The following is a 120,653-nucleotide window of genomic DNA, read 5'->3' as shown; positions in this document are numbered from 1 at the left end:
GTAGACCAAATTAGTTTCCAGATGTTCTCTTATAACAGAATAACAGAATTGGAAGATACCTTGGAGGTCTTCTAGTCCAACCCCCTGCTTAGTCAGGAAACCCTATACCATTTAAGACAAATGGTTGTCCAATCTCTTCTTCAAAAGTTCCAGTGATGGAACACTTGCAACTTCTGGAGGCAAGTTGTTCCACTGATTAATTGTTCTGTCAAAAATTTCTCCTTAGTTCTAGGTTGCTTCTCTCCTTGATTAATTTCCACCCACTGCTTCTTGCCCTGCCCTCAGGTGCTTTGGAGAATAGCTTGACTTCCTCTTCTTTGGGGCAGCCCCTGAGATATTGGAAGACTGCTATCATGTCACCCCTAGTCCTTCTTTTCATAAAACTAGATATACCCAGTTCCTGCAACCGTTCTTCCTATGTTTTATCCTCCAGTCCCCTAATCCTCTTTGTTGCTTTTCTCTGCACTCTATCTAAAGACCCAACATCTTTTTTACATCGTGGCAACTAAACTGGATGCAATATTCCAAGTGTGGCCTTACCCTCTTACCTTATGAATTTGGACTTGCAACCATGTTTCCCAAATAGATTCTAAAAATTTCCCAGCATTTCCTACGACAACAACCAAGCAACTTGAGTTCCTTTTGAGATCCTGACACTCTGTCCAATGAAATTTTTTCTTCTTTCCCAGATGGATGGAATATGGCCTCTTTATTTGATTCCAAGCAATGGAAAAACCTTCTGCACATGTTCACTCAGGTGTCTATTTCACAAGCTCTATGTGGGTTTCCCCAATATTAAAACTAGATGCCGCCCATATCTCAGGACGTTTGGCATTCCAGAAACTGCTTTTATTTTACAAGATATTACTTCTTCCTTATGAAAAGGGCTGCAATAAACCAGCCTTCCCCTGCACTTTAAAAGGTGATAGGTTTGTCGCGTCTCTCGGAAAGTCACATGTTGCATTTGGATGTTTGAAATCCTCCCCAGGAGCTTTAACAGAAGAAATACCTGTCGAAAGGTCATTTCAGGAGGAGAGGAGAGGAAAAGGTTTTTCAAGACTGACCTTATTCTGTTTGGGATACCATGGACACAGATTGGGTTCTGATTCCAAGAGCTTTCTGCTTCTTTGTATTTCACCAACATTTGCATAACTCAATGGAGTCTCAGTTCATTTGCAGGCTGCTCCTGTTACGCAGGAGTTATTCTTGGGATCGGTGAGAAAGGGCTTGGGAAAGCTACTGAATGCCTAGGCGAAAAAAGTCAGGTTCTAATTTAATGTTTCAAAGTAAACTAAAGGTATACAAAGCATTTTAATCCATCGCTTTAAATCATATTTCTACAGATAAAAACAATTGCTACCAACCTGCCTTCCATTGAGGACCTGTATACTGCAGGAGTCATTATACGGGTCCTCAATGGAATGAAGTCAGTGTTTTATTTGTTTCCTAGTATGATCTGATTGCTTATTAGTAACCTGTGATTACTACTAAGTGTTGTATCTCATGATTCTTGATGAATGTATTCTATTTTAATTTTCTTTATGTACACTGAGAGCATAAGCACCAAAGACAAATTCCTTGTGTGTCCAATCACACTTGGCCAATAAAGAATTCTATTCTATTCTATTCTATTCTATTCTATTCTATACAGCATCTTATCTCTTTTTCAAATTCCTGTACAGGTATCAACAAACATAGCAAAAAACTTGTACAGATATTTTAAAAAGTTAGTCTCTTTCAATATTTTAAACAATACAGTCAAAAAACAAAATGTACAGATAATGTACATTTTGATGTACTGATAAACAGACAAGATCCTAATCTGCTTGTTTTTTGGCGTTTAAAGGATCAATGTTTATCCTGAGGAACCTCCTGGAAAAGTGTCTGCAATTTTCTTGGCAAATTGATGCAAACACTTTGCTGGCAAGATAAGAAATTAACCAAGCCAAATAAATATGCAGCTTCACAGTGAACTAAATCTCCCACTTTCTAACATAGGCCATATGCTTAAAAGAGTAGCAAGCTCATTTTATCTATTCTTTAACCAACCAAATTCCTCCCAGAGGGAGGTGCACCATTCCTGGAGATACTGCAATACCAGGCTGATGCTTGGAGTGGACGGAGCAAGCCCCTATTCCATCTCCCAGTTCCAAAAATCCATTTAATATGTAGTCCTCAAATAGAGGACATATCAGATATTAAACTGATAAGAACAGATACTACACTTGATCTTAGCCAAAAGGCCGAGAAGCGATACCTTCCCTGGCCAACAGCCTCCTACGGCATTCTTTCCTATGAAACGTCAGATAACGATGAGCAAATTCTTTACGTAATGTATTCCTTATCGCATCGGAATCGGCACCGCTTTGCAATCGCATCAGATACATTCTGACAACATGCCTATTTCTACCGTCCAAGTTAACAGCCTTCTATTGTGAAGTTTAAATATAAAAATTATAAATTTTGTGAGCAACACTCATTTCCTGATTGCCCGTGTGCTTCTTTTGACAGCTATTGGTGCGATATTTACATACGCCTTCCCATTTCTCCCGTCCTGCCTTTGGAGCTGTTATTTCAGTACTTACCAGTAGAGACCTCAGTCCTACTCTGAAAGCTTCTTGTTCAATGAGCATTCTGAGAAAAGAAAGGGAAAGGCCCGTGAGAATACGATAAATAAAAAAGAATGGCAATACAAGACATTCCTTGCACGCTTCCTGGTTTTCACATTTGTCCACAAACACGAACGTTTCAAAGCTTTGCTTGCTTCAAGCTTTGAGCATGGATTATAGAAACTTGTTTTGAAAAATAAATGGTTATCGTATTCCTTAAACACGTGCGATCCTGTTATAAATTTACCTGCTGTTTCATACATATCAAAATGAACCAGCAGCAATTATTATGAATAGTAGCGTTGAGTGCCCTATGGAGAAGAACACCAAAGAACACCAAATTCAGAACTGAAGAAGCTTCTTAAGATGAGAAGCAAAACCAGAAATATATAACTACCATCATTATTCTCATCTTCCCTATTACCTATCGCCTTATCTTTTTATGACTATAACTTTGTTGCTTGTATCTTACAATTTCTATTGTTTACTTAGTATCCTAGTATGATTTGTGTTGATTGCTTATTGAGTATCACGAAGTGTTGTATCTAATGTTTTATGATGAATGTATTTTTATTATAATAGCAGCAATAGCACTTAAGACTTATATACTGCTTCACAGTGCTTTAGAGCCCTCTCTAACCGATTTAGTCATTCTGTTGCCCCCAACAATATGGATCCTCATTTTACCGACCTCAGGAGGTTGATTCAACCATGAGCCGGTCAGGATCGAACTGCAGGCAGTGTGCATTTAGCCTGCAATCCTGCATTCTAACCGCTGGGAAGGAAGGAAGCAATAGCACTTAGTCTTACCGTATATACCGCTTCGCAGTGCTTTTACAGCCCTCTCTAAAGCGGTTTAGAGTCAGCCTCTTGCCCTCAACAATCTGGGTCCTCATTTTACTGACCTCAGAAGGACGGAAGGCTGAGTCAAACTGATCTATCGCTATTGTTGTATGTACACTGACAGCTTATGCACCCGAGACAAATTTCTTCTGTGTCTAACCACAGTTGGCCAATAAATAATCCTAATTCTAATAATTCTTAAGACAATAATGTGGATCAAGGAGATTCCAGGACTGTTTTTGAAGATGGAGAAGGCAGAATTAAAAACGGGTCCAGATGAAAAGCATTTGCCCATACAAAAGCACGCCATATGCCCACCTGTAAGAACAATACTGGTAGTCCTAGACTTACGACCACCATGGAGGCCAGAATTTATGTTAATAAGTGAGACAATTTTTAATAGCGAGTTTTGTCCCATTTTATGACCTTTTTTGCCACTTTTGTTAAGTGAATCACCGCAGGTGTTAAATCAGTAACACGGTTGTTAAGGGAATCCGGTTTCCCCATTGACTTGGCTTGTCAGAAGGTCGCAAAAGGGGACCATGTGACCCCAGGATGTTGCAACGGTCATAAATGTGAGACAATTGCCAAGCGTCTGAATGCAAACCATGGCGATGCTGCAAGGGCCATAAGTGTGAATCATGGCCATAAGTCACTTTTTCAGTGCCCTTACAACCTCGGTCAGTAAGCGAGGACCCCCTGAATGTATCGTTTGAGCGCTTGGTGCATTATGGCATCTCCGACACAGCCTGTCAAGGAGACAAACAGGGAAGATTCAAAAGCCGGGCGCCGATTGGCTAGGAGACGCGCCGATCAGATAGAAAGGCGGGCTCAGCGGGGGTGGCCGCCGCCGCCGATTGGCTCAGCGGTTTGAGCGGGAAAGGGGCGGCTAAAGCGAAGCCGGAAGAGAGGCGAGGCGCGTGGGCCGCGCACGCGCCGCCATGGCAGGCAGCGACTGGGACCGGCGGGCGCTGCCCATCTGCGTCGGGGCGGTGTTGGCGACCGCGCTGGTCGCGGAGGTGCTGGTGGTGCTGCTGCGATTCCATCCTCCCGGAGAGTCGTTCCCGTTCTGGCCCATCGGCTCGCTGCTTTTCCTGCTGACGAGCGCGCTGGAGAGCTCGCGCCGCTTCATCATGGCTTCGCCCAGCACGCGCGGCGTCATGCTGGCGGGGGAGGGGCAAGGATGGGAGTGAGTGGGAGTGGCTACCGGCGCCGCGGCGGGGACCAATGGGGAAGCGGTCGAGGGGAGGGGCTTATAAAAATGGCGGGGGGAAAAGGGAGCGGAGGTGGGGAGGCTTCAGTAATGGAGGAATTAGATCTCTTGAGAGGAAAATGGAGATGAAACCTTTCATTCTGGAGGGGAGGCTCTTTGCACGTGCTCAGGAACATGCTGTTTTTCCATTGGGCTTCTTTTTCAAGACTTCAGGGAGAAGGGAAAAAGTTGGGAGAATATCAGCCTTTCCCAATATGGAATGGAATGAGAATAGAATATAATACAGAATAGAATAGGAGAATAGAATAGAAGAGGATTCAGAATATCATAGCATAGAATAGGACAGAATAGAATATAGAATTAGAATAGAATAGAATAGAATAACAGTGTTGGAAGGGACCTTGGAGGTCTTCTAGTCCAACCCCCTGGGAGGAGCTTTAAAGCAAATGATACAACCTTTTGAAGTTTGTTGAACCTAAGGCCTCGGGGTTCCTAGGTTTATGTGGTCAAGGAGGCAGACAGCTGGGGGTTGATTAAGTGTAAAGGAAAGAAAGAGTAATGGAAGAAGGCATCATTTTCTCTCAGCCCAATCTACCTCACAGGGTTGTTGTGGGGAAAATAGCAGGAAGAAGGAGTATTAAGTATGTCTGCTGCTTTAAGTTACTTTCAAAATAATAAAGGGCAGGATAAAAATCAAATAATTCATCACGCGTATAGTAGTATTTGTGGACTGCAAATTTAAGACAGACCACTAGATCACACCAAAGGGACATGGACTACTGTTTGCTGCTCTCTAGTGATTGTGTCATGTATGCATTTTATCTATTAAATTTGTTTGCTGCCTATCTTGTTGCAAGGTGATGCTGGGCGGAGTACAATATATAAAAGCAACAGAATCAAATTAAAAATGCAAATTATAATTAAAAGGTTGGGAAGAAAGGGTAAGGATGTGCAGGTGGGGAGGTGGGATCTTCTATTGGTCTATCAATTGCATCATTTTTTTTTTCAAGAAGGATTTGGAATCTCAAAGGAAGACAAATGTACTCCCTGGGCTGAACCAATAATGCTTTATTGTCTTATTTATTTATATTCTGTCTTTACTTTTTTTATAAACAACTCAAGAAGGTGAATATATTTAATGTTCCTCCTCCTTCCAATTTTCCCCACAACAGCAATTCTCTAAGTTGGTTGGGCTGAGAGACAGAGGCTGGTCTAAAGTCACCTAGCCAAGCTTTAATGCCTTATGTGGAACTAGAACTCATCGTCTCCTGGTGATTGGTCCAAAGTCACTCACCTGGCTTTCATGCCCAAGGTGGGACTAGAGATCACTGTCTCCAGGTGCTGGCCAGGAGACAGTCACTCAGATGGCTTTCATGTCTAAGGTGGGACTAGAACTAGAATTCAGTTTAAGTCTAAGGTGGGACTAGAACTAGAATTCAGTTTAAGTCTAAGGTGGGTCTAGAACTAGAATTCAGTTTAAGTCTAAGGTGGGACTAGAACTAGAATTCAGTTTAAGTCTAAGGTGGGACTAGAACTAGAATTCAGTTTAAGTCTAAGGTGGGACTAGAACTAGAATTCAGTTTAAGTCTAAGGTGGGACTAGAACTCACTGTCTCCTGATGATCGGCCAAAGTCACTTAGATGGCTTTCAAAGCCCAAGGCAATACTAGAGCTCATCATCTCCTGGTGATTGGTCAGCTCTATCTACTCTTCCACCCTCTCCTAACATTCATTCTTTTGCCTCCTTCCAGTTACTGCTATGCCTGCCAGACCCACGTGCCGCCCCGCTGCAGCCACTGCTTTACCTGCAACGTTTGCGTCCTGCGACGAGATCACCATTGCCTGCTGCTCGGCCAGTGTTTGGGCTATCAGAACTACCGTTACTTCCTCTGCCTGCTGCTATACGGGTCGGTCGCCTTGCTGTACGGCAGCTTGCTCAATGCTAATGTGGTTTGGATGCTACTAGAGGAAGGCGGTCTTGCCCACACAATCCTCCTGCTGATGCTGCCTTGGCTGATGTTCTTGATGGGTAAGAACGAGTGAGAGCTTTTATTTATTCATTCATTTATTTAAAAGAAGAAGGAGTGGCGCGGTGGCCTAGAGGTGGCACACTTGCCTGACAATCAAGAGGCTATGAGTTCGATCCTAAGTAGAGGCAGATATTTCTCTCTGGGCGCTATGAGAATATATCTGCTGAACAAAATTCTGCATTGGTGACAGGAAGGGCATCCGGCCATTAAAACACTCTACTAGCTCCCTTCAATTGTCCAGACTCCACCCCACAGGGGATTATGGGGTCTGATGATGATTTATATACATTTTTTGGTATCTGGGATCCCACTTCCAAGGCAATGGCGAGGGGTGAGCAAGAGTGAATGCAGCCTGGATGTGTTGGTGAGAACTCACTGGTGTGTTATGTGACTGCCAACCCGTCTTAAATCTAAGATTTACAAGACCACCATCTGTCCTATTGCACTGTCTGACACTGGGCAGCAACAACAGGGACCGAAAGCTATCTCCATGCCATGGAAATGCAGATTGGATATCGGGCATCTCCCATCTTGACCACATCACAAAGGACACCATTCGACAACATTTTGGTGTAGTGCCAACTATAGAGAAGATGAGAGAAAGCCAGTTCCGCTGGTATGGATATGTCCAGAGAGCAGCACCTTCCACCACTGCCAAGACTGCCTACAAACTGGAAGTCAATGACCGGCGACCACCATCAACAAAGATATGCAAGCCGCAGGTCCTGCACCCTGGAGACTCAGCTGATCGTGCAAAGTGGCGTTCAGTAATCCAAAAAGCGAACCCTGCCCTTGCAGGAATACACTAGGAAGAACAAGATTTATTCGTTTCTAACTTATATGCCACCCATCTAGCCAGGACTTGATTTTGGGTGGCTTTCAAATAAAGAAAAACAATATAGATGATCCTTGACTTAACAACCCTTCATTTAGTGATCGTTCAAAGTTACAAAGGCACTGATAAAACTTACATGACTGTTTTTCACATTTATAACCTTTGCAGCATGCCTGTGGTCACGTGATCAGAATTTGGATTCTTGGCAATTTGCATGGATTAATTACAGTTGCAGTTTCCTGGGGTCATGTGATCCCCTTTTGCGACCTTTTAGAATGGAATAGAATAGAATAACAGAGTAGGAAGGGACCTTTTCTAGTCCAACCCCCTGCTTAGGCAGGAAACCCTATACCGTTTCAGACAAATCGTTATCCAGCATCTTCTTAAAAACTTCCAATGTTGGAGCATTCACAACTCTTGGAGGCAAGTTGTTGACCTTCCAACAAGCTAAGTTAATGGGAAGCTAGATTCCCTGAACTGTGTTACTTAACAACTGTAGTGATTCACTGATCAGCTGTGGGGAGAAAGGTCGTAAATTGTAGCAAAACTCACAATAACTGTCTCACTTAGCAACATAACTTTTGGGCTCAATTGTGCTTCTAAGTCAAGGATTAGCTGTAAAACATTAGAACAACAATAATAATAACAATTCACAATGAAAAGGAAATGGATAGGAAGGGAGCAAGATACACACAAGGGCAAGTCGGTCTTGTCTTAATCATGGCTGGCTGAGAATTCTGGGAGTTGAAGTCCACAAGTCTTAAAAGTTGCCAGAGTTGGACACGTCTGCTCTAGATGAAGCAGCAATAATTACGCCTCACCTTTCTTCTCTTGCAGGGCAAGTCAGTTTCGTGACCTTTGTCTACGCTTTTGTGACCGACATCTGTGTTGTGGGCTTCTTATTCTGCATCAGTTTCCTGCTGTTCCACAGCTTGCTGGCCCTGCGCGGACAGACCACCAAAGAGTGGTTTGAAGGAAATCGCCGATACCACCTCGGCTGGCGAAACAACCTTCGAGAAATCATGGGAAACCGCTGGCTGCTGGCCTTCCTGACACCTTTCATCACTTCCCATTTGCCGGGAGATGGAATCACTTTCCAAACCAGCTCTCCGAAAACAGAAGTGCTCTCCAGATCACGCAGCAGTTAAAGGTGCGTTCTGGGATTTTAAAACAATTGGGAAGTATGTGGGAATCAAAAAAGCCACGTCGATCTGGTTTGTTAAAATGATAACTGCAGAGTCACGCTGTGGCGAGATGCACAGCGAACAAATTTAATAATTACTACAATTTTTAGTACTATATGCAGGTATTCCTCATCTTAAAATCATTTATTTAGGTACCATTCTAAGTTACACTTTTGAAAAACTGACAGGACCGTTTTTCTTATTCAGTTGCAGCATCCCCTTCGTCATGTAATCAAAATTCGGATCCTTGGCAACTGACTCATATTTATGACAGTTGCAATGTCCCAGGTCATGTGACCACCTTTTGTGATATTTCTGACAAGCAAAGTCAATGGGGAAGCCAGTTTCACTTAGTAACTGTGTTACATGGTGGCGCAGTGGTTAAAATGCAGCATTGCAAGCTAATTCTGCTGACTGCCGGCTGTCAGCAGTTCGACAGTTTGAGTCTAATCAGCTCAGGGTTTACTCAGCTTCCATCCTTTCTGAGGAAGGCAAAATGAGGACTCAGATTCTTAGGGGCAATAGGCTGACTCTGTAAACCGCTCAGAGCGGGATGTAAAAGCACTGAAGCGGTATATAAGTCTTAAGTACTATTGCTATTGCTAACTAACTAAATAGCGGCAATTATTCACTTAAGAACTATGATGAGAAAGGCCAAAAAATGGAGTGGGAAATCATTTAACAGCTGCCCTGCTTAGCAACATAAATTTTGGGCTCAGTTGTGGTTGTAATTTGAGAACTATCTATAGTATTATAGTACTTTTCCAGATATTATATATTATAGATCTGCAAAACGTTTTGAAATATTGATTTTGCATCACATTATTAGTAGTTCTTGACTTACAACCACAGTTTTGAACCAGAATTTACATTGCTAAGTGGTTTTTTTCAATGAGTTGAATGTGATTTTATGACACACACACACCGTTGTTAAGCAAATCATTGCAGGTGTTAAGTGAATCATATGGTTATTAAGCAAATTTGTCTTATCTTGTGGGAATCAAAATGATCAGTCAAGTGACCCAAGGACATTGCAACCATTGTAGATCAGGGGTCCCCAACCTCTGGTCCGCGGATTGACACCGGGCCACAGCATGTCAGAAACTGGGCTGTTCAAAAAAGCGAAGCCCCATCCACGGATGCAGGAAACATGCAAAACCACGGCCCCTGCAGTCCGTGGAAAAACCTCTCTTCACGGAACCGTTCCCTGTTGCCCAAAAGGTTGGGGCCCATGTAGCTACTTTTGAATTTTAATCACATGACCCCGGGGATGCTGTAATAGTCATCGTCGTATGTCATGTTTTTCACTGCTGTTGTAACTTCGAACGATCACCAAACAAATGTTTGTCAGTCAATCTGTGTGTTCAAATTTGCTTATGACAGATTCTCTCTCTTCTAGGGTTTCCCCATCTGTAGTTACGAGGAAAGATGAATTCTCTTTCCTTTCAACAATGGCGCTCTTCGTTCAAAAGCAGACAACTCTGGGCGAAAATTCTGACGGTTTTGTCTTACATCATTGAAAGTGGAAGCAGTTTGATCTTGGAACGATGGTGACCGATTGCTTCCCCCATGCTCTCCCCCAGGAAGGGGGCTTGCAGTGCTTTCGTTTCAGTGATCTGGAAAGAAGGAAATTGCTAACGGGGGCAAGGGAGGGGGGACACTCGTGCTTGGCTAAACTGGTCTAAATGCAATGGTTAATAGGCAACCATCTTTCTCCTGGTCCAAAGTATATTATATTATATATGCGTCTGTGTATTTGTTTCTCTCCCCCTTATGTCCACTGCTCTGAAAATTTGCACACCCCTTCTTTTCCCAGCTTGGGAAAAATGGGAAGCTAAAACCAAAAGAAAAATACTGCCTAGAAATGGATCCAGGGACCAAAATCCAAGTTTATAATGCTTTGCATCTCAGTTGTTTTCTCCCCTTGCAGCAATTGTGAGATTGTTTCTTTACCCCCCCCCCCCTGAGCCCTAAGATCATGCACAAGTCAATAAATCTTACGTTGTGAAATATTAAGGCAGTGTTTCTCAACCGTGGCAACTTTTAACACAAGTGGACTTCTTACTCCCAGAATTCCCCAGCCAGCTATGCTTTAAGAGGGGATGGGTTTCAACTTCCAAAATTAAATCATGCTGGGATTCTGGGAGATGAAATTCACTTCCCTCAAAGTACCTTACCTGGGGAATTGTGGGAGTTGAAGTCCACCCATCTTAAAGTCACCAACGTTGGGAGATACTGTGTCAGGGAGATGAGATAGTTAACAATTTTCATTCTCCCTGTTCCTTCCCCACAATTGGACTGTTCCACCCAATATTGTCTACCCAAATGTGTCTCTTCCTCCTTTCATATCCAAAATCCCCAAATCCCCATAGAAATGTTTGCACTGTGAGAGACCCACAAAATGTGTGGGCATGGGGAAACGCAACATTGAGTGTGTTCTTTTTTTCTTTTCTTTTTGTTAGATTTTATCCACTGCGTTCTATGATGGTCGTTTCAATATTATTGTTTAATGCTTTTAATGTTTCTAAGCCACCCAGAGTTGTTGGATACAAGATGGGCAGCAAACAAATTTCCTAAATAAAGAAATAAAGCATTTATACAGTGGCCTTTTATATTTAGCCAAGCGTTGATTGCACTGTAAACTTTTCAACCCGAAAAATAAACTCTTCCCATTTCTTCAAGCTAGGTGTGCAGGCTATTATCAGTGGGGTTAATTTATTTGAATGTCAAGATAATGCGGTGGCCCTTGTGTTGGTGTGAACAACTTTGTGACGCTCAAAAGCAGCACTGTGCTTCCCAGATGTCTGCCTTTCTTAGCAATTTTGAATTACGTTGGCCTTGGATAAAGGATTAAAATTATATTTTTCATGAACTCTACAGGGAAGTGTGGGGCAAATGGCTATTTTTCTGTTTTAACGTTTCATGTAACTTATTGAGAAGAAGTAAAGAAATAAACGAGGGGGGAAAAAATAATGCAGTGATGCCATCCTTTTGTGATCTCTTTGTGTTGTTGTTTTAAGTGGCATTGTAGTTGGTTGTTCAGAGGTCCCCAGCCCCCGTGCCAGTACTGTACCAGTCCATGACCTGTTAGGAACTGGCCTGCACAACTGGAAGCAAGCAAGCAAGCAAAACCAACCCGTCAGGTCCATAAAAAAATTGTCTTCCACGAAACCAGTCGCTGGTGCCAAAAAGGTTAGCGACTGCTGGATTAGAGGTCTCAAATTTGCTGCCTGTAAGCCACACCATCTCTTTGTGTATTTTTTTTCACATTTTAACACCTTCGCTCTGTCCATGCTGATTTTGAAAACAAATTGCCTGCCCATTCCGAACGGAAAACAAATATTAGTATTACCGGTTCATGGAAAACGTTGCCAGCGATGTCCCCAATTTTTAAATCCTCTTTCTCTCTTTCTCAAGATCCAGCTTTCCTAATGATGACCATAGCTAGACTGCAGAAATCAAGAGAGCAACATAGAATTTTCTGTATCTTTGAAACCTAACACTTGGTTTGGATTTTTGCAACCCAGATGTAGCAGACCTAGGTTAGATGGGAATAAGACAGTGTTGCTTTGATCTGACTTAAAAAGTCAGGCTTCTTGTTTTATTTCTTTTTCATGTATTTATTACACTTTAAAAACACTCTGCTCACAGAGGGGTTTTCTTTACTGATTAGAGCAGTGTTTCTCTACTTCAGCTTAAATCTGGGTGGACGTCAACTCCCATGCTGGCTAGGGAATTCTGGGAGTTGAAGTCCGCACAGGTTTAAATGAACACTGGATTAGTGAAAGACCTATCATTTAAAGCACACCAAATGCCCCACTGAGCGTAAAACCTCTATTTGAGTCTCCTCTTAAATCTCATCGTAGATATAATAACCGATATATCTTTCTTTTCAGGGCCTGAGTTCCACCCTGTGACCCAGACTTGAGGTACAAGGCCCAGCTAGAGTTCAAATCTTAGCAGTGGTGTTTCCGTGGCAACGTCCGGCCTGTCCTGTGTCTTCCCTTTATTCCAGAACCCACTGTGTTGGCTGGGCTTGTTCTGAGAGAGGAGGACCAGTTGCTTCGGTAACCAGAGAGTAGCCAGGACTCTTCCGTGTTGTCGTGGGCACCATGTTGAACCCTCATCGCCAGTCTGTGCTGACCAATGCCTGTATCAAGCCCTCGGTGGACCCCATCACCCGGACCCCTGGCACCATCTATGAACCAAAGGGGCAGGTCCGACTTTTGGGTCTGCTTTCAGAAAATACCCCGTCGCAGCAGGTAGCTTGGGTTGGCCTGACACCACTGTTATGAGTTATGGGTTCATCCCCTTAACTAACCAGTTGAACGAGAAGAGCAGGCAGAGCCAGGGTGGTGGTGGAGTAAAGCAAGTCATCAGACTAGAATAGTTACGTTTCCATAAACGGTTTAAACCCAAGTCCTCTTAAATTCCAATGATCCTTATCTAGTGCCACTTTAGTACTGACGTTAGTTTGACTGGATTCTTATGTACGGCTTAAGCCGTACATCTAAACTGAAACTTTACCGATGGTCCTGATTTTTCACGCCTGACACTAGCAACGGAAGGATCTACCCAGTGCATTAAGCTTTGGCAGGGGCAAGGAGTAGCCAGAGCTACTAAGAAACTTCCTAACGGTGAGGACAATTAACCAGTGGAACTACTTGCCACCAGAGGTTGTGGGTGCTTCAACACCGGAATGTTTTTAAGAAAAGACTGGATAAGCCACCTGTCTGGAATGGTATAAGGTCTCCTGCTTGAGCAGGGGGTTGGACTAGAAGACCTCCAAGGCCCCTTCCAACTCTTATTCTATTATATCTTCCTTAGCATCTCTATTGATAGCCATCAAGTCCCCTCTTTTCCTCAATTCAGAGTTTTATTAAAATTGTCACCAAAGTAAGCCGCCCGGAGTCACCTTGTAGAGGGGATGGGCGGCATAGGAATGAAACAAATAAATAGAAAACCCTAAGATGCAAATAACAAATAAACGGGGGAAATGAAAAAAAGGGGAAGAAAGGTGTAGGTGTAGGGAAAGAAAGAAAAAAAAAAAACCCATTAACTCCCAACTTCTTTCTGCGGATTAAAATACAGAATAAAATTGCAGCTCCCGCATTTTCCTTTACCAATTTAAACAAATACTGAAGTTTCTATAGCAACAAGCCATTCATCAGCAAATGTTCATCAATTCCCTTAATGCATTTTACAGAAGCTTTTCATTGAAATATAAGACACTGTAAAGAGACATACTGATCTGAAGCATTATTTCATTTTTGTTGTTAGTTGCGAAGTTGTGTCCGACTCATCACGACCCCATGGACAATGTTCCTCCAGGCCTTCCTGTCCTCTCCCATCCTCTGGAGTCCATTGAAGCTCACGCCGACTGCTTCGGTGACTCCATCCAGCCCCCTCCTTCTCTGCCGTCCCCTTCTTCTTTTGCCCTCCATTGTTCCCAGCATGAGGCTCTTCTCCAGGGAGTCCTTCCTTCTCCTTAGGTGGCCAAAGGATTTCATCTTCAGGATCTGGCCTTCTAAAGAGCAGCCAGGGTCCTCATTGGTAGACCAATTATAAAAGTGCTTTAGATAATTGATCTGGTTCGTGTCCGCCTTCATTCCTTCAATTTCTGTCCTAACTACAGGTAATCCTCGACTTACACCAGTTCGTTTAGTGACCGTTCAAAGTTACAGCGGCACTGAAAAAAAGGGACTCATGGCCATTTTTCACACTGATGACCGTTACAGCATCCTCAAAGTCACGTGGTTCAAATTCTGATGCTTGGCAAGTGGTTCATACTTATGACCGTTGCAGTGTCCCAAGGTCATGTGATCCCCTTTTGCGACCTTCTGACAAGCAAAGTCAACAGGGAAACCAGATTCACTTAACAACCAGGTTACCGGCTTGTCAACTGCAGGGATTCATTTAGCCACTGTGGCAAGAAAAGTCGTAAAATGGGGGCAAAACGCACTTAACAAATGTTTCACTTGGCAGCTCACTTGTATTTACAACCGTTGCAGCGTCCTGCAGTCACTTTGAGACCTTCCTAGCTGGCATATGACAAGTCAATGATGAAACCGGCATGGAAAGTCACAGTTCACAGTCATGTGATGTCTCACTTAACAACCACAGTGATTTGCTTAATGGCCATGGCAAAAAAGGTTCTAAAATTGAATGCAGTCACATGGTGCCTCATTGAATGATGGCACCACTTTAATAACAAATTTTCTGGTTCCTCTTGTGGTCATACGTCAAGGACCACCTATAGAGGTAATCAATCAGAATAGAGCTGGAAGGAACCTTGGAGGTCTTCTAGTCCAACCTCCTCCTCAAGCAGGAGCCCCTATTCCATTCCAGACAGGTGGCTATCCAGTCTTTTCTTAAAAACATTCCAGTGTTGAAGCACCCACAACCTCTGGTGGCAAGCAGTTCCACTGGTTAATTGTCCTCACCGTTAGGAAGTTTCTTCTTAATTCCAGTTTGCTTCTCTCCTTGATTAGTTTCCATCTGTTGCTTCTGGTCCTGCCTTCTGGTGCTTTGGAGAATAGGTTGAGTCCCTCCTTCTTTGTGGCAGCCCCTCAAATATCAGAAGATTGCTATCATGTCCCCCCCCTAGTCCTTCTTTCCTCTAGATTAGCCAAACCGAAATCCTGCAGCCGTTTTTCCTATGTTTTAGTCTCCGAGCCTTTAATCATCTTAGTTGCTCTTCTCTGCACTTTTTCCAAAGTCTCAACATCTTTTTTGGAGTACGGTGACCAAAACTGGATGCAGCATTCCGGGTGTGGCCTTACTAAGGCTTTTTAAAGCGGTACTAATACTAAAATTGCTCTCTACATGGGGCTCCCCTTGAGATGCACCCGAAGACTGCAGTTGGTTCAGAATGCGGCCGCGCGGGCAGTCTCGGGAGTCGCTAGATACTCCCACGTAACACCTCCTGCACGGGCTGCACTGGCTACTTGTAGCTTTTCGGGTGCGTTTCAAGGTGCTGATTATCATCTTCAAAGCGCTCCATGGCACAGGACCTAGTTATTTGCGGGATCGTATCCTGCCCCACACATCCCTTCGGCCGATCCGCTCACCCAGAGAGGGTCTCCTCCGGGTGCCGTCCACCAGGCTGTGCCAGCGGGCGACACCCAGGGGAACGGCCTTCTCTGTGATGGGCCCGACCCTCTGGAATGACCTTCCCCCTGATATTAGAACAACCACGGACCTCCGCTCCTTCCGTAAGAAGCTCAAAACCCATCTGTTTAATCTAGCCGGCCTGGCCTAATTCCAGCTCTCCCATCTCAGTCTGTATTTTTAAATTTCACGGGTTGGTCTTAGGCTAAGTTTTTAATTTTTATAAACTTGTACAGGGGTTTAAAGTTTAATCCGATTTTAATTAATTAATTATATTTATTATTATTTGTATGGTTTCTAATTTGGTACCTGTACACCGCCCCGAGTCCCTTCGGGGAGAGGGGGCGGTCTAGAAATCAAATCAAATAAATAAATAAATAAATAAATAAATAAATAAATAATAAATAAATAAATAAATAATAAATAATAAATAAATAAATAAATAAATAAATAAATAAATTGTCCAAGAGGAACAGCATATTTCTCTTTCCTTAGGAGGAGTACCTGGATGCTGGCGATGGACTGCTCATCTGTATGAAACGCGCTAAGAAAAAAGCCCTTCGCCCCCTCTTCAAGGGCTGCTGGGAACCCGAACAAGAGGTCCCCGATGTCAGCGAAGCCTCAGATGCCGACCCCGATCAAGACGTAAACAGGTGAGTTGTGGTGAACGCTTTCTCTGGTTTTTAATCCTTTTTGAAATTGAAGTGCTGTCCGTGACCATTGAGGATTGGGGGTCCTCCAGGAAATCAAAGCCAGTTCCAAAGGGGTTGTGCAATCTATGAAAATCCAGCAGGTTCTGACAGGTTCTGGAGAACCGGTAGCGGAAATTTTGAGTAGTTCGGAGAAATGGCAAATGCCACCTTTGGCTGGCCCCAGAGTGGGGTGGAAACGGAGATTTTGCAGTATCCTTCCCCTGGAGTCGGGTGGGAATGGAGATTTTGCAGTATCATTCTGCTGGAATGGGGTGGGAATGGAGATTTTGCAGTATCCTTCCCCTGCCATGCCCACTAAGCCACGCCCACCAAGCCACACCCAACAGAAAATTGAAGTAAACAAAATTGAATTTCACCACTGGTGTAATGTGTATGTGGGAAAGACAGCGGGAGACAGGATGAAGGGCTGATGACAAGAGAATAGTCAGATAAGAGACAGCATAGCCTTCAGCTGCATAATGGATGGATAAAGAAGCTCAGAAGGGACCCTCCCTAGTTTCTCAGACTGTAAGGGAGGTGGGTGTCAGAATCTAGATCTATGGAAAAAGCTCCGACTGCAGGTAATCTGTAAAAGATCTTGGGAGGCAGCAAAGAAGCACTGCTTAGTGACGGTCAAATAAGAGGCAGCATACCCTCAACTGCATAATGGATGGAGAAAGAATCTCAGAAGGGACTGTCCCTAGTTTCTCAGGCTGTGAAGGGGTGGGGGTGTTGATAAAGATCTATGGACAGAGTTTAAGCAAGTGTTTTGTAATGGTCTGTGAGAAGAACTTGGGTGATGGAGTGAAGAAACCTGCCCAGTAATGGTCAGATAAGGGAATATAGCTCTCAGACAGGGCAAGAGGCTCAGAAGGAACCCTCCCTAGTTTCTCAGGCTGTAAAGGAGGGGAGGGGAAGAATGTAGATCTGCGGAAAGAGTTCAACTTTCACAAGTTGTGCAAAGATATATGGGGAACACCAAAGAGATATTGCCCAGGAATGGTCAAATAAGAGGCAGCATAATGCTCAGCTGTGTAACAGGCAAGCCGAAAGGCTCAGAACAGACCCTCCCTAGTTTCTCAGTCTGTAAAGACCTTGGCAGGTGGGGCAAATAGATGCTGCGAAAGGGAACAGACAGATAAAATACAACATTGCCCTCAGCTGCATAATAGATGTAAAAAGAGGCTCAGGTGGGACCCTCCCTAGCTTCTCAGGCTGTAAAGAGCGGGGAACAGAATCTAGAGCTACGGAAAGAGTTCAGAGTGTGTCAGGTATGTGGGAAAGACTTAGGGAAACAGAACAAAGGAGCAGTCAGATAAGAGACAGCATAGCCCTCCGCTGCATAACAGACAAGGCAACAGACTCAGAAGGGACCCGCCCTAGTTTCTCAGGCTGTAAAGGAAACGGCGGGAGAGTTGTACTTTCAGACTTGCGCGACCCTGTCAACGTGATTTTACAATACTGTAGAATTAGCCAGGGGTGAACTGCTCTGAAGTCTGCTACCGGTTCGCTTCATTAACGGTGTGCTACGCATGCACATGCTTTGCGCACTGGCGCTACCGCGCGGCAACGAAAAAGGATTAAGAAGCCTTTTCTGAGTCTGCAAAGGTAAGCAGAACAGCGGGGGGACAGCTGTGCCACGCGATTTAGATTCGCTAGAAAGCAGGATTTCCTACTTTCTAGTGATATAAATCAGTCCCACAGCTGATCGTCGGAGCTACTAGTTCGCCCGAACCGGTAGCATATATATTTTTTTAACTACCAGTTCGGGCGAACCGATCCAAACCGTTAGCATTTCACCCCTGGAATTAACTCCCCAGTGTGTTTCTTATCTGGTTTAGCCTGTGAGGCTCACCGCAGGTGTGCAGGATCTGGGTCTGATTTTAGCTCCACTTCCCCCCTAGGCAGCTGGAGCAGAGCCATGAATCTCCGCCTCCCGAAATCCCCAAAATAGCCTCTCGCCAAGGTTCCTTCCCCTTTCACTGGATGTGGGAGAGTTTTTCCATCCGAGGCCAGACCATCTGCCAAGACCAGGTTTTGGATAAGACCAAGAAGCTGACCTTGCCACGCACTGCGACTGCCCCGCCCCGGGAGACCCCTTACAATCCTGACGCCATCTTGGGCTCCCCAGTTCCCAAAGAGAGCCTCTGCATGGGAGTCCGCAAGTCTTCCAGAACTCCCGAAGTCCCTTGCAGCAGACCCCAGAGGTACTTGCCGCATATGGGCTTGGTTCCTAGAAGTTCTCTCCTGCCCCTCTTCTGGAAGATGGAAGCCCGGTCAGAAGCTCGGAAGCGGCAGCTGCGCCAGGAACGTCGCCATTGGTTGCATCTCACCCAGCAGCTCCTGAACCTGGAAGCGGGGCAGCGCCCCTCGCGGGAAAAACACCTCTCGCTCGAGGAGCTGGAAGAAAAACTCCGAGCGGAGATGCTCTGCTTAGCCACGGAGCCTGAAGAGCCCGTCCCTCAAAAGGAGAAAAGGAAATCCAAGACCCACAGCTCAACTCCCAAGGAGGAGCTGACCTTCAAGCCGGTCATCAATCAGAAGGTGCCCAACTTCAAGCATCTGCAAAAGCGCTTCCAAGAACAGCTGGAGCAGAAGAAAGAGCAAGGTGGGTGCAGTAGAGCCTCACGGGCAAGCAAGGAGTTTGCGAGGGCCACACCTGATGAGGGGAAGGGAGCCAGGTGAATGATCATAATAGTAATAGCAATAGTCTTATATACCGCTTAACAGTGCTTTGCAGCTCTCTTAAGCAGCTTACAGCCTCTTGTCCTCCAGCAATCTGGGTCTTCACTTTACCGACCTCGGAAGGACGGACGGCTGAGTCTACCTTCAACCGGTCAGGATTGAACTGCTGGCAGTCGGCAGAATTAGCCTGCAATCCTGCATTCTAACCATTGGGAGGAAGGGAGGCAGGGAAGGAAGGAAGGAAGAGCAATAGCACTTAGACTTATACACTGCTTCACAGTGCTTCCCAGCCCTCTCTAAGCGGTTTTCAGAGTCAGCCTATGGCCCTCAACAATCTGGGTCCTCATTTTACCGACCTCGGAAGGACGGAAGGCTGAGTCTACCTTCAGCCGGTCAGGATTGAACTGCTGGCAGTCGGCAGAATTAGCATGCAAGCCTGCATTCTAACCACTGGGAGGGAGGCAGGGACGGACGGACGGACGGACGGACGGACGGACGGAAGGAAGGAAGGAAGGAAGGAAGGAAGGAAGGAAGGAAGGAAGGAAGGAAGGACAATAGCCCTTAGACTTATATACCGCTTCACAGTGCTTTCCAGCCCTCTCTAAGCGGTTTTCAGAGTCAGCCTATTGCCCCCAACAATCTGAGTCCTCATTTGACCCACCTCATCAACCTTGAGCCAGTGAGATTCGAACTGCCAAACCTCTGGGCAGGTGGCAGTCAGCAGAAGTAGCCTGCAGTACTGCATTCTAACCAGTGTGCCACCTGTTCTCAGCTTACTTAAGCCGTGGTGGCACAGTGGATAGAGGGCAGTACTGCAGGCTACTTCTGCTGATCCCCTACTGCCAGCAGTTTGGCGGATCGAATCTCACTGGCTCCAGGTTGACCACCGTGAAGTGAATCAGTTCAGTTGTTAAGCAACTCGTAGGGTCGTTGATCAAATCCGGCTTCCCTCGTTGGCTTTGTTTGTCAGGAGTCAGCTGGGAAGTTTACAAGTGGTGATCACGTGACCCTGGGACATTGCAACTGTCATAAATACATGCCAATTGTCAAGCGACCAAAGTCTGGTCACATGACCATGGGGATGCTGCATTAGAATAGAATAGAGTAGAAAATAGAATAGAATAATAGAATAGTAGAACAGAAAATAGAACATCGAATAGAATATATAGAATAGAATAGAATGTGGAAAAGAGAATAGAATAGAATAGAAAATATAGAATAGAATAGAATGTGGAAAAGAGAATAGAATAGAAAATATAGAATAGAATAGAATAGAATAGAATAGAATGTGGAAAAGAATAGAATAGAATAGAAATATAGAATAGAATAGAATGGAAAAGAGAATAGAATAAAATAGAAAATATAGAATAGAATAGAATGTGGAAAAGAGAATAGAATAGAATAGAATAAGAATAGAATAGAATAGAAAATATAGAATAGAATAGAATGGAGAATAGAATAGAATAGAAAAAATAGAATAGAATAGAATGTGGAAAATAGAATAGAATAGAAAATATAGAATAGAATAGAATGTGGAAAAGAGAATAGAATAGAAAATATAGAATAGAATAGAATAGAATGTGGAAAATAGAATAGAATAGAATAGAAAATATAGAATAGAATGGAAAAGAGAATAGAATAAAATAGAAAATATAGAATAGAATAGAATGTGGAAAATAGAATAGAATAGAAAATATAGAATAGAATGTGGAAAAGAGAATAGAATAGAGAATAGAATAGAATAGAGAATATGGAATTGAATAGAATAGAAAATAGAATAGAAAATAGAGAATAGAATAGAAAATAGAGAATAGAATAACTAGAATAGAATAGAATAACAGAGCTGGAAGGGACTTTGGAGGTCTTCTAGTCCAACCCCCTACTTAGGCAGGAAACCATACACCACTTCAGACAAATGGCTACCCGACATTATTCTATTCTGTGAAAAACGGTCATAGGTCACTTTCTTCTGCGCGCCGTTGTTATCGTCAAGCAGTCGCTAAGTGAGCTGCTGTACGTCGAGGGCTGCCTGTACGTCTTCTCTACCTTTTCCAGGAAAACCGACTGTCTGCAAGCCGTTCCGCCTTCATTCCAGCAGCTCTCAGCCTCTTTCGGAAGACGAGGAAAAGAAAGACCAGGAAGATTTATTTCAGGACCTCCGGCGGCTTTGGAGCATACACTGGAGGGCCCAGTCTTGTCCAGATTTTGAACCCTCCTTGACTCATCAAGTGATGCCCACCAAGACTTCTGATAAAAGACAGGAAGCTAACAGGTAGGCCTGCGCGCTGCTTTCAGTGTTCCCCCGCAAATAATTCTGGGGCTTTCAATAGCGGCGAATATTTATAGCTCGGGTATAAGATGAGTGTCAGGGGAAGATATTACCCTGAACTAGATGAGGCTTAGACCGCGGCGTTTCCAAACTGCATTATCTTTAAGGTGCGAAGAAAAGAAATAAAAATTCTGGAGAAACATATTCTAATGAAAAACAAACTTTAATACAAAAATAAGAAATGGAAATAAAACAAAAACTAACTAATTGTTACATTTTGGCAAAACAATTCTGTCTCCCAGTTTCCTGGTAGACGGACAAAGATCAAAAGGGAAGAGAAGTCTCTGGAATGTGTGAGGTAATAAACATGTTGAGCATGCACAATAAATCATTGTCAGATAAGAACTTATGGCCTGCGCAGTAACTCTTTCAGTAATTATTCAGTTCAAGCTAGCAAACAATTTAACGCAGTGACAATGAGGCCGAAGGTTTGTTCTCCAAGCTTGTGGGTTGGTTTCCAAACGTTTAGTTACCAGGCTAGGCAACAAGGCACCCGAAGGCCAGAGAAGGAAGAACGGATGGAAACTGACCAAGGAGAGATTCAACCTAGAAATAAGGAGGAATTTTCTGACACAGAGAACAATCAACCCATGGAACAGAAGTTGCCTTTGGAGGTTGTGGGAGCTTCATCCCTGGAGGCTTTCAAGAAGAGATTGGACTGCCCTCTGTCAGAAATGGTGTCCGGTCTCCTGCTTGGGTGGAGGGTTGGACTAGATGGCCTACAAAGTCCCTTCCAACTCTGTTAATCTGAACTGGGCATGGCTAGTCTAGTGAAGGACCAGGGGAGACAGGAAAGCAGCCTTCCAATATTTGAGGGGCTGCCACAGAGAGGAGGAAGGGGGTCAAGCTATTCTGCAAAGCCCCTTTGAAGGCCAGAGAAGGAAGAATGGATGGAAACGGATCAAGGAGAGATTCAACCTGGAAATAAGGAGGAATTTTGTGACAGTGAGAACCATCAACCCATGGAGCAGAAGTTGCCTTCAAAAGTTGTGGGAGCTTCATCCCTGGAGGCTTTCAAGAAGAGACTGGACTGCCCTCTGTCAGAAATGGTGTAGGGTCTCCTGCTTGGGTTGAGGGGGATTGGACTAGATGACCTCCAAGGTCCCTTCCAACTCTGTTAACCTAATCTAGACATCTTCAGCGGAGTTTAGGGGATGTCAGTGTCAGGATCCATCAAAAAACCCACCACAAGACTCACGGATGACATAGTGATGACCCATCACAATACTTGGCACACCCACACCTGAATCGTTTATTAAAACGAAGGACACCAACCCTGACATCCCCCAAACTCCGTGGAAGACGTTACCTAGCCTGGTAACGGAAAGTTCAGAAAGCAACCCACAAGCTCAGAGAATGAACCTTCACCCTCAATCATTTGGGGTATATTAGATGAATAAAAATAACAGCAGTGAAAACTACAAACTTGTCAGCTGAAGAACTTAGGTAGAAATTGTCTCTACCTGGGACCGGGAAGCTAAAATGAAGATTTTGCCTTGCAGTTCAAGTTACTGAACAAACTTCAGCATTTGGGTTAACCCATGAAACTCTGGTTTAGTGAATCACAAGTCAGTTTGTTTGGCAAATCCATGCACCGTCTGGGTAATAGTTAGCTATTACAGGTAATCCTCAACTTACAACCACGATTAAGCCCAAAATTTCTATTTACTAAGCGAGACATTTGTTAAGTGAAGTTTGCCCCATTTTAAGACCTTTCTTGCCACAGTTGCTAAGTGAATCAGCTGAATTTCATGGCTAAGGTGGATTAGAACTCACAATCTCCTGGGGATTGATCCACAGTCTCCCAAGCTGGCTTTCATGGCTAAGGTGGGACTTGAACTCAGGGTCTCCCACTGCCGAGTCTAGTTTTGTACCCATTGCAAGCCTGTCCCTGTGACTTCCCCCATGTCTTGTGTTCTGACTGAGGCTTCCCAAGAGCCTGAAGCAAATTCCTCGTCCTGACAAAAACCCCTTTTATTAATTGACTGTGAATTCTGCTCCTTCACACCCAGCAAAGTCTTTCAAGGGAGGATTTACGGTCACAGACCTTATCTGGCTTGGAGAGCTGCCAGGCTGATGTCTGCAGAACTTGGCCAGGAGTCTCGGAGAGTCACAAACCAATTAAAGCGAACTAATGGTCTCCTGCAAACTCCACTCCCCTTTCGCTCCTCTTTTATTTCCTCTGGGAGGGGCCATTCATCGTCCACCTGTGGCCTTCTTCCCAAGTCGACCCCTGTTCTTTCGCTCTTCCCTTCGTCTGGCAACTCAGACTCCAAGACTGGCCCATGTTCCTCCCCAACCTCCTCACTTTCCGAATCTGCTGCTTTCTTCGCTGGCCGCTGACAGGCCATAACAGTTCCCTTCTTGGAGTATTTCCCCATGGCGTCAACTCCAGTCTCTTTGTCTAGGTTGCTTCTGCTGGAATGGGAGCGTCGAGAACAGCAGGAGAAACACCGGGCTGAGCTGCGCAGATTGAAGGCGCAGCACATGCAGCGGGAAGTGGCCAAATGCTTGGCAACTTACCGGAATAAAGGATGCTCCATATCGGTCCAGAGAAGGCGGGAAGAACTCAAGTGAGTATCTCTACTCCCATCCCACCCGCATCTTCAAGACATCTCACCACTTGCTGGATCAAGATGCTTATTTTGGTACCGGGATGGGAGACCACCAGCAGATCCCGGCAGGGAAGCTAGGAAAATTAACTGAAAAATTAGCTCAGATCCAAAAATGGAGTGGCCAAAAACCTATAGGAATAGATCTTTGAAATTCAAGGAACAAACGAAGTGGCAGAGAAATTATTCTACGTTAATGACAAGGGCTGGAGGCTCACACCATCACCTTGAAAAGAAAAGAAAAAAAACTTTTAAAGAACATTTTAAAAATATTTATTAATTGACTGGATTTATGCGACCATTTATTGCGTGTAAAACTCTGAGCAGCTTTGCAATAAAATTTATAAATACAATTTGTAAGCTTTGTTGAGCAATAGCAATAAGTCTTATATACCGCTTCACAGTGCTTTTACGGCCCTCTCTAAGCAGTTTACAGAGTCAGCCTCTTGCCCCCCAACAATCTGGGTCCTCGTTTTACCGACCTCGGAAGGATGGAAGGCCGAGTCAATCTTGAGCCTGGTGAGATTTGAACTGCCAAATTGTAGGCAGGCAGCCGGCAGGCAGCAGAAGTTGCCTGCAGTACTGCAGTCTAACCACTGTTAAGCCATGGTTTAGTGGCAGTTGTGATGTTATATACCACAGGTAGCCCTTGTCGTAAGCCATTTATTTAACGACCGTTCAAAATTACAACAGCACTCAAAAAAAACAGCCATTCCTCGTACTTATAACCGTCACAGCATCCCCATGACTAGGCGCTTGGCAACGGGCATGTATTTTGGATGGTTGCAACATCATAGGGTCATGTGATTGCTCTTTGGGTCCTTCCCAGCCAGCTTCGACAATTGGGTAAAATGGATTTGCTTAATGACTGCCCGATTCACCTGTATTTGCTTAGTTTATTGGGTTTATATACCCACCCACCTCACAAAATACGACTGTAGAGTCATTTATTAAGTTTATATGCTGCTCATCATGCATTCTTTATTTTTTTTCTTTATTTCCTTGTTTAAAGCATCCAAACCCAGTTAATTCATTAAGTTTTTAGATTACCAAGAGTTGGAAGAGAGCTTGTAGGTCTTCTGGTGCAAACACCCCCCGCCCAAGCAGGAGACCCTATACCATTTCTGACAGATGGCAATCCAGTCTCTTCCAGGGATGAAGCTCCCACAACCTCCGAAGGCAACTTCTGTTCCATGGGTTGATTGTTCTCACTGTCAGGAAATTCCTCCTTATTTCCATGTTGAATCTCTCCTTGGTCAGTTTCCATCCATTATTCCTTCTCTGGCCTTCGGGTGCCTTGGAAAATAGCTTGACCCCTTTCCTCCTCTCTGTGGCAGCCCCCCCAAATATTGCAAGATGCTCTCCTGTCTCCCCTGGTCCTTCCCTTCCCTAGACTAGCCAGGGCCAGTTCCTGCAACCGTTCTTCATATGTTTTAGCCTCCGGTCCCCTCATCATCCTGGTTGCTCTTCTCTGCCCTCTTTTTCTAGAGTCTCAACCTCTTTTTTATAGTGTGGTTGTTCCTGGATGCTTAATAATGAATAATTGGATCTGGTTTATTTTGGCTTGTTGCAAACATCTTTCTGCTCCCGGCCTGATGCTGCATTTTCAGACTGTATAGAGGAATGTCCATTTAGCCCTTCTTTCCATGTCCTATATAGGAAGCAAGAGAAACAGCGCATGGAGGAATACATGATCCAGCTCCAGGAGATGCAGGATCGTGTAGAGAGCCGCCCGTATCTGTTTGAGAGAGTCATGCAGGTGTGTGGCGCAGGACCAGACATCGTGGGTGCCAGCTGTGGTGTTAAATACTCTCTTCAGCCCCGCCTCTCTGGGCAAAACCCTGCCATGGTGACAGTCCAGGGAGAATCCATACCAGTAGAAGAGAATATTTGTAGCTGAGGATTGAACAGGGGGGTCCTGGGTGTTCTCTGAGCTTGTTAGTTTTCCTCCATACGTTTCATTATCTGACTGGGTAACACCATCAGTGCGAAGGGGTGTGGGGTTTACTCCCTGTTTATATGCAATAGCTTGCCTTGCCAGTGCCGATTGGCATATTGTTTACTTCTAGGTAGAAGAAAACAGGATTTCCACCAAAATTGACAGGGCAAGCCACCGTATATAAATAGAGAGCAAATCCCACTCCATTTTAGCAATCGAGCTCAGAGATCTCCAAAGAAAACACGGTCGTCATTCTCCTCCTCCTCTTCTCCCTCCTCCTCCTCTCGACTCCCTTCCCTTCTAACCCTGATGATGTTCCCTAGTTGGGTCATGAAACATCTGCAAGAAAATCATCAAGCTCAGACTCCCTAGTTGGGTTCACACATCACACTCCGTTTTCAACCAAGAAAATCTCTGGCAGCCACTGCAATGTTCCTGCAACCTCTTCCCCTTTGCAAGCCATTTTGCAAGCGTGCCCCGATGTGCTTTCTTTCTTAAAAAACTTTTTTTTTTGTTTATGCAAACATCACATCTTTGCAACACATTACACTTCTTTTACATATCTGTTGTGATTCTTTTATCTGTACATATAAGTCATATATATATATATTTGTGTTGTATTTGTGCTGATAAATAAATAAGGGAGACTAGTATAGATCTATTTCAAGCTATTTAGCTCTCATCAGCTAGCCATACCCTTACTGGGATTTGAAGCATATCAGGGGTTGTGACACTACATACATACATACATACATACATACATATGCATTTATATTATTTCATACATCTTTTTTCTTCATTCTATATATAACATTCTACATATTCTATGTATTACAACCTTTATTACATTTGACTTCTTTTGTATCCATTTCCTATTATTTATTTGCTAGAGTCTATTTTTGTATTTCTATCTTTTAATCATTTTTCCGGTTTTGCGGTTGTTTTTTAATTTGTTGATCTTTCTTCCTATGTGCTTTCAAGCTGGCAAAAGCGGTATCTAAAAGATCATCTAGCCGTGCTGTGAACTTGGAGATCTGCTCGGTTTTTTGGTAACGCTGATGCCTTGGGTACAAACATCCATCCAACCCTCTCTTTTTTCCCCCTCCAGACGAACGCCCGCCAGGCCGTGGAGCGCCGTTTCTCAAAAGTGTTGGCCGCCCTGGGCATCGACGAAGAGTTGCTATGGAAGCATGCAGCTCGGCAGACTTTTGGCAAACTTGGCATCAAAGACATGTAAGGCTGCTGGAATGGAAGGGCTGGGTACAGCCCTGCAAGGTAGTCCAGACAACAAAACCCAGTCAGGAGAACTTGTTCTATCTTTATTGTAAGACTAGTCGGGGGATACCTGTGCTTCGCTATGGAACTATGTGATCGGGCTTAAATTGACAGTTAAAAATTGAACATTGATGAGTAGTTACGATTGGCCTCTCCTCTTCCCTTGTCTCCCTCAGGGAAGCCTCCGGAGGGCGAAAAACGACCGAAAATCAGTTGGCCAGCATGCGCGTACGCGCTGGAGCTGACAGGGCAACACCTCGCATGCCCTCAGAAATGGCTCCATGTGCCACCTATGGCACACGTCCCATAGGTTCGCCATACTGTCCTAGGATATTTCATTTTTCTAGTACAGGGGGTGGGTGCTAACTTCTTTCAGGGAAAAGGGAAGCAGACAGGACATTCAGTCTGTGGCTTTCCTGCCAGTCTCCCAACGTCATTCCCACATAGGTAAAGCTAAACCTTCCCCTTGCACATAGGTGCTAGTCGTTCCTGACTCTAGGGGGTGGTGCTCCTCTCCGTTTCAAAGCCGAAGAGCCAGCGCTGTCCGAAGACGTCTCCATGGTCATGTGGCTGGCATGGCTCAACGCCAAAGGCTGTTCCCTTCCCACCAAAGGGGGGTCCCTATTTTTCTACTTGCATTTTGTACCTGCTTTCTAACTGCTAGGTTGGCAGAAGCTGGGACAAAGAACGGGAGCTCACTCCGTTACGCGGCGCTAGGGGTTCGAACCGCCGAACTGCCGACCTCTCTGATCGACAAGCTCGGCGTCTCAGCCCACTGAGCCACCCCGCCTTCCTACATAGCATTAATCAAACTGAGCTCGCGCTCATGGAGCCAAGGGAAGGTGTGTGTTTTCCCCTAGCGATCATGCCCTTAATGCTTTGACTGCCACACTTAACTTTTCATTCCCGAATCAACCATTGGGCTTAGGTGCTCCTTTCTCCAATACCTGGGAGCTCCAACCTGTGATGTTTGTTGTTTCCAGGTATCAGAGCACCGAGTCCTTAGAAGAGTTCCCAAGCTCGATCTGAGAGGAAGATAGAATGGATAGAGGACGTTATTTGGACCTTTGCCTCCTGGATGTGTAATCTTAGACCATCTAAAAATAAATCTTAACGTTGAGAAGGAGAAGAGCCCATCTTGCCTTTGTTCACTCATGCGTATCCCTTCAACCTGGTGGGGAGCAGCATTGCTAAGCCTGCAGGCAGGCGGCCAGCAGCTGCGCCCCTCATCCCTAGGCCAGTCTCGGCCAGAATGTTGTCTTGTAGCCACACAGCTCTCCTGCACAAGCTGACTTGCGATGCTGTTAAGTGTTGTTGTTTTTTTAAATCAGGGCAGCCTGGTAAATTATATTGGCCATAATATGTCCAATTATGGGACGGAGCATACTGCTAAATAGCACTTAGCAATAGCAATAAAGCTCTCCATAGTACTTTCCAGCCCTCTCTAAGCGGTTGACCGTGTCAGCCTATTGCCCCCACACAAAATATCTGGGCTGCGTTGTCTCTTATTCTGTCAGGTGTGAAAGACTCAAATTTACTCAACTAATGGATAACTATTATTTGGGCTCTAGGTAGCGAGAGCACTTAGATACCACTTCACAGTCCTTTCAAGCCCTCTCTAAGCAGTTTAAAGAGTCAGCCTATCGCCCCCAACCATCTGGGTCCTCATTTTACCAACCTCAGAAGGACCAAAGGCTGAATCAACCTTGAGACAGTCAGGATCGAATGGCTAGCAGTGGGCAGAGTTAGCCTGCAATACGGCATTCTAACCACTGGGAAGGAAAGAAAGAAGGAAAGAAGAAAGGAAGGGCAATAGCCCTTAGACTTATATACTGCTTTTACAATGCTTTACAGACCACTCTAAGTGGTTTACAGAGTCAGTCTCTTGCCCCCAACAATCTGGGCCCTCATTTGACCCACCTCGGAAGGAGGGAAGGATGAGCCCACCTTGAGCATTTTTAGATTCGAACTGCCAAATTGCAGCCAGCTGGCAATCAACAGAAGAAGCATTATATATAAAGGTTAATAAAAAAGAACTACGTTAGATACAATTAAGTCTTGATTATTAGGGGGGAAATGTTATGATGCAGGATATAGTTAAATAAAGGAGGGATAATGATAACAACGTATATACAGGTATGGGTACAACATAAGGAAACTGGGTGTAAATTGTAAACAGTGATTTGGAAAGGAGGATTAGAAAAGTTTGTTATTAAATATTATGGATGTTTAGCTAGAATAGGACATAAGGATTCAGTGTTATTGGAGGATTTTAGAAATAGTAAATGAAATGCCAGTATGTGGTTATGTACTAAATCTTGGTATATTTTATGACGAAGGACGTTTAAACAATTATAGTCAAATGAAAATGGAGCTATGATGATGGTAACATGTATAAATATATCTGAGTTAAAATACTTGAGTTAATATGAATTATGCTTGTTGACTGTGGAAGAGCTGCACGAAAGCCTTTTTGTAACTAACTGATACACTTTCTACAGAAGGATGTGTTGTGTTTGTTTTGAAAATTAAAAATAAATATTATTTTTAAAAAGAAGAAGAAGAAGAAGCATGCAGGCCTGCACTCTAACCACTGCGCCACAGCGACTCCAAATAGCTTGAAATAGATCTATACTAGTCTCCCTTGTTGGTAAAACATAAATTCTACGCAAAAATTGTCTTGCTGTTAGCCAAGTAGTGTTAGCCTTGCGAGGTAAACCAGACAGAAATTACAACCAGATGCTAATTCTACGTTACAGATGGTCCTCGATTTACAACAGATCATTTTGTGACCTCCCAAAGATACAACGGCACGGAAAAACGTGAACTTATGGCCATTCTCCAGGCTCACGACCGTTGACGCATCCCCGTGGCCGTGGGATCCAAAGTCAGACGTCTGGCAATTGAGTCGTATTTATGATGGATGCAGTGTCCCGGTGTCATGTGACTCCCCTTATGCAACCTTCTGACAAGCCAACGGGACTAATGGGGACATCTTCAAGTGTGAAAAAAATGGTCATATAAAATCCCCAATTGCCGTTTGGAAAAACATCTTTGGGTTTAAGGGCTGCAAGTTTCTTCTTGGTCTCCTATTGTGACATCACCAAAGAATGCCCGGTCTTCTGGATGGAACCCCGATGCCTCTTCTCTTCCGAGGGAGCCCTCCCTCCCCGCTTGCAAGCGAGCAAGGAGGAGTCTACCGAAGGGTCTGCGTGTCAAGAAAGGTTAAAAAATAGCAAAGAGCACCATGGATTACCTTATGGTGCCAACTTCAGCTTCCCCAATAGAGAAACAAGATCAGGACATACTTTCAGGTCAAGCAAAGCATGAGCCTGCAACTACTCCAGGCCTTGGCACCTCCGTGGAGATCAAGCCGGAGCCCCCCGTCTTCATACCAGCTGCGCCAATTGGGGATAAAATCCCACCTAAGCCGATAAAGATCCACAAAGGCCGGCGAGGGAGCAAAATTGCACATGGCCCGAAAATAAAACGTGAGTGGCCTTGGGATGCAAAAGGGGGAAAGACAGGGGTGAAATTCACCAGGTTCTGGAGAACCGGTAGCGGAAATCTTGAGTAGTTCGGAGAACCGGCAAATACCACCTCTGGCTGGCCCCAGAGTGGGGTGGGAATGGAGATTTTGCAATATCCTTCCCCTGCCATGCTCACCAAGCCATGCCCACAGAACTGGTAGTAAAAAAAAAATTGAATTTTACCGCTGGAAAAAGAGATGGATGGGGGCAGATGTGGGGGTGGGGGTGGGAGGGAAATGAGAGCTGATGAGGACTTTCTGCTAGTAAGAGGAGAGAGGGAGGATTTAGAATAAAATATAATTTAGGATAGGATAGAATTGGAATGGAATAGAATAGAATTTAGAATGGAATAGAAGCCAGAAGAGAATGGAATAGAATTCAGAATAGAATTCAGAATAGAATAGAATAGAATTCAGAATAGAATAGAATGGAATAGAATTCAGAATAAATAGAATAGAAGAATTCTGAATAGAATAGAATAGAATTCAGAATAGAATAGAATTCAGAATAGAATTCAGAATAGAATAGAATTCAGAATAGAATTCAGAATAGAATAGAATAGAATTCAGAATAGAATAGAATAGAATAGAATTCAGAATAGAATAGAATAGAATTCTTTATTGGCCAAGTGTGATTGGACACACAAGGAATTTGTCGTTAATGCAGATGCTCTCAGTGTACATAAGGAGAATAAAAATACATTCATCAAGAATAAAAAGATACAACACTTTGTGATAGTCATAGGTTACTAATAAGCTATCAAATCATACCAGGAAACAAATAAAAACAATATAAATTGAAAGATACAAGCAACATGGTTATAGTCATAAGTGGGAGGAGATGGGTACTAGGAAGGAAGAGAAGAAGAAGAGGAATACAATCATAGTAAATAGTTTGACAGTGTTGTGGGAATTAGTTGTTAAGCAGAGTGATGCCATTCGGGGGGAAAACTGTCCTTGTGTCTAGTTGTTCTGGTGTGCAGTGCCCTATAGCATCATTTTGAGGGTAGAAGTTGAAACAATTTGTATCCAGGATTTGAGAGGTCTGTAGATAGTGGAGAAGTCTCTGATAATTTGCATACGGCCCTGGCCCCCTCTCTGCCTACGACCCAGAGCCCTCCTCAGAGCCTTCCCCAGACTCCAGGACTGGCCCATGTTCCTCCCCAACCTCCTCACTGTCCGAATCGGCTGCCAGATCTGCTGGCCGCTGGAGGGCCACAACAACGGCGAGAGGTCCTCGCAGCACGTTTGTTGCCTCAAATTGGTTGTGGTGAGTTGTCCCGTTCCATCTGACTTGACTCTCTCTCTTCTCCCCTAGAAGTGGGAAAGACTTCCCACCATCATCACCATCACCATCACCACTACAGGCGCATAACGTTAAAAGAGATCCTGACTCGCTCCTGTCAAAAGATCCACCCCTGCCTTGTTTTTCTGCGGAAGGCCATCTTTAAGCTGACCCAGTCCTTCTTGTTTGACTTCTTCATCTGTAGCGTGGTAGCCATCAACACCATTTTTCTGGTGATACAGACATTCGCTGTGGTCGAGATTCGGGGAGGTAAGGCCGTATGTCTTGTCAAGGTCTATAAGAGCTCCAGAGGTCGTATTCAGCCGATTCAGATCAGTTCGGGCGAAATGGTAGTGGTGAACTGAAGGTGGGCACCCATCTTGGGCCCACCCACCTGCCTGGGCTCAATCCCGTCCTATATCGATCGCTCTGTTGTTTAACGGCACACCAGGGGTGAAATGCTACCGGTTCGGACCAGTTTAACCGAACCGGTAGTAAAAAAAAAATGCTACAATCAGTAGCATTGGGCGACGATCAGCTGTGACGCCCGATTTATATTAGCTAGAATCGTCAGATTTCCTGCTTTCTAGCTAACCTAAATCGTGTGGCACAGCTGGTTCCCCGCCTCCTCGCTGTTCTACTTACCTTTGCAAACTCGGAAGGCTTCAAAATGTTCCTTTTTTAACGACTCACCGAACTGGTAGCAGACTTCAGAAGATTTCACCGCTGCGTCACACGCATGTGTGCGAGCGAGCGAATTGCCGTGTTTTGTGATGGCGCACGCACGCGCAGATGTGCAAACATGTGCACGCATGGGCTCACGTTTTTGGAGCTGGGCAAACCGGTAGTGACCGTATGCGAAGCCCACCTCTGAAGAGCTCCCAAGAAGCTTTGTTGAGGCTTTCACCCAGCTCTAAGTGGAATAAGGATGGGAATCTACTAGGAAATTTCAAGTCTGGAGGTTAGCGAGTAGATCCATGCAAGTCCTCGACATACGATCACAATTAAGCCCAATTTTTTTCTTTCTTTCTGAAACAAGTTGCTAAGTGAATTTTGCCCGGTGAATCACTGCAGTTGTTAAGTGAGTCTTTCCTTGTCAGAAGGACGTGAACGAGGGATCTGTTTCAGATCATTGTGAAACAGATCCCCAAGAAAGTGAGAGAGAAAAGAAAAAATTATTCGCAATTAGCGAAGAAGCTTTACCAGAAAGGGGTGTGGTTTAGATGGTTGATGCCTGAAGGTATGTTAATTTTCTGGGAGGATACCAGAGTTAGAATCAACACAACCATAGAGGCACAGGCCTTTATGGAAAAAAATAAAGCACTCCTAGATGTACCTGATGATCTTACACCCGACATACAAGACACGGGAGGGGCCGGAGCTCTGCTGCCGGGGGGAGAAGGGGCAATACCAAGAAAACTCAGATCACAAAAATGAAAGGAAATCGGCTTTATACAAATTGATTGAAACTATTATATGAATTTCTATGCTGACAAATTACTACTATGTAATATTGAATTATTTGTTTAAATGAATACTATGAGTACCGGGGGCGGGGATACCCTTCACACATTGTAACTGCCAAAATTTGTAACCTACTCCAATACCCTTTTCCTTATTATTATTTTTTAAAAAACCAATAAAACTTTGTTTTTTTTTAAAAAAAAGAAGGACGTGAAAGAGGACCCCGGGATACTACCACCACCAGAAATATGAATCAATGTCCAAGCATCTGAATTTTGATTGTGTGACCAGGGGGATGCTTCAGTGGTCATACGTGTGAAAAGCAGCCCCAAAGTTGTCACTGAACGAACCATCGAGGACTCCCTATATTCCATTAGAGAGGGTGATATTAGGGTTCCAAGTAATACACCCATAGCAAACAAAACTCAGAGGCAGGCAGATTCCTCAAAGAATAATTTTATTGGATATATCATATTGGCACAGTTCTGGTGAAAGCCGACTCTGAAGGCTCCTGCAGTTTTCACCTAATTAAAAGAAAAAGTTTCCCCAAGAAGAAAGCGGTAAGGAGAGGAGGATGGAAGGGGGAGAAAGAGAAGGAGAGAGGGTAGGTAGGAAGGGGAAGAGGAAGAGCAGGAGGAGGAGAAAGGTAAGGGAAGAAGGGAGGGGAAGGAGAGGAGGAAGGAAGGAAGTAGAGAAGGGAAGGAGGGAGAAAGGGGAGCGAGGAGGAGAGAATGAAAGGAAGACGGGGGAAAGAAGAAAGAAGTAAGGAGAGGAGGATGGAAGGGAGAAGAAGAGAAGGGGAGAGGGTAGGAAGGGGAAGAGGAAAAGCAGGAGTAGGAGAAAGGGAAGGGAAGAAGGGAGGAGAAGGAGAGAAAGAAGGAAGAAAGTAGAGAAGGGAGGGAGGGAGAAAAGAAAGGGAAAACGAGGTGTTACAAAAGGAGGAAGGGATGGTAAATAAAGCAACCCAAATTGTACATTATAACTTATTAAATGAAATAGCAAATCTATAAGAATGATAAATGTAAAGAAGAATACCAATTATGTGAATGTATAGTTAAAATGGTATGTAAGAGAATAAAAAATAAAAAATTATTCGGAAAGGAAAAGAAAGAAAAAGTTTCCCCCCTATCCCAAACAATCAGTCACATGGTCTAATCAGGGTGCCGTCCAGTTGCCTGGTAACTTCACTCCTCCTCTCTCCGACCACCTGTGGGAATGTCCTTGGTTCCCAGGAGAAAGTGTTTTGTTTTGGCTGTAGTCTTCAAGGTTGGCAGATGATTTCTCTCGTCGTCTTGCTTCTGATGATCTGTCTTTCATCCTCTCTTTAGAATGGTTCTTCTCGGCCCTGGATCCGATTTTCCTTGGTGTCTACGTGGTGGAGGCCATTCTCAAATTCATTGCATTAGGTTTTACCTATTTCCGTGACCCCTGGAATGTCATTGGTGAGTCTTTTGCCATAGGGACAAGATGATGTGGCCTGCCAGAGACCAGCAGAGCTGATAGCAGATTTGGGCAGGGAGGAGGTTGGGGAGGAACCTGGGCCAGTCCTGGAGTCTGGGGAAGGCTCTGAGGAGGGCTCTGTGTCACAGGCAGAGAGGGGGCCAGGGCCGTCTGACAGTTATCAGCTGCCTTCAGAGTCAGACATCAGTGAGGCAGACGAACAGCTGGAGCCTGTTCCTAGTGTGCGCATGCACAGAGGTGCCAGACGAAGGGAACAGCTAAAGAACAGGGGCCGACTTGGGAGTAAGGCCACAGGTAGACGATGAATGGCCCCTCCCAGAGGAAATAAAAGAGGAGCGACAGGGGAGTGGAGTTTGCAGGAGAGACAATTAGTTCGCTTCATTGGTTCGTGACACTCTGAGACTCCTGGCCAAGTTCTGCAGACATCAGCCTGGCAGCTCTCCAAGCCAGAGAAGGTCTGTGACCGTAAATCCTCCCTTGAAAGACTTTGCTCGATGTGAAGTAGCAGAATTCACATTCAATTAATAAAAGGGGTTTTTGACGGGACGAGGAAATTTGCTTCAGGCTCTTGGGAAGCCTCGGTCAGAACACAAGACATGGGGGAAGTCACAGGGACAGGCTTGCAATGGGTACAAAACTTGGAACAGGCAATGGGAGAAAACACCGATGGAATTCCATGCATTAGACTTCCAAATTGAAACCCGGCGGTGATTTCAGTATGGTTTGTGGCCCTATTGCTCTCTTTAAATTTTTGGGAGAAACCTCCAATCAAATTGCTGACAGTCAGTTTGATGTAATGGTTAAGATGCTGGCCTAGAAATCAGGAGACTGGGAGTTCTAGTCCCACTTTAGGCATGAAAGCCAACTGGTTTATTTTGGGCCAATCACTAGGAGATGGTGAGTTCCAGTCCCGCCTTAGGCATGAAAGCCAACTAGGTGACTTTGAGCCAATCACTAGGAGATGGTGAGTTCCAGTCCCGCCTTAGGCATGAAAGCCAACTAGGTGACTTTGAGCCAATCACTAGGAGATGGTGAGTTCCAGTCCCGCCTTAGGCATGAAAGCCAACTGGGTGACTTTGAGCCAATCACTAGGAGATGGTGAGTTCCAGTCCCGCCTTAGGCATGAAAGCCAACTGGTTTATTTTGGCCCAATCACCAGGAGACTAGGAGTTCTAGTCCTACTTTATGCATGAAAGCCAACTGGGTGACTTCGAGCCAATCACCAGAAGATGGTCAATTCTATTCCACCTTAGGCATGAAACCCAACTAGGTGACTTTGGTCAATCACCAGGAGACTAGGAGTTCTAGTTCCCACCTTAGCTATGAAAGCCAACTGAGTGAATTTGGGCCAATCATCAGGAGACTAGGAGTTCTAGTCCTACCTTAGGCATGAAAGCGAGCTTGGTGGATTTATCCATCTCGCGGCTTTTTCGGAGTTCTAGTTCCCACCTTAGCTATGAAAGCCAGCTGGGTGACTTTGGGCCAATCACCAGGCGACGGTGAGTTCTAGTCCTACCTTAGGCATGAAAGCCAGCTGGGTGGATTTATCCATCTCGCGGCTTTTCTTTTCTTCCCCCCCCCCTCCTTTCTCTTCCCTGATCAGATTTCTTCATCATGTTTATGGCGTTGTTGGAATTCATGCTCGCCCTGCACTTCACCGCCGGTCAGGGAAACCGAGGCAACACGCTCACGCTCTTCCGCGTCCTCAAAATCGTCAAGGGGATTCGCGCCATACGAGCCATCCGTTTCCTCCTCACCCTCCGGTCAGCAACGAAATCCATCCATTGATCAATAGTCGGATTGCTAATCCTATGAGGATGCCTGCCCCCCGTTCTCCCCATTGGGGTGGGGGGAGACAATAGCGCAGTCCCCGCCTAATAAACCAGGACAGGCCAAATCAATGGAGACCCCAAATTCAGGAATTGGAAGGTCGAGTCCCTTTTCCCAGTTTGGTGTAGTGGTGGATGATCCAGGCTAGAAACTGGGAGATTGTGAATTCTAGTCCTGCCTTGGGCGTGAAAGTCGGCTGGGGTTCTTTGGGGCCAATCAGCAAGGGATGGAGAGTTCTAGTCCCACCTTAGGCGCAAAAGCTGGCTGGGCGACTTTGAGCCAATCGTCAAGCGATAGTGAGTTCTAGTCCCTCCTCAGACAGCTGGGTGACTTTGGGGCAATCACCGAGAGACTATGAGTTCTAGTCCCACCTTAGGCATGAAAGCCGGCTGGGTAAGTTTGGGCCAGTCACTAGGAGAGGGGGAATTCTAGTCCTGCCTTAAGCATGTATGGCAGCTAGGTGACTGGGCTGGGTGGCTTTCCGTTGCTGTGGGGGAAATAGAAGGAGGAAGATTAAGTATATTAAATAGTATTAAATAATAAAGGCAGGGAGGGAGGGAGGGAGGGAGGAAGGAAGGAAGGAAGGAAGGAAGGAAGGAAGGAAGGAAGGAAGGAAGGAAGGAAGGAAGGAAAGGACAGGACTCTCCCAGAGAAAAAGACACCTTAATAACTCTTCTCCTTTTTTTTCTTTTTTCTTGTTTTCTTCTAGGATAACAGAGAATCTGCAAGAAATCACAGGGACTTTTATGCTTTCCTTCCAGTCCATTGGAGCTATTATTCTTCTCATGTTCTCTTTCCTATGTATCCTCCCAGCAAGAAAGGGGGAGGGGGGAGCAATAGCATTTATTCGTTTATTCTCCCTGCTTATTTTATTTTATTTTTGTTCAAACTTGGCAACTTTCAGATGTATCTACCTCAACTCTCACAATTCTCCAGTCTCTAGTTGAAGTCTATACATCTTAAAGTTGTCAAGTTTGAAAAACCGTTTCACTCCCCAAAGGGGTTTAAACAACACAAGATTCCCAGCCTCACCCCACACTATTGTATGTATGTGTGTGTACACACACACACACACACACACACACACACACACACACCACACTCCCTTGCCCTGATGGCATTACCTAGCTGGGTCATGAAACATTGGACTCATTTGTCTCCCATCTCCGCCCAGAGGTGAATTTTAGGAATTGAGCCCATTTCTGACTCCGTCCTAGTCAGTTTCACAGAAAATTCCCACTTCCTTTTCCCTGTTTGAATCCAGTCATCACTTCCTGCTAGATGGGTGTCCGACATTTAAAACAGGCTCAAGCCCGGGTTCGTGTTCTGACCCAGGCTCCCTGAAAAAGCCCGAGGCAGAGTCCTGATCCCGACAAAACCCCTTTTATTAAACGAATGTGAATTCCTCCCATTCCCATTCAGCCAAGGCCTGGCAAACAGCCTTTCAAAGGAGTATTTATGACCACAGACCTTATCTAGCTTGGAAAGCGGCCATGTCAATATTTTCCCAAATGCAAGGAAAGTCTCAGGGCACAGAGTCTCTGAGATTCACGGACAGATCTTCACACCCCTGAAAGGAATCAAACGAACGAACGAACGAATTGTTTCCTGCAAAAGCCCCCTCCCCTTTCGCTCCTCTTTTATTTCTTATGGGAGGGGCCATTCATCGTCCACCTGTGGCCTTCCTCCCAAGTCGACCCCTGTTCTTTAGCTGTTCCCTTCTGCGCATGGACACACTGGGAACAGGCTCCAGCTGTTCTTCTGCCTCACTGATGTCTGACTCCAAAGGCAGCTGATAACTGTCAGACGGCCCTGGCCCCCTCTCTGCCTCCGACACAGAGCCCTCATCAGAGCCTTCCCCAGGCTCCAGGTTCTATTCCGCCCCAACTTCCTCACTGTCCGAATCTGCTGCCAGCTCCGCTGACGGGCCACAACAATTCAAAACTCACCCATCTCCTCCTCCCTTCTCAGTCCCCGAGAATTGCTGTTTCCTCTTCCTTGACTCCCATGTCTTCCGACTTCCAGTCATGTCTTCGGTGGTGCTGTGTGACATGTTCCACGACGCGGATCAGAAACATTTCGGGGACCTTTTCAAAACCATCTTCACCCTTTTTCAACTTTTCACGTTGGACGACTGGTCGATCATTTATCTCACGTGCCACGCTGCAGGTAGAGAGAAGTCAGGATCCGTTAAATCCGGGGTGGGGATTCATCCGTTTGCCAATTCAATCCCCTGTCAAGGGGCTGTCTTGCTTCCCCAAGTCTATTGTCTTAGAGCTCCAGCTCCTGACTTTACAGAAGTCCTCGACTTATGGCCACAATGGAGCCCAAACTTTCTGTGGCAAAACGAGACATTCGTTAAGTCAGTTTTGCCCCATTTTGCAACCTTTCTTGCCACCGTCGTTAAGTGAACCATTGCAGTTCTTACTAAACCCGGTTGTTAGGTGAATCCTTGCTTGCCGCAAGATCGCAAAAGGGGACCACATGATCCCGGGACACTCCAACCGTCATAAATATGAGCCAGTTGTTCTCACAGTCAGGAAATCCCTCCTTATTTCCAGGTTGAATATCTCCTTGTTTATTAATTAATAATGAATTAATAATATGTTTACTTTCCCTGCCATTTTATACAGCCATTACAGATCTTCATGAGGTTCATGAGTTTGCATAGGATGTCTTGTTTCATAAAAGCCTAGAGGGAGGTTTATTAAAAAAAATAAACAGCTGCAGAATTCATGTAATGTTCAGGTCATTTGATCTTGGTTGCAGAGAATACAGGCAGTCCTTGACTTACAACCCTTCGTTTAGTGGCCATTTGAAGTTAAAGCAGTGAAAAAAGTGAGTTGAGACAATTTTTCATACTTACGACTATTGCAGCATCCCCAAGGTCACATGATCAAAATTCAGCCACTTGGCCATTGACTCATATTTATGACGGTTGAAGTGTCTCGGTGTCATGTGATCCTTTTGATAGATAGATAGTTGGCTGGCTGGCTGATAGATATATGATAGGTAGGTAGGTAGGTAGGTAGGTAGATAGATAGATACTGGTAAATAGACAGATGATAGAGATATATGATGGATAGATAGTTGGATGGATGGATGGATGGTAGATATATGATAGATAGATGATAGATAGATAGATAGATAGATAGATGGATGGATGGATGGATGGATGGATGGATGGATGGATGGATAGATAGATAGATAGATAGATAGATAGATAGATAGATAGATAGATAGATAGATAGATAGATACCGGTAAATAGACAGATGATAGAGATATATGATAGATAGATAGATAGATAGATAGATAGATAGATAGATAGATGATAGATAGATAGATAGATAGATAGATAGATAGATAGATAGATAGATACACAGATAGACAGATAGATACACAGATAGACAGATAGATACTGGTAAATAGACAGATGATAGAGATATAAGATAGATAGATAATTGAATGGATGAATGGATGATAGATAGAGAGAGATAGATAGATAGATAGATAGATAGATAGATAGATAGATAGATAGATAGATAGATAAATAGATAGATACCAGTAAATAGACAGATGATAGAAATATATGATATATGATGGATGGGTGGATGAGTGGATGATAGATATATGATAGATGATAGACAGGATATGTAGATGAATGGATTGATGGATGGATGGATTGATGGATTGATTGATAGATGATAGAGATAGATAGATAGATAGATAGATGATGGATGGATGGAGGAAAGAGAGAGAGAGATGAGAAATAGAGATAGATATATATAGGATAGATGAGAGAGAGAAAGAGAGATGAGGGGGGCAGTAACTGGGTGTCCTGCAGATGACCTGTTATCTGGAATATCCCTCTACACCATGTTCCCTTTCTTCCTTCTAGGTGCTTGGTACATTATTATTTTTCTCATCGTCTATATCCTTGTGGAGTATTTTTTGCTTCTCAAGTAAGTATGGCCCAGGGAGACCCATTAAGGTGGGCGGTTGAGGAATAATAAAAAAAAAAACCTGTGAACCAGTCTCTGAAACAGCTCCCAAATTCAGATTATTTTCACCCAGCTGTCACCTTGATCCTTTATGGCTGATCTGAGTAGAAAAGCAGAAAAGGAGGATAAAGGCGGGAGAGGCTTACATTTATTTATTTATTTATTTAGCTTGTCAAACACGTACGAGATAACAGGTATAAGTATAAACATGGACATGAACAAAGGAAGTAAATACAGACAAATGAAGACAGTAGGACAGGGCCGTTAGGCACGTTGGTGCGTTTATGCACGCCCCCTTTACGGATCTCTTAGGAATGGGGCGAGGTCCACAGTGGATAGTTTGGGGTTGAAGCTGTGGGGGGGTTTGAGGATGTAACAACGGAGTCGGGTACAGCATTCCAGGCATTGTGGCTGAAGTCAAATTTTCTGCAGTCGAATTTGGAGCGGTTTACCTTGAGTTTGTATCTATTGTTTGCCCATGTGTTATTGTAATTGAACCCGCTTTTGGCATGCGATGGCATGGTGGGACCCATTTTTCGCTCTCCCCAGGCTCCATAGCCTTTTAGGAGCCTGGGGAGGGCAAAAACGGCCTTCCCCACCCCTCCGGAGGCCAAAAACAGCCAGTTTCCCGACTTCTGGTGGGCCCGAAAATCGGCTGGCTTGCATGCCGGAGCTGAGCTTATGTGCGCACCAATAAGACTCTGCGTGTCACCCGTGTAGCATGTGTGCCATTGGTTTGCCATCACAGATCGAGGTTGCCCAAGGCCAACATTTTGATCCTGGTGGCATGAGAGATTCTATGGTGAGCGGAGGAGTGGAGGACCTCTTCTCGTGAAATACCTCTGGACTCGATCGTGTTACTGTCCGTTATACAGTGTGGATTCCAGGCAAACGAGCTGTATTTAAGAATTGGTCTCTAAATAGCAGAAGGGTATCTGGGAGGAGTTAGTGAAAAAGGATTTAAAACTACAGGTAGTCCTTGATTTACAACGTTTAGTGACCATTCAAAGATACAACAGCACTGAAAAAAGTGGCTTAGACCAATTTTCCCCCCTCTAACCATCGCAGCGTCCCATGGGCATGTGAGCAAAATTCAGACGCTTGGCAACTGATTCATAGTTATGACCGTGGCAGTGTCCCGGGGTCTCGTGATCCCTTTTTGCGACCTTCTGACAAGGTCACTTAACAACATCCCCACGGCCAAGCGAACAAAATAGATGCCTGGCAACTGACTCAGACTTATGACCGATGCTGCGTCCTGAGATCACGTGATCTCCTGACAAGCAAAGCCTATGGGGAAGCCGGATTCACTTAACAACCGCGGGGCTTACGTAACAACTGCGGCGATTCACTTAGCAACTGTGGGCTGGCTAGGCCGTAAATTGGGGCAAAACTCATTTAACAAATGTCTCGCTTGGCAGCAGGAATTTTGGGCTCAATTGTGGTCGTACGTTGAGGACTACCTGTATATAGAAATAGCTTTTTAAAAAAGAAAAAAGGAAATGGAAGTTTAATTCTATTTATTTATGTCTTTTAACATGGGGTCAATTAACTAGATGCTTTAGGGGTCAGTATTATGTGGGGGGAAAAAACCCCAAATCTCTCTTGCAGCCTCGTGATTGCTGTTCTGGTGGACAATTTCCAAATGTCCCTCCTCAAACGCCAAGAGAAGAAGAAACTGAAGGTCAATTCTGATTTTTTTTGGGGGGGGGGGGGAGAGAAGGAGTGAATAATTGCGTATTTGGAAGAAGATGTATAAACCTAAAGCAGGGGTGTCCAAACTTGGGAACTTTAAGACTTGTGGACTTCAACTCCCAGAAGTTTGGACACCCCTGACCTAAAACATGGTTCTATGTTTAAAACAGTCAGATGTGTGGATCAATTGGGGATGATGGTATCTGTAGTCTATTGCCCATGCTGCTGAAGAATATTGAGGTAGTATAATCCTAAAGCCAGGCAGCGTATCATGAATTTATTTTTTTTCCAATGCTTTAGTATAGAATAATATATTAATGTAGTAGTAGAAAATTAGAATTCAGCTTTTCCTTTTGCTACCATCTTCTTTCTTTTTTCTTTTCTCTTTTTCATCTTTCTTTCCTTACCTTTCTTTCTTTCTTCTTCTTTCCTGTACCTTTTTCTTTTTCTTTCTCCCTTTCTCTTTCTTTCTTTCCTTTCTTTACCATTCTTTCCTTTACCTTTCTTTCTTTCTTTCTTTCTTTCTTTCTTTCTTTCTTTCTTTTTCTTTTTTCTTTCTTTCTTTCTCTATCTTTCATCTTTTTTAAATCTTTCTTTCATTTACCTTTCTTTTACTTCTTTCTTTCTTCTCTCTCCTTCCTTCCTTCCCTCCCTTTCTCTCTCTCTCTGCCTTTATTCTCCCCCTGGTGACTCAGGCAGTTACAGACAGAAATTCAGCAGGTGCAGCCTACTTTCTTCACCATTTCTTTCTTTTTCTCCTTCCTTTCTTCCTCTCTTTCTTTCTCATTTCTTTTTCTTTCTTACTCTTTCTTTCATCTTTCTTTTCTTTCTTCATCCTAAATATCAGTTCTGGTTAATTTTTATTCTGTACTCAAAAATCCTCATGAAGTTTATTAAAACAGGAAGATTAAGTTAGCCTAACCACCCCCTGCTAGTTGGGAGAATGGTGGAAATTATTCTTGATCAACCAGCTGGACTCATTTGCCTTGAGCTCAGATCTAATCCAAGGTCCCAGGTTGTCTTTTCAGAGTAGACCAGAAGCAAGAATCTTCTTCCTCCTCTCCTGCCATTGCTGACTTACTCTCTTCACTCTTGAATTAGCAAAAAATTGTCCAGCTGAAAGACAGCACCGCGGAAGATAATCCAGTCAAGCAAGCAGGTGATGGTCAGATTGAGGTGGGTGCGGTGGAGGGGGTTCAAACTTGAACAAAGAAAGAGGATTTGACAGGCCTGTCCCATTGCTGGTCCAACGTGGGCAGGTAAAGATCGGTTCCGTGCAAATTCTGACTGGGGAATTCTGGGAGTTGAAGTCCACCCATTTTAACGATACCAGAGGTGAGAAACCCTGCTTTACAACGCAGGGACTCCAGAGACGGTATTCAGCAGTAGACCTCGCTGGGCTAGTCCCTGATACTTTAGTGCAAAGGGTGGGGTGGGGGTGGGGGACAGGATAACTCTGTGTGTGTGGAAATCCTTGCTAATCTGGACCCCTTTTCGTATCTTTCTTTGCTACAGAGAAGACCAAGTTGAAAGAACAGGAAGAAGAAACCCTGTTTAGAAGGACGGTGATGGAAAAATACGGTAGCCTTGAGCTGAATGACAAGTGAGAATTAAAACCAGAGAGCAGGATAATAGATTTGGAAGGAACCTTGGGAGGTCTTCTAGTCCAACCCCCTGCTCAGGCAGGAAGCCTTTCCAGACAAATAGCTATTCAATCTCTTCCTAAAAACCTCTAGTGTTGGGGAATCCACAATATCTGGAGGCAACTCATTTCCACTGGTTAATTGTTCTCACTGTCAGGAAATTTCTCCTTAATTCTAGGTTGCTTCTCTCCTTGATTAGTTTCCATCCATTGCTTCTTGTCCTGCCTTCTGGTGCTTTGGAGGATAAGTTGACCCTCCCCTCTTCTCTGTGACAGCCCCTCAACTGTTGGAAGACTGCTATCATGTCCCCCCCTAGTCCATCTCTGTTAGAATAGACATACAGTTTGAACACCGAAACGTAGAACAATTAGGACGGAAGGGACCTTGGAGGTCTTCTAGTTCAGTCCCCCCACCCACCCCGCTCGTAGCAGGAATTCTAGTTCCCATAAACTAATAAATAAACATAAATAAATAAACAAACAAACATTGTTTTTAAAAAAATTATCATTTTTTGCTTCTTTCAGAGAATGGCAGCTTCTGTACAATTACTTCCAGATAATGACAGCAATTGAGAACAGTCAACAGCAGTTGCAGTCACAAGCTACTACCACTGACAAGATCCTGGACACGTTTTTCGAGGTATGGATTAAAAACGTCAGCTGGATTCTCTCTGTCCCTCAAAAAGCCGCTTCACTTAATTAGTCTTCACTTTTAAAAAGATTTTTATCCTATCCTATCTAAAAGATTTTTATCCTATCCTATCCTATCCTATCCTATCCTATCCTATCTATTCTTCATTTCATTCCATTCCTGTTCCATTCCTATTCTGTTCTATTCCATTCCATGCTATGCTATGCTATTCTTTTCCATTCTATTCTATTCCATTCCTTTCTATTCCTATTCTATTCTATTCCTTTCTATTCCTGTTCTGTTCCATTCCATTCCTTTCCATTCAAAATTCTCCTCTTCTATTCTAGTCTATTCCATTCCATTCCATTCCTTTCTATTCCTATTCTATTCTATTCCATTCCTTTCTATTCCTGTTCTATTCTATTCCATTGCTTTATATTCCTGTTCTGTTCCGTTCTGTTCCGTTCCATTCCATTCAAAATTCTCCTATTATATTCTATTCTATTCCATTCCATTCCATTCCATTCCTTTCTATTCCTATTCTATTCTATTCCATTCCTTTCTATTCCTGTTCTGTTCCGTTCCGTTCCATTCCATTCCTTTCCATTCAAAATTCTATTCTATTCTATTCTATTCCTTTCTATTCCTATTCTATTCTATTCTATTCCATTCCATTCCTTTCTATTCCTATTCTATTCTATTCCATTCCTTTCTATTCCTGTTCTATTCCATTCCTTTCTATTCCTGTTCTGTTCCATTCCATTCCTTTCCATTCAAAATTCTCCTCTTCTATTCTAGTCTATTCCATTCCATTCCATTCCTTTCTATTCCTATTCTATTCTATTTCATTCCTTTCTATTCCTGTTCTATTCCATTCCTTTCTATTCCTGTTCTGTTCCGTTCCGTTCCATTCCATTCCTTTCCATTCAAAATTCTATTCTATTCTATTCTATTCTATTCTATTCCTTTCTATTCCTATTCTATTCTATTCTATTCCATTCCTTTCTATTCCTATTCTGTTCCGTTCCATTCCATTCCTTTCCATTCAAAATTCCCCTATTCTACTCTATTCTATTCTATTCTATTCTATTCCTATATTCCATTCCATTCCGCATTCCTGTTCTCTTCTACTCCACACTATTCTGTTCCATGTTATTCTACAAGTTACAGGAGCTCACTTGAACTCTATGCTTATCCAGAAGGAGTTCCCAGTCTCTGCTTTCACTGTACTATGGCTTATAACGGTTATACTCCCTACCCACCACTAGGGGACACTATGTGAACAGTTTCATCCTTGTTGGGATTTTTTCCCCAACTTTAAGTAGTCCTTGTCTTAGATCTTACAAGTTCAATTCATTATGGGGGTTTGAATTCAGACGTCTTTGAATGCATCCTCGAGGGCCAGTATTGAATACAGTAACCACACTAGGGAGCACAGAGGAGACTAATTTCCCTATCTTCTCCTTACAGACATCTGAAGACGATTTCTTTCCTAAATGAAACAGAGAAATCCATGATTCACTAGTGGGATGATTTTTTTTTTAATGCTACCAGCAACTGCTGCAGTTAAAAAGTTGGCATAGCAGCTTATTTTGAAGACCTGATGTTACCATACAACACTTGTGTTAACAAAATCGGGTTGGGATTCTTAGTATTTAAGCAGTTGTTTTGCCGGGGGTGGATAGCTAGGAGCCCCAAAATTTGTTTCAGAGATTACAGCTGCTTTGGTTCAGAATGTCAGGCCAAGACTTTATTTTTAATATTTTCTATATTGCTGCCAGCGAGCAATTTTTCCACCTTCAGAGAAATATCTTCGCATCCATTTCAAATTTTCAAATTTAAAATTTAAAAAACGATCTTAAAAGCAAAAGGTTTTAAATCAAGGAAGCTTGGACCGAATCTAAATATTTTTGCATATAAATTGTTGATGGGTAACTGATTTATGGAACCCCTTCAAGGGTGAAAATAATAAAGAGATTTCATTACAAAGCATCTTTCCTTTCCATCTGTTCTTTATTGATAAGGGAACCTAGATCGATGATATACAAGACTTGCATTGGCCCATGTCCAAATTTAAACTGGATCTAACTGTTTAAATATAATTGAAATTCAACTCCATGATTCCCAATAAAGTGAATAGATATGATGGCCAAATATGGCTTTTTCAGGCTCGGGCCTCGGTGTGCATATTTTCCAATGAGACAAAACGAGAGGAAGATCATTTTATTACAATTGATCAGAATATTCAGACAAAAGGGATTCCTCATTCAAAGAGGGAACCCCGATCTTTAGCTCACATCCCCTTTTATAGTTAACAAAGAAATCTGAAAGAGGAAAGCTGATTGGACAGGATAATAGCATACATGTTTATTAAAATAAGGTCTGAAGGGAAATAAATTGTAAGGAAAAAGATTGTTTAGGGTTCAGAAGAGTTAAGCCAGACCCCAATTTGTACTTTTCTTATCAGGAACTAGTCTCCAGCTTGTTTATCAGTTTAGGCATGTTAAAAGCTAATAAATCTTGAACATCACTTTAAAAGAAAGAATATACATCAGATTAAAATACAAACTAACTATGTTAGTTAACAAATAAAACCCATGTTATTTGCCCCTCAGATAAAACTTGCCAAGATTTTAATCATTCCCCTTTCTAATCACATCAAAGGTTGTTTAATTTAGTCGTTAAGGCACCCCCAAGCTAGAAAACAGGAGACGGTGAGTTCTAATCCCACTAATCCCAGCATGAAAGCCAGCTGGGTTTCTTTGGGCCAGTCCCTCTCTCTCAGCCCGACCCACATCAGAGGGTTGTTGTTGCTGTGGGAAAATAGGAGGAAGGTGTGTTTGTATATGTTCACCGCCTTGAGTTATTTGTAAAAATAATTCAGACGAGATATGAATAAACTTTGTAAAGGTCTTTTTAGAACTAGATCAGCTGGGGTAAATTAAAGAAGTAAACCATTTTTCAGTCATCTACAGGTAGTCCTTGACTTATGACCAAAGTTGAGCCCAAAATTTCTGTTGCACAGTGAGACAATTTGTTAAGTGAGCTTTGCCCATTTTGTGACCTTTCTTACCCCGGCTGTTAAGTGAATTCCTGTAGTTGTTAACTAAGTAACACGGTCATTAAGTGAATCTGGATTCCCCATTGACTTGGTTTGCCAGCAAAAGGGGATCACATGACCCCGGGACATTGCAACCGTCGTAAATACGAGTCAGTTGCCTAGCATCCTGAATTTTAACCAGGGCTGCAATGGCCATAAGTGTTAAAGACTGTCATAAGTCACTTTTTTCAGGGCAGTGGTAACTGTCACTAAGTGAACTCTTATAAGTTAAGGACTACCTCTATTTCTACAAGCAGAGCAAGGAAACACTGATTTCTACAAGTTAGTTTTCCTTAATAAGCAGGATGCCAACATCTGTAGCAATCGATATAAAAATAAAGATAAATCTTTATTTCTTAAGTATTTTATTATAATTTTATTATAATTTATTATAATTTTAAAGAAAGAAGCCAAACAACCCAATTGGATCACAGCCTCGCTACCTGCGAAACCAAAACCAAGAGCGGGATATTTAAGTAACGTGTCTTTGATTCCCCCAGCTTCCAAAGACCACAAATCCCAGAAGCCTCTGCGCTTTCCATTGTTCCTGATCCCGCCCCCGATTCTAGACAAAGTATCTGGATTGGCCAATGTTCCTCCAATGAGTCTTGAGCGCCCCCTTCCCTCCTAAAAAAAAAAAAAAGTCTAGCTGGCTTCTTCATTGGCTATCGTCTGGGCTCTGCCGCGCTGATTGGACGCGTAAGGCGCTCCGCCGCGCCTACGGTGGCCGCGCGGGGCTTCCCCGCAGCGGATTCGAGCGAGGAGAGAAGATGGCGTCCGAGGGACACTCGGAGGCTCCCAAGGAGCTGCCGTTGCCAGGATACGGGGCCTGGTCGCCCAACGAGCTACAGGCCAAGCTGGCCGAGATCGGGGCCCCGACTCAGGGTGAGGGAGGCCGCGGCGGTCTGGGATACCGAAGTTGGAAGGGCCGGGGCCTGTCCCAGCTGCTGGGGCCGGCTTGGCCTGAGGTTGGGCCGCTCGTAGTTCAATAGGCCGTGTGAGCGAGGCCGACACGGGTCGCCAAAGCCAAACACGTGTTAGGCTGGTTTCCAGGAAGGCGCCTTCCCTCCCGTCCCCCCCCCCAAAAAAAAAACGGTTCAGCGAAGAATTTAGAGGGGGGGGGAATCCCTCGAGGTCATCTAGTCCACTCCATCCCCCTTATTCAGTACAAGAATCACTGGCCGTCCTTTAAGGTTGGTCACAGCATCCGCCAGACAGAGGGTTTAAGACTGGATTTAGACTGGACAGCCTGGTTCTTCGGCCTTGAAACGGAGATGAGCACCGCTCCCCCTAGAGTCAGGAACGATTAGCACTATGTGCCAGGGAGAATCTTTATCCTCCAAAGGATCCAGGGTAAAGAGATGTGGGCAGATGGTTAAGTATTACTATGCAAGCAGATTGATCCAGGCAATAAGGCTGTTCACAAAGCAGCTATGTAGGTAAACAGAAAATGTATAAATAAATAACAAAAAAAGAAATGTTGGGCTCGCTTGTGGTCGTAAGTTGAGGACTACCTGAATTTGGGACCAGAATTTCTGTTTCTAAACAAGGCGACGGCGAAGTGAGCTGTGCTGAATTTTAGTACCTTCCTTTTGCCACGGTTATTACGCAAATCTGCGCAGTTGTTAAATGAATCCTTCCGTCACTAAGCAAGTCCCGATCATGTCACAGTGTGGACGCGGCAGTGGTTGTAACTGCAAAGATCAGTTATAACGTCCTTTTTTTTCGGTACTGTTCTGACTTTGAGCGGTAACTTAAATGGGTGGTTGAAATGGCCAGTTTTAAGACAGGTGGAGGTTCAATTCCCAGAATTCCCCGGCCAGCATGGATTCTGGGAGTCGAAGTCCACAAGTCTTAAAAGTTGCAATGTGCATGTATACATCCAGACTAGACTGTGTTGTTTCTCTGTGTCGTATATGTCAGTATGTGCATAATTTTGTATTTATTTATATTTATGTAGTTAAGTGTATAGTGGAGGTGGTCACCCTTTGAGAGTTGTATGCAAGGAAATTTCATTTTAATGTATGCCAATTAGTGTTAAAGTGACAGTAAAGTGATTTTAAGCCTTGGACCAGTTGCTGAGCACTTAAAATGCAGTCACATGATCCCCAGGGGCTCCCGCGTGCGTGAAGACCAGTTGGCTGGTGTGCCAGAACCTGGCAGAGCAACAAGCAACAGCTCACATGCCCAGAGAGATGGCTCTGCATGCCACTTCTGGCAAGCGCGCCAGAGGTTCGCCATCACGGGTATAGGTAGTCCTCGACTTGCAAGCACAACGGCGCCCAAAATTTCTCTTGCTAAATGAGACAGTTTTGCCCCATCCCAAAAAATATCTTGCCACAGTTGTTTGTTTGTTTCTGTTTCTGTTTATTTGGATTTATATGCCGCCCTTCTCCAAAAGGACTCAGGGCGGCGTACAACATTAAAAAAAAGCACATCCCAAAAGTTAAAAAAAAATTATATACATATCCAAAAAAACAACCGAATTTAAAAGACGATACATTTAAAATAAGTTAAAATTAACAGGCCAGGCCGGCTTGCTGGAAAAGCCAACTTTTTAGGGCGCATCGGAAGGACCGGAGGTCAGGGATTATGCGAAGCTCCGGGGGGAGCTCATTCCAGAGGGAAGGCGCTCCCACAGAGAAGGCTCTCCCCCTGGGGGTCACCAGCCGACACTGTCTGGCCGACGGCACCCTGAGGAGGCCAAATCTGTGGGATCGTACTGGACGGTGGGAGGCTACTGGTGGCAGTAGGTGGTCTCGCAGGTACCCTGGGCCTAAGCCATGGAGCGCTTTAAAGGACATAATACCTTGAATCGCACCCGGAAAACAACGTGAACGTCTAACGTGAATCATCACAATTGTTAAAATGATAACACGGTCATTAAGTGAATCTGCCTTCCCCATTGACTTTGCTTGTCAGAAGGTCGCAGAAGAGGATCACACAACCCCGGGGCGCCGCAACCATCATAAATAGGAGTCAGTTGCCAAGTGTCTTAATTTTGATCACGTGACCTTAGGGGTGCTGCAACGGTCGTTAAGTGTGAAAAACAGTCATGTCCCTTTTTCCAGTGCCGTTGTAACTTTGAACAGTCAGTAAGCGAACTGTTGTAAGTCAGGGGCTACCTATATCTTTTGGGGGGGGGGTAGCCATAAGTCAGGGGCTACTGTAGTGACCCAATTAGCCTATCATGCTAAGAGCTCTGATGTTGTTTCTTTAGTTTTGCTGCAACAGACTCAATTTTTTTTCTTCTGTATGAAGATTAATTAATGATCGGAGAAGGATGGGCGAACATTAATCTCCCTTCTTGTTTTACAGCACCGTCTCTGAATTATTTTATTTTTGTTCCCTTTCCAGGTAGCCGTGAAGAGCTGCTGGAACGGCTGCAAACATATACTCTTCAGGTGAAACCTTTCTTGGATCAGAAAATAGCAACAGCATTTTGGTGTTTTTTCTTTTTACTGTAACCGGCTGGTAGGTCATAGAAAAGAAGGCCAAATCACAGAGGAATATGAGTATACACAACTAGATTCTATAAACCAGAATTATTTTAGTGTAATCCACTCACTTCAGAAAAAAACAGCAATTTCGGGTGCTAAGAAAGTAACATTTTGGTAAAGGAGAATCGAGGAAAGTGTACGTTATGTTAGACAGTTGTTAACAAATTGCTGCAAATTTGTCGTTAGAAAATAAGCGCAAATTCAAGCGGCTTTGTAACTTCCAGATTTTTACATGCTGAAAATTTGAAATGTATCGTCCTTCTCTCAGCAACCCTCTTTCCGAAGGGTATCTTCCAGATGTGCTTTGAGAAACAACTGGGCTGCTTCAGATGGGAAAAGATGTAGCATTTATAGAGTTAAGCCGTAATAATTCCCTGTATGGCATTCTAAACCATCTTACATCCCAGATCAGGGTTTGTCAATCTTGTCTTGAAGACGCGTGGACTTCAACTCTCAGAATTCCAGCTTTGCTGGCTGGGGAATTTGAGAGTTGAAGTCTATGCATGTTCCAAGGGCCAAGGTTGGAAAACACTGTCCTAGACCAGCGGTCACCAACTGGTGGTCCGTGGACTACTGGTGGTCTACGAGAAAATTTTGGTGGTTTGCAGAAAAATTATTTGCATCTTTTTATATTGCACCAAATCAGGGGTCCTAAAACTACGGCCCCTGAGAGGGATACATGCAATGAACGCTTGTGTTGCTGCAGAGAGTCTCCCCTTTCGGGGTCTTTGTGTGCGGGTCGGAGGGGGGCAGAAATTCCCACTTGGGGTCTGCTTCAGCCTCCTGGTGGGGGGCTTTGGGAGAAAGCTGGAGGGAAGCGCTGCTGGTAGTGAAGAGCCGGAGGGACTCGTTCCAGTGGGACCGCATCATGGCCTGGAACTGGCTGACCATCTCAGCCCGCTGAGCCTCCAGGCGCAGGTACCTGGCCTTGTACTCCCGCAGGTCTTCCCTCTGCTTGGAAAGCCTATGCTGGTAGTCCTCAGTGAGGTGCTCCTGTTGAGCCTCCGTCTCGGCCAGATCCAATTTGAACTGAGCTCTTTTGCCAACTCTTTCTCCTGGTGGCTGCCTACCTCCAGCAACTGCTTTCTGTTGGGGCCCTAAGGAGCCTGGGCAGGCAGGCAAGGAGTGGGTGGGAGGGGAGGGGCGAGCAGGGACTGACGAGGCGCCCCTTGATGTGAGTGACATCAAGTTGGCCATGCCCACCCAGTCACATGATCATCTAGCCACGTCCACCCAGCTGGTCATTAGGCAGATCATATTAGTGGTCTGCGGGATTTAAAATTAAGTATTTAGTGGTCCCTGAGGTCCGAAAGATTGGGGACCCCTGGACTAGACCATCAGTTTGCTAGAGATAAATATTTTAGATTTCAAGTTGAAAAGGGCAAATAGTTGATTTATTTCCAACAATTTTTTTTCTTTTCATTTTTCTTAACAGACGGGAATTCTGCTTACCAGGCCTGTTATGAGAGGAGATGATGGAGACAATTCAGCCCCACCTCCCTTACCAGGACCGGTAAGTGCAGATAGTCCTCAACTTACAGCAGTTCATTTACTGACCGAAGTTGCAACGGCACTGAAAAAAAGCGACATGGCCGTTTTTCACAGTTACAACCTTTGCAGCATTCCCACGGTCACGTGATCAACATTTAGACACTTGGCAACGGGTTCATACGTATGACCATAGCTCTGTCCCAAGGTCATGTGATTCCCCCTTTCAGCCAATCAGAATCAATAGGGAAGGCATATTCATTTAACAACCAGATTTCTAACTGACCAACTGCAGTGATTTGCTTAACAACGGTGACAAAATGGTAAAACGAGGCAAATTTCACTTAAATGTTTCACTTAGCAACAGAAATGTTGGATTCTATTACCAGAAATTAACCAATTTCATTGTATACATGATGTACAATGACAATGAAGGCTATACTAAATATATGATAAAGGGAACACCTTATTTTTCGTAACATACCCGTAGCAAACAAAACTCTGAAGCAGGTAGATTCCTCAAAGAATAAGTTTATTGGCTACATCACATTGGCTGGCACAGATCTGGTGTAAACCGACTCCAATTATTCCCACGGTTTTCACCCAATTAAAAGTTTTTCACTTTCTCAATCAGTCACATGGCTCAATCAGGATACTGTCCAGTTGCTAGGTGACGCCAGTCTCCTCCTCCTGAGCATCTGCAGGAACGTCCTTGGTTCCCAAGAGAAAGTATTTTGTTTTGACTAATAACACCCCAACTCTCTCTGTTCCCCCTCCCTGTCCCTCTTCTCTAGTGTGTCAGTGCTGAAGTCTCAAAATGGCCTCAGTCAGGCCAGCTTCAGGGTTGACACAGGACTTCTGAAGCTAGCACATCCGGGAGACGCTTCTTGTGAGTAACGCCTTTTCCTCTCTCATTCAGGTCCAAGGCATTCCTTTGCCCCCACCTCCCATGGGCATGCCCCCGATGCAGCCTCCCCCTCCCCCTGGCATGGGCCTCAACTTCCCCATGGGTGTGGGACCTCCTCCACCGCCCCCCAATCTGGGCGCGCCTCTTCGCATGCAGATGGATCCTTCCTCGTTGCCCGAGGAGGAGCGACTGAAGCTGGCTCAGCAACAGGCCGCCATGTTGATCCAACAGGAGGAGCGAGGCAAGCAGGTAAGGACACATCTTGCTTTGAAAATGCACAGGTATGTGTGTGGGGGTGGGCGTATGTGGGTAACAGCTCACCAGCAACCTTCCCTACTGGGGGGGGGGGGTGAAACGGCCTCCCGTTTGGCTTTCCAGCCCTTCCTAGGCGGCGGGTCAAAAGTTTTGATAGAAATGTTTGCAGGGTTGGACCTGTGTTGACTCTCCTCTCCCACCCACACCCACCCTGTCTCCCCCTCCCCCCACAGGCAGCTGTCCTAATGGAGCAGGCACGCCAGCAAGAGATGTCAAAGCTGGCCCCTTCAGTACCTCGGACAGTTCCAGATCTTCTAGCAAGATCTCAAGGCCACCCCAGAAGTAAGTGCTTTTGGGCCAGGACAGGAAGTTGATGTTCTTTGCATTTAAAAAAAAAGTTTATGGTGTATGTATGTATGTATGTATGTATGTATGTATGTATGTATGTGTGTTACAACCCCTGGTATGCCCAAATATGGGAGGAAGCTCACTACTCCCTCTTTCTGTCCTTCGGCTCATTACAGAAAACCATCCAGGCAGAAAACCATATTTTTATTTTTAATGTTGCCTTTTTATATTTGTGTTGTATTTGTGCTGATAAATAAATAAAGGGAGACTAGTATAGATCCATTTCAAGCTATTTAGCTCTCATCAGCTAGCCATAGGTTCAAATCCCAGTAAGGGTATGGCTAGCTGATGAGAGCTAAATAGCTTGAAATAGATCTATACTAGTCTCCCTTTATTTATTTATCAGCACAAATACTACATACATACATACATACATACATACATACATTTATTTATTTAAACCCTACGTTTATCATTGTTACAAACAACTCTTAGACAGCAAACATGCCCACCCACCCCCGCTCCTTCCTCCTCCTATTTTTTCCCAGAGCCAAAAACCCTATGCAACCAGCCCTCTGGGTGTGTAGGACTACAATTCTCGTTGTCCCCAACTAGCAGGATCATCGCACACTTCCGGAAAGCATGAAAAAGTTTTCTTTCTTCTTTTGTTCATGTTTTATTCGTTTTATTTATCTAACATTCAAATTCCATTGGTATTCTCCCATCCCATAATTCATCACATGGTCCAATCTTCATCTTCCACGCTGGCATGTACACCCCTCTTCTTCCGGCCAGGTGTCGAGGTGCGGAGACAAAAGACGACCTTGAGCTTCTAAGACATTCCACAATACATTCCACAATCCTACTCCTTTCTATTCCCCCCTCCCAACTACTATACCAATGAAACAGCATAATATATATATGTTTTAATTATGTGGCAGGCCAATGATCCTAAAAGGAACAGAATTACAGGCCTGACAGGCGGCCTCTCCTCAAGAGAAAAACGTTTCCTGAAAAGAGAATAACATAAATGTTAACCATCAAAATTTAACCACCTCTTCCTCCCCCAGGGGGACCCTTTGGCTTATCAGGGAACGTTTTTCTCTGCACTAGGAGACTGGTGGGGGAACCGGATTTCCGGTTGGCTCCAGAATTGAATGGGGGAGAGGGGGGGCTTCTGGTTAGGACCTTTGTGGCTCTTTGAATGTTTAAGGTTGCCAACCCCTGGCTTAGCTGCAATGCGATCATCATATAATTGGTTCATAATTAGTCAGCTTGAAGATCTTAGCAGGATCTTAATGACGTGCGCAAGCAGTCCCGCTTTCTTGATTTCAGATATTAACTCCCAAGTTTCACTCTAGGATGATGGATCCACTGGCCCAGATATTTTACTAACTCTTGGGTACATTTTGGGGTGCAGTTGAGGCTCCCTTCGGAAGAGGGTGCGGCTAAGAAATAAATATTATTATTATTATTATTATCCCTCTGTTGATGCAGCCTAAAGAGGTTTTATCAGGATGAGGAGTCGGCTTCGTACTCTTGGGAAGCCTAGGTCAGAACAAGATCAGAGAAGTGGGTTCAGTAAAATCATGGACTTGCAAGGGTATTTCGGAGAAAATGTCCTCCCTTTGTGGCTGAACAGGAATGGCTGTGTCACTTTTGTGGGGGGTTTTAAGCACAACTTCCATCAATGAAAATCAATTGCCTAACTGCTGCTTCTGAAGACAGAGCAGCTGCTTTGAGGGATTTGCCAGCCTTTGGAAGAAGTAATCGTACAGCATTAGTGTTTTACTGTTTTCTTCCTGTCTCCTGGGTTTTGAAACAAAGCACAAGAATTTATAAAGGCTTACAGCACGATTGTCCATCTCCCAAAGCTGTGTGCCAGGAAAAGCCGGGTTTGACCTCCAGAATTAAAATTCCATTCAGCAGCTTGGCTGGTTATGGCCTTGCTTGACTGACTTATATTTTAAGACCTCTTCTAGCACTCACGTAATACGTGTATAAGAGAACACGTGGAAATGCAGGCCCTTGGTGCTATCTGTTCTTGGTTTTCTTGTCAATGTTTCATGACCCAACTAGGTAACGTCATCAATGAGTGGAGGAAGAAGGAAGAATATTGGTTCTCGGTGGTCCTCTAAGCTCAGTTTTCTTGCAGATGTTTCATGACCCAACTAGGGAACATCATCAGTGCTAGAAGAGAGTGAGGTTTGGAAGGGCAGGGGAGGAAGAGGAGTTAGTAGTGGAGGAGGAGGAGGAACATCCGTGTGGTCCTTGGTGCTCTCTGAGCTTGGTGGTTTTCTTGCTGACATTTCATGACCCAACTAGGTAACAGCCACAGTGCTGGAAGGGAGTGTGGTTTTCACTATTCATACACAAGTGACTTGCCCTGTCAATGTTGGTATTCTTGGTGGTTCCTTGATGCTTACAGTTGAAACCAAACTTCGCTCCCTTCCAGCACTCATGGCCGTTCCCTGCTTTGTCTTTTAAGCAAGGAAATGGCAAAAAATGGGATGGCTTCAACTAATTTGAGTCTCGTTTTCCCTATTCCAGTGAACCCCGCTCCCAGCTCCCCCATGGGAATGGCGAGTTCAAGACCCCGTGGCCCCCCACCTCCTCCTGGAGAAGACAGTCGGGAGGTAAGTCCATTAATGGCCAGAGGTGGCCAACGGAAACTAGGCTGTTCTTAAATCCATCCATCCACCAAACCATTCATCTGTCCGTCCATCCATCCATCCTTTCATCCATGCGTTTGTTCGTCCATCCACCCATCCGTTCACCCACCCAACTATGCATTTGTCCGTCCATCCATCCATCCATTTATCCATCCATGCATCCATTCGTCCATCCATGCATTCATCCGTCCACCCATCCATGCATTCATCCGTCTGTCCACCCATCCGTTCACTCACCCATCTATGCATTCATCCATCCATCCATCCATTTATCCATCCATTTATCCATCCATTTATCCATCCATGCATCCATTCGTCCATCCATGCATTCATCCGTCCACCCATCCATGCATTCATCCGTCCGTTCATCCATCCGTCCACTCACCCATCTATGCATTCATCCGTCCACCTACCCATGCATGCATCCATTCATCCGTCCATGCATTCATTCATCCGTCCATCCATTTATCCATCCATTTATCCATCCATTTATCCATCCATGCATCCATTCGTCCATCCATGCATTCATCCGTCCACCCATCCGTTCACTCACCCATCTATGCATTCATCCATCCATCCATCCATTTATCCATCCATTTATCCATCCATTTATCCATTCGTCCATCCATGCATTCATCCGTCCACCCATCCATGCATCCATCCATCCATCCATCCACCCATCCATCCATGCATTCATCCGTCCACCTACCCATGCATGCATCCATTAATCCGTCCATGCATTCATTCATCCGTCCATGCATTCATCCATCTGTTCACCTATCCACCCACCCACCCACCCACCCACCCATCCATTCATCCAATTTGTAGGAGGAGAAATTGAGCTATGTGTAGGTAAGGGAGGAGGGGGGGGGGGGAACCAGCCAGGTGTTGATACAACCGCTCTTAAGTAAGAATGGGATTCAATTATTTGGAAACTGCCTAAGAATTTTGTCTGGGTTCAAGGGCAGAGCTGGTTTGCGCTTGTACAGCGTGCGCCTAGAAGCAGGCACAGGAGTCAGAGGACTTACCTCCGTGGTAAAAAAATAATAATGGTGTCCCCTTTCCAGAGCCTGATTTGTCACTAAGTTTATCCACCCCATCAGCTCAAATGCCTTTTCTCTTTGCCCGCTGTTAAACCTAAAGCGAAAGTAGATCCAAGCCTGAATTGTTTTGCACCGTTCAAATCTGCAGACAGGTTATAACCTTGGGTGTTGGTTTTGATCCTTCCAGATCGATGATTCAGGGGTGGGCCCCAAAATTCCTCAAGCCTTGGAAAAGATCCTTCAGCTTAAGGAGAGCCGTCAGGAAGAGCTCACATCTGTACCCAGCGCCACAGGTAAAGGACCAGAAGTAGGGTTTCTGGGAAGTCTAGTTCAGAGACACTCATCCCTGCTATAGTGGAAACAAATGGGGAATCTGCAACCGATTGGTCGGGTTAATGTCAACGCAAAGAACGATACCTGGAATAGTTTCTCTAGGGTTGTTCGGCCATGGGACAGAATCTTGCCAGACTAAAGCAATTGTCTGCATAATTACAAGTAGACCTCAAATTACGATCAGAACTGAGCCCAAAATTTCTGTGGCTAAAATTTTTGTTTCTTGGGGCTTCCGAGGTGACGTCACATTGGAGCAGTTGCAGGGAAGCGAGCCTCTGTTCTCCCTGTCTGATTTTTCGTGTCTGGAGGCTGTCAGCAGCAAAGCTGAGCCTTGGAGAGAACGGCGGTAGTGAGGGGAATATCCAGGGCTGACGAGGAGAAAAGCGATCTCCCCGTTGCAAAGGGTAGAACCCCTGAAATCCAACACGGAAGAGACCAGCTGTTATGGCTCGGTCATGGCCTGGTCCTGAGATGTGATAGCCTGATTAATGGTGGAGGGAGCAAAAAGTGAGAAGCGGCAGAAGTATCAGCGGACAATGTTAAGTAACCTGAAACTCCGAGACACTTCTCCAAGTTGGTGGAATTTACGATCAGAATTTCTTCTGATTTCTGAGACTGGATCTCCGATGATGTGAATTGAGAGTTTTGTGTGGGTGGTGAATAGACTGAGAAAGAAGGAAGAACAGATTCCCTTTGCAACAGGAGAGACAGAGGAGGCAGAAAACGAAGAGAGAGGGCAGTGACTGTGTAATTTGAAGGCAGCAGTCTTTTTGAGCACAGACAACAGGGAACAGAGAAATTGCAAGGAAGTAGAGAGATGAAGGAATAAGAGCTGTGGTATTCCCAACGGAGGACTTTGGATTGGATTTATTTACAATCAGCTTTGTACACTTCAGATATCTTTCCACTATTTATGGTATTTAAATATTGTTATAGAAATATAGAAATCAAAGGGAAATGAAATCAAGTAAAGGGACAAAAGCGACAAACAAACAACAGGATGGAGGAAGAAGTGAAATTAATATCAGTCAATATAAATGGACTAAATTCACCTATAAAAAGAAGACAAACAATTTCTAAACTCCAAAAACAAAACATGGACATCACATGCCTACAGGAAGTTCATATTTTAAAAAAAGAAATGGTAGTATCCTAGAATCTCCAAAGTTAGGGAAATTACATCTGGCCTTGGCTGAAACAAAGAAAAGGGGAAATGCAGTATATATAAAGAACTGGCTAAAACCTAAACAGGTATACGCAGATGAAGAGGAAAGAACATTACTAATTGAAGTATCAATAAAACAAAAAAGAGCACTAATTGCAGTCATATATGCACCAAACACGAATCAGAAAGAATACTATAGTAAATTACATAAGCGGATTGCAGAACTGGAATTGGACAACATATGTTTATTAGGGGATTTCGGTGGTAGACCCAAAGAAAGAGATAAACAGATAATTAAAAAAAATTATGAAAGGGGAACACTACCAAATGCATTCTTTGAAATGGCCCGAGAATTAAACCTAAAAGATGTCTGGAGAGAAATCAACCCACAGAAGAGTCAATACACATTCTTTTCAAACCCCCATAATTCATGGTCCAGGATTGACATGGTGTGGACGGAACCGGAAATCGAGAAGGAGGTGGGAAGTAGAAATAACCCCGAACATGTGGGCAGACCATAACCCATTAACAATCAAATGGAAAGGAGAGGCAAAAAGGAAAAAGAGATGGACCATGAATCAGAGGGTTGTGAAAGAAAAGAACTATGTTCGATATGTGGAAAAAGAACTTGCCGTTGCCAAGCATCCAAATTTTGTTCATGTGGGTATTAGGATGCTGCAATGGTCATAATTATGAAATACAGTCATAAGCCACTTTTTCCAGTGACGTAACTTTGAACGGTCAGTAAACAAACTGTTGTAAATCGAGGACTACCTGTAATGTTCCTTTTTTTGGGGGGGAGGGGAGCTGGTGTGTTTCTTCCCATTTTTTCATCTTCTCCGCCATCCCACCCCACTAACCCCTGGCCCAATTTTGCCTTCCTCGCAGACGACGACATGGAGACCGAGCTGAGGGTGCTAGCTGGCATCTCTGCCTCCGATGCTGAAGACGACGCTTCAGCCATGTCTAAGAAAGAGGTGACAGGAATCAGGCTGGGTCAGCAAGAACTTGGGAAAGGCGGCAGCTCAAGGACCGAGTTGCTTCCTTTTGCATGAAAAAAAAGATCGTCGGTTTGTTTCTGACTCTGGTAGTGTCAGACCTGTCGCAGTCTGATCCCCTAGGAACTCTCGACTCCATTTGATGGAAGCAAAAGGCACTTTTACTGAGAGGTGCTGATTGCGGTAGAGTCAGGCAGAATGTGAATTTCCCACGCATCAGTACAAAACGACCCCCTTGGTTTCCCTTTAGCCCTCTCCCCCATGGGTCCTTACGTAGTGTATAGTAGAGGTGAAGAACCTTTGAGAGCTGCATGCAACGGAATTTCATTTTAATGTATGCCGATTCGTGTACATTTAAAGTGACAATAAAGTTATTCTAAGTTCTCTGGCACCGCCGAGATATTTTGGGAAGCGCTCAGAGTATTTAGGCTAGTGAAAATCCACTCTTAGGTTACGCGGCTTTAAAGACAACAAACAGCAAATTAGCCCCTTCTTGCTAATAGAACAACAAACTTTGATCAACAAAGTGTTTTGACCCAGCTCCCAAAACACGACAAACCCTCTGTAATCAATCAATGATGCCTCTTTTTTTTTTAAACTAAAGTTTTAACATTTTTGTTACATACAGTATTTTGACTTATTTTATAAATGAAGTTTGCCTGGGTTCCTTCCCCCCCCCCCTTTACATCTTATGCATAGTTCATTTTACATCATACCTGTATTTTTCGGAGTATAAGACGCACCGGATTATAAGACGCACCAAGACACACTTCAGGCACTGGTCCCAGCTGTTCCTCCTCTTCCTCATCAGCCACCTCCAGACCTGGGGGCTGTTGACTCTCCATCTGAGGGCTGACGGACAGCCCAGACTCCAGCTCTGTCTCTCCCTCTCTCCCTCCCTCTCTCTCTCCCTCTCTCTCTCTGCCAGCTCCATTCCCTCTTCCCCCTCAGAGCTCCCCCCCACCCCCAATCCCCTTTCTATGATTTCTTTGGGACAAGCAGAAACTTCCTGGTGGGACAGAAATGCAGAGAAATTTCCCGCACCGCTTTTCTACTTGTGGTGGGGAGTATCTCTTCCTAAGTGCTGGGATCCCTTAGGGGAAAACTAACCCTTTGCTAATAGAGGTATTCTTTCTCGGTGCCCAGAAAAACCGCAAGCGACGGAACCGGAAGAAAAAGAAGAAGCAAAACGCCCCTTCCAAAAGTAACCAGGTTTCCCAAGGGACCGCCAAGGGACACGGGGAAGAATCGGGAAGCGACGCCCCGGTGGAGATCGAGTACGTGACCGAAGAGCCGGAAATCTACGACCCCAATTTCATCTTCTTCAAAAGGATCTTTGAAGCATTCAAGGTAAGACTAGATCTGGGGGGTTCCAGATCGGTGCAGAGATGCAAAGATGGGGCTTTTGACAGTCAAGGGTGCAGATGGATCTTGTCTCTGTTTAAAGAGAATAATAATAATAATAATAATAATAATAATAATAATAATAATAATAATAATAATAATAATAATAATAATACCTTTTAATATTACGTTACCTTAACAGTTCCTAGGTCCTTGGTTAGGACTTGAGCTGTTAGACTACCAACCAGCCTCAAAGACTGAATCTCACCAAAGATTAACCAAATAATAATGATAATGATAATAATAATAATGCCATTAAGGCCAAAATCGAAAAATCCTCTGATGATGCCAAATGCAGACTCTGCAAAGAAGTTGATGAAACTGTTGACCACATACTCAGCTGCTGTAAAAAAATCGCGCAGACTGATTATAAATTGCGGCACAATTCAGTAGCACAAATGATCCACTGGAATTTGTGCAAAAATTATAATATTAAAACAACAACAAACTGGTGGGAACATAAGCCTGAAAAAGTCACCGAAAATCAGATGGTCAAGATCCTATGGGATTTTCGTATACAAACGGACAAAATACTGGCGCATAACACACTAGACATCACACTGGTTGAGAAAAATAAAGTTACAATAATAGATATCGCAATACCAGGTGATAGCAGGGTCGATGAGAAGGAACATGAAAAAATCGTGAAATACCAGGACCTAAAAATTGAAATTCAACGATTATGGCACAAACCAGCAGTGGTAATTCCAGTGGTAATCGGCACACTGGGTGCTATTCCAAAAGCACTGGAATTCCATTTAAAACAGTTAAAACTTGACAAAATCACCATCAGTCAAATGCAAAAAGCTGCATTGCTTGGATCTGCACGTATATTACGAAAATACGTTACGACGTCCTAGGCCCCTGGGTGGGGCCCGACTAGTAATTAATGCCAAATCCGGCGAAACAACTGGCCACTGTGATACAATTGTATAATAACAATAATAATAATAATACCTTTTAATATTACGTTACCTTAAGAGTTCTTAGGTCCTTGGTTAGGGCTTGAGTTGTTAGGCTACCAACCAGCCTCAAAGGCTGTGAATCTCACCAAAGATTAACCACATAATAATAATGATAATGATAATAATAATGATAATAATAACAACAACAACATGGCTATGAATGAAGCATGTAAGAGTGATGGTCATCGGGGCACTTGGCACCATGTCCAAGAATTTTACAAGATACATCAACAAATTGCAGCTTCCTGCAATAATCCCAGCGGAACTGCAAAAGAATTCCCTCCCCAACTCTTCCCTCCCTTCCTCTCACAGCTGACTGACGACGTTAAGAAGGACAAGGAGAAGGAGCCGGAGAAAACAGACAAGTTGGCCACTTCGGCTCTGCCGAAAAAGAAGGGATTTGAGGAAGAACGGAAGGACAGTGACGACAGCTCTGATGATGAGCAGGTAGGTGTGTGTGTCTGTGTGTGTGTGTGTGAGAGAGAGAGAAATAGTTTATGTGTGGCAGGCTTATGAGAAACACCCTGTTTTCCTCCTCTTTAGCCTTCTGTGTGATTCTGCAATCAAAGAACAGAAGTTTCTTGGTTTCGGGTTGTTAGAACAGAAAGGAAGCCTCCAGCTGTAGGGGCAGTTCATGCCAGAATTTAAGATTCTTGGGGACAGGTGGCAAAAACGGGGATTTGTCTCGGCACTTCTTATATAAGCTTCCCCTGTAAGATACAGACAGTGGCTAAGACACGGAACTTGCCTATCAGAAAGTTCACCGGTTTGAATCCCTAGCGCCGCGTAGCGGAGTGAGCTCCTGTGTCTCGTCCTAGCTTCTGCCAACCGAGCAGTTCAAAAGCACATCAAAAATGTAAATAGAAAAATAGGCACCACCTTTGTTGGGAAGGGAACAGCGTTCCGTGCGCCTTGGGCGTTGAGTCCTGCCGGCCACATGACCATGGAGACATCTTCGGACAGCGCTGGCTCTTTGGCTTTGAAACGGAGATGAACACCGCCCCCTAGAGTCAGGAACGACTAGCACAGATGTACAAGGGGAACCTTTACCTTTATAAGGTACAGGGAAAAGGTTGCTATGTAGATAAGAAGTTTTCACTGCCATAATCTGACAGATAAATCACAATTGTTGCCGGAAGTGACAGGTCTCTCTCTCTCCCAAAAAATTTCAGGAAAAGAAGCCGGAAGTCCCCAAATTGTCCAAGAAAAAACTGAGGCGGATGAATCGTTTTACCGTGGCTGAGCTGAAGCAGGTGTGGCTTCCATTTCTTTTATTTAACCATTTACCAATTTTTTATCCTGCCTTTTTATTTTGTAAGTAACTTGGCAATATATATTTAATGCTCTCCTCCTCCACCACCTCCTTTTCCTCCTCCCCCTCCTCTTCTTCCTTCCTTCCTCCTGTTTCTTCTTTCTCCTCCTTCTTTCTCCCCCTCCCCCCCCTCCGTCTTCCTTCCTTCTTTCTTTTAACCTTTTCTAGGATAAGAGATATTGTTCTCCCTGGGTCTGCAAAGTGGGTTTTTAAGGTCTCCCGGGGTTGTGATTTTTCTGGCTGGGCCTGGAGAAGTCCTGGGACTGAAGACTAGAGAAATACTGTAGTTTTTTTTTGTTTTTTTTTTACAAACACAAGGTTATTTCCATTTGATATTTTATATTTCACACCCTGGTCAGTGTCTCTTCGCACTTCGACCATCAGGCAGAAGGCATCAAAGTACAGCCAGCCGAACAAACAGGTTTAAAGATAGTTTCTATCCTTGGGCTGTGAGACTTTTAAATACAACCACAATCACTCCATGCGCACGCTAGGTTTTTTTTTTCCTTTCTTTTTTCGTTTCTGTTATAATTTTGCACCAGTGAGGTTAAAACCAATTTCGTTGTATTTAAGTACAATGACAATAAAGATTATACTTACTATACTTATACTTACTATGTTATAGGTGAAATTAGGAGAACATTTAATAAATACTGGCTCCTAGTATTGATATTATTTCTTTGAACTTAGAGGTGGTTGTATAGTTTCTTTATTTGTATCCCATCTTTATTAAGGTAGATAGATGATTGATAGATAGATAGATAGATAGATAGATAGATAGATAGATAGATAGATAGATAGATCTACATGGATAGATAGATAGATAGATAATAGATAGATAGATAGATAGATAGATAGATAGATAGATAGAAGATAGATAGATAGATAGATAGATAGATAGATAGATAGATAGATAGATAGATCTACATGGATAGATAAATAGATAGATAATAGATAGATAGATAGATAGATAGATAGATAGATAGATAGATAGATAGATAGATAGATGATAGATAGATAGATCTACATGGATAGATAGATAGATAGATAGATAGATAGATAGATAGATAGATAGATAGATCTAGATGATAGATGGAGAGAGAGAGAGATAGATGATAGATGATAGATAGATAGATAGATAGATGATAGATAGATAGATAGATAGATAGATAGATAAATAGATGATAGATAGATAGATCTACATGGATAGATAGATAGATAGATAGATAGATAGATGATAGATAGATAGATAGATAGATAGATAGATAGATCGATCTAGATGATAGATGGAGAGAGATAGATGATAGATAGATAGATAGATAGATAGATAGATAGATAGATAGATAGATGATAGATAGATCTACATGATAGATAGATGGAGAGAGAGAGAGAGAGAGAGAGAGAGAGAGAGAGAGATATGAAGAAAAAAGGAAGAAAGAAAAAGAAAGAACTTTATTTATTTGTTTTTGGCTTTTTGGTTCCCTGCAGCTGGTGGCCCGCCCCGATGTGGTGGAGATGCACGATGTGACGGCGCAGGACCCCAAGCTGCTAGTCCACTTGAAGGCCACCCGCAACTCGGTCCCCGTGCCCCGCCACTGGTGTTTCAAGCGCAAATATCTCCAGGGGAAGAGAGGCATCGAGAAGCCGCCGTTTGAGCTGCCGGAATTCATTAAGCGCACCGGGATCCAAGAGATGCGGGAAGCTCTGCAGGAAAAGGTGTGGAAGAAAGCTTTGTTGTGTGTACACACACACACACACACACACACACACACACACACACACACACTTGTTCCATGACTGCAGCCTTAAAGTTTGCACGAAAGGGAGGCTGAGCGGGTGAGAATGCTAAAATTATATTAGCAAATTCAATAAGCAAACAAAAGTATCCACAGGATTGGCGGTACCTTTTAGTCCTCAGGCTACGGCCACCCATCGAGCCCAAAACGTACGTTGCTAAGCGAAGCATTTGTGAAGTGAGACTTGTCCCATTTCGCGATCTTTCCTGCCGCGGCTATAAAGTGAATCAGTGCAATTGATGAGTTAGTCCACCCGGTTTGTTAAGTGAACCTGGCTTCCTTGTCAGAAGGTCGCAAAAGGGGATCGCGTGACACTGCAACCGTCATAAATATGAAGCATCTGAATTTTGATTATGTGACACATGGGAATGCTGCAACGGTTGTAAGTGTGAAAAACGGTCATAAGTCCCTTTTTTTTTCCAGTGCTGTTGTCACCTGGAACGAAGGGTTGTAAGTTGAGGACTACCTGTATACAAACCAATGACAATTTAGAGTTAAACCCCCCCCCCCCTAAATACCATTTGTTTAATGACCACTCAGAGTTCAAAGCTTCAAATCAAATCTTTATTCGGTCATAAACCAGCAATTAAAACGCAAGCGTCACCATTAATTCAGATGAAAAGGGAAAATACAGGTACGCTAAACTATCTGAAAAGATTGAGAGGTAACACTAAAGCGTAGTGTACAGATTATGCAACAGTGTACTTGGCTGTCGATCAAGGAAATAAGATCAAGAGTGATCCGATAATAACTTCCTGAGATTAAACAAATCAGAACAACCAGGTTATTTAGAAAAGAAACATAAGTAATAATTCTTGGCGGAAAGCTGCACGGAGAGGATAATGGAGAATAACATGTTCCTTCGATTCAATTGCTCCTTCATCCATATCATTATGATTTCATGCTTGACAACCGGTTCATACTTACGACCGTTGCTGTGTCCCAGAATTCATGCAAAATTACCTTTTGCCACCTGGCAAGCCAAGTCAATGGGGAAGCCAGTTTCACTTAACAACTGACTTATCAACCGCAGTGATTCACTGAACCACTGCGGCCAGACAGGTCATAAAACGGGGCAAAATTCACTTAGCAAACTGCAGTGATTCACTGAACGAGTGCGTCAAGAAAGGTCATAAAACAGGGCAAAACTAACTTAACGAGTGCCTTGTTTAACAAAAGAAATGTTGGGCTTGGTTGTGGTCGTAGGCCCGAGGACTACCTGTAGTTGACTAGATCCTTGAGCACAGGCATTAGCGAATCAATCAGTTTAACTGGAACTGATTCTGTGGTCCTGATTCGGCCCGCTCGACCGTTTCCCATTTGCTGACTTTGCCCTTTGCTCTTCTCTTCAAGGAAGAACAAAAAACTATGAAATCCAAAATGCGGGAGAAAGTCCGACCAAAGATGGGCAAAATCGACATCGATTACCAAAAATTGCACGATGCCTTCTTCAAATGGCAGACGAAGCCAAAGCTGACCATTCACGGCGATTTGTACTACGAGGTAATGAAGCCCCCCCCCACTCTCCCCCAACCGGACGGGAGGGAGGGGCAGCTCCCTTGCCAAGCCCTTCCTCCTCTTCCTCCTCTTCCTCCCCCAGGGCAAAGAGTTTGAGACACGTCTGAAGGAGAAGAAGCCAGGAGACCTCTCGGACGAGCTACGCATCGCCCTGGGGATGCCCGTCGGGCCGGTAAGTCGTCGGGACACTGCTAATACCCGCTGACCGCCGGCTGACTGCAATTTGGCAGTTCGAGTCTCACCAGGCTCAAGGTTGACTCAGCCTTCCGTCCTTCCGGGGTTGATAAAATGAGGACCCAGATTGTTGGGGGCAAATATGCTGACTATGTAAACCGCTTAGAGAGGGCTGTGAAGCACTGCGAAGCGGGATAAAAGTCCTGTTGCTATTGCTAACACCTGCGAGAACTGCGGCGGCCTCCGAGCTGAGCTTTGGGAGATGGAGCAAGGGAGAATCTCAGCAGATGCTTCCTTTTTTCTTTATTCTTTTCCAAAAGCCAACCTGCCAAAGGAGGATTGTTTTATCCAAACGGGTTTGTGGAGCTTTCTTGGAACTGCTGAAAGGGCTGTGTTGTAGACAATAGATAGACAATGTCATATCCCTCCCCCTCTGCTGAGAGTGGGCTGTTCCCTTTGGGCATCGATGGCCTCTTCGACCCCTCTTTCAAACCAGCGGTCCTCTCTGTCCTTGCTGTCTTCAAAAGAGCCGCCTTTGTCTTTGAAATGCAGATGGTCTGCGGAATCTTGTCCTGTTGGGTTTGTTCTCCTGTGTTGTGCCATGCATTTGTTTTGTTTCCCCACCAATCTCCTGCCTACAACACAGTCCTTTCAGCCGTTCCAAGAAGGCTCCATACCAATTTGCACCACTTGGGTGACCCTGAGGACAGAGATAAACCTCCAAGTGGCCTCAACGACCCTCTAAAAAGGATGCAGATGACCCGCTGCCTGCAAGGAGGATCAATCCTTCCCTTCCCCACCATCCAGTCAGAGCAGAAGAAGCTTGAAGGAGAAGCGAAAGGTCTTTAAAGAAGACAGATAAACCTCCAAGTGGCCTCAACCCTCTAAAAAGGATGCAAATGACCCACTGCCTGCAAGGAGGATCAATCCTTCCCTTCCCCACCATCCAGTCACAGCTGAAGAAGCTTCTTGGAGGAGAAGCGAAAGGTCTTTAAAGAAGACAGACAAACCTCCAAGTGGCCTCAACGACCCTCTAAAAGGATGCAAATGACCAGCTGTCTGCAAGGGGGATCAATCCTTCCCTTCCCCACCATCCAGTCAGAGCTGAGGAAGCTTCTTGGATGAGAAGTGAAACCTCTTCAAAGAAAAAAAACCAGAAAGACTTGAAAAAAAGCACCTTTGGGCCATCCAGGACCTGGATGACTGAGGAGCTCCATAGATATTTTTTGAATGGGATGGTTGTACAGAAGTCAGGCGAGGAGGCGAATGCGAAGGCTTCCGTCACTAATTGCCTTTCTTTCTTTCTTTCTTTCTTTCTTTCTTTCTTTCTTTCTTTCTTTCTTTCTTTCTTTTTTTCTTCTTCTTGTGTCTCCAAAGAACGCCCACAAAGTTCCCCCTCCGTGGCTGATCGCCATGCAGCGCTACGGCCCGCCGCCTTCCTACCCCAACTTGAAAATCCCGGGTTTGAATTCTCCCATCCCAGAGGTGAGTCGGCCTTCTAACATGCTCAGAGGGCTTCTTCCCGACTGGGGAGGGGTCACAGCCCGTCTTGCAAATCTGCAAACCAAGAAACGTTTGGGGAGTCTGTTAGCTCAGCGGTCAGCTGCCAGACCCCCACCTTGCTTGCCGAATCGTACGAAGAATTGTCAGAAAGAAAAATGAAAGTAAGAATCACGAATCAAAGGCAAATATATCTGTCCCAGGATAATATTTCAAGGACCAGAGGTTCTGTCCCTGGTCCTGAAACATTCCAAGTTTTCGGACTCGTGCTGGGTCCCATCTTCAGGGAATCGGACATCATTAGGAAACTTTACAACTTCTGTAAAGCAGAGCATTGTTTTGACCTAAGCTTCCCGATAAACCCCTTTTATTTAATTGACAGTGAATTCCTCTCCCGCAAAGTCTTTCCTCTCCCACAGTCTTTCAAGAGAGTTCCCAATTACCAACCTTTATTAGGCTTGGAGAGGGGCCAGGCCGAGATCTTTCAGGTGCCCGCAATACTTGAATGCAGGAATGAACTAATTGTCTCCTGCAAACTCCCCTCCCCTTTTGTTCCTCTTTTATTTTTATTTTATTTTTTATTTTATTTCCTCTGGGAGGGGCCATTCATTGTCCACTGTGGCCTTCCTCCCTTTCTTTAGCTCTTCCCTTCGTCTGGCAGCTCTGTCCATGCGCACACTGGGAACAGGCTCCAGCTGTTCTTCTGCCTCACTGATGTCTGACTCCAAAGGCAGCTGATAACTGTCAGACGGCCTTGGCCCCCTCTCTGCCTCCGACACAGAGCCCTCCTCAGAGCCTTCCCCAGACTCCAGGACTGGCCCAGGTTCCTCCCCAACCCTCCTCACTGTCCGAATCTGCTGCCAGTTCCACTGGCAGGCCACATGGCTAATTTTAGCAGCTGCCAAAGCACTGACACTATCACGTATTATTCCTCTAGGGGTGCTCGTTTGGATATCACGCCGGGGGCTGGGGTAAGCCTCCCGTGGACGAGACAGGGAAGCCTCTGTACGGAGATGTCTTTGGGACGAACGCTGGTGAATTCCAGGTATGTCTTTACAGCAATATTTCCCCACCTTGGCAGTTGCAAGGTGGATGAACTTCAACTCCCAGAATCCCCCAGCCATCTTCCTATCACCTTGTTGGTAGTTTGCAGAATATTTTCAAGCCAAGAATATATCTGTCCAGTCTTCTTTTACACAGGGGTGTCCAACTTTAGCCACTTTTCAAGACCCGTGGACTTCAACTGGCTGGGGAATTCTGGGAGTTGAAGTCCACGGGTCTTGAGCGTTGCCAAGGTTTGGATACTCCTGTTTTGCCTGTAAACAGGAAGCCAACAAGGCGGCGAAAGAAGGATCAATATATCTCTTGGACAAAGGTAGAAACCAATCAGGTGCTATAGAGAAATCTGCCCCGTTCCCTTTTTTCCTTCAATAAATTGAAGACGGAGAATCTTTGCTTTTCCATTGGAAGCTGCTCTTAAAGAGTTTCACCGTCTCAGCTCAAGGCTTCTGCGTTGCATTTTTTTTAAATTATACAAATTGACAGCTGCCCAGCTTGTGGCTGTTAAGGGATTGGCAGCCATGCTTCCTTCCCTCCTTTCTCTTTCCTCCCCCCCTCCCTCCCTCCATCTATCCATCCAACCAACCTGTGTCCTCCTTCTCTTCCCTTCTGCTCCTTCCTCCCTCCCTCCCTCCCTCCATCCATCCATCTATCCATCCAACCAACCCTGTGTCCCCTTCCCTTCTGCTCCTCCCTCCATCCATTTATCCGTCCAACCAACCCTCCCTCCCTCCTTCCCTTTCCTTCTGCTCCTTCCTTCTCTCCCTCCCTCCCTCCTTCCTGTCGTTCTTCCTCCCGCCCTCCCTTAGGCTAAGACCGAAGAAGAAGAGATCGACCGCACCCCTTGGGGGGAACTGGAACCGTCTGATGAAGAATCCTCAGAGGAGGAGGAAGACGAGGACAGCGACGAAGAGAAGCCGGACGAGACGGGCTTCATCACCCCTGCGGATAGGTCAGGCTCGGTCTGTACTTGGGGGGGAGGGGCGTGGGGGGAGAGGGATTTCCAAATAGTGGGAGATGTGATGATAAAAGCATCCCAATCTCCATGGGAAGCTCAAAATCAGGACAGTCCCTAGGAAGAAAACGTTGGGAGTGGGGTCAGCCACTCATCTAAGGAGCTGGACAAGAACTGGCAGCCTCCCCCCCCCCCCTTTCACTGAATTGCCGGTGCAGTTGAGCTTCAGAATAACCACTTTGCAAGGGGCCCTGGAGGTCTTCTACTCTAACCCCCTGCTCAAGGCAGGAGACCTTATACCAGGGATGGTGAACCTTTTTGGCACCAAGGGACCAAATCAGAACGTCCATGCATGTGTATGCGCTGGGGTGTTAGAAATCTGAAGACCAACTGGCTGGTGCTTATGCATGTGCCGGCCAGCTGGTCTGCCCGTGCGCCAGAGCACCAGAAATCCGAAGGCCAGGTGGCCGGCACATGCATGCCGTTTTCAGGCCGTTTTTTGAGCCGTTTTCAGGCCGTTTTCAGGCTGTTTTTTGGGCTGTTCTCAGGCTGTTTTGGGGCCATTTTCAGGCCATTTTTGAATGGTTTTCAGGCCGTTTTTCGAGCCGTTTTCAGGCCGTTTTTTGGGCTGTTTACAGGCCAATTTTCGGGCCATTTTTCAGGCTGTTTTCGGGCCGTTTTCAGGGCGTTTTTCAGGCTGTTTACAGGCCAATTTTCGGGCCATTTTTGGGCCGTTTTCAGGGCGTTTTTGGGGCTGTTTACAGGCCAATTTTCGGGCCATTTTTCAGGCTGTTTTGGGGCCGTTTTCAGGGCGTTTTTCAGGCTGTTTACAGGCCAATTTTCGGGCCATTTTTGGGCCGTTTTCAGGGCGTTTTGGGGGCTGTTTACAGGCCAATTTTCGGGCCATTTTTCAGGCTGTTTTTGGGCCGTTTACAGGCCATTTTTCGGGCCGTTTACAGGCCATTTTCTGGGCCATTTTTCAGGCCATTTTCTGGGCCATTTTTCAGGCTGTTTTTCAGGGCAGATTTTTAGCGGTTTTCAGGCTGTTTTCAGACCATTTTTCAGGCCGTTATTTGACCCATTTTTAGGCCATTTTTCGATCTGTTTTCAAGCTGTTTTTTGGCTGGATTTCAAGCCGTTTTCCAGCGCTCCGGCGCCCTTGAAGAGCAGCTGGCGATGGTGCACGTGCCCACAGAGAAAGCTCTGTGTGCCATCTGTGGCACGCGTGCCATAGGTTCACCATCATGCCCTTACACTATTGCAGACAAATGGTTGTCTAGTCTGCTTTTGAAAGCCTCCAGTGATAGGGCACGCATAGCTCCAGGAGGGAAGCCCTTCCACTGGGGAATTCTTCTCGCTGTCAGGCAATCCCTCCTTACTTCCTGGCTGGGCTTGTCTTAAATGATCTTCCACTTGTCCGTTACTCCTTGTCCTGTTTCCTATCAGCCTGTTGGGCAAACTGACCAGACTGGGTGACTGCTTGAGGATTCAGTGCATCGTATGAGTTCCCCCACCCCAAATGAGTGACTTGCTTAACCAGGGCTAGCCTCTTGGCTGACCCCAGTTAATTTCGTCCTGGTTCTGACTCAGTTTCTCCTCTTCCTCCTCCAGCGGCCTAATCACACCAGGGGGCTTCTCTTCGGTGCCTGCCGGCATGGAGACCCCGGAGCTGATCGAGCTGCGTAAGAAGAAGATTGAGGAAGCCATGGATGGGTAAATTGGCTTTCCATTCCGTTTTCCACTCTCTTCACATCCCTTCTCCCCTCTCGGGGGGCTAGCAGACCGTCTTTGGTGGAGAGGAAGTCGAGTTTGGAGAGATCTAGAGGTTCACCTCATTGAGTCCTTCACACATTTTGTTATTCAAAGAAATAACTCGGTAACAACAAGACAATCCCGAAAGACACAACACTAGAGGGAAGAGCAGTGGGGAGGGTACAGGAACTCTGAAGGGCCATTTTCCCCCTAACAATATGGTTGGTTGGTTGACTGGTTGGTTCATTCATTATTAGTTGGTTTATTTATTCATTCATTCATGATTGGTTCATTCATTCATTCATTCATTGTTAGTTGGTTTATTCTTTCATTCATGGTTGGTTGGTTGATTCATTCATTCATTCATTCATGTTTAGTTGGTTTATTCATTCATTCATTCATGTTTAGTTGGTTTATTCATTCATTCATTCATGTTTAGTTGGTTCATTCATTCATTCATTCATGTTTAGTTGGTTTATTCATTCATTCATGGTTGGTTGGTCGCTTGGTTGATTCATTCATTCATTCATGGTTAGTTGGTTTATTCTTTCATTCATTCAAGGTTGGTTGGTTGGTTCATTCATTGTTAATTGGCTTATTTATTTATTCATTCATGGTTGGTTGGTTGATACATTCCTTCATTCATTCATTGGTTGGTTTATTTATTTACTCATTCATGGTGGGTTGGTTCTTTCGTTCATTCATGGTTGGTTGGTTGGTTTATCATTCATTCATTCGTTCATTCATTCATTGTTCGTTGGTTGGTTTATTTATTCGTTTATTTCTTCCTGCTTTCTCCTACCTGCCTGTTCTCTGCCCCCACAGAAGCGAGACGCCCCAACTATTCACGGTTCTGCCAGAGAAGCGGATGCCAACGGTTGGGGGTGCCATGATGGGATCCACACACATCTATGACATGGCCACGGTAAGGATTGGATCGGTCTCTCTTTTTTGCTGAAGATGGGCCCTTTACAGATAGTCCTCGACTTACGACCTCAACGGAGCCCAGTTGCCAAGTGAGGAATTGGTTGAGTTTTGCCCCATTTTATGACTTTTCATGCCCCATTTGAGAAGTGGATCACTGCAGTTGCTAAACGAGTAAAGAGGTTGTTAAGTGATCCAGGCTTCCCCATCGATTTTGCTTGTCAGTAGGTCGCAAGACCTGATCATGTGACACACACACCCCCGGGTTACTGCAACCGTCATAAATGTGAGCCGGTTGCCAAGCATCCGAATGTGAATCCCATGTCCATGGGGATGCTGCAACGGCCGTAAGTCCGAATTACAGTCCTAAGTCACTTTTTTTCCTGTGCCGTTGTAACTTTGAATGGTCACTCAACGAAATTGTCGTGAGTCAAGGACTAGCTGTTGAAATCTACCCATCTTCAAGCTGCCACGTTGGAGAAACACTGCAATGCCGTCAATCACAAACCCCTCCGTTTCATTCTCCTGTAACTCCGCTTGTTAAACCAACCAATGGCTTATGATTTTTGACACTGCTCACAAAAATTTGTGTCTTCTGGAGCGAAGGCGCCAGAGTGTTGCTGGCAGTGCCCGCCAGCTACAGATCTGCCCTTAAACTGTCCAGCAGTCCATCGTAGCTTTTGCGTTCTGACCTAGGCTTCCCCAGCAGCACGAAGCCAAGTCCTCGTCACAATAACCCCCTTTTATTAATTCTCTGTGAATTCTGCTCATTCACATCCAGCAAAGTCTTTCAAGGGAGGATTTGCAGTCACAGACCTTCTCTGGCTTGGAGAGCTGCCAGGCCGATCTCTGCAGAACTTGGCCAGGAGTCTCGGAGAGTCACAAACAAATTAAGTGAACTAATGGTCTCCTACAAACTCCACTCCCCTTTCGCTCCTCTTTTATTCCCTCTGGGAGAGGCCCTGAAGCAAACTCCTTGTTGTCCCGACAAATACCCCATTTATTAATTGTCTGTGAATTCTGTTCCTTCACATCCAGCAAAGTCTTTCAAGGGAGGATTTACGGTCACAGACCTTCTCTGGCTTGGAGAGCTGCCAAGCTGATCTCTGCTGAACTTGGCCAGGAGTCTCAGAGAGTCACGAACCAATTAAGAGAACTAATGGTCTCCTGCAAACTCCACTCCCCTTTCGCTCCTCTTTTATTTCCTCTGGGAGGGGCCCTTCATCGTCCCCTTGTGGCTTTACTCCCAAGTCGACCCCTGTTCCTTAGCTGTTCTCTTCGTCTGGCAGCTCTGTGCATGCGCACACTGGGAACAGGCTCCAGCTGTTTGTCTGCCTCACTGATATCTGACTCCGAAGGCAGCTGATAACTGGCATACGGCTCTGGCCCCCTCTCTGCCTCCGACACAGAGCCCTCATCAGAGCCTTCCCCGGACTCCAGGACTGGCCCATCTTCCTCCCCAACCTCCTCACTGTCCGAATCTGCTGCCAGCTGCGCTGGCCGCTAGCAAGTCACAACATCTTAATAGGATGGACCAGGCTTCCATCTACATCCCTAATTTGTCTCCCCGGCTCCTTTCTCTCCCCCGCAGGTCATGAGCCGCAAAGGGCCAGTCCCCGAAATCCAAGGGGTGGAGGTGGCCCTGGCACCTGAGGAATTGGAGCTCGATCCCATGGCCATGACACAGAAGTACGAAGAGCACGTGAGAGAGCAGCAGGCCCAAGTGGAGAAGGAGGACTTCAGCGACATGGTGGCCGAGCACGCGGCCAAACAGAAGGTGAGAGGCGCCTTCAGTCCCTCAAAATAGTTTGACACCCCCCCTAAAATCAAAGAAAGGGAAAAGACCAACAATTTTGTTACTGGGGCAGGAAGCAATGGGTGGAAACTAATCAAGGAGAGAAGCAATTTAGAATTAAGGAGAAATTTCCTGACAGTGAGAACAATTAGCCAGTGGAACTGTTTGCCACCAGAAGTTGTGAATGTCCCATCACTGGAGGTTTTTAAGAAGAGATTGGACGACCATTTGACTGGGATAGTATAAGGCTCCTTCCTTAAGCAAGGGGGTTGGACTGGAAGATCTCGGAGGTCCCTTGCAGCCCTAGGATTCTATGTTCTAATACCTATGAGCCACGGTACTGTAGGCTACTTCTGCTGCCTGCTATTTGGCAGTTCGAATCTCACCAGGCTCAAGGTTGACTCAGCCTTCCGTCCTTCCCAGGTCGGTAAAATGAGGGCCCAGATTGTTGGGGGGCAAGAGGCTGACTCTGTAAACTGCTTAGAGGGGGCTGTAAAAGCACTGCGAAGTGGCGTGCTATTTCTATTTTCCTTCCTTCCCGCCTCCCTTCCCTCCCTCCCTCCTTTTCTCCCCTCCCTCCCTCCTTCCTTCCCTCCCCTCCTTCCTTCCTTCCCTCCTTCCCTCCCTCCCTCCCTCCTTCCTTCCCTCCCTCCCTTCCTTCTTTCCCTCCCTCCTCCCTCCCCTCCCTCCCCTCCCTCCTTCCTTCTTTGCTTCCCTCCCTCTCTCCCTCCCTCTTTCCTTTCTTCCCTCCCTCCCTTCCTTCCTTCCCTCTTTCCCTTCCTTCCCTCCCTCCCTCCCTCCTGCCTCCCCTCCCTCCCCTCCCTCCTTGCTTCCCTTGCCTCCCTCCTTCCTTCTTTCCCTCCCTCCCTCCTTCCTTGCTTCCCTCCCTCTCTCCCTCCCTCCTTCCCCCCTCCATTCCTTCCCTCCCTCCTTCCTTTCTTCCCTCCCTCCCTTCCCTCTTTCCCTCCCTCCTGCCTCCCCTCCCTCCTGCCTCCCCTCCCTCCCCTTCCTCCTTGCTTCCCTCCCCTCCCTCCTTCCCAGTGGCTAGAATGCAGTAGTAATTGAAGGCAATTGAGAAATCCCCAATCATGGACCACAGAAGGAAACCTGGAGTCGCTGTCTATTAAGCTGTCATAAACACATGTATTTTGTATTTATTTTTTCCTGTAGCAAAAGAAGCGGAAAGCGCAGCCTCAGGACAGCCGAGCCGGAGGCAAGAAGTACAAGGAATTCAAGTTCTGAAATTCGCCCCCCCCTCTCTTTTTCCCCTTGGTTTTTTTTTAAACACCACCTCTGTCTCCCCGCCTTCTCTACCCCAAAATCTCCCCTCTGTTGTTTTTTTTTTGTTTTTTTGTTTTTTGCATCTTTGTGGTTGGAGTTCCGAAACGGATCGTTTTGTAAATAAAGTCAGAGATTCTGGAGATCTTGTTCTCTCCCCACTTTCTGAGTGGGTGTTAAAATGAAAAAAATATTCCATTTCTCAACCTGGTGAACTTTTAAAAAGAGTGGACTTCAACTCCAAGAATTTTCCAGCCAACAGGCTGGCTGGGGAATCCTGGGAGTCGAAGTCCATCTCAAAGCATATTGACTGGGGAATTCTGGGAGTTAAAGCCTCTTGTTCTAAAGCATATTGACTGGGGAATTCTGGGAGTTAAAGCCTCTTGTTCTAAAGCATATTGACTGGGGAATTCTGGGAGTTAAAGCCTCTTGTTCTAAAGCATATTGACTGGGGAATTCTGGAAGTTGAAGTCTCTTAAAGCATATTGACTAGGGAATTCTGGGAGTTAAAGCCTCTTGTTCTAAAGCATATTGACTGGGGAATTCTGGGAGTTAAAGCCTCTTGTTCTAAAGCATATTGACTGGGGAATTCTGGGAGTTAAAGCCTCTTGTTCTAAAGCATATTGACTGGGGAATTCTGGAAGTTGAAGTCTCTTAAAGCATATTGACTAGGGAATTCTGGGAGTTGAAGTCTCTTATCTTAAAGCATGCTGGCTGGGGAATTCTGGGAGTTGAAGTCTCTCATCTTAAAGCATATTGACTGGAGAATTCTGGGAGTCGAAATCCAGCTCTCTTAACAGTTGACTAGGTTGAGAAATACTAGTTTTGAGTTAAGTGCAACTCCAGCACGATTTCACAGGCAAATTCAAGGAGTTTTCTTTGGAAAAAAAAATACAAAAAATCATTTACCGTTGGCTTCAGGGATATTCTCTCATACAGTAGTCCCACTTTAACCCCTGGGCCTGTTTACCTGGACTGCCTCTGCTCTCACTGGCCTCAACCCCTCCTTATATTTTTACAGATCAGCTTAAACTGGCCGTTAGGCATTTCCTTTAAGGAGGGGCATCTCATTTCCTTACTCCCCTTTTCGCAGCTGTCCCGGTAAATGTCGCAGAAAGAAAGGCTACCTGTTGGGATTAAATACAGGCTAGCTGATAACGGAGATGGAGAGTATTCCAGCCGAGCGACTCAAAATCTTAAAAGACGAGAGAGTAAAAGGGCTACACTCAATTGGCCAGCAAATTTGGAAAACTCAAAACAGTGGCCACAGGATTGGAAAAGGTCAGTTTACATTCCAATTCCAAAGAAGAGCAATGCGAAATCATGTTCAAACTAGTGCACTATTGCACTTGTGCTAGTCACGTTACGCTCAAAATCCTACAAGCTAGGCTCCAGCAGTGTGTGGATCGAGAAGTACAGGCAGAATTTTGAAGAAGCAGAGGAACTAGAGATCCAATTGCCAAGGTATGCTGGATCACGGAGAAAGCTAAGGAGTTCCAGAAAAAAACATCTACTTCTGCTTCATTGACTATGCTAAAGCCTTTGGTTGTGTGGCTCGCGACAAATTTTAAAGTTTTGAAAGAGATGAGAGTACCAGACCAACTTATTTGTCTCTTGAGAAACCTATATGAGAACTGGACACGGAACCACTGATTGGTTCAAAATTGGGAAAGGGAAGTCTGGCAAGGCTGTATACTGTCTCCCTGCCTATTTAACTTATATGCAGAGCCCATCCTGAGAAAGGCAGGGTTAGATAAATCAAAAGTTGGAATTAAGATTGCCGGGAGAAATAGCAACAATATGCAGAGGGGTGCCACTCGAATGGCTGAAAGTGAAGGGGAACTAAAGAGCCTCTTGAGGTGGGTGAAGGAGGAGAGTGCAAAAGTTGGCTTGAAAGGCAACATTAAGAAAACTTCCACTTGGAAGTTTATCTCTGTCCTCAGGGTCTATCTTGTGCCATGCATTTATGAAGTGGCTGTTTTGTTTCTCCACCAATCTCCTGCCTACAACACAGTCCTTTCAGCCGTTTCAAGGAGGCTCCACAAGGAGCAAAAATGGGCCGGGAACCACCCGTCTCCTGTGGCGTCTTTTGGGCCTAGCAGGCCTCCCTGAAGCCTCCTGGGAGCAAAAATGGGCCGTGAGCCCCCCATCTCCCGTGGTGTCTTTTGGGCCTAGCAGGCCTCCCTGAAGCCTCCTGGGAGCAAAAATGGGCCGTGAGCCCCCCATCTCCCGTGGCGTCTTTTGGGCCTAGCAGGCCTCCCTGAAGCCTCCTGGGAGCAAAAATGGGCCGTGAGCCCCCCATCTCCCGTGGCGTCTTTTGGGCCTAGCAGGCCTCTCTGAAGCCTCCTGGGAGCAAAAATGGGCTGGGAGCCCCCCGTCTCCCGTGGCATCTTTTGGGCCTAGCAGGCCTCCCTGAAGCCTCCTGGGACCAAAAATGGGCTGTGAGTCTCCCGTGGCGTCTTTTGGGTCTACCAGGCCTCCCTGAAGCCTCCTGGGAGCAAAAATGGGCTGTAAGCCCCCCGCCTCCCGTGGCATCTTTTGGGCCTAGCAAGTCTCTCTGAAGCCTCCTGGGACCAAAAATGGGCCGTGAGCCCCCCGTTTCCCGTGGCATCTTTTGGGCCTAGCAGGCCTCCCTGAAGCCTCCTGGGAGCAAAAATGGGCCATGAGCCCCCCGTCTCCCGTGGCGTCTTTTGGGCCTAGCAGGCCTCTCTGAAGCCTCCTGGGAGCAAAAAGGGGCATGGGGAGGCGTGCTGCACTCCCATGCTTCCCCCCCCCCCGCACATGTGACCCCTCCGTCCCCAAAATCAGCTGGCCGGTGGGAGGCGCACGCACATACGCGGTGGAGCTGAGCCAGGCAACGGCTCGCGTGTCTACAGAGGGCTCCATGTTCACCCCTGTGGCATGCATGCCATAGGTTCGCCATCACGGGTGTAGGGTCTCCTGCTTGGGCATGGGGTTGGACTAGATGACCTATAAGGTCCCTTCCAACTCAGTTAATCTGAAAAGGGGTCAGAATGTCCTGAGGTGGAATTCCTGCTGGTGTGACAACTTTCAAAGGGCCAAATCCTTCCGCGGCACAACAAAATGTAAGGGTGTGCCAAAGTGAACTCTTTGGAATGGCAATTCGGATCCAATTTATGGGTTTAGCAGAAGCAGCAAATCCAGGGAGTCCTCGATCTACGACCGCCACTGAGCCTAAAAATGTCTGTTGCTAAGTGAGACGTTGGTTCAGGGAGTTTCACCCCATTTTTTTCAACCGCTTTTTCCGCCCACAGTTGTTAAGCGAATCCTTGCATTTGTTAAGTGAGTCACACGGTGGTTCAGTGAATTGGGCTGCCCCATTGTCTTGGCTTGCCAGACGGTCACCAAAAAGGGGACTGCGGGGATCGCTCTGGGACCGTCATAAATATGAGTCAGTTGTTGAGCATCTGAATTTTGATCCCATGACCCTGGGGAATGCTGCAACGGTCGTAAGTCTGAAAAACAGCCCTAACTCCCATTTTTCAGTGATGTAATGTCGAATGGTCACTAAATGAACCGTTCTACCTATATCTAAAAATCTAAGAAATAAATAAATAAACTATATCGTAAATTGCCCAGTGATTCTGGCTAGTGAGATTACTGACATATAAATTAATTTAAAAAAAAACCAAAGAGAAATACGCCCATATTTTTAAGTGGAAGAGTTAGGATTTGAACTCGGAACCTCCTTCCTATATAGGATCCGTGGCCGTTCCGGGGTTCAAAAACCAGAACAAAGCTGCCTTTTAATGGCAATCAACCACCCACACATAATGTCCCCCCCCCAATCAAAATCACCCCGTGTTGCCCCGTCCACACAACCGACTAGCTGGATCAGTGCAAGTCTGCTTGGGTGGGATGGGTGGGGGTTGGACTAGATGACCTTCAAGGTCCCATCCAACTCTATCTACATCTGTAATCAAGTCTTTGACCTACAAAGACCCCTCCCCAAACCCAGGCTGGTTTCCCCTACCTTAACGCAGGTTGTGCCCATCCAGTGGCAAGGGTGTGATAAGGCTCGGCTGGCTGACTTGGGGTGGGGGTGAGAGCCTAGCCAGGGGAGCCCATGGGTGCATTCCCACACCTTGGGGCGGGGGGGGGGCGCATGCCAGCTGGGTGCCAACCAGACACGTGTCTCGGTAAAGAGGAAAAAGGAAAGAAGAAAGGGAAAGGGGAAAGAAGGAAAGAAGAGGAAAAGAGGAAAGAAAGGGAAAGAGGAAAGAGGAAAGGAAAAGAGGGAAGGAAGAAAGGAAAGAAGAAAGGGAAAGGGAAAAAGGAAAGAAGAAAGGGAAAGGGGAAAGAAGAGGAAAGAAGGAAAAAGGAAAGAAAGGGAAAGAAGAAAGGAAAGGAAAAGAGGGAAAGAGGAAAGGAAAAGGGAAAGAGGAAAGAAAGGGAAAGAGGAAAGAAAGGGAAAGAAGAAAGGAAAGGAAAAGAGGGAAAGAGGAAAGGAAAAGGGAAAGAGGAAAGAAAGGGAAAGAGGAAAGAAGAAAGGGAAAAGAGGGAAAGTAGAAAGGAAAGGGAAAGAAGGGAAGAAGAAAGGGAAAGGGGAAAGAAGGAAAGAGGAAAGGAGGAAAGAAAGGGAAAGAAGAAAGGAAAGAGGGAAAGAGGAAAGAAGAAAGGAAAGAGGGAAAGACGAAAAGGGCGAGTCTGATGGGGGCCGTCCTTCTTCCTCCTCCTCCGCCTCCCCCTCCTCCTCCACTCCCCGCCCCTTCCCCAGCCAGCCCCCTCCCCAGCCATCCCTGCCGCCGGCCGCCTCGTGGCTGCGCTGCGCCTGGACCGGCTCCGGCGCCCTGGACCAGCCGATCCCATCCCATCCGCGCTGCTGCCGCTTCTTCTTCTTCTCCTCCTCCTCCTCCTCCTTCTGCCTTCAGCATCCCCCCATCCCCTGATTTCCCCGGGGGAGAGGAGGGGGCGGCCCCGCGCGAGGCTTGGCCCACCTCTTAAGGGGGAGGGGGGCCAGATCTCGCTCCCCTGCCCCACCGGAGCCCCTTCCGCAGTGGGAGGGTAGGTGAGAAACAAGCCAGGTGCGTGGCTGAGCATCCTTTGCCCCGCCAGGGGTGGGTTGCTGGGGTGGGGGATCGCTTCCCTCTCTCTCTCCTCCCACCCCCTCCCCGGGGGAAGGGGGGGGCTTTCTTCCTCTGGATTCCTTGGAAGGAGGGCTACGGGGGTCTTGCCGACGTTTCGGAATGTGGGGAGGGGGACGGGGGTCCCGATCTGCATCCAAAGGGGCTGCCTGGTAAATTGACCAAAAAAAGGGGGGGGTGGGGAAACTGCGGGGAAGAGAGGAGAAAGGAGAGCAACCCCCCCCTCACCCACCTCCAGCCTCCTGTGGATCCCCGATCTTGGGATCTCACCCCGGGTGGATTTCCTCGATCCCTGCAGCGGATCTGCAGGCCTGCAGAGGGGAACGCGTCGGATCCGGAGAAGAACAGGGAAGGTTGCACGCACGGCAGGTAAGTTTAACTCGAAGCCCCTTTCCCCCCCTTTCTCATCACCCCCTCCCCTCAAAGATAGGACAGGGGGTCAGCTGGAGGAAAGGGGCCTCTCCTGGGCTCCCAGGGCTGCTGGACCCCCAAGGCCCATCATCCACAGCCGGGGAAGGGGCTTCACCTTTGTGGAGAGCACAGGTCCGTCCCTGTGGGGCAGAGAGAATTGGGGGTCTCCCTTAAGACCCCTTGGAGAAGCTGTGAATAGGCTTCCGAAAATCGGGCCGGTTCACCCTACGCAGGTAGTCCTCGGCTTACGACCACGGTTGAGCCCAACGTTCCTGTTGTTAAGCAAGGCGTTGGTTCAGCGAGCTTCTGCCCCGTTTGACCCACCTTTCTTGCCGACGTTGTGAAGGGAATCGCCGCAGCGCTGAAGCGAGTCGCTCGGTTGTTAAGTGAATCCGGCTTCCCCCTTTCTGACGTGGCTCGTCAGAAGGTCGCCAGAAGGGGGGATCATGTGACACACACACACCCCCGGGATGCTGCGACCGTCATAAATAAGAGTCAGTGGATGAGCGTCCTAATTTTGATCACACGACCGCAGGGATGGATGCCGCGGCGGTCGTAAGTGCGGAAAACAATCCCAAGTCGCTTTTTACAGTGCCGTGGTAGGGACTTCGAATGGTCAGTAAGTGGACGGTCGTACGTCGAGGACTTGGCTGTGTTTGCATTTTAGGAGGAAAAGAACGGTGGAGGATTGTTTGGTTGCCGTCTTCCTTGTGAGTCTTTTTTGTGGGTTTCTGCTTCACGGCCCAGATAAGCTGGTTTTATTCATTATTTTCCTCTATCAATCTTTCTTTCTCTCTCTCTCTCTCCTCTCTCTCTCTTTTACCCTTCCTTCCTTCCTTGTCCTGCCCCTTCTTTTCTTCCCCCTTTCTTTTCTCTCTCTCTCTCTCTCTCTTTCCCTTCTTTCCTTCCTCCTCCTGCCCCTTCCTTTCTTCCCCCTTTCTTTTTCTTTCTCTCTTTCTCTCTTTTCCTTCCTTCCTTGTCCTGCCCCTTCCTTTCTTCCCCCTTTCCTTTTTCTTTCTCTCTCTTCCTTCCTTCCTTGTCCTGCCCCTTCCTTTCTTCCCCCTTTCCTTTTTCCTTTTTCTTTTTATTTCTCTCTCTCTCTTTTCCTTCCTACCTTCCTTCCTTCCTTCTCCTGCCCCTTCCTTTCTTCCCCCTTTCTTTTTCTTTCTCTCTCTCTTTTTCCCTTCCTTCCTTCTCCTGCTCCTTCCTTTCTTCCCCCTTTCTTTTTTCTTTTTCTTTCTCTCTCTCTCTCTTTTCCTTCCTTCCTTGTCCTGCACCTCCCTTTCTTCCCCCTTTCCTTTCTCTCTCTCTCTCTCTCTCTCTCATTCTCTTTCTTTCTTTGCTGGCCACAAAAGAGGGAAAGCACTCTGTACATGCTCAGAGACCGGGTCAGATTTTTAAACAATGAGGTGGAATGTTGTGCCAGAGCCTGCCTTTGGTTTCTGGGGTCACTCACCTCGGATGACATGACCAAGGTGACCTCTCTCGGTGTGTGTGTGTGTGTGTGTGTGTGTGTGTGTGTGTGTGTGTATTGTTGAAGGGACGCAACAGCTGAGTGTGATTTGTGCCCGGCCAAGTGTGAGGGTGTAAAATTCTTGGCGTTTTGAGAACAGACACTAGTTACGGAGGAGTGTGTATCCAGTAACAGAGAGTTATATTTAAAGTTGTGCAAGCACACCAAGGTGCAATTTAGATTGCGTGTGTATGTGTGTGTGTGTGTTGCACTGTGTTCTCTGAAGTGCTATTTTCCTCAGTCGTGGGGTTGTGTTTCCTTCCCCTTTGCCCCTCTCCGGCTTTTGAGGATTCTTCGTGTCCTTGAGGACTAGAATCTTGCCTCTCCGTATCTTTCAAAGCTGATGGGCTAGTTCAGGACTTTGTGTCCTTGAGGACTAGAATCTTGCACTCTCCATATCTTTCAAAGCCGATGGGCTAGTTCAGGACTTTGTGTCCTTGAGGACTAGAATCTTGCACTCTCCATATCTTTCAAAGCCGATGGGCTAGCTCAGGAAACAAACGCACGAGGGGCTTGTAGAAAAAGGAAGAGTGGAAAGAAAAGGATCGGGTCCATAAAAGGTGAGAGGGGGGAGGTTAGCCCCTTTTCTTCTTTTGATTGGTTCCATCTCTCCTCCGAGGAGGGGGCTGAGTTCAAACATCCGGCAGGATCTGAATGAAATCTGTCAGGGCAGAGAGAGATGGGGGAGAAGGGGGCTCTGGAGGACCCACCTTTCTATTTCCCTTTCCTTTCTTCCCCCTTCTATCTCCTTCCCCCACCTCTCCCGTTCCTTTTCTTCCTTCACCTAATTCCCCTCTCTCCCTCCCATCCTCCATTCTGCCTTTTTTCCTTTTCTTTTCCTTTCCTTTCCTTTCTTTTTCTTTCTTCTGCCTTCTACCTCCTTCTTATTCTTATGTGGGCCAAAGTAAAATGCAACATCCATCATTCCTTCCTTCCTTCCTCCCTTTCCTTCCCTTCCCTTCCCCCTTTCTCTAAATCCATTCTTCCTTCCATCCCTTCCCTTCCGTCTTTCTCCTTCCTTCCGCTCTCCCTTTCTCTAAATCCTTCCTCCCTTCCCTTCTTCCTCCCTCCCTCCCTCCTTCCTCCTCTCTCCCTCTTTCTTTCTTTCTTTCTTTCTTTCTTTCTTTCTCCTTCCTTCCCCCTTTCTCTAAATCCATTCTTCCTTCCATCCCTTCCCTTCCGTCTTTCTCCTTCCTTCCCCTCTCCCTTTCTCTAAATCCTTCCTCCCTTCCCTTCTTCCTCCCTCCCTCCCTCCTTCCTCCTCTCTCCCTCTTTCTTTCTTTCTTTCTTTCTTTCTTTCTTTCTCCTTCCTTCCCCCTTTCTCTAAATCCTCTGTCCTTCCCTTCCTTCTTCCTTCCTTCCTTCCTTCCCTCCCCTCCCCTTTCCCCTTTCTCTAAATCCTCCTTCCCTTCTTCCTTCCTTCCCTCCCTCCTCCCTCCCTCCCCTCCCCTTCTCCTTTTCTCTAAAACCTCCCTTCCTCCCTCCCTTTCCTTCCCTTCTTCCTCCCTCCCTCCCTTTCTTCCTTCCTTCCTCCCTCCCTTCCTTCCTTTTCTGCAAATGGAAAGCAGTTTGTGGGGCCCGAATAAAAAAACGATGTAGAAAACTGGGCTAATAACCAGGCAACTGGCTCTCTCTCTCTCTCTCTCTCTCTCTCTCTCTCTCTCTCTCTCTCTCTCTCTCTCTCCTCCCAACCCACCTCGCAGGGCTGTTGTAGGAAAAATAGGAGGAGGAAGGAGTTTTAAGTATGTTCCCCTTGAGTTATTTATAAAAACAATAAGATAGTGGGAAGATATAATAAATTGGGTGTAATATAGACAAGAGTGAAAGCTTTCTCCTCTCTGGCCTTTAATTTCTTTGATTTAAATAATTCTCTTTTCTTTTTCCCCCTGTGCTTTGATTCACCTTGCTTACCCCAAAAGGGGACAGGATGATGGGTGAATATGGGCGGCTGAGAACGATGGGTCTTGAAGTCTCCCCAAATCTTGGGCGCCCCACATGTAAGGGAAAGATGTGGTTTTCAGACATCTTTCTCCTTTGCGTGCTTTCTGGAGGTGTGCCATGGTCCTGCTAGTTGGGGACAATGGGAATTGTAGTACGATTACACTGCCAGGGACACACTTCGCTGCTCTTGAGCTGAACTGATATTGTGAAACCAAGTCACCGACCCTGAAATTTTGCTCAGTTTAATCATTCAGGGTAACTGGAGCCGCTGTAACCCGGCCCGGTGGCTGGCTGGCAATTGATACTCCTTGGGATTAGGCAAGGAGCCAGTCCTCATTGATTTCACCTGAAGGGCTAAGTGAAGACGCCAGCTGACCTGTCGGGACGGCTGAAAGTTGCTTTGTTACCTCTTATGGATGCTTCAGCGTGCCACTTCTTGTAATTCTTGGAAAATATGTTTTTCATCCTAACCTTCCCCCTAGAATCCTGCGAGGTAGGCCTGGTCATTGACTGCCCCTCTTGTTTTACCTCCTCCTAGAGTTACAATAGGCAGAGTAATAATAACAGAATAACAGAGTTGGAAGGGACCTTGTAGGTCATCTAGTCCAACCCCCCCACCCAAGCAGGAGACCCTACACCATTTCTGACAAATGGCAGCCCAATCTCTTCCTGAAAGCCTCCAGGGATGAAGCTCCCACAACTTCCCAACTTCTGTTCCATGGGTTGATTGTTCTAACTGTCAGGAAATCCCTCCTCATCGCCATGATGTAGAAAAGATGTGGAGACTCTGGAAAGAGTGCAGAGAAGAGCAACAAAGAAGATTAGGGGACTGGAGGCTAAAACATACAATGAACGGTTGCAGGAACTGGGCAGGTCTAGTTTAATGAAAAGAAGGACTAGGGGAGACATGATAGCAGTGTTCCAATATCTCAGGGGCTGCCCCAAAGAAGAGGGAGTCAAGCTATTCTCCAAAGCACCTGAGGGTAGAACAGGAAGCAATGGGTGGTAACTAATCAAGGAGAGAAGCAAATTAGAACTGAGGAGAAATTTCCTGACAGTTAGAACAATTAATCAGTGGAACAGAAGTTGCCTCCAGAAATTGTGAATGCCCCAATGATGGAAGTCTTTAAGAAGATGTTGGATAGCCATTTGTCTGAAATGGTAGAGGGTTTCCTGCCTAGGCAGGGGGTTGGACTAGAAGACCTCCAAGGTCCCTTCCAACTCTGCTATTGTATTGTATTGTATTTCTAGGTTGAATCTCTCCTTGATCAGTTTCCATCCATTGTTCCTTCTCTGGCCTTCGGGGGCTTTGGAGAATAGCTTCCCCCTCTTCCTCCTCTCTGTGGAAGCCCCTCAAATATTGGAAGATGCTCTCCTGTCTCCCCTGGTCCTTCTCTTCCCTAGACTAGCCATGCCCAGTTCCTGCAACCGTTCATCGTATGTTTTAGCCTCCAGTCCCCTCATCATCCTGGCTGCTCTTCTCTCCACTCTTTCTAGAGTCTCAACATCTCCCTTGTAATTCAGTAAAACGGGAACATTCCTTCATTAAGAAATGTGCTTTTGATCCTAGGAATGGGGGAAGACGCACAGATGGTGTTTTATGCGCCTTTGATTGTGGCCCCCCAGCGGCCATCATAGCTGGCAGCAGATTCGGACAGTGAGGAAGTTGGGGAGGAACCTGGGCCAGTCCTGGAGTCTGGGGAAGGCTCGGACGAGGGCTCTGTGTCGGAGGCAGAGAGGGGGCCAGGGCCGTCTGACAGTTATCAGCTGCCTTCAGAGTCAGGCATCAGTGAGGCAGAAGAACAGCTGGAGCCTCTTCCCAGTGTGCGCATGCGCAGAGTTGCCAGATAAAGGGAAGAGCTAAAGAACAAGGGTCGACTTGGGAGGAAGGCCACAGGGGGATGATGAATGGCCACTCCCAGAGGAAAGAAAAGAGGAGCGGAAGGGGAGTGGAGTTTGCAGGAGTTCGCTTAATTGGTTTGTGACTCTCAGAATGTTCTGCAGATCTCGGCCTGGCAGCTCTCCAAGCCAGAGAAGGTCTGTGACTGTAAATCCTCCCTTGAAAGACTTTGCTGGAGGTGAATGAGCAGAATTCACTGTCAATTAATAAAAGGGGTTTTTCTCGAGACAAGAGTTTGCTTCAGGCCCTCGGGAAGCCTCTGTGAGAACAGCTTTTTGCTAAGGAGTGGGAAGAACTAATTTGATTTCAATGGTTTCGTTTTAATCCTCCAGATCTTATTTCTCGTCTCTCATATCTTTACACAAAGCCTGCTTGTATCGGCATAGTAGTGTCGTTTCCAAACAGATGAGCCGACATGCGACTCCTACACTGCCTTCATAACAATCCCCCAGTGTGTCTCTCTGGATCTCACCTAACCTTTTTTGCGTCGAAATATCTCTCCAGATAGTCCTCGACTTACAGCAGTTTGTGTATTGACCGTTTAAAGTGAACCCGGCCCTGAAACAATGAACAGAGTTATAGGAGCGTGTTTCACCCTTATGACGGCGGCAGCATCCCCACGGCCACGCGATCAAAATTTGGACGCTTGACAACTGACTCATATTTATGATGGTTACAGTATCCCGGGGTCATGCGATCCCATTTGGTGACCGTCGGAAAAGCGAAAGTCAATGGGGAAGCCGGATTCACTTAACAACGGAGTGACTGACTTAACAACTGCCATGATTCACTTAACGACCGTGGTGAGAAAGGTCGTAAGATGGGGCAAAACTCAATTGACAAAGGTTTCGCTTAGCAGCAGAAATTTTGGGCTCAGTTGTGGTCATAATTTGAGGACGATCTGTATATTTTCTTGTGTGTTCTAACAACTGCGGTGATTCACTTAACAACGGTGGCCAGAAAGGTCGTAAAATGGAGCGAAAAGTGTATTGTATGTTCTGTCATGGCCTCAACAAGTCCGTACAGTCCGATTGGCAAGTTTTCCAAAGTGGTTCGCCATTGCCTCTTTTCTAGGGGTGAGAGAAATTGACTGCCCAAGATCATCCAACTGGCTTCATGGTCCGACTAGAATAGAATAGAGTAACAGAGTTGGAAGGGACCTTGGAGGTCTTCTAGTCCAACCTCCTGCTTAGGCAGGAAACCCTACACCACTTTCAGAAAAATGGTTATCTAATCTCTTCTTAAAAACTTCCAGTGTTGGAGCTTTTACAACTTCTAGTGGCAAGCTGTTCCACTGATTAATTGTTGTAACTGTCAGGAAATTTCTCCTTAGTTCTAAGTTGCTTCTCTCCCTTATTAGTTTCCACCCATTGCTTCTTGTCCTGCCTTCAGGTGCTTTGGAGAACAGATGGACTGCCTCTTCTTTGGGGCAGCCCCTGAGATATTGGAAGACTGCTATCCTGTCTCCCCTGGTCCTTCTTTTCATTAGACTAAGTACTATAAGGACTAGAATTCACCGTCTCCTGGTGATGGTCCCCAAAATCACTCAACCGCGTTTTCTCGGAAGAGGGGGTGGGGAAATACCCTCTCCAGAAAATTTCCCTCTTTGTGAGAAGAATCAAAGATTTGGGAGGAAGGGGCCTTTCCTATTTTGGGGGAAAGAGAGTGGGGGGCTGCAACACTCTGAAGAGTTTGAACCCTTGCTCTTTTTCCGAGCAATGTATTTCAACGATTGTTTACTGAGCCAAAGTGCAGCTCCGCGTTAAGCTGGGGTATCGTATAACTTCCTTGCATTTCTCGGTTGATCCTTCTAGTGGTGTTAATTTCTAAAACTGGACGTGAAACTATCGGGCATTTGAGCCTACCAAGGACGCCGTGGCCTCTGCTGAGAAAGCTTTGTGCCTTAAAAATATACAGTAGCAGACAAACGTGCGGGAACCTTTTGGAAAAATTGTATTTTTCAGGTTTGATGGCTAATAACATCACTTTTTTTTTTGCAGTAGTACCATAAAATTATATGCACCAAACTGGTAGGAACCCACCTCTGCACTGGAGGTTTTGAAGATGAGATTGGATGGCCACTTGTCTGAAATGGGGGTTGGACTAGAAGACCTCCAAGGTCCCTTCCAGCTCTGTTATTCTGCAATTCCTTTTTTTTCTTCAGCATTTATTTATTATTTTTATTCTCTTACATAGCATTTTAAGTATACATTCACATAATCGTTATTCCTCTTTACATTTATCATTCTTATACATTTGTTGTTTCATTTAATAGGTTATAATATACAGTTTGGGTAGCTTTATTTACCATCCCTTCCTCCTGTTGTAACACCACCTTATATTCCCTTTCTTTTCTCCCTCCCTCCCTTCTCTATTTTCTTCCTTCCTCCTCTTCTTCCCCTTCCTTCTTCCCTTACATTTCTCCCACTCCTATTCTTCCCCTTCCCCTTCCTACCCTCTCTCCTTCTCTTCCCTTCCCTTCCATCTTCCTCTCCTCACCTCTTTCTTCTTTCCCCCATCTTCCTTTCGTGTTCTCCTCCTTTCTCTCTTTCTTTTCTATTGTAAGTGTCTCTTTCAGATCTCAGTTTATATTTCCTTGGGATGGTATTTCCGCAGACCCAAATATAATTTGATATCATTTCTTGCTCCCTTACCTTCGCTAATCTATCCCTTATTCTGCTATTCCTTTGTGTCTTGTTGCAATCTCTAATGAGAAGCGTAATGAGAGTGGTATGGAAGAACACGCACAAACCAGCAAACAGGGACACTGAATAGTATAAAATATAGTAGTTTACTTTGTGGAAATATAGAGGTATTCAGAGTTCAGTTTACATACACGGTTCAGTCAGTCAGTTATCAAATAGTCAGTTTAACACACAAAGTAGCTAACAGTAGCAAGACTCAGTAACTCACAAGCAGTATCAAACAGTATCCACGATCAGCATCTAACAAATAGAGAGCTAACAGTCATTCTGGCTCCCTCTTATGGCTGCTTGAGGTAACAACAACCCATTCACATCTCTCTATCATTTAAAGGAACAAATACATTTGTTACAATCATGGCTTATATACATTGCCAAGCCAAGCCTAAGGTTACATCCCTAACATTTATACTTCCCAACAGGTTCTCTTGTGGCCAGTCAGGCCCAGTCCAGCTGCTGTGAAACCTGAGCCCATCCAACGACGGTTGCCTGCTATAGACTTCCATGAGGGCAGGACTCGCATGTGGAGCGCGCTTGGACCAAGGCCCCCAGCATGGCCTGTCCTTGGCTCATCTTCCCCAGCGGCCTCAAGTTGATGTCTCGGAAGAAGTTCCTTCTTCTCTTCCTGCTGGCTTTCAGCACCGGCACTCTGGTCCTGCGCCAGAGTGCAAACTTCAGCTGGTAAGCGTCTGAGGAGGGGTCTCCAGTGAGGCTGGAATGGGGCCAGGGGCTTGTCAAGAGGGAGGGAAGATGCAGGGAGAGGAAGCTAGCATCCCCGAAAAATGATAAATCCAACCGGCAGCGTGGCTGGGTAGAAGTGACCCTTTGTTTAGACATTCTTATTAGATTCTCTTTAGATTAGATCAGTGATGGCGAAATTTTTCAACAGCAAGTGCCCAACTTCCCAACTTCTGTTCCGTGGGTTGATTGTTCTCACTATCAGGAAATCCCTCCTTATTCTACGATGTAGAAAAGATGTGGAGACTCTAGAAAGAGTGCAGAGAAGAGGAACACAGAGATTAGGGGAGTGGAGACTAAAACATATGAAGAACGGTTGCAGGAACTGGGTAGGTCTAGTTTAATGAAAAGAAGGACCAGGGGAGACATGATATCAGTCTTCCAATATCTCAAGGGCTGCCCCAAAGAAGAGGGAGTCAAACTATTCTCCGAGGCACCTGAGGGTAGGACAAGAAGCAATGGGTGGAAACTAATCAAGGAGAGAAGCAACTTAGAACTGAGGAGAGAAATTTCCTGACAGTTAGAACAATTAATCAATGGAACACAAATTGCCTCCAGAAGTTGTGAATGCCCCAACACTGGAAGTCTTTAAGAAGATGTTGGAGAGCCATTTGTCTGAGACGGTATAGGGTTTCCTGCCTAGGCAGGGGGTTGGACTAGAAGACCTCCAGGGTCCCTTCCAATTCTGCTATTGTATTGTATTGTGTGTGCTGGAGTGACAGAAACCCAAAGACCAGCTGGCTGGTGCACGCATGCCTATTTTTGGGGCGGTTTTCGGGCTGTTTTCAGGGAGTTTTTCGGGCCATTGTTGGCTGCCTAAAAATGGCCCCAAAACCAGGCCATTTCAGTCATTTTTCAGGCAGCTTTCCGGCCCTCTGGTGTCCACGAAGACTAGCTGGCCAGCGCATATGCCCATAGAGAGAGCTCTGCATGCCACCTCTGGCATGGATGCCATAGGTTCGCCATCATGGGATTAGATTATGTTAGAAGGGACATAGTCTAATCTAAAGCGAAAGGGGAGTGGAGTTTGCAGGAGGCAATTAGTTCGCTTCATTGGTTCGGGACTCTCCGAGGCTCCTGGCCAAGTTCTGCAGAGATCGGCCTGGCAGCTCTCCAAGCCAGAGAAGGTCTGTGACCATAAATCCTCCCTCAAAAGACTTTGCTGGATGTGAAGGAGCAGAATTCACAGGAAATTAATAAATTTTTTGTTGGGACCAGGAGTTTGCTTCGTGCTCTTGGGAAGCCTCAATCAGAACTCCTCCCTATTGTTCGATGTTCTAATTCAAGTTAGCAGGAAATGCAGATGGCGCACTAAACCGAGCTAAAACGGGACCCAATAGTCTGTAGTTCGCGGCTAGCTAGGCAGAATTATGGTGCCAGAGAAAAGGGAGGAGCTGGTAGCGAGCATCCCTGGACAACTTCTTTCTACTTCCGGTAGGTTCCCAAAGTCTCCTCCCTTCAGCTGCGCGCCCTGGGTACCCCCGCCCGCAAAGCACACCGCCGTGGCCTTCCTGAAGACCCACAAGACGGCCAGCACCACGGTGCAGAATCTGCTCTTCCGCTTTGCGGAGCGGCACAATGTGACGGTGGCCCTGCCCCACCACGCCTGCGACCACCAGTTCTGCTACCCCCACAACTTCTCGGCCCGCTTCGTGCACCCGTACACCCTCCCGCCCCGCCTCATCGCCAGCCACCTGCGCTTCAACCGCGAGGAGCTGCGCCGCCTCATGCCCAACGACACCGTCTACATCACCATCCTGCGCGAGCCGGTGGCCATGTTCGAATCCCTCTTCAGCTACTACAACCAGTACTGCCCGGCCTTCCGGCGGGTCCCCAACGGATCCATGGACACCTTCCTCAACAACCCGTCGCAGTACTACCGTTCCCATGAGAAGTACGCCATGTATGCGCACAACACCTTGGTGTACGACCTGGGGGGAGACCCCGAGCACAGCCCCGAGGACTCGACGTACCTTCCCAAATTTATCCGTCAAATAGAAGGCATTTTTTCTCTGGTGATGTTGGCGGAGTATTTCGACGAATCGTTGGTCCTTCTCCGCCATCTCCTAGCCTGGGACCTGGAGGACATTCTCTACGTCAAGCTGAACATGCGCAGCCTGGAGTCCAAGCTCAACATCAGCTCGGCCCAGGTGGCCGCGCAGATCCGCGCCTGGAACGCCCTCGACGCCGCTCTGTACGACCACTTCAATGCCACCTTCTGGAAGAAGCTGGGGAAGATGGACCCAGGTTGCCTCCGGAAAGAGCTCCGGGCCCTTCACCAGGCCTGCGAGCGCCTGGCACGCCATTGCTTCCGCGGCCAGCCCCAGCTGCGCCCAGCCATGCAGATCAAGAACAAAGAGCTCCGGCCGTGGCAGCCCAGCGCCAAGGTGGACATCGTGGGCTACGACCTGCCGGGTTCAGGCCCCCACTCAGACGAGCAGTGTCTCAAATTGGTCATGCCGGAGGTGCAGTATTCCCGCTACTTGCTAAGGAAGCAGAGCCTCAAAAACCACCGTCGCGCCGTCTTCCATCGGCCCCTCTCGCCCCGAGGACTCCTACCCCCCCCTCGGCAAAGCGTCCTGAGCAGGAGGAAGGGGGCTTAAGGAGGACGCTGGGCAGGGCGGACGGCTGGTGGGGTTCCCTTGTGATTATTTCTTTTTCTTTTTTGCCCCCCCCCCCCGGGTCTCTAGGACTTTCCAGCCTAGTTTTATCCACTTAAGACCTCAGGACGGAAGCATTTAGGGTGAGCGGGACTCTCCTTTTTGATGCCCCAAAGGAGCCGGACGTCAACCGTAGCTCGTTTTCAGCAGCCAGGACTTGAAAACGACCGATGGGTTCTGTGGATTGAGCTGCTTCTTTTCTTGCTTCCTGCTTGCCTTCCTCTTTTTTCTCCTTTCTTCCTTCCCTCCTTTCTTCCTCCTTCCCTTCTTTCCTTCTTTTTTTTCTCCTTCCTTCCTTTCTTACTTCCTCCCCTCCTCCCTCCCTCCCCTTCCTTCCATTCTCTTCCCTTTTTCATTTTTCATTTGTTTTCCTTCCCTCCCTCTTCCTTCCCTTCCCTTCCTTCCTCTTCATCTCCTTTCCTTTTCCCCTTTCCATTTCCCCTCCTTTCCTCCTTTCTTTTTCTCCTTTTCCTTCCTTTCCTTTCTTCCTTTCTCCCTTAACTTTCTTCCTTTCCCCCTTTCCTTTTCTCCTTTCTTTTCCTTTCCCCCCTTTTTTCCTCCTTTCCTTTCCTTTTCTCCTTTCCTTTTCTCCTTTTCTTTTCTCCTTTCTTTTCCTTTCCCCCTTTTTTTCCTCCTTTCCTTTCCTTTTCTCCTTTCCTTTCCTCCTTTCCCTTCCTTTCCCCCTTTCCTTTCTTCTTTTCCCCCTTTCCTTTCCTTTCTTTTCCTTTCCGTTCCCTTCCCTTCCTCTTGTTTATTTCCATGAATCAGAACAAATTTGTGGCTGTTTTGTGCCTGGGAATATTCGGGGCTGATCTTCACATCCTCCTCATCTTCTGTACCCTTCCCACATTTTTTCAATGCTGCTTTTGTCTTTCCTTACACTCCTACGAACGTCTGATATATTTCCCCACCCCACCCCGCGATGGATGAAGGAGAAACGTTTTCCGTTCTGCTTCCCTCTTTTAAAAGAAATTCGCTTCTGAGTTTAGGTAACGATCATTAAACAGGTCATCCTCCTGTTCGGCCTTGCCGTGTGGCAGGTGTGCTCTATTTATTTTATTTATAGAATTATTGCACCTCTGTCCCATTTTCCTCCAAAGACCCGAGGTACCTGCACAGACACACACCTTCCGTGTCATCCTTACAACAACCCTGTGAGGTAGGCTGGACCAGAACCAAAGTTGAATGTCCATTTCCCCTCCCCTCCCAGGCATAGCTCAGTGCTCCCATTTCTTTAAGTAGCACTAAATGGCTAGTGAAAGGTTGTGTTACAGCTGTTTTGCAGGGGGGGGGGGACGACAACCCACAACTTTTTAAAATGGGAAATGAAGGTTATACAAATGGAGTTTGTAATGTGTGCCATGCCTGGGTTTTTTTTAATTAAAAAAAAAAGGTGGAAGAAGGTTTTAAGTAGGATGTCCAAAAAGCACAATATTTGTTGTGGCCCTCCAGTGGCCAGTGGAGCTGGCAGCAGATTCGGACAGTGAGGAGTTTGGGGAGGAACCTGGGCCAGTCCTGGAGTCTGGGGAAGGCTCAGACGAGGGCTCTGTGTCGGAGGCAGAGAGGGGGCCAGGGCCGTCTGACAGTTATCAGCTGCCTTCAGAGTCAGACATCAGTGAGGCAGAAGAACAGCTGGAGCCTGTTCCCAGTGTGCGCATGCAGAGAGCTGCCAGATAAAGGGAACGGCTAAAGAACAGGGGTCGACTTGGGAATAAGGCCACAGGTGGAGGGTGAATGGCCCCTCCCAGAGGGAATAAAAGAGGAGCGAAAGGGGAGTGGAGTTTGCAGGAGGCAATTAGTTCGCTTTATTGGTTCGTGACTCTCCGAGACTCCTTGCCAAGTTCTGCAGATATCGGCCTGACAGCTCTCCAAGCCAGAGAAGGTCTGTGACTGTAAATCCTCCCTTGAAAGACTTTGCTGGAGGTGAATGAGCAGAATTCACAGTCAATTAAAAGGAGGTTTTGCTGGGACAAGGAGTTTGCTTCATGCCCTTGGGAAGCCTTGGTCAGAGCAACAGTCATGAATCAATGGGCACAATGAGACTTTTAAGTTTTAATGAGAAATACAAATCAGGCTGTGAGGAACAGATCATTCCAAAGGATCTGGTCCAGCAATATTTAACTGCTGTCCTCTTTTATCAGCAGCGTTATAGGTGACCTGTGATGAGAAATGCATCTCTTTGCTGGAACGGAAAAAAGATTGTCCTGAAAATGATCTCGTTTGCTTAGTCCCTGAGAAAAATAAATCCAGAGCTTGTACTTCTTGGCCTCATATGTGTTCAATTCCTCCAGCGTCTTTCTTTTCTCCCAGAGTGTAAAACCAACTGGTTTGGCTCAGTTACAGAGGTGTACGTTTGAGGAAGGAACAAGCAGTTTTTGTGGAAATTCTGTAAATTGCAAGGCCTACATCTGATCTGTCAGCCTAAATGTTGGCTTGAAGAGAACGGATGTGAGCCAAAGGCCGGGGAGGAGAATTAGCCAGAGGTCCCCAATACGTCTGGGGAGACAGATGATGATTTATTGTGATTGACAGGTTAGCAGGCTGCACAGAGTCTTTTTGGAGAGCACAGACCGGGCATATTTTGCAAAGGTTGAAAGGTTTTTGCAAAGGTTCTCCAGCTAGAACTGGCTGCAATAAATCATATTGGCTGCATTTCATTTAAATGAGGTTGCATTGAGTTGCTACATCTCCGGCCACTTTTCATTGGGTGTCTTGCTACCCATAATCTGGGGGTGCCAGATAAGCCACTATTTGCGGTTCAAAAACACCAGGATGACCATTTTTAGGAGCAGGAGATGAAGTTAACCAGAACTAATGTACTGAATGGCTTTGTCCTGTTCTAAAAAGTTGGGATTTTTCGGTGCAGTTGCCAACCTCCGCCAACAGAGGGCGGTACTTTACTTGCTCTCTTCCCCTTTTCTAAGTTCAAAGCTGCTCAACAGAACTGTGAGAAGTACTGACCTCTAGTGGATTAGGTTGGGAATAGCACCTGAAAAGCCAACCAAGGAATACAGATAGTCCTCTACGTACAACATGACCCTTCAAAATTACAACAGCACTGGAACAAGTGACTTAGGAGCAATTTTTTTCAGAGTTATGACGCCTGTAGCATCCCCATGATCACGTGATCAAAATTCAGACGCTTGGCAACTGGTCCATATGACCGTGGCTGCGTTCCGAAAAATCACGTGACGAGCAAAGTCAATGGAGGATGCCAGGTTCACTTAACAACGCAGGCTACTAACATAGCAACTGCGGCGATTCACTTAACAACTGCGGCATGAAAGGTCGTGAAATGGGGCAAAACTCACATAACAACAAAAATTGTGGGCTCAACGGTGAGCGTAAGTTGAGGACTACTTGCACTGGACAAGGAAAGAGAAGTTCAATTGACGCCTTCTGATGGGTGGACTTTTTGAGTTATTTCTAGTGGGATGAATAATGAGATGGGGCACGAATGCATTTTGGCTTCCTGGTTAATTTAACGGGGGATCAAAATAAAACCTATTAAAGCATGCCTTTTGGATCTTTCCCCCCCAAAAAAGATGGATAGATTTCAGATTTGTTCCTTTCCTTTTTAAAAAGAACTTTAAAATTTGTCTTTATCTGTTTCTCTAATGCTGTGCTGCAGATTTTTATGCCTAATTCCATCCAGTTCCATTGTTTTTCGTTCAGGATCTGGCAATCATCTATTTATGAAGCCTTTGAAAATAAAAGTGATATTCTTGGCTAAATACTAATATACGTCAAGAGCAATGAGCCCCTTTCGTTCAAAGACTGTTGAACAAGTAGTATCTTACACCGGTGAGTTTGGTAAACCAGATTGTGCATTTAATATGTTTCCTTTTTGAATGGAATAGAATATTCTTTATTGGCCAAGCATGATTGGACGCACAAGGAATTTGTCTCCGTTGCATAAGCTCTGTATACATACAAACAACATAAATCATAAGATACAGACATCAAAGTGATAAATCATAAGATACCAATAGTAGAAGGTGAAAGGAAAGATGAGAAGGATAATAGTAATACAGTCCTACTACATGGGTGTCCAAAAAATTTTATCTTGCGAAGAAGTTCCAGTTATCCACTCCAAACCTTAAGAATCTCTTATTTTGTCATTCTATTTTTATATGGATAATTAAAAACTCCCACATTGCTCCTCAATAACAGTTTATAACACTTGCAGTGCGGCTTGTATACAACCACCTTGCAGGGTAGTCCTCTTGCCATTCTACCCCTTCTCTGGAGCAGCGTTTAATACGTTGATTCGTCCTATTTAAATGCAGGTAGTCCTCAAATAAGAAGAGTTCGTTTAGTGACCATTTCGAGTTAAGGTGGCACCGAAAGAAGTGAATGATGGCCATTTTCACTTAACGACTGTTGCAGCCTCCCATGGTCACGGGATTGGAATTCAGACATTTGGCAACCGGACTCATATTTATGACAAGTTGGAGTTTTTTCGGGGATCATGCAATCCCCCTTTTGCGGCCTTCTGACAAGCAAAGTCAATGGGGAAGCCAGATTCACTTAACTGTGTGACTTGCCTAACAACTGCAGTGATTCACTGAACAACCGTATTACTAGTTTAACAGCTGCAGTGATTCACTTAAGAATCCTGTTACTAGCTTGTGATTCACTTAACAATTGTGTTATTAGCTGTGAAGCTAGTGAGTCACTTAACTATTATTAGCTTAACAGCTGCAGTGATTCACTTAACAACCGTGGTACTAGCCTGTGATTCACTTAGCAACCCTGTTACTAGCTTAACAGCTAGTGATTCACTTAACAACCAGGTTATTAGCTTAAGTGATTCACTTAACCATCGTGTTATTAGCTGTTAAGCTAGTGAGTCACTTAATGACTGTATTACTAGCTTAACAGCTGCAATGATTCACTTAACAACCGTGTTAAGTAGTTTTAACAGCTGCAGTGATTCACTGAGGCAACACAGTCTAAAATGGGACAAAGTTCACTTAACAATGTATCGTTTAGCAACTTTGGGCTCCATTGTGGTCCAAAGTCGAGGACTACCTGGACTGCCCCTCTCCCTCACTGAAGGACTCTGTTGGGGTGGGGGCTTCACGGAGAAAGGCTGACCACAGCCCTGCAAGGTAGTCCACTGCTGCCTGGTAAGGAAAAGACGGGGCTGAGGGCCATTTTGGAGGCCCAGCCACAACTTTTCCATTCAAAAGGTCTCTCAGGCATTGCGCCATTTCGAGTGTGTTACCCTCCCCACCGCCCACCCCCGCTTCAGCACCACTTCCAGGCCTCGTTTGAGGGACCCCCACCACGAAAAGCACAGCGGGGGCCGTATTTTTAAATATATATTTATTGGTGTGTTTTTTTTTTAATTATATCACATGGAAAAAGCAGCCGGGGAAAGATTTAAGCACGGAAAGAGTTCTTGGTCTCTTTGCTGAGGCGAGGAGAGCGCCATCTTTGCGCTTCCCCTCAGAAGCCAACGGAACCCTCCCGGCGCGCCCCGCGCGCGCGCGCTCGGGCGCCTCGGTGATGTCACTGCGCTCCGGGGTTGCTTAGGTGAACGGGCGCCATTTAACGCCAATGGGGCAAAGCGAGGGCCTCCCGGCATGCAAAGCGCCCGGGTTGACCTCGCTGACTCCAAGATGGCGGCGCCCAGCTAGGGTTTCCTTGAGGGAATCCGAGGTAGGCGGTTAGGCAGGGAAGGGCGCGACGGAGAGGCCAGGAGACGGCGAGAGACGGAAGGTCGAGGCTTAGGAAGGGAGGCTCGGGAGGGGGAAAGGGATTTGGGCCTGGTGGGATTCTTCTCCGGGTTTTTCCGGATAAAAGCAATGGCTCCTCCGATGAGGGAATGGAGTCGGTTGGAGAGAAACAGTGATGATAAAAAGTACCTCTGCACTACATACTTTGTTTAATTTAGTGGGTGGACTTCAACTCCCAGAATCCCCCGGCTATCATGTTTTAAGATGGGCGGACTACAACTCCCAGAATTCCCCAGTCGGCATGCTTTCAGATTAATTGGCTTCAACTCCCAGAATTCCCCAGCCAGCATGCTTTAAGATGGATGGAGTTCACCTCCCAGAATCCCCCAGCCAGCTTGCTTTAAGATGGATGCATTTAATCCTCTGGTAATTGAGCTACAAACCACCCAATGTGCTGCATTTGCTAATTGTGCTGTAAACCCAGTCCAGTACCCTCCCAAGAGAATTGGGTGACAATCCTCCTAATTTCAGGCTGGAAATGTTGGACATTGTGATAACTAGGTTACTGGAAGAAACTAGGTTGGGGGTGGCTGCAGTGTTAGATATTGAGAAGTGGTAGTATTGCAAAGGAGGCTGGATGCATATATTCTGTGGCTAAATGGGGACTTTTTGTAGAAAACCAACTCTGTTTTCCTCTGTTGCAGGGCTGTGATTTGGCATCACTTTTTGCTACCTGTGCCATAAAACTGGAGGTGCTGAAAAGGAAAAACATCATCAGCCTCAAAGCAAGTATTCTAACTGTCTCTTGGCTTTGCTTTGAGATCTTTCTCAGCATCTATTTGGATCCCTGTCCCTGTGAAACTGAATTTTTCTCCCTGTGGTCTCCCATTTCAAACATTCTGTGTCACATTTGCTCTGTCCTCCTTGTGTAAGATCAGTGTTTCTCAGCCTTGGCAACTTTAAGAAGTGTGGACTTCAACTCCCAGAATTGGGCTGGCTGGGGAATTCTGTGAGTTGAAGACTACACATCTTAACTTAAGGTTCAGAAGCAATTGGTAATAATAACCGTTCTGAGATTCCAGTCCTCTCAATTCCCTTTCTCAATTAATCTCTTTTTAATCTAGGTCTGTGCAGAACTGATAGCACCATGTCAAAGCTTGCCCAAGCTGGCAAAGCGGCACTGAAGATAACTGGTGGAGGTGTCATCCGGTCAATCATCAATGCCGGACAGGCTGTTCCAGGTCCACCTCTAGGACCTGTTCTTGGACAGGTAAGCACAGGAGAAAGACAGGATAGGAAAGTTAGGTTAATTTTTATAAAGGTAGCATCTGAGACTAGACAAGGAGTGGGGAATGATGGCTCCTTTATGACTTGTGAACTTCAACTCCCAGATTTCCTGAGCCAGCCATGCTGCTTATGAACTTCAACTCCATGCTGGTTCAGGAATTCTGGGATTTGAAATCCACAACTCATAAAGGGGCCATCGTTCCTCACCCCTGGACTAGACCAGCGAAGCAGAAGAACTGGCCACAGACTGGAATGTGAACTAAGTTCTTTTGTGGTTGTTCTCCTCCAGCTGAGCCAAAATTAGCTATGCATTCATGAAAGAACTTGCAAACAGGGCTCATGTAACACGCTAAGTATTTTTTTCAGAAAAGCACACACTGCTGTTTTTTATGTTGGACATAATCAGGAAGCAAGGAGTTTAAGTGACTGCAGGTTTATTGCGGGTTAATACGCTCTATAAGAATCTGAACTTATAAATCTAATAAAATGAAATGAATGAACTACTAACTGTCAAAACAGTAGATAAGAGAAGGTGGGGAATGGAAGGATTTATACTCCTTGCAGACAGCTGGTCATTTGCATTCTTTTAGAGAGTCCTTGAGGCCACTTGGAGGCTTGTCTATGTCCTCCGGGTCACTTGAGTAGTGCAAATGGGTGTGGCGCCTTCTTGGAACTGCTGAAAGGACTGTGTTGTAGACAGGAGATAGATGATGTCGCGTTTCTCCCCCTCTATTGAGAGAGGGCTGTTCAATTTGGACATAGATGGCCTCTTTGACCCCTCTTTCAAACCAGCGGTCCTCTCTGTCCAGAATGTGGATTTTGCTGTCTTTAAAAGAGTGGCCTTTGTCTTTTCAATGCAGATGGACTGCTGAATCTTACCCTGCTTGGTTTGTTCTCCTGTGGCCTCAACGACTCTCTAAAAAAATGCAAATGACCAGCTCTGTCCGCAAGCAGTATAAATCCTTCCAATCCCCACTAGTTCCCACCACCAGTCACAAAAAATTGGCACGAAGAGACGATTTCTGGGAAAACAGTTAGGATCCTGGAATTGAGGTTTTAAAATGGCTAAATTGCCATCTCTCTCTTTCTTCCCGCAAAAAGTACGGCATTCCCATCGGACAATTCTGCAAAGATTTCAATGAGCGGACCAAGGACTTCATACCAGGCATCCCGCTGCCCACCAAAATCATGATAAAGGTGAAACGAGATCTTCCTTTCTTAATTTCAATGAGTTTTGCAAGTAAGGGGCTGGAATGGAAATTCCGGGATTCTGAGCAACATCCTGAACCCCCCAGCCCCCTCGGGTTCAGGAGCCGGCCTGGAATTGCCCCACAGACCATCTATTCTTTCAGACGTGTTGACATAATACACTTAAATTCCGGGCTTAGGCCTGGCTGCAGCTTCTTTTAAACCAGTGTTTTCCAAACTTGGGGTCTTTTAAGATAAGCTGACTGGGGAATTCTGGGAGTTGAAGTTAACTTATTAAATAGCAATAGCACTTAGACTTTTATACCGCTTCACAGTGCTTTCCGGCTCTCTCTAAGTGGTTTACACAGTCAGCCTCTTGTCCCCAACAATCCTCGTTTTACCGACCTTGCGAGGACAGAAGCCTGAGTCAACCTTGAGCTGGTCAGGATTGAACACTTGGCAGTGGGTAGAGTTAGCCAGCAATACTGCATTCTAACTTCTGGGAGGGTGGGAAGGCTATAGCCCTTAGACTTACATACCGCTTCACAGTGCTTTACAGCTCTCTCTAAGCAGTTTACAGAGTCAGCCTCTTGTCCCCAACAATCTGGGTCCTCATTTTACCGACTTTGGAAGGATGGAAGACTGAGTCAATCTTGAGCCTGGTGACACCCAAACTGCCAGCAGTCAGCAAAAGTAGCCTGCAGTACCTCACTCTAACCACTGCACCACCCCAGCTCTTATAAAGCACACACAGATATATAAGCAAGTGCCAGCCAATAACATAAAAAGAATAAAAGAGTCTTACACTGGTAAATCAAGAATTTATGGGTGCAGGCAAAAGTTTTCTGAAACATAAACTTGTTATGATTAATTGGATTAATTAGAATAATATATCTATAATGAATTTATCTTTAAGAACGCTATTGCCTCAATATTTTTACATCCTTGATTATTCGATATATAATTAAATATATTGGCCAATTTAAAGCATGTAGACTTCAACTCCCCAAATTCCCCACCCAGCCAAGTTTGGAAACCCCTGATATGGACTAATAAAGAACTAAGAATTACAAAGGTAAACAGTGACTTAGTGGCTCAGTGGCTAAGATGCTGAGCTTGTCGATCAGAAAGGTCAGTGGTTCGAATCCCTAGTGCCGCATAACAGAGTGAGCTTGTGTTACTTGTTCCAGCTTTTGCCAACCTAGCAGTTCGAAAGCACGTAAAAAATACAAGCAGAAAAATTGGGACCATGTTTGGTGGGAAGGGAACAGCATTCTGCTTGCCTTCGACCTTTAGTCATGCCGGCCACATGACCACGGAGACGTCTTCGGACAGTACTGGCTCTTCAGCTTAGAAACGGAGATGAGCACCGCCCCCTAGAGTCAGGAACAACTAGCACATATGTGCGAGGGGAACCTTTACCTTTAAGAATTGCAACTGAAGTTAAATAAAGTGATAGCTCTGTAGCAAAGAGCAATCTGTGCTTACATAATTTTTGATAATGTATTGGAATGCCTAATACATTATGTTTCTCAATATATATGTTTCATAGAATTCCTGTGTTCTGTATTTATTTCTCCTCTTGTCTTTTCTTTTTCGTCGCTATAGTCTGACAGGTCTTATGAACTTCAGATAAACAAGCCAACAGCCAGTTACTTTTTACTTTCGGCAGCTGGGATAGAAAAGGGAGCTTCATCACCTGGTAAGTAGAACCGCAAGAGATGACGGATAGAGACAAAACACTTTTTAAAATAGGGCGACTGTATTAAAAATTAAAAGAAGAAAAAAAGTAGAAATTACAAGCGCACTCCTAGAGCGGCCGCTGCTGGAAGACTCAGCAGCCGAGTTTTGGCGTTTGGAACCGGAGAAGGCATGCTCAGAGCATGGCGGCAGTGGCGGCTGCTGCAAGGAGAGGTGGGCCCGGACATGTTGAGTCTAGGAGACATGCCTGCTGGGGGCGGAACAGGCGCTCGCGCAACCCCCTTCTCCAGCCGGGCAGAACTCCATGCACTGACCTAGGGAGTGTCCCTAATGTGCCAATCCGCGGTAGCTGCGGAGCCAGCAGAGCGCCACGTGGCTTGGCGCCTTAGGAATACCCCCTAGGTCAGTGAATGGCGCTCTGCCCGGCTGGAGAGGGGGTTTGCCGGGCGGTTGCTCGTGAGCTTGGTCACCTCATGGCTGCTTCACCTGGGAGGCTGTGCCCGGCTCTTCGGGAGCCAGTTCGCAAGGGAGCAGCCACCCGGCAACCCCAAAACAATAAGCCCTCCCCTATAATAAGCCCAAGGCCATATTTAAGACCCAGTCGTATTTTCGGGAAAACACGGTAGATTGTTGGGGGTAAGAGGCTGACTCTGTAAACCACTTAGAGAGGGCTATAAAAGCACTGTGAAGTGGTATATAAGTCTAAGGGCTATTGCTATTTATAACCATCTCCATCCCCGGCAGGACACGAGATAGCCGGGATGGTGACCCTGAAACACCTGTACGAGATAGCGCTGGTGAAATCCCAGGACCACTCAATTATGATCCGCGACTGGCCGTTGGAGACGATGATCAGGTGCCTGATGGGAACCGCCAGATCAATCGGCATCAAAGTAGTGACGGAGTAAGTATCAAGAGGGACAAGGGGGTGGGGGCAGGGGGAAAGCTGGAAGGACCTGGTAGGACCAAGAGAGAAGAGAAAGACATCTTGCTTCGTGTAGTCCTCCACTTACGACCACAAATGAGCCCCAGATTTCTATTGCTAAGCGAGAGAACGGTCAACTTGAGTTTTGCCCCGTTTTACAACCTTTCTTGTCACAGTTTTATGAGTGAATCTCTGCAGTTGTTAAATTAGGAACGTTAAATTTAAGCGAATCTGGTTTCCCCCTTGACTTTGTCAGAAGGTCGCAAAAGGGGATCCCCTGACCCCGGGACACCGTGACGGTTATACCTTTGAGTCAGTTGCCAAGCATCTGAATTTTGATCACGTATCTGTGGGGAGTGCTGCAGTGGTCATAAGTGTGAAAAACGGCCATAAGCACACTTTTCAAGTGCCACTAAACGAACTGCTGTAAGTCAAGGACTACCTGTGCCTAGGACCGCTTCCTAGGACCCCTGTTGAGAAAAGGAAGGTGAAAAGCGACAGGACAGAGTTCCGAGGTGCATTCAGGAACTGGCGAAAGGACAACTGTGGGTGTCAATCTGCCATTCCCGGCAAAATAAATTCTTATTACCAAGAGTAAAACTTTACCAACGAATCCATCCAAGCACAGAAGAAGCGAAGCCAGTTCTGAGATTTTGTTGCAAAAAACAACAGAACCATCTTTTCCTCCTCTGAACCGCCCCACATCCACCATCCACCAACCCAAGTTAAGCGTTGTTTCTTGGGTAGCGGTCTGCACCCTTTTGAAAGTCTTCAGACTTTCTGACCTTGGGCTTGTGAGATTTTCTCAGGATGCAGACGGCTCACATAGATTCCTTCCCTCCCTCCCGCTTCCCACACGTTCCACTCATACCCCTCCCCACTGCCCCAGCTGCTTTTTCAAGCTGCGAGCAGAACAGGTGCTTTGCAAGTCAACCTTAGATCCAGATTAACAGAGTTGCAAGGGAGGTCATCTAGTCCAACCTCCCCGCCCAAGGAGACCCTACATCATTTCTGACAGAGGGCAGACCAGTCTCTTCTTGAAAGCCTCCAGGGATGAAGCTCCCACAACTTCCGAAGGCAACTTCTGTTCCATGGGTTGATTGTTCTCCCTGTCAGGAAATTCCTCCTTATTTCCAGGTTGAATCTCTCCTTGCTCAGTTTCCATCCATTGTTCCTTGTCTGGCCTTCGGGTGCTTTGGAAAATAACTTGACCTCCCCTCCTCTCTGAGGCAGCCCCTCAAATATTGGAAGGCTACTATCATGTCTCCTCTGTTCCTTCTCTTGACTAGACTAGCCATGTCAAGTTCCTGCAACCGTCCATCGTCTGTTTTAGCCTCCAGTCCCCTCATCATCCTGGTTGCTCTTCTCTGCACTCTGAATCTCAACATCTTTTTTTAATAGAGTGGTGACCAAAACTGGATGCAGGATTCTAGGAGTGGTCTTACTAAGGCTTTATAGAGTAGTATTAGTACCTCCCTTGATCTTGATTGTATCCCTCTTGTTAATGCAATTTAGGATTCCGTTGGCTTTTTTGGCTGCCGCCGCACACAGCCAACTCATATTTAATTGACACCTTGACAGCGGGTGTTTGTGTGTGCGACAAGCAGACAGTTGCAAAACCTTCGCTTTTCTCTCCTCCGGTTAGGTTAAACCCTGAAGAATATGGAGTCTTTCTGAAGGAGCGCGAGGAGAGGTTGGCAGCCGAGGCGGAAGCCAGAGCCGCTGAACGGGTAGCGAAGAAAAAAGAAATCGTTGCAGCGGCTGCAACGGCTTGAGAGGTAGAGCCCTTGGGAAGGTGATCATTCTAAGCAGGGGGCTTGCCCCCATCCTCTCATTGCATAGGAGCACAAAACCCTGCAGGTTGAAGAAGAGAAGGAAGAACTGCTCAGTGGCAGGTGACTTGGAGCTGCTAAAACTCGGTTGCTTGCGTCATTATTGTCAAGACTCTTTTAAATTAATCACGGCAAAATCTTTCCCACGTCCAGCTCACGTCGATATGTCTGCGTTGGTTGTTCAGATTCCTGGCTTCTGCCTTTCTTTCTTTTCCCCCCCTATTTTTATTTTATTCAGAAATAAAACGTTAAAATGCAAAAAAAAAAAACCATTGGGGAGAGTAAGACTCTTCCCATGTTTTGGATGAAAGAATTGAGGTCATTATGGTCATTTTGTTTGTTTGCGTTCAGTCCTGATGTATCTCTATCTCTCTCTCTTCCTTCCCTCCCCAAGCAAATACCCTGTTTTACCCGAAAATAAGACCTCCCCGGATCATAAGCCCAATCGGGCTTTTGCGCACATGCACTAAAGTAAGCCCACCCCGAAAATATTACAACAGAGCAGCAGCCATGAGGTGACCGTGCTTGCCGCTTCCTGCACCTCAAAAATAATAAGACCTCCCCGAAAATAAGCCCAAGTGCTTATTTTGGGGAGGTCAAAAGAAAATAACACCCTGTTTTATTTTCGAGGAAACACCGTATTTTTCTCGCCCTGAAAAATACTTTCGGCGTACTTAAAAAAAAAAAAACCTCTGCAAAACTCTTTTCTACAGGATTAAGACGACGTTTTAGACACACAGCTGTATCGTTCAGTGTCCACCAGAGGTCCCACTGAGGACGTTGACCCAATGAGAATTTACTGCAGTCATTCAGGTTTTCTTTTTTAATATGAAATATCACAGTGATTGTAATGTATGAATCTTCTCGGGATAAATGGGCATAGTTTGGCATAATTTGGGAATGAGGAAGATAGTGTCAGTGGTTTTATCGGTGAGGTGCAAATGTGTCACATTATTTTTCCCGAAAATACGACCTGCCCCAAAAGTAAGTTCTAGCTTGATTTTTACACGTGCGCCCAAAAGAAACCGTACCGTATTTTTCGGACTATAAGATGCACCGGTGTATAAGATACACCAAGATTTCGAAGAGATAAGTAAGAAAAAAAAGTTTTTGTCCTCCCTCGCTCCCAGGAACACTCTGCAGGCTTCATCAGGGCTTGGGGAAAGCGAAGATGCCAGTTTTTGTGGGAAATGGGCCGTTTTTTTAAAAAACGGGGGCATTTTTGCCTTCCCCCCAGCCCTGCTGAAGCCCGCAGAGTGCTTCTGCCGGGGGAAGGCAAAAACGCCTCCATTTTTCTCAAAAATGGGATGCGGTGGGCGGGGCTTCCGGAAGCCAAAAATGGCTGTATTTGGTGTATAAGATGCACCAACATTTCCACGCTCTTTTGGCGGGGGGAAGATGAGGCGTCTTATATTCCAAAAAATATGGTAATTAAGATCCTGTCCACTCCAGGGTGCACAGGTAAAAAGCTTGGATGGGGATGGGTGTCTGTATATTGATTGATAGATAGATGATAGATAGATAGATAGATGATAGATAGATAGATAGATAGATAGATAGATAGATAGATAGATAGATGATGGATGATAGATAGATAGATAGATAGATAGATAGATAGATAGATAGATAGATGATGGATGATAGATAGATAGATAGATAGATAGATAGATAGATAGATAGATAGATAGATGATAGATAGATAGATGATAGATAGATAGATGATAGATGGATGGATGGATGGATGGATGGATGGATGGATGGATGGATGGATGGATGGATAGATAGATGATAGATAGATAGAAATTTCCCACTCCTAATTTCCATCTCTACTTTCCAACCATTTATAAAACAAGTCCCTTGTTCAAAAATACTACTCTGTATCTTCTTTTTCTCTTATTTTTAGTGTCAGTCTGTCCATTTCTGCACAATCTTAATTTTTTTTAAATTACATCGTTCTCTCTAGGTGTTTCTTTATTTTTCCAATGTTTCCAAGAATTCCTGCTGCTGTCAAAACGTGTAATATTAAGTATAGTTTCCCTTTACAATACTTTTCAGGTATTGTGCCTAGCAAAAATATTTCTGGCTTATAAATCTATGTGTTGTTTTAACATTTTTTTCCAACCACTTGTGTATTTTGGTCCAATGTTTCTTTGCTTTTATACATGTCCACCACATATGATAACACGGGTCTTAAAAGTGGCCACGGCTAGATACCCTTGGCATAAAATCAATCACACTGCTGAAAATAACCTAGCAGAGACCAGAACTAATCTAAACCTTTTTATTTTTTGAAAAGATTTAAATACATCTTTTATATATTTTTATTTTGGGGCCTACATGGAGTCATCTTTTCCACACTGAAGTGTGGCGAAACTATGATAAAAAAAAAATCCCAGCAGCTCTTAAAATTGATTGGTGCTTTGGGGAATCCCATCAGTGACGTCAGAGGCTAGTGGTTGCTGCCTTCTCATTGGTACCTGGGGTTTCCATAGCAACAGATGAAGCTTCTTAGCATCGTTTTGCTACAGCTGAGGTGAGAGTTGACTGGGCCTGGATACACACAAGGGAGAGCCAATTTAACTAGTTAAGGTTACAGATACTACATAGTTGGGAGAACAAAGAGGGAATTCCCTGTAGATATTTTGCCCCAGAAATGTCAAATTCCAAGTTCTCTTTGGTAGCTGATTCATTTCATGATAGAAAGTATTTCTCAACTTTGGCAGCTGGAAGATAGGTGGATCTCCATGTTGCATGAAGGCTGGAGAATTCTGGGATTGAAGCCCACCCCCCCTTAAAGCAAGCTGGCTGGGGAATTCTGGGAGTTGAAGTCCACCCATCTTAAAGCAAGTTGGCTGGGGAATCCTGGGAGTTGAAGTCCACCCATCTTAAAGCAAGGTGGCAATAATGACCAGAGTGGTTTCTATCTATTTCAGCTTCATAGCATATCCAAATTGCAAGAACATTACACCAACCAGGGCAATGGCACTGCTCTTTTAAACTAATTATGTTGGCACTGGCTGGCAACAACTCTTTGAGTTCGGATAGGGAAGGAGATTGGTTCCACTATTTTATTTCATTATTTCATTATATTTTGTTTTATATATTATTTATATGGCACCTCTCTCGCAGTTGAAATGACTGTTGAACTGCTGATCCTAGAATCATAGGGCTGAAAGGGACCGGGATAGTTCAGTTTTTTAACTCAGTCCAGCCTTATCCTCTAGGATAATAGACAAAATTAACTCATTGGACTCGGATTCTTCATGCTACCAAATTTATCGTGGAACACAGTTTGATTGTTGATTGTCAGAATTCATTCGCATTTGAATTTAAAGACTTTGCAGTTCCTTGCAGCTCTAGCGGCCAGAGGAACGTTCACCAGGAGGATTGCTTATCGGGCGTTTGAACGGGTTTAAATCAGAAGAGAGTCGGTTTGCCACTCTCAATCCTGATCAGTGACCGTGGTGAGAGTCAGTTCGCCGCTCTCAAGTCGGCACGGGGATGAACGACCCGCTTGTTACCGCCTCCCGTCCTCTCTGGTTGCCGCGGAGAGAGGCAGCACGCCATTCTCTCCAGCAGTCGATGGCCGTTTCCTATCGTTTCGGAGCCTTGCCGCTGCCGCGTGGTCCCAGGTGAGTTAGTGATGTCATTTCGGCAGACGGAGCCTTTCCTTCCGGATAGAGAAGGACGGCGGCCGTTTTTGGAGCTAGTTTGAATTTCGCGCCAAAATAGTTTGCTATTTTGAGCCGTTAGTAGCCTTGCGTCAAAAAACAACAGGAAGGGGCGGAGTTGTCCTTTCGCGCTCAAACTGCAGTGGAGTACAGAGAGAGTCATTGTGCTGCAGGCCTTGGTGGAGGACATATGTAGGGCAGGGCAACCTGGTCATCGCCGTCGCCCTTCATCCGACATTATAGAGTGGACATGTACGCCTCGGCGGAGGTTTCCTTCGGGCGGCGTGTCTTACAGAGGGTCGTATCATCATCCTATGACCAGCCTACGTCCCGCCCTTGAAACTCACTGCTTTGGCATGTCCCATGCTTGGATTTCCCAAGCAGCGCACAGGAGAACGACCATTGACTTACCTGAACGGTCCTTTTATATGCGCTGCGACGGGAATCGAAACTCGGCTTCAGCTGGTCCGGGCATGTACTTTGATTTCACATTTACACGCACGCCACGCGTCTTACTTACCTACTTACCTTCTTCTGTGCTGATTCATTTGCTTCTCTTGGATCGGCTGAGCCTTCGTACAAAACTGAACTATCCCGGTTAGAGGAGGCGTGGTCAACAATTGCATAACTCAGTCTCTAGGCTAATGGAGAAAGTTAACCCATGCTTGGATTCCCCTCGCAGCGCACATAGAAGGACCGTTCAGGTAAGTCAACGGCCGTTCCACTGATTAATTGTTCTCACCATCAGGAAATTTCTCCTTCTTTCCAGGTTGAATCTCTCCTTGTTCCATCCGTTATTCCTTGCCTGGCCTTCAAAGAGAATAGCTTGACCCCTTCTTCTTTGTAGCAGCCCCTGAGATACTGGAAGACTGCTACCCTTTCCCCCTGGACCTTCTTTTCATTAAACTAGACATATCCAGTTCCTGCAACACGTTCTTCATACGTTTTGGCCTCCAGTCTCCTCATCCTCTTTGTTGCTCTTCTCTGCACTCTTTCCAGAGTCTCAACAAGTTCTTTGTATCGTGGTGACCCAAACAACGCAGTATTTCCATGCGTGGCCTCACCAGTGCTTTGTAAAACAGTGCTATCACTTCTCAGCGTCTTAATGATACCCCTCTGTTGATGCAGCCTAGGACTGCATCGGCTGTCACATCATTTTTTATCTCAGATTTGTTTTGGGGGAAAAAAAAGTTTGGATGGAAAGCGGCCCCCCGCCACTAAGTTATCTTTATGCCAAGAAGTGGTCAGCCAAGATGAAAAAAATGGGGTTTTTATTTTGTGTTTTCCTTATCTTAATAGTTCTCTAACATCCCTGGTGCAGGCACAGGACATGTAGAATTGTAAGGGGGATCCTTGGGGGGTCATCTAGTCCAACCCTCTGCTAAAGCAAGAGAGTCTACCCCGCTTCAGGCCAACGGCTGTGCAGTCTCTGCTTAAAAACCTCCAGCGATGCTTGGAGAAGAGCCTTTCAACTATTAACATGCCTCTCTCTCGCTCTCCTCCAGTCCCTGAGATGCTACCCAAAAACCTGTCCATCCCCTTGGATGCTGTTGCTATGGAGATGTGATGCAGGCTGAGAGGAGGGAGGAGGGAAGGGAGGCCCGGATGACGCAAGAGCTCAGTTGCTTAGTGCCACTTGTTTTTTTTTCCCCCTCTCTCCAATTTTGGCTGCAAAAGGGAGAATGAAGCTGCGTCAGCTCTCCTTCCTCCCAGATTTAAAGGGACAGAGTTCCATTCAGGAGGAATGTGGAAATGTGAGGCCTTTTTTTCCTGGAAATTCAGCATCCAGACTGGGCCTTTCCAAACCCCCCTTCCCCATCCAATTCTAACCTCCTTATGTTGTCTCCCGATCTGATTTTCCCTTGCCCTCAAAGTTGGCTGGCGTTCAGCGTAGCTGTCGCCAGCCACTGTCACAATTCATTGCTGAGTCCAAGGAGCTTATTCACGGCCTCGGGGAGCTCCCACCCACCCACCCCAGGATGGAGGAGTAAAATGGTGAGATGAAATTGTTAATTTTTTGCCTGAGAAGGATGGGACAAGGAGCTGACCATAACTCTGACATGGGAAAATGGAGGGGGAAGAGGAGGAAGAAAGAAAGGAAGAAAGAAAGAAGAAGAAGAAGAAGAAAAGGAAAGAAAGGGAAAGAGGGAGAGAGAAAGAAGGAAGGAATGAAGGAGGGAAGAAGAAGGAGAAGAGGGGAAAAAAAGAAGAAGACGAGGGGGAGGAGGAAGAGAACATGACAAGAAAGAGGAGGAGGAGAAGACGAGAAGGAGAAGAAAAACAACTAATCCATTGCTATGTCCAGAGTCTAGGCTTTGAACAGCCCTGACGTAGGCTGCAGTTCAACAGGTTCAACACCCTCTTTCTTCCCGTCAGGTGAACAGATGGAAGGGGTTGGATGAGAGCCCCATGAGTTTAATTCGAGAGAAATATCCAAGATGGTCCAACCTTAAGAGTTGTGGACTTCCAGAGGTTCCCCAGCCAGCATTCTGGGAATTGAAGCCTACGGGTCTTCCTCCATGAGATATCTATTTTGTTTTTGACTCGACATCTGATGGATGGATGGATGGATGGATGGATGGATGGATGGATGGAAAGAAAGATAGATGGATGGATAAATAGAAATAGATACATAGAAGATAAATAAGACAGATACCCCCTCATTTGATAGATGGATGGACATAGACAGACGTGTGTGTGTGTGTGTGTGTGAGAGAGAGAGAGAGAGATGGATAGATAGATATCCCCTTTGATAGATGAGTGGATGGCTGGATAGGTAGGTAAGTAGATAGATATAGATGAGATAAGAGAGACAGATAGATGCACCCTCCTTTGATGGACGGATGGACAGACAGACATATAGATGAGATAAGGGACAGATAGATACACCCTCCTTGGATGGATGGATGGATGGAGATAGAACATACAAATTAGATAACTAATACAAATTAGATGATAGATAGATGATAAGATGGATAGATATTGATGGATGCATGAACCATGGATAGATAGATATTGTTAGGGACAGACAGACAGACAGACAGTCACAGACTGAGTGACTAGCGACAGGAAATCAGGATCTATGGTTTGTGTGGTGCAAACAGTAGCTTATTTAGCAAACCACGGTTATGCACGCCAAGACTGACTACAACCCAGCTGCGTTCCCGCCATGAAACACTGCCAAAATATTGTCCTTTGGGATTTGTAGTTTAGCCTGCTACGCAAAACTCCTACGGCGTGAGGCTGTGAACCGTGGCTAGTCCGTGGCCTCGGGCCATCGTGGGTCGCTCCGAAGCCAACAGCTGGACATAACCGTGTTTCCGTTTGTGTGTGTGTGTGTGTGTATCGAACGGAAGACACTGGGAGGCAGGTACACAAATATCCATACCAGGACGGAGCCTGTCCTATTTGCTAAAAGAAGCAGAAGGACTGGATAAATTCCATGTTTTCCCCCCAAATTTGCTCTGGGAAACAGCAGCTCTCCACGCAGCATAAAACCAAACCCACCGTGATTTGGGAATCTTGGAATCGGTGACCTACTCTGGGGGAATCTCAAGACTTCTATCACCAGGAATCGATGGCAGCTTTTTGCCTAAACATCTGGGCCATGGTTACAAAACCACCAGTCTTTCATTCTTGGGTTTTGTTTTTGTCGTCTTCTTTTTTTGCGGGGGGGTGGGGGTGGGTCCTTGCTAGGTAGAAAAGTAAAAATAGAGTGTGCTGAGTTATTAAAAGTAACAGATTAAAGGCAGGATCGGTGCGGGGGCTGTTTTATGTAACCAAGTGGCAGCCCCGTGATTGGCGCATTTTTGCCACCAAGTCCCTCCTCTGCTTCTCTCCCTGCTTGCTTGTCAGATGTATTTTCTTTCCTCCCTCCTTCCCTCCCTCCTTTTTTTCCTCAACTCGAGGCATGCGCAGAAGGGTTCCTCCCTGCTGAAGCCCAGACCTTGCTAGGATTTTATCTGGAGAGCTTTGCTCAGCTCAAAGGAGAGCAGAGTCGGAAGGGACTTTAGAGGCCTTCTAGTCCAACCCCCTGCTCAAGCAAGAGACCCCCGTAGCCACGTCGGACAAACTGCTCTTCTGTAAAACCTCCAGTCATGGAAGTCTGTAGAGATTCTCGGTCATCCAGGTCATGCTAGGAGGCAACTGGACTTTTTCTTTTGAAGACCTTTCGCTTCTCCTCCAAGAAGCTGCTTCTGCTCTGGCTGGATGGTGGGGAAGGGAAGGGTTGATCCTCCTTGCAGACAGCTGGTCCTTGGCATCCTTTTTAGAGGGTCGTTGAGGCCACTTGGAGGTTTGTCTGTCTTCTTTAAAGACATTTTGCTTCTCCTCCAAGAAGCTTCTTCTGCTCTGACTGGATGGTGGGGAAGGGAAGGGTTGATCCTCCTTGCAGACAGCAGGTCATTTGCATCCTTTTTAGAGGGTCGTTGAGGCCACTTGGAGGTTTACCTGTCTTCTTTAAAGACCTTTCGCTTCTCCTCCAAGAAGCTTCTTCTGCTCTGACTGGATGGTGGGGAAGGGAAGGGTTGATCCTCCTTGCAGACAGCTGGTCATTTGCATCTTTTTTAGAGGGTCGTTGAGGCCACTTGGAGGTTTGTCTATGTCCTCAGGGTCACCTGAGTGGTGCAAATGGATGTGGAGCCTTCGTGGAACGGCTGAAAGGACTGTATTGTAGGCAGGAGATTGGTGGAGAAACAAAACAGCCACTTCACAAACGCATGGCACAACATAGACCCTGAGGACAGAGATAAACTTCCAAGTGCAATTTGGCAGTTCAAATCTCACCAGGCTCAAGGTTGACTCAGCCTTCTGTCCTTCCGGGGTGGGTAAAATGTGGACCTATATTGTTGGGGGCAAGAGGCTGACTCCGTAAAGCGCTTAGAGAGGGCTGGAAAGCACCGTGAAGCGGTATATAAGTCTAAGTGCTATTGCTATTTTCCTTCCTCCCTCCCTCCCAGTGGTTAGAATGCAGTATTGCAAGCTAACTCTGCTCACTGGCAGGAATTCGATCCTGACCAGCTCAAGGTTGACTTATCCTTCCATCCAGTATTGCAAGCTAACTCTGCTCACTGGCAGGGGTTCAATCCTGACCAGCTTAAGGTTGACTCATCCTTCCACCCTTACAAAGTCAGTAAAATGAGAAGCCAGATTGTTGGGGGTGAGACGGCGACTCTATAGACCGCTTGGAGAGGGCTGTAAAGCACCTTGAAGCGGGATATAAGTCTTAAGGGCTTAGTGCTGTAGTCACGTGATCAAAATTCACCCCATGGCCCTTTGCCGAACCAGCAGCGTCGCTGGGGAAGATGGATGGCCTTCACCACCCTCTTGCCGACTTCACCCCCGCAGTGATTTCCCACAAATAACCGTGCCCTCCCCAAAAAAGTCAGCAAAGGGAAGCGAAGCTCCCTTAACAATTACCTCGCTTAGCAACGGAGACGTCTCTGGGCGTAACTCGAGGACTCCCTGTCTAGCCCCCCAGGCCCAAAGCTCGGGAAAGCTTTTGCTAAGACAACTCTTAACATTCCTCCAAGGATTCGCTTTCTCAACATCACCGCACATCTCTGGTTTCTCCTTGAATGGGTCTATACAGTATACAGTTGCAAAAGGTTTATTCTCCCAGGTTCGAACCCCTCCCTCTCACTGAGTTATTTACGATCTCCCCTTATTGGGGAAAAAGTACAACCTGATTGCAAATCCGCCCACTCGTTTTTTTTTTCCTTCTCTCTCTCCCCCTTCTTTCTCTTCTGGCAGTTCTCTGGCTGCCGGCTACACATTGTTGGCCGCCCCCACACTCTGCAGCAGAATGTTACAGGGACTGAATTACGAAGCGCAGGCTGTGTGTGTGTGTGTGTGTGTGTGAGTTTGTAGATGTGTGTGTCTCTCTCTCTACGCACTCGGGGTTGCTATATTTAGCCGGCCATGGCTATTTTTAGCCCCTTGATTCAGAACCCAAATTAGCAGGAAAAAGGGGAAGGGAGAACACTCAAGTCCACTTTTTTGGCAAAGGGAGAGAATGATGGATTTGAAGAACCGAAAAAGGGAGAATTGGGGCAGTACTGTACCAGGAAAACACATCCTTCTGTAGGCATCGATTCTCCCCCTCCCCAAAAAGTTTATGTCTCCCTCCATTCCCCTTCTTTCTAAACCCTTCTCTCCCCCCCTCCTCACCCAATCCCACCCAGTATCGCCACAACGACTGATTCACAATCACAACGCGGAAAATGATTCAACCTCCTGTAATCAACGCTTAGCTGGGAGTTGATCTGTCTTTTTCTATCTGCCACCATCTTCAGTCAAATAGATCCATATAGAGCTGGAAGGGTACCCTGGAGGTCTTCTAGTCCAGCCCCCTGCTTCAGCAGGTGACGCTGTTCGCACAGGGGCTCTCCTTTCGTGACCCCTTGTACACAGGCTGACTTTCACACCCCATTCTAAACCCAGGTTTTGCCAAAGGCAATAACCGTAGTGCCAGTCCCGTGCTTTGTCCAATCCCATAGTAGGTTGTTTTCGGCTTACGACCACAATAGAGCGTCAAATTTCGGTGTCTGAGCCATGGCTGGCTGAGGAATTCTGGGAGTTGAAGTCCACAGGTCTTAAAGTCGCCGTGTTTGATTGGCAGAGGAATTCTGGGAGTTGAAGTCCACAGGTCTTAAAGTCGCCATGTTTGATTGGCAGAGGAATTCTGGGAGTTGAAGTCCACAGGTCGTAAAGTCACCATGTTTGGCTGGCTGAGGAATTCTGGGAGTTGAAGTCCGCAAGTCATGCCAAGGTTGGAGACCCCCGCTCTACAATATTGTGTAGTCTGATGGTACAGGTAGTCCTCAACTTACAACAGTTCATTTAGTGACTGTCCAAAGTTACACTGAAAAATGTGATTTAGGACTCTTTTTCACAGTTATGACCTTTGCAGCATCCCCACAATCGTGATCAAACATCCAGATGTTTGGTCAATGACTCATGGTCACATGATCCCCTTTTGCGACCTTTTGATGGGCAGGAAGCCAGATTCACTTATCAACCATGTCACTAACTTATCAACCACAACAATTCCCTTAACCATGGTGGCAAGAGAAGTCGTAAAATAGGGCAAAGCTCATTTAACAAACAGTTTGCTGAACCACGGAAATTTTGAGCTCAATTGTGGCCGTAAATCAGGGACAACCTGTACAAGAGAAAAATCAAAGTCTCAAAGCAAGTTTATCTGTTACTCTCATCAGGAATAAGTCCAGGTACTTTTATCAGCAGTTGCAGTGATTTGCCACTGACTCCTCCCGGCATATATATTTTTAAAATTTCTCTGTAGCTCTGAAATCTCCTGGTGGCCTTCCATCCATGTCCTAAACTGGCTACCGCCTGTTTAAGCTTGTAGCCCAGGCAATGTCAGCCAAATACTGCCACCTGCTGGTGCTTAAGAGGACTTTGTAAGGTTCTACAAATCAAATGCAGCTCCTAATAACTTTGTGGCTCTGTCCATGCCATTTTCCTGGCGAGCTTGAAGTAGTGATGCGCTCCCTCCCCCTTTGCAACATCCTTGAGCTTCCTTATGGTCCCCACATCAAGTCCTAATCAAGTCTGACCTTGCTAGAGATCATCCCAAGTTGGCAAGGCTGAGGAATGGCTTGACAGAACGTTAGACAATGTCTCCATGAGTTTTTGCAAGGTTTTCATTCTAAAGTTCCCTAGAACATAGAATGTAAACATACATAGAACACAGAATCTTGCGGAGTTTCCTAGGCGGTGAAATATCCACATGCCTGGGTCATCCAACTGGATCTGCAGCTTGGAATTTGCAAATTTACGTGTCTGCCCTTCCTTATCCCTGGAATTGTCAACTCAGAAAGACAACCCTAGAATTTGCAAATGGAACTTTTTAGGAATGGCTGTTCCTGGATCAGTCAGTTGCATAAACAGTCTGTCTGCATTGCAGAAAAGTGATAATTGTGTAACTGTCAAGTTGTTCTCCTTGGAAAATCAACACATCACTAACTGGAGGTGTTACAGTATGGCATGATGGGAAGAGGGAAAAGAAGGGATAGTAGAAAGGAGAGAAAAGGGAAGGGAGAAAAGGAAAGGAAGGGAAGGGAAAGGAATGGAAAAACGAAGGAAGGAAGTGAAGGAAGGAAAAAGAAAAGAAAGAAAAGGGAGGAAGGAAAGAAGGAAAGGGAGGGAGGAAGCAAGGAAAGAAAAGGATTAGGGATGGTGAAAAGAGGAGGATGGGAGGAGAAGGGAATGGAAGGAGGAGGGAGGGAGGAAGAAAAGGGATGAGGGAGGGAGGAAGAAAAGAAGGAAGCAGAGGAGGGAAGGGAAGGAGGAGGGAAGGAAGAATAGAAGAGGGAAGGGAGGGATGAAGGAAGGAAAGAAATGAGGGAGGGACAGAAAAGAAGGAAGGAGGAAAGGGAAGGAAGGAAGAATGGAAGGAAAGAAAGAAGGAAGAGGAAAGGGAGGGATGAAGGAAGGAGAGATGCTAAAAGCAAACACAATAGTCCTTAAGACAGGACCTTGCATAGTTTTGGGGGGCAGCTTCTAACTTCCTCTCTCCATCCCGGGGTCCCTCTTTCTTTCTGGCACCTTCCAAAACAAGGGCAGCACCACAAAGAGCCAGCCGCCTCCCACCCCATCTCAGCTCTTTCACGCCTTGTATGGAACCAGAGATTTATGCTAAAAGCCGAGCTAACTAATTTAGGTTATCTCTGCAAAGGGAGAAAGGTGGGGGAAAGGAAGTAAAGAAAGGAAGAAAACGAAGAAGAATAAGAATCACCCCAAATGGGAGATAGAATGCTGTCACTTTTCGTGGTTGCTTAGCAACTGCAGAGCTCAAAAAGAATCTTTCCTTTCTCTCTTTTTTTGCAGGGTCTATTTTTGGCTTTCACAGAAGAGAATGTTATTTAAGGCCCGGCTTGTTTATTTACTGGGAAGTTTAAAAGAAAACCAGAATAGACTCGCCCTTTTTGGTTTTTTTGGGCGAGAAGGGAAAATTCCTGGACAGAAATCCTAAAGAAAGATATACTTAGAGCACTTTATGGGACTAAATGGGAGAGAGAGAGAGAAAATCTGTTCAGAAAAGTTTAAAAAAACACAATAATTTTGGAAAAAGGGGAAAAGAATAGATTTACCTTCCCGGAACGCTGCTGATAGCCTTTCCTAGTAAATATTTCTTTCTTTCTTTTTGAGACCACATCAAGGACAGCTTCTTTAAATTACAAAGCTGACCTTACTATTAGGGCAAAATAAACAATCACACATTCCCCCTAAAATAGATAGATAGATAGATAGATAGATAGATAGATAGATAGATAGATAGATAGATAGATAGATAGATAGATAGATAGATAGATGATAGATAGATGATAGATAGCAATAGATAGATATAGATAGATAAATAGGTAGATACCAATAGATAGATAGATAGGTAGGTAGGTAGGTAGGTAGGTAGGTAGATGATAGATAGATAGATAGATAGATAGATAGATAGATAGATAGATAGATAGATGTAAATAGATGATAGAGATATGATAGATAGTTGGATGGATGAATGGATGATAGATATATGATAGATGGATAGATAGATAGATAGATAGATAGATAGATAGATAGATAGATAGATAGATAGATAGATAACAATAGATAGATATAGATAGATAAATAAATAGATGGATACCAATAGATAGATACCTATAGATAGATACCGATAGATAGATAGATAGATAGATAGATAGATAGATAGATAGATAAATAGATATCGGTAAATAGATGATAGAGATATGATATAGATAGATAGAGATATAGATAGATAGATAGTTGATAGATGATAGATGGAGAGAGAGAGAGGATGGATAATATAGAGATGGATGGATGGATAGATAGATAGATAGATGATAGATAGATGATAGATAGATAGATAGATGATAGATAGATAAATGAAGATAGATGATATATGATAGCTAGCTGGATGGATGGATGGGTAGGTAGGTAGGTAGATGAGAGAGATGATATATGATAGATAGATGTATATATGTGTGTGTGTATAGATAGACAGACAGATAGATATAGATATATAGACACACACATCATTCTGAGTTGATTTTTCACACAGTTCAGGCCTATAACCCTGCACTTTGGACGTACCCTTTCCCTCTAGTCTTTGGGCTTTAAGAGCAAGGGTGAAAAAATATGGAATAAAGCAGACCCATTTTACTTTGGTCCTGACAAAAATCAAGGAAAAGATTGCGAAGGAAGGGAAGAAAAAGAGGAAAGAATAAC

The 120,653-nt window shown here is 45.6% G+C and overlaps 7 protein-coding genes across 15 annotated transcripts in view; all 7 read left to right on the top strand.

The window, feature by feature from the left end:
• Positions 1–4,359: 4,359 nt before the first annotated feature.
• On the top strand, positions 4,360–11,325 carry ZDHHC24 (zDHHC palmitoyltransferase 24). 2 transcript variants are annotated; one of them, XM_081968579.1, is made up of 4 exons: positions 4,360–4,641; positions 6,416–6,693; positions 8,367–8,679; positions 10,113–11,325. In XM_081968579.1, exons 1-3 carry the CDS (start codon positions 4,394–4,396, stop codon positions 8,675–8,677), a joined length of 837 nt encoding a protein of 278 aa, XP_081824705.1. In that variant the 5' UTR covers positions 4,360–4,393; the 3' UTR covers positions 8,678–8,679; positions 10,113–11,325. The 2 variants fall into 2 exon arrangements, with proteins under 2 accessions (XP_081824705.1, XP_081824706.1); XM_081968580.1 differs by lacking the exon at positions 4,360–4,641 and adding an exon at positions 4,743–5,790.
• Positions 11,326–11,536: 211 nt separating this feature from the next.
• TSGA10IP (testis specific 10 interacting protein) lies at positions 11,537–30,329 on the top strand. Of its 6 annotated transcripts, XM_081968538.1 has the most exons (10): positions 11,537–11,905; positions 12,610–12,975; positions 16,319–16,476; positions 18,420–19,123; positions 21,256–21,472; positions 23,938–24,102; positions 25,801–25,900; positions 27,189–27,313; positions 28,339–28,658; positions 30,115–30,137. In XM_081968538.1, exons 2-9 carry the CDS (start codon positions 12,826–12,828, stop codon positions 28,382–28,384), a joined length of 1,665 nt encoding a protein of 554 aa, XP_081824664.1. In that variant the 5' UTR covers positions 11,537–11,905; positions 12,610–12,825; the 3' UTR covers positions 28,385–28,658; positions 30,115–30,137. The 6 variants fall into 6 exon arrangements, with proteins under 6 accessions (XP_081824664.1, XP_081824663.1, XP_081824667.1 ...); XM_081968537.1 differs by lacking the exon at positions 28,339–28,658 and having other exon boundaries at positions 30,115–30,242; XM_081968541.1 differs by lacking the exon at positions 25,801–25,900.
• A 263-nt stretch (positions 30,330–30,592) lies between these two features.
• CATSPER1 (cation channel sperm associated 1) lies at positions 30,593–46,879 on the top strand. 3 transcript variants are annotated; one of them, XM_081968548.1, is made up of 12 exons: positions 30,593–30,846; positions 32,203–32,439; positions 34,962–35,075; positions 36,698–36,857; positions 37,634–37,725; positions 38,950–39,093; positions 40,824–40,887; positions 42,538–42,610; positions 43,723–43,780; positions 44,137–44,224; positions 44,789–44,903; positions 46,365–46,879. In XM_081968548.1, the coding sequence occupies exons 1-12, from the start codon at positions 30,603–30,605 to the stop codon at positions 46,392–46,394; spliced, it is 1,419 nt and encodes a 472-aa protein (XP_081824674.1). In that variant the 5' UTR covers positions 30,593–30,602; the 3' UTR covers positions 46,395–46,879. The 3 variants fall into 3 exon arrangements, 1 of the variants encoding a protein (XP_081824674.1); XR_014176621.1 differs by lacking the exon at positions 46,365–46,879 and having other exon boundaries at positions 43,723–43,956; positions 44,789–44,837; XR_014176620.1 differs by lacking the exons at positions 43,723–43,780; positions 46,365–46,879.
• A 1,842-nt stretch (positions 46,880–48,721) lies between these two features.
• SF3B2 (splicing factor 3b subunit 2) lies at positions 48,722–77,278 on the top strand. Its single transcript, XM_081968518.1, has 21 exons — positions 48,722–48,879; positions 51,352–51,398; positions 52,930–53,007; positions 53,902–54,138; positions 54,378–54,486; positions 57,043–57,128; positions 58,395–58,500; positions 60,594–60,682; positions 61,850–62,053; positions 63,385–63,519; positions 64,245–64,325; positions 65,873–66,100; positions 67,534–67,683; positions 67,781–67,870; positions 69,250–69,357; positions 70,310–70,417; positions 71,241–71,383; positions 72,998–73,099; positions 73,964–74,063; positions 75,654–75,839; positions 77,028–77,278. Exons 1-21 carry the CDS (start codon positions 48,765–48,767, stop codon positions 77,097–77,099), a joined length of 2,574 nt encoding a protein of 857 aa, XP_081824644.1. The 5' UTR covers positions 48,722–48,764; the 3' UTR covers positions 77,100–77,278.
• A 13,866-nt stretch (positions 77,279–91,144) lies between these two features.
• GAL3ST3 (galactose-3-O-sulfotransferase 3) lies at positions 91,145–96,351 on the top strand. Its single transcript, XM_081968415.1, has 2 exons — positions 91,145–91,388; positions 92,884–96,351. The coding sequence occupies exons 1-2, from the start codon at positions 91,261–91,263 to the stop codon at positions 94,046–94,048; spliced, it is 1,293 nt and encodes a 430-aa protein (XP_081824541.1). The 5' UTR covers positions 91,145–91,260; the 3' UTR covers positions 94,049–96,351.
• Positions 96,352–99,637: 3,286 nt separating this feature from the next.
• On the top strand, positions 99,638–107,035 carry MRPL11 (mitochondrial ribosomal protein L11). The gene is made up of 7 exons (XM_081968377.1): positions 99,638–99,772; positions 100,494–100,578; positions 100,914–101,059; positions 102,178–102,273; positions 103,873–103,966; positions 104,710–104,869; positions 106,536–107,035. The coding sequence occupies exons 1-7, from the start codon at positions 99,671–99,673 to the stop codon at positions 106,663–106,665; spliced, it is 813 nt and encodes a 270-aa protein (XP_081824503.1). The 5' UTR covers positions 99,638–99,670; the 3' UTR covers positions 106,666–107,035.
• Positions 107,036–120,345: 13,310 nt separating this feature from the next.
• NPAS4 (neuronal PAS domain protein 4) overlaps positions 120,346–120,653 on the top strand; it is a 9,513-nt gene continuing 9,205 nt past the window's right edge. The window contains exon 1 of the mRNA XM_081968423.1: positions 120,346–120,653. This exon is cut by the window's right edge and continues 757 nt beyond it. The gene's annotated coding sequence lies outside the window, so the exon portion shown is untranslated.

Source organism: Natrix helvetica (genome assembly GCF_964273705.1).
Source record: "Natrix helvetica genome assembly, chromosome: 16".
In the NCBI taxonomy this organism is placed as follows: domain Eukaryota; kingdom Metazoa; phylum Chordata; class Lepidosauria; order Squamata; family Natricidae; genus Natrix; species Natrix helvetica.
The sequence above is the reverse complement of the archived record's forward strand: the minus strand, read 5'-3'. Positions and strand labels throughout refer to the sequence as shown.

What these genes read in the sequence shown, in the direction of transcription:
- ZDHHC24 (XM_081968579.1), top strand. Translation starts at nt 4,394, where the DNA reads ATGGCAGGCAGCGACTGGGACCGGCGGGCGCTGCCCATCTGCGTCGGG. An exon ending in GGGGAGGGGCAAGGATGGGA is followed by an intron (nt 4,642 to 6,415) that starts GTGAGTGGGAGT and finishes GCCTCCTTCCAG; the next exon opens with TTACTGCTATGCCTGCCAGA. An exon ending in TTGGCTGATGTTCTTGATGG is followed by an intron (nt 6,694 to 8,366) that starts GTAAGAACGAGT and finishes CTTCTCTTGCAG; the next exon opens with GGCAAGTCAGTTTCGTGACC.
- TSGA10IP (XM_081968537.1), top strand. Translation starts at nt 12,826, where the DNA reads ATGTTGAACCCTCATCGCCAGTCTGTGCTGACCAATGCCTGTATCAAG. An exon ending in AAAATACCCCGTCGCAGCAG is followed by an intron (nt 12,976 to 16,318) that starts GTAGCTTGGGTT and finishes CTCTTTCCTTAG; the next exon opens with GAGGAGTACCTGGATGCTGG. An exon ending in AAAAGACAGGAAGCTAACAG is followed by an intron (nt 21,473 to 23,937) that starts GTAGGCCTGCGC and finishes CTCTTTGTCTAG; the next exon opens with GTTGCTTCTGCTGGAATGGG.
- CATSPER1 (XM_081968548.1), top strand. Translation starts at nt 30,603, where the DNA reads ATGGATTACCTTATGGTGCCAACTTCAGCTTCCCCAATAGAGAAACAA. An exon ending in TCTCATGTTCTCTTTCCTAT is followed by an intron (nt 37,726 to 38,949) that starts GTATCCTCCCAG and finishes TCCGACTTCCAG; the next exon opens with TCATGTCTTCGGTGGTGCTG. An exon ending in TCTCACGTGCCACGCTGCAG is followed by an intron (nt 39,094 to 40,823) that starts GTAGAGAGAAGT and finishes TCTTCCTTCTAG; the next exon opens with GTGCTTGGTACATTATTATT.
- SF3B2 (XM_081968518.1), top strand. Translation starts at nt 48,765, where the DNA reads ATGGCGTCCGAGGGACACTCGGAGGCTCCCAAGGAGCTGCCGTTGCCA. An exon ending in CAGCCATGTCTAAGAAAGAG is followed by an intron (nt 60,683 to 61,849) that starts GTGACAGGAATC and finishes CTCGGTGCCCAG; the next exon opens with AAAAACCGCAAGCGACGGAA. An exon ending in TTCATCACCCCTGCGGATAG is followed by an intron (nt 71,384 to 72,997) that starts GTCAGGCTCGGT and finishes TTCCTCCTCCAG; the next exon opens with CGGCCTAATCACACCAGGGG.
- GAL3ST3 (XM_081968415.1), top strand. Translation starts at nt 91,261, where the DNA reads ATGGCCTGTCCTTGGCTCATCTTCCCCAGCGGCCTCAAGTTGATGTCT. An exon ending in CAGAGTGCAAACTTCAGCTG is followed by an intron (nt 91,389 to 92,883) that starts GTAAGCGTCTGA and finishes TACTTCCGGTAG; the next exon opens with GTTCCCAAAGTCTCCTCCCT.
- MRPL11 (XM_081968377.1), top strand. Translation starts at nt 99,671, where the DNA reads ATGGGGCAAAGCGAGGGCCTCCCGGCATGCAAAGCGCCCGGGTTGACC. An exon ending in TAGGACCTGTTCTTGGACAG is followed by an intron (nt 101,060 to 102,177) that starts GTAAGCACAGGA and finishes TCCCGCAAAAAG; the next exon opens with TACGGCATTCCCATCGGACA. An exon ending in GGCATCAAAGTAGTGACGGA is followed by an intron (nt 104,870 to 106,535) that starts GTAAGTATCAAG and finishes TCCTCCGGTTAG; the next exon opens with GTTAAACCCTGAAGAATATG.